The sequence below is a fragment of the Procambarus clarkii genome, chromosome 23, assembly GCF_040958095.1.
Source record: "Procambarus clarkii isolate CNS0578487 chromosome 23, FALCON_Pclarkii_2.0, whole genome shotgun sequence".
NCBI classification, from domain to species: domain Eukaryota; kingdom Metazoa; phylum Arthropoda; class Malacostraca; order Decapoda; family Cambaridae; genus Procambarus; species Procambarus clarkii.
Genome location: NC_091172.1, coordinates 10,025,605 through 10,169,783, shown reverse-complemented (window position 1 = coordinate 10,169,783; position 144,179 = coordinate 10,025,605). Strand labels below are relative to the sequence as shown.

Sequence of the window (144,179 nt, the reverse complement as noted above, 5' to 3'; positions counted from 1 at the left end):
CTCTCCTGATGGTTGTGTTGTTCGCTCTCGCTCTTCTTCTCCTATCGAGACACTGGACTCTGTTGCCCAGTACGTTGCTGCTCGGACGCCTGTATCTTTGAGTCAGAAGCGGAAACCTGGCTCCTCTCCTTCCTCCTCCCCTGTCGGTAAGAAAGCTTCGCATTCTTCTTCACCCCCTTTCTCAGATTCTATCATTCCTTCCCCTCCCGCTTCGGTGGTGGTGCCCCCTGTTCCTACTGTGGGGGTTTCTTTAGCCCCCGGTTCCATCTCGGTTACTGCCCTTGCTGAGGTGCGCTCCCCTCTTTCTGCCCCCCTTCTCCCCTTCCTTCTCCTCCAGACCCTGCTCGTCCACCTCTGGTCCGTCCTCCCGCTTCTTGCCCTCCTTCTTTACTCAGTTTACCCATGCCCCCTAACCCTGACTTTGCTGACCCTGATCCTGACTCTGTGCTTTTTTAGCGTGCTGTGTTCCTTCTTCACCTTTGTTTCTTCTTTGCTCTTTCTTTGCTCTCTGTTGCTCTCCTCTCTCTCTTTGCTGATGTCTTTTCTCCAGTGGAACCTCCGTGGATTTTACGCCAATTTCCTTGACCTCCAACTTCTCATTTCACAGTTTTCGCCCCTTTGTGTCTGTCTCCAGGAGCCGATGCTTGGTTCTCGTCCTGGTCGCTTCCGTGGCTATTCTTTTCTCTCCCCTTACCCAGCTGTCGCTGGGGTCCATAATTCTTCTGCTCTCTTGATTCGTTCCGATGTTCCCTTTGTCCCCTTACTTTTTTCCTCGCCTCTCCACTGTTCTGCCGCCCGTATCTTTGTGCGTAGATGGTACACGGTTTGTTCCATTTATCTCCCCCCCACTGTCCCACTTTCTCTTCCTGATCTTAAACACCACCTAGACTCCTTGCCGGAGCCTGTGTTCCTGCTGGGTGATTTCAATTGTCGTCATGCCCTTTGGGGTGATGTGCTGACAAACACCCGGGGTCGCCTCCATGAACCTTTCATCCTCTCTTCTTCCCTGTCCCTTCTTAATTCTGGTGAGCCCACTCATTTGGACTCTCGGACTCGCTCCCTTTCTTGTCTCGATCTTTCTCTGTGCTCATCATCCCTTTCCTTAGATTTCGGGTGGCGAGTCCTTGATGACCTCCATGGCAGTGACCATTTTCCTATCCTTGTCACTTTTTTCTCCTTTCACCCTCCTCTCTCCTTCCCTAGGTGGCGGTTTGCCGAGGCTGACTGGCGCCTCCTTACTCTCTGTGCTACTATTTCCGACCTCTCCGTTTTACCTCTCCCTCGCGCCCTCCTTCTTTTTCATGACACTGTCTTTGACGCTGCCCTCCACTCTATTCCTCGCTCTTCCTCTCGGGGAACGCGGAAGTGCGTTCCCTGGTGGAGTTTGGACTGTGCTCGGGCTGTCCGCTGTAAGCGTGCAGCCTGAAGAGACATCGCCGCCGCCAGACGGTTGAGTCTTTTCTTTTGTTTCGGAAGGCGAGTGCGGTGGCCCGTAGGACCATCTGTGTGGCTAAACATGCTTGCTGGGCGTCTTATGTCTCCACCGTTACGTCCGAAACTCCTCTTCCACTGGTCTGGAAGCGTATCCGCAAGATTGCGGGTAAGTTCATTCCCGATGTCTGACCGGTCCTTCGCCTCCATGGTGCTCTTGTGGCGGACCCGTTGCAGGTTGCGACCGAACTGGGTTCCCATTTCTCCTCTGTTAGTTCTGGTTCTCATCTCCCCCAATCCTTCCTTCGTAAGCCTCTCCTTGAATCTCGTCCTTTAAATTTCTGTACTTATCTTCACCTTCCCTATAATGATCCCTTCTCTCTCTCTGAACTTCAATCTGCCCTAGCCCTTTGTGGTTCTACGGCAGCGGGCTCCGATGGCATTCATTATGAAATGCTTCGCCATCTTCCTCCGTGCACGTCTCAGTATTTACTGAGTCTGTACAATCGGGTCTGGGAGTCGTCGTCAGTCCCTGAAGACTGGCTCGATGCTGTTGTCCTCCCTGTTCGGAAACCAGGGTCTCTCGGGTCATCCCCCAAGAACTTCCGCCCTATTGCCCTCATGAGTTGTGTCTGCAAGCTCTTTGAACGTATGGTCAACGTTCGTTTGATGTGGTTCTTAGAACACTATCACCACCTCTCCCCTTCTCAATTTGGTTTTCGCAAGTGCCGCAGCACAACAGATGTCCTGGTGAACTTGGAGGTCTATATTCGTACTGCTTTTGCTGCGAAGACCTCCGTTGTTGCCGTCCTTTTTGACCCTGAAAAGGCTTACGACACTACCTGGCGGTATCATATTCTGTCTCAACTTCATTCTTTTGGCCTTCGTGGGAACCTCCCTCTCTTCCTCCGGAGCTTCCTCTCTCGTCGTTCCTTTCGTGTGCGGCTTGGTACTGCTCTCTGCCCCTTTTCAGCAGTATAAGGGTGTACCCCAGGGTAGTGTTCTGAGCACTACTCTTTTTCTAGTTGCCCTCAACGGTCTTCTTTTCCTTTCTTCCTTCTAGCGTCTTTTCTGCTCTCTATGTTGATGATGTTACCCTTTGCTGTCGGGGTAATGATTCCCCTCTCCTTCAACGGCGGCTTCAACTTGCGATTGATGCCGTGTCGTCTTGGGCCACCGATCATGGCTTCAAGTTCTCTGCGTCTAAGACTTGTGCTATGACTTTTACTCGGAAGCATGTCGTTCTTCGTCCCTCTTTGTCGCTTTATGGTCATCCCATTGTGTACAGGGATTCCGCGAAGCTTTTGGGGGTTAGTCTTTGACACTCGTTTGTCTTGGTCAGCCCATATCTCTTACCTCCGAGTTGAATGCTCTAAGGCCCTTAACCTCCTTAAAAGGTTTTGTCCCATACTTCTTGGGGAGCGAATAGGCGCACGCTGCTCTATTTGCACTCCTCTCTCGTCCTGTCTAAATTCGATTATGGTTACCCTGCATACTCTTCTGCTTCTCCTTCTACTCTTTGCCGTCTTGATGCTTTGCACCATACTGGGTTGCGTCTCAGCTCTGGTGCCTTTCGTTCGACTTCCGCCCTTAGTTTGTATGTTGACACTGGCTTTCTCTTTCTTCAGGACCGCCGTGATCGCTTTCTTCGCTATCTTTCGCGGTCCTTCCAACATCCTTCCTCTCGCCTCTGTCGTGCATTGACTTTTCCTCCTCCTGTGGTTCCTGTTCCTCTTCATTGTCTCCCACTTTCTCTCCGGTTATCTCGCTTACAGGATTCTCTTTCTGTTCATATTTCTAATGTTTCTCCTTGTATTGTTCCTTCCTTACCTCCGTGGAGAGTCCCCCTTCCCAAGTTTTGTACGTCCTTGACTTGTATTACTAAAGCCTTTACCCCTCCTACAATTCTGAAAAGCCTAGCGCTCTTCCTTGAGCACTTTTCTTCGCACTCCCACTCTATTTCCATCTTCACCGATGGGTCTAAGTCTGCGGACAGTGTGGGCTACTCTGTTGTTTTTCCTGACCGTATTTGTATGTGTCGCCTCCCTTCGGAGGCTAGCGTCTTTACGGCAGAACTTTATGCTATTCTCTATGCTCTTCGTCTCTTGCTTTCTCATTCTCATTCGTCCTTTGTGGTTGTAGTTGACTCTCGTAGTGCCCTCATGGCTCTAAGGTCCTTTAATCCTGTCCATCCGGTGGTCATCGAGATTCATTATTGGCTGTTTCTTATTTCTAGTAAATTTAAATCAGTAGAGTTTTGCTGGGTTCCCAGCCATATTGGTGTTTCTTTCAATGAGCGTGCGGATACTGCCGCTAAGGAAGCTATCCGTTCTTGTCCCATCTCCCGTAAAGGTATTCCTTATTCCAACTTTTATCCTGTTATTCATTCTTCCATTCTTGCCCGTTGGCAGGGTTGTTGGTCCTCTGTGGTTGGTAACAAGCTGCGTACTCTCAAACGTAGTGTGTCCCCGTGGCCTTCCTCCTGCCACCGTAACCGGCGGTTGGAAACTGCTTTGGCACGGCTGCGGGTTGGTCATACTCGCTTAACCCACGGTCATTTAATGGAGCGCCGCCCTGCTCCTTATTGTCCGAATTGCGTTGTCCCTCTTACAGTTGTGCATATCCTTGTTGAATGTCCTGACTTCCAGGACGAGCGTGTGTCTTGTTTTCCGACCGTCCCTCGCGGTCACTTGTCCCTCGATAGAATTCTAGGTGAATCGGATACTTTTGATATCGTTCGCCTTATGCGTTTTTGTTCTCGTATTGGCATTCTTAGTGATATTTAGCGCCCTCTGATTATTTCGCACTTTGTTGGTGCTACATAGCCTTCTCGGTTTGGTGCCTTCTTTTGATAATTACCTTACCTATTGTTTAGGTACTCCCTTATCCACTGGAGCACCCTACCAGTTACTCCTGCCTGTTTCTCCAGCTTATACATAAGCCTCTTATGGGGTACTGTGTCAAAGGCTTTCCGATAGTCCAAGAAAATGCAGTCTACCCATCCTTCTCTTTCTTGCTTAATCTTTGTCACCTGATCGTAGAATTCTATTAAGCCTGTAAGGCAAGATTTACCCTCTGTGAACCCATGTTGATGGGTTGTCACAAAGTCCTTTCTCTCCAGATGTGTTATTAGGTTTTTCTTCACTATCTTCTCTATCACCTTGCATGGTATACAAGTTAAGGATACTGGCCTGTAGTTCAATGCCTCTTGTCTGTCACCCTTTTGTATATTGGGATAGATATGTGTAGATATGTTCCTGAGTCCAATAGGCTCAGGAACATGTACACCTCAAAGCGTTATATGACAAAGAGTGCTAGGCGGACGGGACACCACGAGCGTAGCTCTCATCCTGTAACTACAATTAGGTAATTACACTTAGGTAATTACCTGTTGAATGATGGTTGAGAGGCAGGATCAAACAGCCGATGCTCAACCCCCGCAAGCACAACTAGGTGAGTACACGAGAAACGTACAAAAATTTGTTGTACGAAATTGTAAAGAAAAAGTGCGATTCGTCCTCTACCAAACGGTTAGTATTCGTTCTGCACATGCACAGTGGTGCATCCAACATGAAAGAACCGTTTTCTTAAAAAAATATATAATCTTGTGCTATTATATTCAAAGAAAAATTCCAAGTACATTCTCTAATTGGAGAACATTAGGAAAAATATGTGTTGAATGTTGGAAAACTGCTATGAACAAAAAAGTAGGAAATTAAGACGTTGAACCCCCCCAAAAAAAAACAAAAAAACATTGGAACGATTAGGTGATCGGCGCCATTTTAACAACAAACATTGTCGTGTTTAAGTTATTGAGTGAACACCGCAATGAGACATGGGCATTAAAGGAAGACCTTCACACTAACTCCACCTATGTTTTCCGCCATTACCACTCTTTCAGTCACCCAGAGGTAAAAAAAAAACTTCCCACAAACTGCACTTGCCATAAAGAAGATGAAAACTCACAAGTGTTCAGAGTGTGGGAAGGTGTTCACTCATCTTGGACATATGAAGAATCACATGTTAGTACATTCGAATGACAAATCTCATGAGTGTCCAGAATGCGGAAAGAAATTCATTCGCCTTGGAAGTATGAAGACTCACATGTTGGTACATTCTGGTAAGAAACCTCATGAGTGTCCAGAGTGTGGGATGGGATTGAGCCAGCTTAGAAGTATGAAAAGACATATGTTAGTGCATTCGCGTGATCGACCTCATAAATGTCCAGAGTGTGGGAAGAAGTTCAGTCAGCTAGGAAATATGAAGATTCACATGTTAGTGCATTCGCGTGATCGACCTCATGAGTGTCCAGAGTGTGGGAAAAGATTCAGTCGTCTTGGAGACGCCAAGACTCACATGTTAGCACATTCTGCTGATAAACCTCATGAGTGTCCAGAATGTGGGAAGAGATTCAGTCGCCTTGGAAGTATGAAGTCTCACATAATAGTACATTCGGGTGATAAACCTCATGAGTGTCTAGAATGTGGGAAGAGATTCAGTCGCCTTGGAAGTATGAAGACACATTTGTTAGTGCATTCGGGTGAGAAACCTCACAAGTGTCCAGAATGTGGGAAGAGATTCAGTCGTCTTGACAGTATGAAGACACACTTGTTAGTGCATTCGGGTGACAAGCCTCACAAGTGTCCAGAGTGTGGGAAGAGATTCAATCTGCTTGGAAGTATGAAGACTCACAGGATGATGCATGCAGATGAAAGACCCTTTGAATGTGCAGAGTGTGGCAAAAAATTTAGAGATCGTGGAACTATAATACGGCACATGTTAGTGCACTCGGGTGATCGCCCTCATGAGTGCCCAGAGTGTGGGAAGAAATTCAGACAGCTTGGACATCTGAAGACCCACAGGATGGTGCATACAGATGAAAGACGTTTTGAATGTGCTGAATGTGGCAGAAAATTTAGGGTACGTGGAACAATAATACAGCACATGTTAGTGCATTCGGAAGATGAACCTCACCAGTGTTCAGAGTGTGGGAAGCGATTCAGTCAACTTATAAATATGAGGACTCACATGTTAGTGCATTTGCGGGATCGACCTCATGAGTGTCCAGTGTGTGGGACGAGATATTGTCAGCTTGAACATTTGAACAGGCACAAGAAGACACATTCAGGTGATAAGCTAAACACTTTAAGTATGGAAGAGGATTCAAAGAATGTTGAAGTACAATGAGGCACACATTAGTACATTTACTTACCTTTAATCTAAAAATACAATTTGGAAATCGAGCTTCATCATGAAAATATTGTGCTATCACCGTGTCAGTTGGATGTCCTACAGAGGTAATTGTTAAAATTTGTTTGAGAAATACACTTCACCATGAAAGGTAAAGGTCTAAAAGGTATTTTATTATTTTGTTCTTTTATTAAAGGTAGAAGCTCCTCATAGAGCAAGCAAGAACTATAGCACCTGTCAGTGTAGAAGTTAGATGCTCCTCATAGACCAACCAAACTAGAGAAGCTGCCATATAGAAAAATTAAACATTTTCATAATTGAAGAAATATTTATTTTAACAGGTAAAGAAAGTTTTCAATGTTTTTTAATTTTTATTTAAACTTTATTTATTTATTTATATACAAGTTCCCATGACACAGGGACTTGCATTATCAGTCTCCAAGGCACAGTGGTAAAACACTCACGCCTGGGTTTGTATCTTGGCTCGGAAGGATTGACTAGACACCAATCCTCAGCTGCACACCTCTTTTCACCCAGTAGTGGATAACTGGTTATTTAACGATTTGGTGGGTCATATTCCAGGGAAAATTAAGATTAACCTGCCTGAAACAGTGTGTGTGCTAGTGGCTTTACAAAAATGTAAGAACTCTTGTATGTGTATGTATATTGATGTATGAATTTATTTATTTATATATATACAAGAAGGTACATTGGGTTTGTGAGAATACATTGGATAGTACAGTATATACATTCTTGTAAAGCCACTAGTATGCACAGCGTTTCGGGCAGGTCCTTAATCTAGCAGATAATTTTAAGTAGGTAATTTCAATCAGAATTGATAAATGATAAAGATGCATTACAAGAGAAAAATGAGATGAGAGAGATAAGTAGGTATATTAAAGCATATTGTTATATTAAAGCTCTGATTGATTACATTGACAACTTGATTAGTAATTTAAACAAGGTTAATAGACACCATACAGCAGTTTGACAGCACATATAAGACAGCAATGATCACAATGGTAAAGATGTTCAGATTGGGTACATAAAGATTGGGAGACTGGGTAGCAAAAGATACAGATAAACAAGATTTATAAACACCATACAACAGATTGGCAGCACATATAAGAAAACAATGATCACAATGGTAAAGATGTACAAATTGGGAACATAAAGGTTGGGAGATCGGTTAGCAATTGATACAGTGCAATTTTAAGGCAAAAAGTGAAAAACTATGAAGATGAAATTAGGTACTTTTTAGTATTGATTTTGAATGATGTAAAAGTTGGACAGCTTTTCAATTCAGTAGGGGAGTGAGTTCCATAAACTGGGTCCCTTTATTTGCATAGAGTGTTTACACAGATTAAGTTTAACTCTGGGGATATCAAAGAGATATTTATTTCTGGTGTGGTGATAATGGGTCCTATTACATCTGTCCAAGAAGAGTTTCAGACAAGGATTTGCATTTAAGAACAGGGTTTTGTAAATGTAGTTGACACAAGAGAATTTGTGGAGTGAGATTATGCTTAGCATGTTTAGGGAGTTAAACAAGGGGGCTGTGTGTTGTCTGAAAGCAGAATTTGATATTATTCTGATAGCAGATTTTTGCTGGGTGATGATGGACTTGAGGTGGTTTGCAGTGGTTGAACCCCATGCACAGATACCATAGTTGAGATAGGGATAGATTAGTGCATAATATAGAGAGATGAGAGCAGAGTTAGGAACATAATATCTGATTTTGGAGAGTATACCAACTGTTTTAGAGACTTTCTTAGTTATGTGTTGTATAATGAATGTAATGTATGTAATTATATAATGTATGTATGTAATGTGCCCGAAATGCTATGCATACTAGTGGCTTTAGATATTGTATGTACTAGCTTTATCTATAAATCAATCAGAAGTACAAGGCATATATATATATACTGTATGTATATATATATATATACAGGTATATATATATATATATATATATATATATATATATATATATATATATATATATATATATATGTCGTACCTAGTAGCCAGAACTCACTTTTCAGCCTACAATGCAAGGCCAGATTTGCCTAATAAGCCAAGTTTTCATGAATTAATATATTTTCTCTAATTTTTTTCTTATGAAATGATAAAGCAACCCATTTCATTATGTAAGAGGTCATTTTTTTTTTATTGGAGTTAAAATTAACGTAGATATATGACCGAACCTAACCAACCCTACCTAACCTAACCTAACCTATCTCTATAGGTTAGGTTAGGTTAGGTAGCCGAAAAAGTTAGGTTAGGTTAGGTTAGGTAGGTTAGGTAGTCGAAAAGCAATTAATTCATGAAAACTTGGCTTATTAGGCAAATCGGGCCTTGCATAGTAGGCTCAGAAGTGAGTTCTGGCTACTAGGTACGACATATATATATATATATATATATATATATATATATATATATATATATATAATATATATATATATATATATATATATATATATATAATATATATATATTATATATATATATATATATATTAATATATATATATATATATATATATATATATATATATATAATATATATATATTATATATATATATATATATATATTAATATATATATATATATATATATATATATATATAATATATATATATTATATATATATATATATATATATATATATATATATATATATATATATATATATATATATATATATATATATATATATATGTCGTACCTAGTAGCCAGAACGCACTTCTCAGCCTACTATGCAAGGCCCGATTTGCCTAATAAGCCAAGTTTTCATGAATTAATATATTTTCTCTAATTTTTCTCTCATGAAATGATAAAGCTATCCATTTCATTATGTATGAGGTCAATTTTTTTTTATTGGAGTTAAAATTAACGTACATATATGACCGAACTTAACCAACCCTACCTAACCTAACCTAACCTATCTCTATAGGTTAGATTAGGTTAGGTAGCCGAAAAAGTTAGGTTAGGTTTGGTTAGGTAGGTTAGGTAGTCGAAAATCAATTCATTCGTGAAAACTTGGCTTATTAGGCAAATTGGGCCTTGCATAGTAGGCTGAGAAGTGCGTTCTGGCTACTAGGTACGACATATATATATATATATATATATATATATATATATATATATATATATATATATATATATATATATATATATTTTTTTTTTTTTTCGTATATTAATACATCTTCAGAAGGAGTGATTTTACAGATCAAGTATTGGACATAAATAGGCAGGAGAGAATGGTGGAGTGAGGTGACGTACAAAATAACTAATGAATGGGAATAAAGGTGGACACAAATAAATATATACTAGTATATATATATATATATATATATATATATATATATATATATATATATATATATATAGATATACAGGTATATATTATATAGATATATATAAAATTAGTAAAGAGTGGATGTTGGATTTCTGAGAGTACATAACATTAATATTGGTATTCTTACATTCTTTCAAAGCCGGTCGATCTCGAACCCATTGTTGATGTGACGATTTATATTGAATTTTGTAACTAGCTCATCAAGATTGTAACTTGCTTAGCTAAATGAATTGTGGGGTTCAGTCCCTGAGCCCATCATGTGCCTCTGTGACCCTTTCCACTACCGCCCACGGGATGGGTATGGGGTGCATAATAAATGAACTAAACTAACTTTCAAAGCCACTAACATGCATAGCATTTCATTTCAGGCAGGTACTTAATCTAACAGATATTTATTAAGAGGTACATTGTAGCAAAATTTGAGTTTATCATTATAACTACAATATTAAATTATGGAGATTATTACACTGGTGAAGATGTATGTCTTAAGTACAGTACAGTACTAATATTGGGGTAGTAGGTAGCATAAGCTATAGTGTGAGTTTGAAGTACAAGGTAGAAAACTAAGATGAAATTAGGTACTTTTTGGTTTTACTTTAATATAAGGTATAGGTTGAACAATAATTTAAATTTTTAATTAATAATTAATCAAATAATGTATGTGCTTTCTATTATTGTTCTCTTTAGAAATTTATTTAAATTGTAATATAATCTCTGTAGTTAAGTTATAGAGATGGTCTTTTATTTGTTAATTATTAAACAATTTTATTTATTTATTTACAAGAAGGTATTTTGGGTTGTCAGAGCACATAATATTGTATTTACATTCTTACAAAGCCACTAACATGCATATGTTTCAGGTAGGTCCTTAATCTAACAGATAAAGGTAACATTTTTTATAGGTATATTGTTACATAATTTAAGTTCATCATAATAGCTACAACTATAAATTGATAATTTTAAATATACTGGTGAAGTTGCATGTCTTTAAGTACAGTACTAAAATTGGGTGAGTGGGTAGCACAAGATGCAGTGTGAGTTTGAAGCACAAGGTAGGAAATTATGAGGATGTATATAGAGATATATACATCCTCATTATTTGACTAGGTACATCCAAACAGTACCAAATTACTCTAAGTACTGTTTGGCTTTACTTTTTAATAAAGCATAGGCTGGACAGTTTTGTAATTCATTGGAGAGCAAGTTCCTTAGACTGGGTCCTATTATTTCCATGAAGTGTTTGCACAGATTTAGTCTAACTCTAGGGTTGTCAAGAAATATTTCTGGTGTGGTGCTCATGGGTTCTATTACATCTATCAAAGAGGATTAGCATTTAGGAATACACTTTTGTACATGTAAATAGCACAAGAGAATGTGTGGAGTGAGTGTATGTTTAGCATGTTTAGGGATTCAAACAGAGGGGCTGTGTGTTGTCTGAAGACAGTTTTTATAGTTTTGATAGCACATTTTTACTGGGTGATGATGGGTTTGAGATGATTTGCAGTGGTTGAACCCCATGCACATATACTGTATGTAAGATAGGGATAGATTAGTGAGCAGTACAATGAGAGGAGAGCAGAGCGAGGAACATATCTGATTTTAGAGAGTATGCCGACTGTTTTTGAGACTTTTCTGGGGGGAGCCCCGTCGGCTCCCCGGAGCTATCCCAGGCTGATATGCTAATGTCAGACTTTGGCATCAGTCATGTGTATGGAGTTCTTAGGCCTACCGGGGACCACGGCCAGAACCGGGCCCCCTCAGAGAGGCAAGGGGAGCAATGGCCTATAGAAGCCCCCGTGTAGTTGGAAGCATTCTATGTCTGCCATCGACCGGAACAGGCACCCAGAAAGGTAAGCGCCCCAAAACAAACCCCTATTCTGGTTAAAATTGCTACCTAATACCGAACTAGTGGATAGAACTCCCCAACCGAAAACAAGCAAATTAGTGTGACGTCACACACTGCCGCGCCGCTGTCTGCGCAGCTCCCCCCTCCCCGGGAGGGGGAAGGGGGAGCCCCAGACCCCCCGCGCCGGCTACCCACACCTCAGTTCTTGAGGCTGATGCTATAGGCGATGGTCGTGTGCTCTGGCTCCGGTGTCGCTACTGCACTGTGCTTTGAGTGTGGTGTTAGTTTTGTGGGTGCGAGAGCCAGGAGTTATCTTCAGTACTCGGGCTGCATGCGCCTAGGGCTGCCTTCCCTAGGTGCCCTGTAAGTACTGCCCTTGGGGCTTGGGGCCACCTTCCACAGGCTCCTCGGGGTCTGCCTCTGCTGGTCCGTTTTACCTTTCGGTTTTTCGGCCGCCTGTTGGGCTCTTGGGTGTTCTGTTCTCCCTTGTTACCGGCAGGTAAGAGGCAGTTTGCACTGGTAGGGGCGCAGGGTGCTGCTCAGCTTGTAATTCCCGACATCGCGGCCGGCTCTGTTCCTTGGGGTTCGCTGTCCTCTTGCGGGGTTTTGTTTTTCTTTTTGTTTTTGCCTGGTGGGGGGTTCTGTCATTTTATTGTTTGTTTTTGCCCTTCCACTGTTCTCCTCGGTGGCGCCCCCTGCTAGGTCCCCGTGAGTGTACACGTCCCTGGGGTTCAGCTTTAGAAGTTTGCTTGGTAGTTTTGGGCGCCGGTTTGCAGCACCCTGCCTGGGACTACCTGAGCGCGAGTCCTCTTAAAGTAAACGCTCAGGACCCTGGGAATCCCCTAGGGGGCGCGTGGGTCCGATGGATGTGACCCCGGGGTCCCCACTCGCTGTGTGCGAGTTTGAGGGTTGCTCGGTCCCCTTGTCTCAGGGTGACCCTCATTGTTTTTGCCTCTGCCACGCTGCCTGTTGGGTCGGTGATACTTTCGACCCTGAGTCCTGTGAGTGTTGCTGCTTGCTTGTGACTCAATTTACCCAATCCTCTGATGATTCTATTCGGGTACAGGCGGCACGTGCGTTGCAGTCTAGGTTTCGTCTGTTGCAACGCGCTCGGTTGGTTGCTTCCCCGGATGCCCCGGGGCTGCCCCGCTTTGCTTTTCGAGACCCGGACTTGGGGGTGGGGGTCGCTTCGATCCTGGTTCAGTCCGCACCTCCTCGTCCTTCCCCTTCTGTTCGTTCTGGTCCCCCGCCCCTGCTTCCGGCCCCGAAGCGTCTGAGGGTTTCGGGGTCGGAGCAGGGGTTACTTGATCTCGAGACTCGGGCAGCTTCGGGGGTTGCCCCTTCCGGGGGGGCGGCAGAGGCATTCGAGTCTTGTCTCCCGGCCGAAGCTTCAGGGTCTGACCAGTGGGCCCCCCTTCCTCCAGCTTTTCCGGCTGCTCCGTCCTTGTCTTGTGGGGTCGGGGCTTGGGGAGAGGACTCGGCCTCGGGTCCTGTGGTGACGGACCTCGAGGCTGGGGAGGGGCTGACTTGGGGGCCTTGGGCCCCGCTGGACCCCGCCTGGGTTTTTCTTCCCACTGAGCGGGGCTTATTGTTACAAGGAGTGGGGTTTTCTTTCCCCCCCCTCTGCGTACGAGTTGGATTTGGTGTCGGCCCCTCCCCGGGTACGGTTCCGTGTTCCCCCGGGTACGTCGGTTCCGTCCTTCCGGAGGTTTTCGGCTTATCGCATCCAACCTGGTGTGGTGCGAGCGGCCTTTGCAGCTTACCTCCTGCGTGACCCGGATTATGCCTCGGAAATGGATCCGTCCACGTTCAGGTTTGGGACTTCGTTCCCTTTCTGGCTCCGTTACGAGGTTCCGGAGTCATCCTGGCTAGCAGACTGCCCCTTGTTTGGTCTGGATTCCTGGCATTCCTTCTGTCGTTCCCGCACGCTGGAGTGGCGGGAAGCTTCCACGGTGCTTCAGGTTTTCCTGGGGGGTGAACTTGAGTACCTGAATGAGTGCTTGTTTGCCCCTGCCCTTCCCCGCGATGTGGGCGTTATTCAGCTCCATGTGCAGGTTCCCTCCCTTTCGGCGGCGCTCGTGGCGGAGGACTTGCGCGCTCGGGGCCTTTTGTGTTCGGCCTTGCGGTTCTTTTCCCTCCTGGAGCTGTCTTCGGATTGGCTTGTGGAGGATGTGGGGACGCTTGGGTCCGTCCCGGGGTCCGGCACCTTGTCCTCGGCTGCGCGTTCGTCGGCTGCCTTGTTGAAGCTGTTCACGCCGATTTTGCGGGATGCGGTTTCCCTGTTCTATGCTTCCCGTCTCGCGTGTCGGCAGGCGGTGCTGGGTTCCTCCGTGGAATCTGCTTGGGCTCTGGCTCTTAGGCGTTCTTCACCTTTTTGTCCTCTCCTGTTTGGGGAGTCGGCCGTGGCGCAGTTTATTCAGGCTGCGTCGGCGGCTTGTCGTCCGATGTCGGACTTGTTGGTTTTCCGGGGGTCCCGGGGTGGGTCTTCCCGGAAAGGTCGTGCCAGGGCTCGGGGTTCCTCTCGTCGTGGTAGGCCTCTGGTGTCAGGTTTGGGGTTGGCTCCTCCTGCGGACCCTCCCTCGTCTGGTCGGCGCGGTGTTCGCGCTGTGCGGGGTTCTGGGTCTCGTAAGGGTCGCCGGCCCTTTCGCGGTTTGCCCCTTTGACGGGGCGATGGGGGGGCGGCTTGCGCTGTTCGCCCGCGCCTGGTCCCACGATTCGTGGGCTTTCGGGTCGTGTCTCGCGGCCTGCGGTGGCGTTGGGTGGCCCCTCCCCCCTTTGGGGGGTCGGGGCTGGCGGGGCAGGCTTCTTCCCCTGCGCTCTGTCGAGTCGTCTTGGAGTGGGTACGCTTGGGCGTCGTCGAAACGACGTCGTCCCTCAGATGGGTTTCCCGTCTGTTTCCGGTTCCGAAACGGGACTGCGCGGACCTGCGGTTCATTCTGGACTTGTCCCGTCTGAACCCCTGGGTTCATTGCCCCTCCTTTCGGATGACTACGCTGTCTCAGGTTCGGCTCCTCTTGGAGCCGGGTGCTTGGATGGTGTCCCTGGACCTCCGGGACGCTTATTGGCATGTCCCGATTCATCCGTGGTTCAGGGACTGGCTCGGTTTTGTAGTGGGGTGTCTGAGTTACCGCTTTCGTTGCGTGAACACCTCGCGTGTTCACACGCCTTACACGGGTTGTGGTGGCTCGTTTGCGTCTCCTAGGTGTTCGGGTGTTGGCCTACCTCGACGACTGGCTGGTTTGGGCTCCCAGCCAGTCCGCTTGCTTGCTAGCCAGGGATTTGGTTCTTTCCCAGCTCGCCGGGTTCGGGTTCTTGGTGAACTGGAGGAAGTCCCATCTGGTTCCCTCTCAGGTTCGGACTTGGCTGGGTCTCGTGTGGGACTCTCGGACCGCCTCCTTGTCTCTCCCTCCGGAGTCTCTCCTGCGGCTGCGGTCCCGCCTTCGTCTGTTTCTGGAGGGCCCTCGGGTCACCCGGCGGTTGCTCGAGGGGCTGTGCGGGAGCCTGAACTTCGCGATGGTGGTCTACCCGCCGGGTCGGGTTTGGCTTCGACGGCTGTTCTGGTTCCTTCGGGGTTCCCCCTTCCGCCTCTCTCGCGATCGCAGAGTTCGACCCCCGGGGGACTTGCGTCGGTTGCTGCGTCACCGGCTTCCTCTTCGGGTTTTTCGGGGTTCAGTGCCTTGGCGCCTACCCGAGCCCTCGCTCGATGTGTACACGGATGCGTCGTCTCTCGGCTGGGGTTTTGTGACCAGTGCTCACCAGGCCGGCCAGGGGCGTTGGGATCCGTCCTTCCGTCGAGCTCACAGTACGGTGCGGGAGTTCGCGGCAGTGTGGTTTGCTCTGGGGAGGATTCGGGTGGCCCGCGGATCGACGATTCGGCTCCATTCGGACTGCTCTCCGGTGGTTCATTGCCTGAACCGCGGGGGTTCGATGCGGTCCTTGTCTCTTTGGGGTTGGTCGCTTCGGGTGACTCGTCTGCTGAGTTCTCGGGGTTTGGCTCTCCTGGCGGTTCACGTACGGGGCGTGTCCAACGTCTTGGCCGACGCCCTGTCTCGCTTCGTTCCCCTCTCCACGGAGTGGACGGTCGACGACGAGTCCTTCCGTTGGCTTTGCCAGACGTTCGGGCGCCCCGAGGTGGACCTCTTCGCGTCGGCGTGGTCGCGGCGTCTTCCCGTTTATGTGGCGCCCTTCCCCGATTGCGAGGCCGTCGGGGTCGATGCCTTTCGGCTCGACTGGTCGAGGTGGGGGTTCCTGTACCTCTTTCCCCCAGTTCGGCTGTTGCTCCAGGTCCTGACTCGCTTAGAGACTTACCAGGGGGAGAGTTGTCCTTCTGGCCCCTTGGTGGCCGGCCCAGCCTTGGTTTCAGGCGCTGGTTGCTCGGTGTCCGAACCCGAGGGTTTTCCCGCGGCTCCGCCTCTTTCAGCAGATCGGGCCGGTACGTCACGTAGCTGGTTCGATCTTCTCCTCGAGTCTTCGCGTATGGTTTTTTTGACTCGAGTCTATCATCATCTCTATGGTGATCAGGTGGCCTCCTTGTTGGTGTCCCACCTGAGGGCTTCTTCTCGGCGGCAGTATGAAGTTTCCTGGCGGTCCTTCCGTTTCTTTTTGCGTCTTCGTCGTGTTAGCTCCTTGTCTGTTCGGGTGGTCTTGTCCTTCCTCTCGTGGTTGTTTCAGGACCGTCATCTTATGCCTAACACTGTCGCTTCGTATCGTGCGGCGCTGGCGGAGCCGCTTCAGCTTGCTTTCGGTATCGATGTTACGTCTGCGCCGTTTCGCAAGCTGTCTCGTGCATTGTTTCACCTCCGGCCTGCTCATGCATCGCCTGAGCCGTCCTGGTCTTTGGACAGAGTGCTCGCTTTCCTTTCATCTCCTCGTTTCGTTGTGGCCCCTTCGGTCCAGGATTGTTTTTCCAAGGCACTTTTCTTGTTGGCTTTGGCCTCTGGGGGTCGGGTAGGGGAGCTTCATGCTCTCCTCCGGCGCAGGGGTTTCTGCTCTTTTGGTCGTGGTGATAGTTTTGTTCGTTTGCAGCCGTCTCCTTCTTTTCTGGCGAAGAATGAGACTGCTGCGTTCCGGAGGGGTCCATGGGTGGTTGATGCTTGGTTGGTCAGGCCGGGGGTGCATCATGTTTTGTGTCCGGTTGCGGCGCTTCGCCGTTATTTGCGCGCCACAGCTTCTGTGTCCGGGGACGCGCTGTGGGTTGATCCGGTTTCCCTTCTTCCCTGTTCGCGGGTTCAGGTCTCTCAGGTCGTCCGCAGGGTTATTAGGTCTAGCCAGCCTGCGGTCTGTCCCCGTGCCCATGACGTTCGTAAGTTCGCGGCTCTTGCTGCCGTCTTTGGGAATATGTCTTGGTCTGATATTCGGGCGCGGGGATTTTGGCGGTCGAACAGGGTCCTGGCTGCTCGTTACCTTGTGAATGTCCCTGGCCCTCGTCGGGCCTGTGTTGCTTTGGGTCGGCGGTTGCAGCCAGTTGTCTCGGCTTCGAGTTGAGGGGTGAGCGACGACCGCCTCCCGGGTAAGTCCCTCTTTTTCTGTCTGTGGGTAGTTAGCTCCGGGGAGCCGACGGGGCTCCCCCCAGAAAACCAGCGTTGAATGTAATGAAACGCCATTTTCTGGGTGAGTCCCGGAGGCTCCCCGGCATCCCTCCCTCCCTCCGGTCGGCGGTTTTTCGCGTTTTTGACATCCAGCCTCAAGAACTGAGGTGTGGGTAGCCGGCGCGGGGGGTCTGGGGCTCCCCCTTCCCCCTCCCGGGGAGGGGGGAGCTGCGCAGACAGCGGCGCGGCAGTGTGTGACGTCACACTAATTTGCTTGTTTTCGGTTGGGGAGTTCTATCCACTAGTTCGGTATTAGGTAGCAATTTTAACCAGAATAGGGGTTTGTTTTGGGGCGCTTACCTTTCTGGGTGCCTGTTCCGGTCGATGGCAGACATAGAATGCTTCCAACTACACGGGGGCTTCTATAGGCCATTGCTCCCCTTGCCTCTCTGAGGGGGCCCGGTTCTGGCCGTGGTCCCCGGTAGGCCTAAGAACTCCATACACATGACTGATGCCAAAGTCTGACATTAGCATATCAGCCTGGGATAGCTCCGGGGAGCCTCCGGGACTCACCCAGAAAATGGCGTTTCATTACATTCAACGCTGGTTTTTTGACTCTGTGTTGTATGTGGGTGCCGAAGTTTAGTCTCTTTTTCTATGTACAAGCCAAGGACCTTTCTATAATTTGTATTGCTAATGTTTACATTATCTATATGAAGTTGAATTTTGTTTGACAATTTACTTTCAAATAAAATGTAGTAGATCTTTTATATGCTTAGTGGGAGTTTGTTGGTTGACATCCATGAGTAGCCTTCTTTTAATTTGTTATTTACATATGTCATTGTTACATTAGGTTATGTCATTGATGGCTATATATTGGTGTTTGTCATTAAGATATGATCAAATAAAGTTCAGAGCAAGGTCTCTGATTCTAGAGTGACATTTAGGTAAGAGGTAATTATGGTTTACAGTTTCAGAGGCTCAAATCAGTGAAAAGACCAATTGGGAACTCAATTTTGTCGAGGGCTGTATAGATTTAATCAAGCAGATTAATGGCATCATTGATACTCTTTTTTTTGGGGGGGGAGGGAGGAAGAGAACAAGCAAAATTGGCAGGACTTAATATGTTGAATTTTACGAAGTACGTGTAGAGCTGTTTGTAAATAATTTGTCAAACTTTTCGATAGTATCTGTAGATTTGATATTGGTCTGTAATAGGCCTGCATTCTGCCCGATAGGCTGTGTGTGTGTGTGTAATTACCTATGTGTAATTATAAGATGAGAACTATGCTCGTGGTGTCCCATCTTCCCAGTACTCTTTGTCATATAACACTTAAAATATTGACAGTTTTGGCCTTCATCAGCTTCTCACTTAGTTTGTTCCAACCGTCTACTGTACCATCATTTGCAAAAGAAAATTGTTAAATATTTTTTTGGCACCATTGTTTCCTTAGCTTGAATCTGTGTCCTTTTGTTCGTGAAGTTGCTGGTTTCAGGAATTCCTCTTTGTCAATTGGCCGATTCCTTTTAATATGTATTTTGTAAGTGGTGATCATATCACCTCTTTTTCTTCTATCTTCTAGTTTTGGCATGTTCAACGCCTCTAGTCTTTCCCCGTAACTCTTGTTTTTCAATTCCAGAAGCCAGAAGCAACAGCAAGCCATGGCTTGCCGTTGCACCTTTTCCAGTTTATTTATATGCGTCTTGAGATTTAGGCATCATACAACTGCTGCATATTCCAATTTTGGTCTCACAAAAGTTATGAACAGTTTCTTAAGTATTTCACCATCCATATAATTAAAATCAAATCTAAAGTTGGAAAGCGACACATATGCCCCTCTCACAATGTTTTTTGTGTGTTCCTCTGGCGACAGCTTACTATCCAAAACCACCTCCTAGGTCTCGTTCTTTTTATTCTGTAATTCCTTTCCACATAATTTGTAAGTTGTGTGTGGTCTATTTTCTCCAATTCCACAACATGGCATTTATTCGCATTGAATTAAATTTGTCACTTGAAGCTCCAAGCACTTATTTTATCTAGATCAATTTGAAGGGCATTACATTCGTCTGCTTCTCCTATCTTCCCCAGTATCTTGGCATCATCCACAAACATGTTTATATAATTCTGTATTCCTTCCGGTAGATCATTTATGTAGACGAAGATTACTGGTACAAGAACTGAACCCTGTGGTACTCTCTAGTAATGCTCCTCTAGTCAGATACATTGTTTCTGATTACTGCCCTCATCTGTCAATCAGCAAATTTTTCATCCATGTCAGAAGTCTCCCTGTCACCTCTCCAGCATGTTCCAGTTTCCGGAACAGCTATGGGACTCTTTATCAAAAGCCTTTTTTAGGTCCAGATAGACACAGTCAACCCAACTACCTCTTTCCTGTTGTATCTCTGTGACTCTATCGTAAAAACTAAATAGATTTGTTACACAGGATCTTCCTGTTCAAAAACCATACTGTCTTTTGGTTATTATGTCATTACTCTCTAAATGTTCAACCCATTTGGCTTTAACTATTGTTTCTAGTGTTTTGACTACCACGCTTGTTAATGATACGGGTCGAGGTTCCTCTCGACTACCATTTTTATAGATTGGTACTGTACTATGTTTGCCTTTTTCCATATACTATATCTACTAAGATTCTTGTGCACAAGGATGTCTAGAATATTAATTGGAGTGGAATGCTCAGCTCAGTTGCACATTCTCCCAGCACCCAAAGTGAAACTCGATCAGGTCCAACTACTTTATTTCTTCCTAGCCCCTTGAATAATTTTTCCCACTTTGTCTTGAGATACCTCTATATATTCTATGGCATGTTCTGGAAGTGGTATTGGGTCCAGTTCTCTGAAATTCAAATTTTTTACAAACATTTTGGATCTGTTCATTTAGCGTTTCACACATTTCTTTTTAATTCTCAGTAGTCCTGTTCCCTGTTCTCGATCTGGAATTATCCTTTACATGCAACTTGCATTTAATGAATTCATAGAAAAGGCCTGGATCCATTTTACATTTGTCTGCTATACAGTGGAACCTCTATTAACGAGTTTAATCCGTTCTGGCACCGAGCTCGTTACCTGGAAAACTCGTCTTTGGAAACAAATTTCCCCATTTAAAATAAAGGAAATAAATTTAATCCGTTCCACTCCCAAAAACATCCATACTTGTATGACATTTTTTAATGTCAATATAATACTGCACATGTAATTATAAATGTTTTGTTGTACTGTTTTAACATTTACTTTACCTTATGAAGAGTCGTTGCTGGCTTGAGGGAGACGATGGGGAGGTGGGAAGGAGGAGAGGGGTTATGGTGTGGAAGGAGAATCCACCTCTGAGTCAGGTGGGCTCTCTCTTCTTGGGATTTTCACCCCACTGGGACCGGGTTGTGGTTCACTATCACTGGCTCTTCTTTTCTCTACTTTCGGAAAGAACTTTTCTATTGACAATTGCTTTTGTCTTTGTTTTAGGATGTCCCTAAAACGAAACAGTAAATTGTCATTAAACATGTTCACACATCGGGTTGTCACTGCTTGATCAGGGTGATGTTTTTCTAAGAATGCGGTCACCTTTTCAAACATTCCTAGCACTTCCCTGATCTCACTTGAAGAGGCAGCAGCATCCTCCCGTACCTCCTCCTCCCCTGATGAGAACTCTTGTGCCTCCTCTTGATTAATCTCCTTCTGAAGTTCCAGGAGTTCCTCAGTGGTCAGTTCCTCACTGTGCTCCTCCACTAACTCCTGCACATCAGCAGCATCCAACTCCAGACCCAAAGTTTGCCCCAGAGCAACAATATCATCCACTAGATGCACTTCTGGGTCTTCCACAGGTGCAGATGCAGATGCAGGTGCAGGACCGAAACCTTCAAAGTCTCGCTCAGGGACACCCTCAGGCCACAGGTTACGCCAAGCAGAGTTAAGGGTCCTCCTTGTCACTCCTTCCCAGGCCTTATCGATCAAACGTAAGGCACCCAGGATATTAAAGTGGTTCTTCCAGAATTCTTTGAGGGTCAGCCCTGTATTGTCGGTCACATCAACACACCTCTCCAACAAGGCCTTCATGTAGAGTTTCTTAAAGTTTGCAATGACTTTCTGGTCCATAGGTTGGAGGAGTGGAGTGGTATTGGGAGGAAGGAACTTGATGGTGATGAACTGATTTTCAGGATACAATTCATCTCGCATCTGTGGAGGATGTGCAGGAGCATTATCAAGCACAAGCAAGGCCTTGAGTGGCAACTGTTTCTCTTCAAGATATTTCCTCACTGAGGGGCCAAAAACATCATTGATCCATTCAGTGAAGAATATCCGCGTGACCCAGGATTTCTTATTGGACCTCCACATCACATTCAGTCGCGCCTTATACACTTTACATGCCTTGAACACGCGTGGATTTTCTGAGTGGTAGACCAGCAGCGGCTTGACCTTGCAATCGCCACTTGCATTGGCGCAGAGGACGAGAGTAAGCCGATCCTTCATCGGTTTGTGGCCAGGCAAAGATTGTTCCTCCTGTGTGATGTAGGTCCTCTTCGTCATTTTCTTCCAAAACAGGCCAGTCTCGTCACAATTAAAAACTTGTTGGGGCAAGAACTCCTTTTCAGCAACAAATTCCTGGAACTCTGGTACAAATTTCTCAGCAGCAGCTTTATCAGAGCTGGCAGCCTCCCCATGTCGAACAACACTGTGGATACCGCTTCTCTTCCTAAATTTCTCAAACCATCCACGGCTTGCCTTAAATATCTCCTCCTCTTCAGACGACGCACCTGGTGTCTTCCTGACAAGGTCCACATACAACTTCTTAGCCTTTGCACAGACAAGAGCTTCAGAGACACTATCGCCATGCAATTGCCTTTCATTCATCCAGACTAGCAGTAGCTTTTCAACCTCTTCTAGGATTTGTGGACGTTTCTTGTTAACCTTGGTAACTCCTTTAGCCACCTCAAGCGTCTTAAATTGTTCCTTCCTCTTCAGAATGGTACAAATTGTTGATGAGGTCCTGCCATACTCCCTGACGAGATCAACCACACGCACACCACGCTCGTGCTTTGCTATTATTTCCTTCTTCACTTCAACAGTAATTGTTGCTTTCTTCCCCTTGCCAACACTGTCTTTAGCAACCAGCTTCTTTGGCGACATCGTGCGTTACAAATTGCAGTCACCAAACCACAAAAACACAGAGAAAAGCGCAAATAAATCCAGAGGGATGCTTGTCGTGTGAGATACAACAACAACACTGGCGTCGGAGGCGTCCGAGAATTTGCGAGAACCCGCGAGACGCTAGGAAGCGCCATGTGGTTTCACTCGTTAATAGAGACGAGCTCGTCAATAGAGACAAATTTGCTGCGAGTGGCTTGCTCGTTACTGGAAAAACTCGTTAATAGAGCCACTCGTTAATAGAGGTTCCACTGTATCTTTTTTGCCTCCTCACTGCTGTGTAATTGTTTCTTTCTTACTTGTTTGTGGGTTAGGCCTCTTGCTATATTGACCCCATTTTCTAATCTTTTCTGTAACAAGACAAGAATGTCTTTTCCGTGACAACACTAACAAAATTAGTGTTAGTAGCTTTGCAAGAATATAAGAACAAAGTTATGTACAGGTCTACAAACCCAATGTACCTTTTTATAAATAAATAAATTGTTTGCTGTATCACCTCCATTATGAACTGAAGTTACTACTTGCTTTTTTATGGTGGTGTGATCCTAGCTCCTATTGTTGAATATTAAAGCCAATATCTGATGGAGTATGGTATACCTGTTTGTTTACCTTGAGAATTGAGACTGTATTTCTATAGGTGAATGATACCTATAGCCCTGAATGTTATTAGATTATAATTAGGAGAATTACTTAGTTCATATGTTTTGATAAAGTAGAGTGTTTGCATCTTTTAAATTTAAATGTAGTTAGTTTACACCTTTGAATCCGGAATGCCGGGTATTTTAGACTCTGTCAGGCATAAGAGCACTGTGTACTAGCTAGATACACACACTGTTGATATGTTGTCTAGTACATTATAAAGCTAGGATTTTGCATGTGTACTAATAATTGAATGGTGAGTATTAAGGGTTGCATAGGTTACAGTAACACTGTTTACAGTACGATCAGTTTACCAAACCAACACCATAGCACATGAGGCCTCTACAGGATGTAAGCATGGGGACATGAACTGGTGTGGCCCTCTTAACTCTCTAGTTAAGTACTCCCCTCTTATGTGTAACATGCCACCCTTAGTCACTAGAAGTGTTGTACAACTTGGACAATTGTGTGTACATACAAGGTTGCCATCTACTTACTGCAACTGTTCATTTAATTAGCACATAAATGAGCAACACGTAACATAGTATAATTACCCTATAACAATGCTTCGCTATTTGTAAAATAATAATTCCTAGTTACAGTATTAACTTAAATGGGAACGCAACAAACCCCCAATGTATGAATCTCAAGATGTTTGGTACGTGTGATATTCTTGTTTATCACAATCTCTGGATTAAATCGTGTATTTTAAAGTCTCTCCAAATTTGTAGACTTTAAAATACACCATTGTAGACTTCTTTTTTGCATTACCAGTATTAAATTGCCTGGTGATTTGTCAGGTCCTGGAAGATCTATCTTATGGATACCTGCTTGATGGGGTTCTGGGAGTTCTTCTACTTCCCAAGCCCAGCCCAAGGCCAGGCTTGACTTGTGAGAGCTTGGTCCACCAGGCTGTAGCGGCCTGGCAGGCCCACGTTCCCACCACAGCCCGGTTGGTCCAGCATTTTTTTTTTAGAAAACAATCTAGTTTTCTCTTGAAGATGTCCACGGTTGTTCCGGCAATATTTCTTATATTCACTAGGAGGATGTTGAACAACCGCGGACCTCTGATGTTTATACAGTGTTCTCTGATTGTGCCTATGGCACCTCTGCTCTTCACTGGTTCTATTCTGCATTTTCTTCCATATTGTTCACTCCAGTACATTGTTATTTTACTGTGTAGATTTGAGACCTGGCCCTCCAGTATTTTCCACGTGTATATTATTTGGTATCTCTCTCTCGTCTCCTTTCTAGTGAGTACATTTGGAGAGCTTTGAAATGATCCCAATAATTTAGGTGCTTTATCGAGTCTGTGTGTGCCGTATATGTTCTCTGTATTCCCTCTATTTCTGCAATCTCTCCTGCTCTGAAGGGGTAAGTGAATACTGAGCAGTACTCAAGATGGGACAGCACAATTGATTTGAAAAGCAAGTGTTAGGTTGTCAGACATCATTATTCTCAAATCATTGAAATGCTGTTTTCCTACTATGGGCAGATTCAATTGTGTTTTGTACCCTGTATTATGTTTCAGATCCTCATTTTTGCTGTACCTGTGTACCTGGAATTTATCACTGTTAAACATCATGTTATTTTCTGCTGCCCAATCGAAAACTTTATTAATATCTGCTTGTAGTTTTTCAGTGGCATCAGCAGAGGTAATTTTCATGCTGATTTTTGTGTCATCTGCAAAGGATGACACGAAGCTGTGACTTGTATTTTTGTCTATATCTGATATGAGAAAAAGGAAAAGCAGTGGTGCAAGGACTGTACCTTGAGGTACAGAGCTTTTAACTGCACTTGGACTTGATTTTATTTGATTGACTATTACTCTTTGTGCTCTGTTCGACAGGAAATTGGGTATCCAGCGTCCTACTTTACCAGTTATTCCCATTGACCTCATTTTGTGTGCTATCAATCCATGGTCATATTTGTCGAATGCCTTTGCAAAGTCTGTGTATACAACATCTGCATTTTGCTTTTCTTCTAAAGCTTCTGTGATTTTGTCATAGTGGTTGAGTAACTGTGACAGACAGGATCTTCCCGCTCTAAATCCATGTTGTCCTGGGTTGTGTAGCTCATTATTTTCCATAAAACTAGAGATTTGATTCCTAATCACTCTATCAAAAACTTTTATTGTGTGTGATGTTATCTTGAGGTTATCTTGAGATGATTTCGGGGCTTTTTAGTGTCCCCGCGGCCCGGTCCTCGACCAGGCCTCCACCCCCAGGAAGCAGCCCGTGACAGCTGACTAACACCCAGGTACCTATTTTACTCCTAGGTAACAGGGGCATAGGGTGAAAGAAACTCTGCCCATTGTTTCTCGCCGGCGCCTGGGATCGAACCCAGGACCACAGGATCACAAGTCCCGCGTGCTGTCCGCTCGGCCGACCGGTCTAAAATTTTTTGCCAAGGCTTTACTACCCCCCTTGTGCAGAGGAGCTATATCTGCAAATTTGCCGCTTCCGGCCTATTGAAAAAAAAAACATGCCTAGATGCTTTCAGCGTTTCGAGCGCTTACGCGGCAAGACCGAAAAGTGCATACTCTTTTGACTGTCCTGACACTAATTGTTGGCGTACGTATTTAATTTTTGTATCGCTGTGCTCGCCATAGAATTGACTATAAGAACGTACCTATAAAATGCCTCGAAAACATAAGGTATATCAACACCAAATAAAGAACTACTGAGATCACTAGCTGAGAGCGCCAAACACCAACAAAATGTTTCTACTCTCTTCATGGTTGTGAAGCCCACAGTTGTGCTACAGCGTTAATTTTGGTATCACTGAAATCGCAATAAAATTCTCTACACGGACATATGCATATAAATATAGATTCAATGTCGTAGCCAACCCAAAACAGTGTGGGAAGTGGCCGAAGTGTTACCCGCGGCGGCATATCGGCGAAACCCGCATTGAAAAGTGTATATTCAATTCACTGTCCTGACATTATTTTTCGATGCATGTATTTCATTTTTGTTCCAATGTGTTCACAGTAGAATGTTCTAGAAGAACATAAGTATAAAAGGTCACATCAGGATGCGTTCGACCGGCAACATATATAAAAACTACGTCGATTATACTCGTCATGTCAATAATACAATTTTTTACCACGATGATTCACTGCCACGCCATTCTCCTAAATAAGCTGTTCGGCTATTAGAAAAAACGTAAATTTCATGGCAAACTTTTGTAAACTATCCCCAAGTAGATCGGATAATAAATGGAATTTATACAAATATTTTTTCTCGTGACTCGTGAGCGCGGCACGCCACCCTACTCAATAGAAATATTGGTGACGCCACTGGAGTCACCAAAGCGGCAAAGTGTTTATTAAGCACAGTTTTCTCCCCGTATCCAGGCTCTTTCTCCATATTACGCTGAGCACTCGTGCTACTGGAACTTATGTTTCTTTATGAATATTGAATTCCACGAGTCAGGCCCAGGAGCTGAGTGCATGGGCATATTGTCAATTTCTCTTTCAAAGTCTTCCAAGTTCGTGTTAATATCCGTTATATTATCTGCAGCTTGAATGCCATTCATAAGGAAGCTGTTTGGATCAACTTTCATGTTGTTTATTGGTGTGCTAAACATAGCCTCATACTGACTTCTTAGAATTTCACTATTTTCTTTGTTGTCATCTGTGTACATACCTTCGGTTGTAATTAAAGGTCCAATACTTGTGGAGGTTTTTGATTTTGTGTATGTGAAAAAATATTTTGGATTTTTCTTTATCTCTTGTATAGCTTTCTGTTCCAATTTCATTTCCTCACTCGTATGATTGCTTCAACGTTTGCTTTATTTCTTCGATCTCCCTCTTTAGGTTTATTTTTCTTTCTTGTGATAGTAGTGTCTGCCCCTAAGCATTTCATATATTTTTTTCCTTCTCCTGTACAGTCGTCTACATTCTCTTTCTAGAGTGGTCCTCTTTCTGATCCTCCTCACAGGCACGTGCTTCAAGCAGACCTTGTATGCTTCAGCGGTCAGTTGAGCTATTCCCTGTGTGGGAGGTTTGCCGCTTAAGACCGTCTCCCATTGAGTGTTTGCAAGGTCTACATTTATTTTTTCCCAGTCAATCCTCTTAATGTTAAAATTAAATTTATTGAATATCCCTTTTCGCTTGTTGGGTCACTTGGACCTACTACCGTTATTTATGCTAGTTTGCACTACAATGAGCTTATGGTCAAGTATGTAGTATCTGAGATTGTAATGTCTCTGATTAGTTCATCATTGTTTGTGAATAACAAGTGTAGTGTGTTTTCATTCCTAGTTAGTTCTGTAATCTGTTGAATGAGCGAGAATTTGTCACATAATCTGAACAGTTCTCTGGCCTGTGGTTGGTTATTTCCCAGGTGGTTTCCTGCTATGATATTTTTGTTTGCCATTCTCCATCTTAGACTTGGTAAATTTAAATCTCCAAGATAATATCTGGAGCTGGGTTTGCTAGATTATCAAGGATGTTCTCTATTTTGTGCATCTGCTCTGTGAATTCCTCAACTGTTGTATCTGGCGGTTTATATATTAGTATAGTAATTAGGTTTATTTTTCTACCTTAATTCCAAGTACCTCTACCACCTCATTAGTTGAGTTTAGTAGCTCTGTGTATACCAGGTCCTCTTTAATGTACAGACCTACTCCTCCATTTCACCTAGTGGCATAATATTCAATGTAAGGTTGGTGTCAAGAGTATCAGGGCACACTACCACTGTGCTTAACTCTAATGATGCTCAGCAGTATTTGATCATGTGTGTATATATATGCCTTGTTTCACCAGCAATATCATCTGTGCAGATGTGTATGGAGTTGTACAATCAAAAATATTTCATTTGGTTAATTTTTAAAATGAAGTTGACATGGTGGTACAGTAGGTGATTTACACAAAATTTTCTCTAAGATGCATGCTTAAATCTGCTTAACACTTTGGCGTTCTGGACCCCCGAGCGCCCCACTATCCCAGGTGGGTTTGGGTGTTCCTTGGGAGCGCGAGGGAGAGCGTGGTAAATTCTGAAAAGTGTATACCCTTTTCAACTTTGTCAGCTCAATTCTCGTCCTACGATTTTCAATTTGGTATTAATGTGTTCGCAATAGAATTCTCTACAAGACTAAATGCATATGAACTCCAAAAGCCCGTCTTACCATCCGCAACTAACCGAGAAAGTTAACCGGGAGCGCACAAGAGTGATAAAATGTTTACACTTTTTTTTTTCAGTTTTGTCAACTCAATTCTCCTGCTAGGTCTTTCATTTTTTTTATCAATGTGTTCGCAATAGAATTCCCAACAGAAGTATATGCATGTAATGTCAAGAACAGCAGCGATCTCCACCTGCCGCCGTGATGAAAACAGGCCGCAGTTACCAGAAAGAGAGCGCTGTGTCACCCCAAGGTGCCTCTCATTACATTAGAGAGCGCTGTAATTCTGAAAAGTGTATACTTTTTTCAACTTTGTCATCTCAATTCTCGTCCTAGGTTTTTCAGTTTGGTATCAATGTGTTTGCAATAGAATTCTCTACAGGACTAAATGAATATAAATCCCAAAAGACCGGCGAGAAAGTGTGTTTCTTACCCGGGAGCAGGCAAGAGCTCTCTCTTCACTTCACTATCTTCACTTTGGACATCTCAATTCCCATCCTAGGTCTTTCATTTTGGTATCATTGGGTTCGCAATAGAATTCCCTACAGGAGTATATGCAAATATAAAGTCCAAAAGCCCGGTGTACCACCCACAGCAAACAGAGAAAGTGACAAAGCATTACCCGCACGAGTGCTAATAAAGGGAAATAAAATGGGTATTCTGTTTTCAACTTTGTTACCTAAATTCTGGTCCTAGTTCTTTTATTTTGGTATCAATGTATTTGCAATGAAATTCTCTACAGGACTAAATGCATATAAAGCCCAAAAGCCTAGCAAGAAAGTGAGAAAATGAGAGCGTGCAGGAGCAATAAAATGTGTACACACTCCACACTTTGGACATCTCAATTCTGGTCCTAGGTCTTTCATTTTGGCATCATTGTGTTCACAATAGAATTCCCTACAGGCGTATATGCAAATATAAAGTCCAAAAGCCCGGCGTTACTAACAGCAAACAAAAAGTGACAGAGTTACCGCCGCGAGCACTATTAAAGAGCAATAAAATGGGTATTCAGTTTTCAACTTTGTTACCTCAATTCTGGTCCTAGGTCTCATTTTGGTATCAATGTATTCGCAATGAAATTCCCTACAGGTGTATATGCATGTAATGTCCAAAACCATGGCAAAATCTTCCCGAAAACGCCGCTACTTTTGCCGTACGGAGGATTCGTACTTTTGCCGTACGGAGGACTCGGTGCCGAGTCCTCGCTGGATGTCCCTGTAGTAAACAGATGACTCAGCATTGAGTCGTCGCCAAGCGAACACTTTCACTCGGCGACGACTCAATACATTCACGGATGCATAAAATTTACATGATCCTGCTATCAATGATAAATGTAATATTAACTTTAGCTTTCTGTCATGGGATGGGAGTGCAAGACCTCCTATTTATAATTTTATTGATGACAAAAACTTCTTGACCTGAAGAACTTGAAACTTACCTTCTGACTACACAGCAAAGCAGCAATAGACACTCTGATAATGCACTTCACACTATAAACTGGGAACAAGAATAATAATAATAATATTATTATTATTATTATTATTAATTTCACCTGGGCTCTAGAGGACTCGAACCACAGACCAAGTGTTTGAGGCAGAAGCTCTATCCACTCAGATACAAGTAGTCTTAATAAGGAAAGATTCCAGAAGAAACTACTGCTATGCTGGAATTTTCAACTTTCCTTTTGAGAACTTTGAGTCTCCAGGAGCCCAGGTGAATGAAATGGTTATTTCCACGGAACTGTGAATGACAATATATATGACACAGGCCTGGATCACTAATTCCTCCGAGCTTCAGTAGTAGTCAGGACGTGTTGAAAATTCCAGCATAGCAGCAGTAGTTGCTTCTAGAATCTTTCCTTATTAAGAATACTCACAGCAGAGAGGATACAGCTTCGGCCTCACACCAGTGGGGTTCGAGTCTTCGAGAGCCCAAGTGAATGAAATGTTTATTTCCACGGAAGTGTAGATGACAATGTTTAATAATAATACAGAGTAATCACACAAACATGATATATCGATGAGAAAATCCATTAGCCGTGATGAGATTTCGAATCTACGTGGTGGGTGCTCACACGCTCTAGACAACTAGGTCGTAAGTGATAAGGACTGCAACCTGGTGTTTTACTGAAGACACACGGGTTTCCTGAGGCTTCCGCTGAAGCCGGACCAGGATTATCACACACAATCTCCCCCATTCACTTTCAATACACAGAATAATCACACTAACATGATATATCAATGAGAAAATCTGTAGAGCTGTGATGAGGATTCAAACTTATGCAGTGACTCCTATGGATTTAATGAGCCCCAGATCAGTGAGGATCAGATCTACACAGATCCCGCAGTGGGATCTCTACCATTATATGGCAATTGATGTTTGCTGCAGCATAAGGGGTTAAAGTTATTTCTTGTTTTGCATGAATAAGCTCTTTAACAAAATTTATCAACCTTTATTTTTAATAAAAAAAAAGTCTGCATGGGTTCAAAGTTGAATTATTAATGCCAAAGATGAGGCAGGGACAAATACATGCATAGTCACTCACAAAGGGTTCTAAAATTAAAGTTTAAAAGAATTTGCTATAATAATAGCAAAACATATTTCAAATTATAATTACAAAAATACTAGTAAATAACTATTAATGGTTAGAAATACATTATTCATCTTTGCAAATACAGCACTGTTCATGAATGTATTGTTTGTTCATGTGAACATAAACCGATCATGTCCACTGAGGTTTCAAGGATCTTTCTTGTGAGCACATTACTAAGAAGTACTGTATAGTATAAGAAACCTTGTTTATTCTTTAGGTAGTTTAAATGCCTAAAATGGCTATCTTTTATGCCAGCAATATACTAGCACTTATACAAAAGAGGTGCAATTCAAAAGGATGACATGTATACATCAGAGCGCTACGACCCTCCATGGCAGGTGTGTAGTTGTCACCGCAGATTACCTTCAGAGTAGCTGGTACCTCCACAGTCATCCTGTACTTCTTGTGCTAACAGTCAATTTGTAATGATGCTTTTTGATGAAACATGGGCATCTTTGCACAGTGGTAGTATCATAACCAATAAGGTTACTTTAATGTTGTGATTATTGCTAGTTGAAAGACCCCAGCATGAGCACAGATGCCAATGAACACCAGAAAACATACATACATAGACATTTACATTACATTTATATATATATATATATATATATATATATATATATATATATATATATATATATATATATATATATATATATATATATATATATATAAATGTCGTACCTAATAGCCAGAACGAACTTCTCGGCCTACTATGCAAGGCCCGATTTGCCTAATAAGCCAAGTTTTCCTGAATTAATATATTTTCTCTAAGTTTTTTCTTATGAAATGATAAAGCTACCCATTACATTACGAATGAGGTCAATTTTTTTTTATTGGAGTTAAAATTAACGTAGATATATGACCGAACCTAACCAACCCTACCTAACCTAACCTAACCTATCTTTATAGGTTAGGTTAGGTTAGGTAGCCGAAAAAGTTAGGTTAGGTTAGGTAGTCGAAAAACAACTAATTCTTGAAAACTCGGCTTATTAGGCAAATAGGACCTTGCATAGTAGGCTGAGAAGTGCGTTCTGGCTACTAGGTACGACTATATATATATATATATATATATATATATATATATATATATATATATATATATATATATATATATATATATATATATATATACATACAACTTTAGAACACTTTCCCACCAGGAGACTCGAACCCTAGCCAGCACAGAAGCCTTCCAGCAACTGGCATAACAGGTACGCCTTAACCCGCTCAGACGGGTGGTGGAGCGGGTTAAGGCGTAACTGTTATGCCAGTTGCTGGAAGGCTTCTGTGCTGGCTAGGGTTCGAGTCTCCTGGTGGGAAAGTGTTCTAAAGTTGTATACTTAACTCTCGTGTTTAGGAGAGTTGTACCATATATATATATATATATATATATATACAACTTTAGAACACTTTCCCACCAGGAGACTCGAACCCTAGCCAGCAACTGGCATAACAGGTACGCCTTAACCCGCTCCACCACCCGTCTGAGCGGGTTAAGGCGTACCTGTTATGCCAGTTGCTGGAAGGCTTCTGTGCTGGCTAGGGTTCGAGTCTCCTGGTGGGAAAGTGTTCTAAAGTTGTATGTATATATATATATATATATATATATATATATATATATATATATATATATATATATATATATATATACAGAGCACCACTTGGTTTCCGAACTTTAGTTATCCGAAACTTCCAGTTTCCCGATTGGGGTTGGGGAGTCATGCTACCCGAACAAAGTTCGGGTAGGAAGGGATCCACCAAGCGTCACGCCGGCTAGTGGTGGTGGGTGGGCGATGGTCCAGTTTGCCCACTGTGACTTCACAGATTCACGGCCTATTATTCCTATTATTTTGAATTGCCATAAGGCTGGAATGTTCATTCTGTGCTTTTGTTTTACATATCTGCACAATCAAGAAACATCTGTGCACCATGTTGGCTCCAAATGCACCCATTGCGTCAGTGATGGCTGACTGGTGGGTGGATGGACGATGGAACTTAGGTGGGAGGCAGTATGAATGAGGGGGGGGGGGGAATCAGTGAGAGAGGGGGGGAGAGAGATGCTAGGAGGGAGGGGGAGGTAGGGAGAGATGTTAGGAGGTAGGGAGAGATGCTAAGAAGGAGGGGGAGGTAGGGAGAGATGCTAGGAGGTAGGCAGGAAGGGATGGAAGTAGTGAGAATTAGGGAGGGAAAGGCAGGCTGGCAGGCACAGGCAGGCAGGCAGGCAGGCTAGCTTGCAGGCAGGGAGTGAGTGGTAGTCACGAGGTTGAACCGCGTGACCTTGAGAGATGGGATGTAGGGGGGCGGGTGGTTTGTTGGTGGTGGGGGCGAGACCGGCTCATTCCCGAAGATAAGCCTAACACACTACCCGTTAGCATGATAGCAGGGGGAGAGGCAGGCTGGCTGGAAAGGAAGCAGGCTGGCAGGCAGGCAGGCTGGCTGGCTGGCAGGCTGGCTGGCAGGCTGGGAAGGAGGCAGGCTGGCAGGCTGGGAAGGAGGCAGGCAGGCAGGCTGGGAAGGAGGCAGGCTGGGAAGGAAGCAGGCTGGCAGGCTGGGAAGGAAGCAGGCTGGCAGGCTGGGAAGGAGGCAGGCTGGGAAGGAGGCAGGCTGGGAAGGAGGCAGGCTGGGAAGACGGCAGGCTGGGAAGGAGGCAGGCTGGGAAGGAAGCAGGCTGGGAAGGAAGCAGGCTGGCAGGCTGGGAAGGAAGCAGGCTGGCAGGCTGGGAAGGAGGCAGGCAGGTAGGCTGGGAAGGAAGCAGGCTGGCAGGCTGGGAAGGAGGCAGGCTGGCAGGCTGGGAAGGAGGCAGGCTGGGAAGGAGGCAGGCTGGGAAGGAGGCAGGCAGGCAGGCTGGGAAGGAGGCAGGCTGGGAAGGAAGTAGGCTGGCAGGGTGGGAAGGAGGCAGGCAGGCAGGCTGGGAAGGAGGCAGGCTGGGAAGGAGGCAGGCTGGGAAGGAAGCAGGCTGGCAGGGTGGGAAGGAGGCAGGCAGGCAGGAAGCGATATATGGGTGTTGAAGTGAACTGTGAACCACGTGACCTTTGAGAGTGTATGGGTTTGGGGTGGGGGGTGGGGGTGGTGTGTCGGTGGTGGGGGGAGAGGGGGAGGTGTGTCGGTGGTGGGGGGAGAGGGGGAGGTGTGTCGGTGGTGGGGGGAGAGGGGGAGGTGTGTCGGTGGTGGGGGGAGAGGGGGGGGTGTGTTGGTGGTGGGGGAGGGACCGGCTGACTCCGTAAGCCTAACCACACTCCACAGACCTGTGACCCAGATTTGTTTCTTAAATGTACAGTACATCATCGTATATTTTAGGCAGGATGTGCCTGCAGGCTGGCAGGAAACATCCAGAGGATGTTTGCCAGACGTCTTAATAATCAGTTAGGAACAATTAAGGACTTTTATAAAGCGGATCAGGACTTCACTTATTGATGAGTACAAACAAAACACGGTCGCATTTACGCCATGAACCTGACGATTTTTTTCCCTAGAGTTTTTTCATAAATTTTTCGGAAAAATTTCTTTTTACATTTCTAGTTTATTTTTCCCCTCTATTTCTCGTATACGAACTTACATGTTAACCGACGGGTCTCGTCCCCAAGGGGTTCGGAAACCAAGTGGTGCTCTGTATATATAATGTCGTACCTAGTAGCCAGAACGCACTTCTCAGCCTACTATGCAAGGTCCTATTTGCCTAATAAGCCGAGTTTTCAAGAATTAGTTGTTTTTCGACTACCTAACCTAACCTAACCTAACTTTTTCGGCTACCTAACCTAACCTAACCTATAAAGATAGGTTAGGTTAGGTTAGGTAGGGTTGGTTAGGTTCGGTCATATATCTACGTTAATTTTAACTCCAATAAAAAAAAATTAACTTCTCACACAATGAAATGGGTAGCTTTATCATTTCATAAGAAAAAAATTAGAGAAAATATATTAATTCAGGAAAACTTGGCTTATTAGGCAAATCGGGCCTTGCATAGTAGGCTGAGAAGTGCGTTCTGGCTACTAGGTACGACATATATATATATATATATATATATATATATATATATATATATATATATATATATATATATATATATATATATATAACTGAAAACTCACACCCCAAGAAGTGACTCGAACCCATACTCCCAGGAGCCACGCAACTGGTATGTACAAGACGCCTTAATCCACTTGACCATCACGACCGGACATAATGAGGTGATAGCCGAGGCTATTTGAACCACCCCACCGCCGGCACTCGGATAGTAATCTTGGGCATAGCATTTTACCAAATCACCTCATTCTTTGGGGCACACGTGAGGAACACAAATGCGAACAAGCCTGAATGGTCCCCAGGACAATATGCAACTGAAAACTCACACCCCAGAAGTGACTCGAACCCATACTCCCAGGAGCCACGCAACTGGTATGTACAAGACGCCTTAATCCACTTGACCATCACGACCGGACATAATGAGGTGATAGCCGAGGCTATTTGAACCACCCCACCGCCGGCACTCGGATAGTAATCTTGGGCATAGCATTTTACCAAATCACCTCATTCTTTGGGGCACACGTGAGGAACACAAATGCGAACAAGCCTGAATGGTCCCCAGGACAATATGCAACTGAAAACTCACACCCCAGAAGTGACTCGAACCCATACTCCCAGGAGCCACGCAACTGGTATGTACAAGACGCCTTAATCCACTTGACCATCACGACCGGACATAATGAGGTGATAGCCGAGGCTATTTGAACCACCCCACCGCCGGCACTCGGATAGTAATCTTGGGCATAGCATTTTACCAAATCACCTCATTCTTTGGGGCACACGTGAGGAACACAAATGCGAACAAGCCTGAATGGTCCCCAGGACAATATGCAACTGAAAACTCACACCCCAGAAGTGACTCGAACCCATACTCCCAGGAGCCACGCAACTGGTATGTACAAGACGCCTTAATCCACTTGACCATCACGACCGGACATAATGAGGTGATAGCCGAGGCTATTTGAACCACCCCACCGCCGGCACTCGGATAGTAATCTTGGGCATAGCATTTTACCAAATCACCTCATTCTTTGGGGCACACGTGAGGAACACAAATGCGAACAAGCCTGAATGGTCCCCAGGACAATATGCAACTGAAAACTCACACCCCAGAAGTGACTCGAACCCATACTCCCAGGAGCCACGCAACTGGTATGTACAAGACGCCTTAATCCACTTGACCATCACGACCGGACATAATGAGGTGATAGCCGAGGCTATTTGAACCACCCCACCGCCGGCACTCGGATAGTAATCTTGGGCATAGCATTTTACCAAATCACCTCATTCTTTGGGGCACACGTGAGGAACACAAATGCGAACAAGCCTGAATGGTCCCCAGGACAATATGCAACTATGCTATGCCCAAGATTACTATCCGAGTGCCGGCGGTGGGGTGGTTCAAATAGCCTCGGCTATCACCTCATTATGTCCGGTCGTGATGGTCAAGTGGATTAAGGCGTCTTGTACATACCAGTTGCGTGGCTCCTGGGAGTATGGGTTCGAGTCACTTCTGGGGTGTGAGTTTTCAGTTGCATATTGTCCTGGGGACCATTCAGGCTTGTTCGCATTTGTGTTCCTCACGTGTGCCCCAAAGAATGAGGTGATTTGGTAAAATGCTATGCCCAAGATTACTATCCGAGTGCCGGCGGTGGGGTGGTTCAAATAGCCTCGGCTATCACCTCATTATGTCCGGTCGTGATGGTCAAGTGGATTAAGGCGTCTTGTACATACCAGTTGCGTGGCTCCTGGGAGTATGGGTTCGAGTCACTTCTGGGGTGTGAGTTTTCAGTTGCATATTGTCCTGGGGACCATTCAGGCTTGTTCGCATTTGTGTTCCTCACGTGTGCCCCAAAGAATGAGGTGATTTGGTAAAATGCTATGCCCAAGATTACTATCCGAGTGCCGGCGGTGGGGTGGTTCAAATAGCCTCGGCTATCACCTCATTATGTCCGGTCGTGATGGTCAAGTGGATTAAGGCGTCTTGTACATACCAGTTGCGTGGCTCCTGGGAGTATGGGTTCGAGTCACTTCTGGGGTGTGAGTTTTCAGTTGCATATTGTCCTGGGGACCATTCAGGCTTGTTCGCATATATATATATATATATTACACTGAAAATGTTCTTTTTGTATGTGTGTGTGTAATTACCCAAGTATAGCTACAGGATAAGAGCTTCGCTCGTGGTGTCCCATCTTCCTAGCACTCTTTGTCATATAACGCTTTGAAACTACTGACTGTCTTGCCCTCCACTACCTTCTCACCTAACTTGTTCCAACCGTCTACCATTGTTTTCAAAAGTGAATTTTCTTATATTTCTTCGGCATCTGTGTTTAGTTAGTTTAAATCTATGACCTCTTGTTCTTGAAGTTCCAGGTCTCAGGAAATATTCCCTATCAATTTTATCAATTCCTGTTACTATTTTGTACATAGGCTTTAAGTTATAGTTCAACTTTGCAGCTTAGAATTGAGGTCCATCCTCTTTTCTATGAAATATGTCCACAATTTACTCATCAGCTAATATTTGTGCTAATAAGTTACATAATCTGAAATATTGAAAAAGCTGATACATGCATGAAACAAATATAATTTAATATATTTAGTACTCACTTACTCAATAAAATAAAAAATACTCCAATAATTATTAAATATTTTACTAGAATGTATATGCTTGCTGTATTTTAAAAGATAAATGTATAAACAGGCAGTAATACCTCCCTATTAACTGTATCTGAGAACCCAAACTAGTGAGCAAGTAACAAAAACTTCAGCTGAAAATTTGATTGTGTACTTTACAGAATACAAAATTATGATCCTAAATTGCAACAATGGCTAATTTCAGTCATATCTTTACTATGAACTAATTTTACATATGAAAAAGGAAAAGATGATATTTATTGTTTAAACATTGCAATTAAATCTATACAGTACTATACTATACGTAAAAATATATTATTCACTCAAAAACAAAGTTTGGAGTTTGCTCCAAACAAACTTATCTTGGAGTGTATTCATAACTGAATCATTTAGCTTGCATCCAGCTTGCACACAAATTAATTTATGAAATATACTCGTTAAAAAGAGTTAACACAATGTAGTTCAAGGTAAACTGACTATGATGAGAATTAAGGAAGCAATAACAACTGTCAGTATTATATTGTGATTGCTGCTGTCCAGTCATTCACAGCTTCTTTATCAAACATTTGTTGTAAGGTACTTGCCTAATTTTTTAATATAATTGAGGCAATTTGGTTCAGAAGCAATCACTTATCTCTGAGGAACTATATTGAATTTATCATTTAAAATCTTTATAATCCCTGCTGGTGCAAGGTAAATGCTCCATAATATCACAATCTATGGACCCCTACAACTGACTCCATATTCTTAGAAGTCTTCATTACCAAGATGGGCAAGAGCTTTTTCATCAACCTGAGATTCATCGACAATGTCCACCATGTCATCAGCTGGACTCTTAGTGCACTGTTGATAAAAAAAAAATTTAGATATGTTATTCAGTTATTTATTATTATTATTATTATTCAGTTGCAATACAAAAAGAAATCAGAAGCTAGAGGAACCCCCAGGAGCTTCCTTCCCCAGGACATCTCATTGAGATGTCTTCTAACTACTAGGTCACATAAGCTGCAAAGTTCTGTTTCTCAAAGAGGCAGAAAGAGCCAGTGGGGTTACACACAGAAATCACAATAGCGTGATATATCAAATGAACAAATTCCACAAGGGCCATGATGAGGATTCGAACTTACGCCCAGGATGATCCCAGACGCTGCCTTAGTCGATTGCGCCATGACATGGTCAACAGAATTGCAACTGGAAGTAGAACTTCCGGTTGAGGATTTGAACTTCTGTGATGAGGATTCGAACTTTTGCCCGGGATGATCTCAGACGCTGCCTTAGTCGATTGCGGCTAGTACAGGCTAGTACAGTACAGGCCCTTGTGGATTTGTTCATTTGATATATCATGCTATTGTGATTTCTGTGTGTATTGAAGTAAGGGCAAAGAGGTAGAACAGCATGTTGGTAGGCGATGAGTCACAATAATGTGGCTAAAGTAAGTTCACCAGACCACACACTAGAAGGTGAAGGGACAACGACATTTCGGTCTGTCCTGGACCATTATTAAGTCGATTGTGTCGACTTGATAATGGTCCAGGATGGACCGAAACGTCAACATCCCTTCACCTTCTAGTGTGTGGTCTGGTCAGCATGTTGATAGAGCCCAAGTACATGGGGGAATTGTGTAAAACCCTGGTTTGTGTCTCAGAGAGGCTGCAGGATCCGAGTAAAGTCATTAGAACTTCCAGTTGCAATTCTTTTGACCATGTGGTGGCACAATCAACTAAGGCAGTGTCTGGAATCATCCCGGGCGTAAGTTTGAATCCTCATCACGGCCCTTGTGGATTTGTTCACCTGGGGGTTGATATCACGCGAGACCTGTACCCTGAAGCCCATCTGTTGGCCAACATAAGAACAACCTTTAGAAATTTGTGCATGGAATGCAGGCGATGAGTCACAATAACGTGGCTGAAGTATGTTGACCAGACCACACACTAAAAGGTGAAGGGACGACAATCTTTCGATGTAGCTCCAGCATGGAGTCCATATCTCGTCAAGCACAAGACTAAATTGGAGAAGGTTTAGAATTTTGCCACCAGACTAGTTCCTGAGCTGATGGTCTCATGAGGAGAGCTATGCTATGAGCTATGAGGAGAGACTACAGGAACTAAACCTAGACTAGAAGATTTAGGGGAGACATGATCACCACATACAAGATTTTCGGAGGAATTGAAAGGGTAGATAAGGTCATTTTATTTAAAACAAGGAGCGCGCACACAGTAGGGGATACAGGTGGAAATTGAGTGTCAAAATGAGCCACAGCGACATAAGAAAGAACTTTTTTAGTGTCAGAGTAGTTAACAAATGGAATGCATTAGAAAGTGATTAGGTGGGGGGGGAAGGGCAGACTCCTTATACAATACAGTTTCAAGTGATAATAGACATAATACGACATAATATACATAATATCAAGACATAATAGAACTCAATAGGCTTAGGAACTTGTACACCAGTTGACTGATAGTTAAGAGGTAGGACCAGAGAGCACAAAGCACAACTAGGTGAGTACAGAGGGAGAAAACCCGACTCACCCCAAGGTGAAAACTACCACAAGCGAGGCAGATCTAAGGAACGTCCCTGAACACTCCAGGAAAGAGAACCTTGACAGCGCAAGGGAAGCACTTGACGAAGTTTTGGTTGTTTTCTTTTAGGGGAGTTCTTTTGAAGTTGTGGGTTTGTGCATTGCATTAAACCATGCAGTGATTTGTTTTCAGATGCCTACCTTTCTGGGTGCCTTCCTGGTCGATGGCAGAAATGATACTTTAAATGTAAAGTGTTCATGTGCCATTGCTCCCTGCACCTTTCTGAGGGGGGGGGGGCGCCCAGGTTCTGACTTATGGTCCCAAGAAGGTAACAAAAACTCTGCAACTGATGATTCCAAAAGGTATGGCACTTAATCAGCAAGATAGCTTCAAGCAGCCGACACAGCTCCCCACAGAAATGACAGGTTGGATAATAATAATCTTCCAAACAAGAGATGCCATGCCAATGCTAATACTTTTAAAGACAAAAATGCACTAGTGGAATATTGTTGCACACTAACAGCCCCATTCAATGCTGGAGAAATTGCTGACCTGGAGAGCATGCAAAGATCTTGTACTGCTAAAATTCACTCAATAAAACACGTAAATTATTGGGACCATCTAAAAAAAATTAATTTGTATTCCCTAGAGTGCAGGTGGAAGAGATGAATAATAATTTAAATTTTTTAAATATTAGAAGGACTGGTTCAAAATCTGCACATAGAAATAACACCACATGAAACAAAAGGTATGGCAGGATGTGGAAAATAGCTCTCATTGAAAAGCAGAGGTGCAATATGCACGCTGAGAGAGAGAGAACTCTATCAACATCAAAGGCCCAAGACTTTTCAACACTATTCTCCTACATAAATGGGCCATAACTGGTCAACCTCTCGTAGTGTTCAAAAGAGAACTGAACAAGCACCTTCAAAGGATACCTGATCAACCAGGCTGTGACTCGTACATCAGGCTGTGACTCGTACATCAGGCTGTGAGCAACTGCATCAAACAGCCTGCTTGATCAGACCAGCAACCAGAAGGCCTGGTCAGAGACTGGGCCATAGGGACATTGATCCTTGAAATCTCCAACAGGTAGTTGTTTTCCAACTACTGTTCTCTCAACAGTTGTTCCACCTCTCCAACAGTTATTCTCCACTGTTCTCCAACGTCCATATCACGTTGAGAACACCATTTCTCATCCGATCAGCGAAGTTAAGCAACGTTGGATTTGGTTAGTACTTGGATGGGTGACTGCCTGGGAACACCAAATGCTGTTGGCAATAATGTTTTTAGGCCTGGTCGACGACTGGGCCGCGGGGACACTAAGCCCCGGAAACACTAAAAGGTAACTTCAAAGTAGTCAACAGGTAGGTCAGGAGAGACGTTGGCTGGGGGAAATACTGTATGTGAGCATTGGTGGCTCACATACAGTATTTGTCAATATGACAGGCCGAGGTCAGCTGTGTTGGCTTACTTTTAGGTCTGATGTAGCATTCCCGGTGCCTAGGTGTCCTTCTTGGTTTATACTTCAGGTCCCAAAAATGCCTGACAGATTTAATGTGGCCAATGGATATTCCCTCCAAACCTGCTCTTGCTTTGTGTGAATTTGAGGGTTGTTTATCTTCCATGCCAAGTTGTGACGGTCACTTATTCTACCTCTGCCTCATTGCCTGTTGGGTCAAAGACACCTTTGACATTGATCTGTGGGGGGTTCGTTCTCCTCATGTGACTTCTTTCTGACCTTTTTGATGCTGCTAGTGCAGATCAGGTGGCCACTGTGTTTTGGTTCAGTTCACCTGTTTGCCGCAGTGTAGTTTGTGTGCCTTGTTGGCTGCCTAGGAGCTGGTCTGACTAGAGTTTACGAACCTACAATTGAAGGTGTTGGGGTAGTTCAGCCATTCACACCACCTTTTCAAAACGCTTGTGCTCTCTAGAGTGGAGTACTGCTGCACAATGACAGCCCCTTTCAAAGCTGGAGAAATTGCTGACCTGGAGAGCGTGCAGAGATCCTTTACTGCTAGAATCCACTCAGTAAAACATCTAAACTATTGGGACCGACTAAAGAGCCTAAATCTGTACTCCCTGGAGCGCAGGCGGGAGAGATACATAATAATTTACACGTGGAAAGTATTAGAGGGGCTGGTCCTAAACCTGCACATAGAAATAACATCACATGAGACCAGAAGACATGGCAGGATGTGCAAAATACCCCCGTCGAAAAGCAGAGGTGCAACAGGTACTCTGCGAGAGAACTCTATCAACATCAGAGGCCCGAGACTGTTCAACACGCTTCCGCCACACATAATGGGCATAACTGGCCGACCCCTCACAGTGTTCAAGAGAGAACTGGATAAGCACCTCCAAAGGATACCTGATCAACCAGGCTGTGACTCATACGTCAGGCTGCAAGCAGCCGCGTCCAAAAGCCTGGTTGATCAGTCCAGCAACCAGGAGGCCTGGTCGACGACTGGGCCGCGGGGACGCTAAGCCCCGGAAGCACCTCAAGGTAACCTCAAGGTAACCTATTCCTTCCCCTTCTGGCATGGCTCACTTTTCCTCTGATCCCCCCCCCCCTCCCCCTACTTCCAGTCCTGAAACATCTGAGGGTATCTGGGACGGGCCCAGGTTTAGTTCAGGATGTGGCTTGGCCGGTTCCAGGGGTTGCCCCTTCAAACTCAGGTCTGGAGACAGTGGAGCCGGCAGGTACCACCAAGGTTTTATTCTTTCCCGTTAACCACCTTCCTTTTCTAAAGCTTCTCCCTGGGACTCTACTCTTCTTTCCTAGGCAGTGGGTGTGAACTCTGGCTCTGCCCCAGAGCCTTCACCTTTGGCTTTTGGGGCTTGGAGGGTGCAGAGCTTTTTCTTTAAGACTTCCAAGTTTGTTCTTGCAATATTTCTTATGCTTGTTGGTAGAATATTGAACAACTGTGGACCTCTGACATTCAATGTTCTCTGATTGCGCCTATGGCACCTCTACTCTTCATTGGCTCTATTCTGCAATTCCTTCCATATTGTTCACTCCAGTATGATGGTATTTTACTGTGCAAATTAGGAACCTGACCCTCCAGTATTTTCCACGCATATATAATTTGGTACCTTTCTCATCTTCCTTCTAGAGAGTACATTTTGAAAGTTTGAGATGATCCCAATTGTTCATGTGCTTTATCATGTCTAAGCATGCCATTTATGTTCTCTGTATTCATTCTATTTCAGCAATCTCTCCAGCTCTGAAGGGGGAGTGAATATTGAGCAGTACTTAAGGTGGAACAGCATGAGTGATTTGAATAGTATTAACATTGTGATGGAATCCCTGGATTTGAAGGCTATCATAATTCATCCTATCAATTTTCTAGCCGATGCTATATTTGCATGGTTATACTCCCTAAATGTTAGTTTGTCAGACATCATTACTCGCAGATACTTTACATATTGCTTTCCTACTACTGGCAGATTTGATTGTCTTGTACCCTGCATTTTGCTTATGGTGTTCATTTTTACCATACATATGTACCTGGTATTTATCACTGTTAAACATCATGTTATCTTCTGCTGCCCACTCGAAAACTTTATTAACCCTTTTGTTGCGCAAGACATCATATGATGTGTTGAGTGACTTGCAGTAACTTGCGCTCAGCATCATATGATGTTTTGGAGTACCGCGCAAGATTTAAGCGGCCTGCGGATACACGGGGTTCACCACACCTTCATCAGGGCTCTTGTAAACAGACGCCATTTTTTTTTTAAATCGTGGGCCAAATTCCGGGGTGTGAAGGGCCTCAGTATTGAGTGAGCTACCAAACCTGATGCACGCAGCATGAGCTCACAGCACTGCTGCTCAGCTTGTGACCACAGCATCGCCCAAAAATGCCACACTATACATGTTCTTGCTATTATTTAGCGATTATATTATTACAGTAGATCCCTGACTGTGATAAAACTGACCAGGGTTCTGATAATAGCAGAATTGTGGTGATATTTAGCACTGTGCGCCATGGAAGGAGGAGTAATGCTGTGGGAGGGAGGATAGTGGCGTCGTCTTCTGACTGTGTGCGGCCCCCTTTTATTGACTGCACTCACCATACCAGCTTAGTGGTTCGCTATGGTGAACACAAATGTAGATGCTTATATATAACGTGTGTATAGAGTGTAATAACAGCAATAGGAGTAGGTTGGGAGCCGCCATTTTGGGGTGAGGGAGGTGCGTCGTCTGCCCGACTTATCATGTTTACTGGTGACCACTATGGTCTTTGGGCACCATACCAGTTTACTTGTACAAGTATGGTGAATAAAACAGGTAGATACTTATATGTAATGTGTGTGTATATAGCGTAATAACACCACAAACAGTATTGTTGGAGGAGAAATATTAGTGCATCTGACCTTGAGGGCGGCCGCCACCAGCTGACTGTGTGAGTAGCTACGTCTTTGTGCCTTTACTCACCATACAAGCTTAGATGGACAGTTATGGTGAACAAAACATGTAAATACTTATATAAACATCTGTATATAAAAGCAAAAATAGTATGGTGGGAGGAGAATGGTGGCAAGTCAGGTGAAATGAGGGAGGGAGTGGCAGCCAGTGGCGGGCTGCCACTGCCACTCAGCATACCAACTTAGTGGTTCGTTATCTTGAGATGATTTCGGGGCTTTAGTGTCCCCGCGGCCCAGTCCTCGACCAGGCCTCCACCCCCAGGAAGCAGCCCGTGACAGCTGACTAACACCCAGGTACCTATTTTACTGCTAGGTAACAGGGGCATAGGGTGAAAGAAACTCTGCCCATTGTTTCTCGCCAGCGCCTGGGATCGAACCCAGGACCACAGGATCACAAGTCCAGCGTGCTGTCCGCTCGGCCGACCGGCTCCCATGGTGAACGCGAATGTAGATACTTATATATAATGTCTGTATATAGTGAATAAAAGCAAAAACAGTATTGTGGGAGGAGAATGTGGGTAAGTCAGGTGACTTGAGGGAAGGAGGAAGTAGCCTGCCACTGCCACTGCCACTCAGCATGCCAACTTAGTGGTTCGTTATGGTGAACACGAATGTAGATACTTGTATATAACGTCTGTATATAGTGAATAAAAGCAAAAACAGTATGGTGGGAGCAGAATGTGGGTGACTGAGGTGTTGAGGGAGGGAGTGGCAGCGAGTGGCTGGCTGGTAATTACCTAAGTGTAATTACCTAAGTGTAGTTACAGGATGAGAGCTACGCTCGTGGTGTCCCGTCTTCCCAGCACTCTTTGTCATATAACGCTTTGAAACTACTGACGGTCTTGGCCTCCACCACCTTCTCACTTAACTTGTTCCAACCGTCTACCACTCTATTTGCGAAGGTGAATTTTCTTATATTTCTTCGGCATCTGTGTTTAGCTAGTTTAAATCTATGACCTCTTGTTCTTGAAATTCCAGGTCTCAGGAAGTCTTCCCTGTCGATTTTATCAATTCCTGTAACTATTTTGTATGTAGTGATCATATCACCTCTTTTTCTTCTGTCTTCTAGTTTTGGCATATTTAATGCTTCTAACCTCTCCTCGTAGCTCTTGCCCTTCAGTTCTGGGAGCCACTTAGTAGCATGTCTTTGCACCTTTTCCAGTTTGTTGATGTGCTTCTTAAGATATGGGCACCACACAACAGCTGCATATTCTAGCTTTGGCCTAACAAAAGTCATGAACAATTTCTTTAGTATATCGCCATCCATATATTTAAATGCAATTCTGAAGTTAGAAAGCATAGCATAGGCTCCTTGCACAATATTCTTTATGTGGTCCTCAGGTGATAGTTTTCTATCTAGAACCACTCCTAGATCTCTTTCTTTATCAGAATTCTTTAAAGATTTCTCACATAATATATAGGTTGTGTGGGGTCTATGTTCTCCTATTCCACATTCCATAACATGACATTTATTAACATTAAATTCCATTTGCCAAGTGGTGCTCCATATACTTATTTTGTCCAGGTCTTCTTGAAGGGCATGACAGTCATCTAAATTTCTTATCCTTCCTATTATCTTAGCATCATCAGCAAACATGTTCATATAATTCTGTATACCAACTGGTAGATCATTTATGTACACAATAAACATCACTGGTGCAAGAACTGAACCCTGTGGTACTCCACTTGTGACATTTCTCCATTCTGATACATTGCCTCTGATTACTGCCCTCATTTTTCTATCAGTCAGAAAATTTTTCATCCATGATAGAAGCTTACCTGTCACCCCTCCAATATTTTCCAGTTTCCAGAACAACCTCTTATGTGGAACTCTGTCGAAAGCCTTTTTTAGGTCCAGATAGATGCAGTCAACCCAACCATCTCTTTCCTGTAATCTCTCTGTGGCTCGATCATAGAAACTGAGTAAATTCGATACACAGGATCTTCCAGATCGAAAACCATACTGTCTGTCTGATATTATATCATTTCTCTCTAGGTGTTCTACCCATTTAGTTTTGATTAGTTTTTCCAATACTTTCACTATTACACTTGTCAATGATACAGGTCTATAATTGAGGGGGTCTTCCCTGCTGCCACTTTTGTAGATTGGAACTATGTTAGCCTGTTTCCACCCGTCTGCTACGATTCCTGTACACAGGGATGCCTGAAAGATCAGGTGAAGTGGAATGCTGAGCTCAGATGCACATTCTCTCAGAACCCATGGTGAAACGCCATCTGGGCCAGCTGCTTTGTTCTTACCGAGCTCCTTGAGCATTTTTTCCACTTCGTCTCTAGACACCTCTATGTGTTCTATGTTGTTCTCTGGAATTCTTATTTTATCTGGTTCCCTAAAGATTTCATTTTGTACAAACACACTTTGGAACTTTTCGTTTAGTGTTTCACACATTTCCTTTTCATCTTCCGTGAATCTATTTCCCATTTTCAACCTCTGAATATTATCCTTTACCTGCAATTTGTTGTTTATGAATTTATAGAATAGACCTGGTTCTGTTTTACATTTGTCCGCAATCCCTTTTTCAAAATTTCTTTCTGCCTCTCTCCTCACTGCCGTGTATTTGTTTCTCGCATCTTTGTATCGCTGGTATGTTTGGGGGTTCGGCCTCTTCCTGTATTGATTCCATTTTTGTGTCTTTCGGTCTCTAGCCCTCTCGCAATTTCTATTGAACCAATCCTGTTTCCTAGTTCTGCATCTCTGTTTTGGTATAAATTTTTTTGTGCCTTTATCATATATTTCACAAAACTTGCCATACATCTCATTCACTTCCTTGCCTAGCATCAAGTCTGTCCAATTATACTCACTAAAAAAATTTCTAAGGTCACCATAATGTCCTCTCCTGAAGTCTGGTTTTTCAACTGCTTCAACCTCCTTATTTTCTTCCAGCTTATAACGCATTGCATACTTTATTCCCAAAAAGACATGGTCACTTTTACCCAAGGGAGGAAGGTACTGAATGTCAAATATCTCTTCCTCCTTCCTGGTAAATATCAAATCTAGCATGGAGGGAACGTCCCCTTCCCTCATCCTCGTAGCTTGTTTAACATGTTGATACAAGAATGTTTCCAGGATGAGGTCTACAAATTTACAGGTCCAAAAATCTTCTGTTTTAGCTTCATATGCTTCCCAGTCTATGGATTTCAAGTTGAAGTCACCGACTATCAACAGTCGTGATCTATCGTTATCCGCTCTCGCTATAATCTCTCTCATTATTGTTATAAGACCTTCACGTTTACTATCTAGCTCCTCCTTTGACCATGTGCTGCTTGGCGGTGGACTATATGCATTTATCATCATTAGTTTATCATCCTCATAGCAGATCTCTAGTGCTATTATGTCAACTTCTTGTGGATTGGCAGTCATTATTTCCTTCACCTTTAGGTGTTCTTTTACCAGCACAGCAACGCCACCGCCTTTCCTAATTTTTCTGTCCCGTCTCCAAATTGAGTAGCCCCTTGGGAATATGACCTCATTTAAAATTACATCTTCAAGTTTTGTCTCCGTGAGTGCAACAATGTCTGGTGTCTGCAGCTGTATTACATCACTTAACTCCAGTATCTTCGATCTCACTCCATCTATGTTGGTGTATGCAATCTTCAGGAACTTGTTCCCCTCTCCTTATTCTTCACTCCCCCTCTCTCTATTGATTTTGTTGGTTTGCCTTTATGTACCACTTTACTGGTTTGCCTACCCCTATCACTTTGTAGAAAAAAGAATTTATTTCTTCTTCATTCCTGCTCTCATTTAAATGTTTTGCCTCGGCGAGGTTCAGTTTCAGCTTCTCTCTATCTTCTTTTGAAAGATCTCGTCTTAACGACCACCCTTTCCCATCCTCATCCCTTTGCAATTTTCTAGCATTCCTTAGTACTTCTTCCATCTGTTTGGCACCGTTTAGGGTGATCCTCAAAGGTCGACCTTTCCCTTTTACGTACCTGCCTATTCTCCTGTAGTCGCACACATTCTCTCTGTTTGTAAGACCTTCCACGAGGCCAACAATTTTATCTACTACTTTAGCTTCTTCTACAGCTCTTTCTGACCTAGATGTTATCGCCTTTTCTTTGCAGCCAAAAATGATCAGGGACTTACTCCGATCAACTGTGTTTTGCACCAACTTCGGGTTAGATGCCAATTCTTTCCTCACTTCTAGCCTAATGTTTGTTTTATCTTGGTTGCTGCAGTGTTTGACTTCCTTTACTGCTTCTTCTATTTTTTCCTTCTCCTTGGCCACTTGTGCATAAGTGAGTTGCATATCTTTCTTGCACTGTTCTATTCCCTGTGTAACTTCCTCCATCTGTGCTGACAAAAGCTGTTTCTCCTGTTGAATTTCCTTGCCTAACCTATTGTAGTCATTTATGTTTAAATTTACTTTAACTTCTTCCAAAGCTATTTTTAAGAGTTTATTTTCTTCTTCCATGGCTTTGCAATTTGTTTCCAATTGATTCTTATCCTTACGCAAGTCTTTCACTAAACCCTCAAGACATAAAACTTTGCTATTCAAATGGTCATTACTTTCTTTCAATTTACTAATTATTTCTACATGGGAGTTCACTATAGTATCTAAATTTTCCAACTTGTTATGTAGACTACTAATATCAATGCTTTCTTCATTTCATTGGTGTGTCTCCCTCTCTGCCTGCCATCCAGCCTGCCTCCCTCTCTGCCTGCCATCCAGCCTGCCTCCCTCTCTGCCTGCCATCCAGCCTGCCTCCCTCTCTGCCTGCCATCCAGCCTGCCTCCCTCTCTGCCTGCCATCCAGCCTGCCTCCCTCTCTGCCTGCCATCCAGCCTGCCTCCCTCTCTGCCTGCCATCCAGCCTGCCTCCCTCTCTGCCTACCATCCAGCCTGCCTCCCTCTCTGCCTGCCATCCAACCTGCCTCCCTCTCTGCCTGCCATCCAACCTGCCTCCCTCTCTGCCTGCCATCCAACCTGCCTCCCTCTCTGCCTACCATCCAGCCTGCCTCCCTCTCTGCCTGCCATCCAGCCTGCCTCCCCCTCTGCCTGTCATCCAGCCTGCCTCCCCCTCTGCTTGCCATATCCAGCCTGCCTGCCATATCCAGCCTGCCTCCCCCTCTGCCTGCCTGCATATATATATATATATATATATATATATATATATATATATATATATATATATATATATATATATATATATATATATATATATATATTTTATTAAATATGACCAAAAAGTAAGATTAATAATTCTAACACAAATTTTCTCGATCTTTCTTATGATTCTTTTCACTCTTGATGGTAATTGAAAAATCAATTCTCCAAAATTCATTTTTATTTCTAGTCTGACGCGACACTTGAGCGCGTTTCGTAAAACTTATTACATTTTCAAAGACTTTAGTTTACACACACACACAACTATAACTGAATAGAGCTTAAACATCTTTGATTTTTTTATTGGCCGAAGTGGGTTTCCAGGCTTGTGTGTCTTGACATTTCCATACGCATATCCAGGTTTATATTCCCCTATTAGGTTTATTCCCCCCAGGTTTATATTTCCATGTGGAACACGGGCCACAGGGATAAGAGCCTCGTTGGACGTAGAATCACTGTTTACCAACGTACCTGTGGATGAAACAATCGGGATGATAGCCGACAGAGTGTACCGTGATCCGGCCTGTACTCCTCTTGACATACCAGAAAACAGTCTTTAGGAAACTACTCCAAGCTTGTACTAAAGAGGCACCCTTCTTGAGCCCGGATGGACACATGTATAAGCAAGTAGATGGGGTCGCCATGGGTTCTCCCCTAGGTGTCCTGTTTGCAAACTTCTACATGGATACCATCGAGCAAAAAGTCTTAGTCGACATGAACTTGAAACCGGCCATATACTGCAGGTATGTTGACGACATTTTTACACAGGTACCTGATGTCAGACATCTGCAGGAGCTGAAGGAGGCATTTGAGCAGAATTCTGTGTTGCGTTTCACTTACGAGATGGAAAAGGATGGGAAGCTGCCCTTTCTAGATGTAACAGTCATGGAAAGGAGCGGAGTTTTCCACACTGCAGTCTACACTAAGGAAACAAACATAGGAATGTGCCTGAATGCCAACAGTGACTGCCCGGACTGGTACAAGAGGAATGTTGTTAACGCTTATGTCGACCGTGCCCTCAGCCACAGCTCAGAATGGAAGCAAGTCGACGAAGAACTCTGTAGGGTAAGGCAGGTTCTAGTCAACAACGGCTTCTCCAATGGTTTCGTGGAAGACATCATAAGAAGGAAAGTGAAACGCCATGCAACCTCTGAAGAGACAACTCACACAACACCTATACCCCCTATTAGACTACTTTACAGGAACTTCTTTTCCACAGCCCATAAAACGGAGGCAAGGGTCCTGAAAGATATTGTCAGTAGAAACGTTATCCCTACAGACAAAAATCAGAAGATACAACTGACAATTTACTATAAAACCAAAAAAACGGCCAGCCTACTCATGAGAAACTCTCCATACACAAAGCAGAACGTTTTAAAAGAGACCAACGTCGTCTATGCCTTCAAATGCCCTCTTGGGGATTGTAAGCCTCAAAAAACTCAGTATGTAGGCAAGACAACAACATCTCTTTCCAGGCGTTTAACGATGCATAAGCAACAGGGCTCCATTAAGGAACATATAGCCTCTTCCCACCACCAAACCATCACCAGAGAAATCTTAGCAAACAACACAGAAATCATCGATAGATACAGCGATAGCAGGCGGCTCGACGTCTGCGAGGCACTACACATCAAGAAGTCAACACCAGCAATCAACAGCCAATTAATGCACAACTATATTCTACCCACTTCAAGACTCCACTCCAATATAGAAGCATCAAGAAATATGGGCCAATAAAAATAGGCCTTCTGCAGTTACGTACTTTTAATACCTGTTTGTATTTCATTGTTTCGTGTTCTGTCTTGTGTTAAAAGTTTATTTTCACCTCATCCAAAACTATTGTAACATGTCACTTCACACAAATGTAGGTATAAAAACTCGAAAGATGTTTAAGCTCTATTCAGTTAAAGTTGTGTGTGTGTGTGTGTAAACTAAAGTCTTTGAAAATGTAATAAGTTTTACGAAACGCAATCAAGTGTCGCGTCAGACTAGAAATAAAAATGAATTTTGGAGAATTGATCTTTGAATTACCATCAACAGTGAAAAGAAACATAAGAAAGATCGAGAAAATTTGTGTTAGAATTATTAACCTTACTTTTTCGGTCATACTTAATAATATATGTCTACAGGAAAGACTGCTACCAAAATATACTAATATATATATATATATATATATAAATATATATATAAATATATATATAAATATATATATAAATATATATATATAAATATATAAATATATATATAAATATATATATAAATATATATATAAATATATAAATATATATATAAATATATAAATATATATATAAATATATAAATAAATATATAAATATATATATAAATATATATATATATATATATATATATATATATATATATATATATATATATATATATATATATATATATATATATATATATATAAAACACAAAAATTACTGGGTAAATAAATTAATATAAAGGGCCCATTGATGTCCATGAAATGATAGTGGCTTAGGTGTTGTACCATGATACAGGTACCTAATAAACACTTGATTAACACTTTGTGTAGTCCCAAGCAATTTGGTTTAAAGATGCTCTACTGTATTAATTCATCTTTATCCAAATAAATAAAATACCTGGTTAACAGTTATCCTGGGTAAGTTGATCTGCTCCGGGTAAATCCAAGGTTTGTAGTTCGGATTATTATGGGACTTCCAAGCAATGTACTGTCTACTTGCCTTATGTAACGTCTTCACCATCTGGAAGTAATTAATTAGTTAAAAATAGCATTTAAAATGTTCAGGTGTAATATTTCTCTTATGGGCCATCATACCTCTCAAGCAATTTATAAACTCAGATTCAGAGTATGGAAGTTTAACCCTTAAAATGTAGCAATGGATATACTGTACATGCACGTGAATAGGATCCCAGTAGTACAGTGAGGCTCATTCTCGACTCACAATTGGGAATTCCAGGCTCAAATCCTGGGAACAGAAATGGTTGAGTGTGTTTCCGATCACCTAATGTTCTGTTCACCTAGCAGTAAATGTGCTATTTATTAGCAGTAAATAAACATGAGTTAGCCAGCTTGTTGTGAGGATGCAGCCTGGGAAGGATCGGTAGTTCGATCTTGGGGGGAGGGGGGACCTCAATATAAGCCTAACATGTATATAGCATACACTAGTTGCCTGTTCCACGACTCGATGAATTATTATTATTATTTACAGAAAGAAATCACAGTAACATAACACATATCATTGAGAAAATCAATTGGAGTAATGAGGTGACTCAAACCAGTAATCAAGGAACTCCCAGCTGTGCACCTTACCCCTACAACTTGGTATAACTTATATAACCTGAGATTCCACTGAATCAACAGGACATCTTGAGGCTTTTACTACCTGGATTGTACTTGGATCAGGTTCTGGGAGCCTCTTCTACTACCTAAGCCCAGCCCAGGGCCAGGCTTGACTTTAGAGCTTGTCCAACAGGCTGGTGCTTGGAATGACCCATAGATCCACATATACATTACAGCCCAGTTGGTCAAGCACTTCTTACAGAAAACTGTAGTTTTTCTTGAATACTTCCACCTTTGTTCCGGCAATATTTCTTATACTAGCTAGGAGGATACTGAACAACCATGGACCTCTCATGTCCATACACTTTTATCTCATTGTGCCTATGACAACTCTACTCTTCACTGGCTCTACTCTGCATTTTCTTCTATATCGTTCACTCCAGTATGTTGTTACTGTATTTTACTGTGCAAATTTGGGACCTGGCCCTCCAGTACCTTCCATGTACTATTATATACCTCTCTCATATCCTTTCTAGAGGGTACATTTTGAGAACTTTGAGACAATCCCAATAATTTACCAGTAGGTATTATAGTGCAATACTGGCATTTAGTTGTAATATTGATATTATACTGTGATACCAGTATTATACTGTGATACTGGTATTATATTGTGATACCGGCATTATATTGTGATACTGGCATTATATTGAGATACCGGCATTATACTGTATTGGAATACCGGCATTATACTGTATTGGAATACCGGCATTATACTGTATTGTGATACCGCATTATATTGTGATACCGGCATTATATTGTGATACCGGCATTATATTGTGATACCGGTATTATATTGTGATACCGGTATTATATTGTGATACTGGTATTATATTGTGATACCGGTATTATATTGTGATACCGGTATTATATTGTGATACCGGTATTATATTGTGATACCGGTATTATATTGTGATACTGGCATTATATTGTGATACTGGTATTATATTGTGATACCGGTATTATATTGTGATACCGGTATTATATTGTGATACCGGTATTATATTGTGATACTGGTATTATATTGTGATACCGGTATTATATTGTGATACCGGTATTATATTGTGATACCGGTATTATATTGTGATACCGGTATTATATTGTGATACCGGCATTATATTGTGATACCGGCATTATATTGTGATACCGGTATTATATTGTGATACCGGTATTATATTGTGATACCGGTATTATATTGTGATACCGGTATTATATTGTGATACCGGTATTATATTGTGATACCGGTATTATATTGTGATACCGGTATTATATTGTGATACCGGCATTATATTGTGATACCGGCATTATATTGTGATACCGGCATTATATTGTGATACCGGTATTATATTGTGATACCGGCATTATATTGTGATACCGGCATTATATTGTGATACCGGTATTATATTGTGATACCGGCATTATATTGTGATACCGGCATTATATTGTGATACCGGCATTATATTGTGATACCGGCATTATATTTTGATACTGGCATTATATTGTGATACCAGTATTATATTGTGATACCGGTATTATATTGTGATACTGGCATTATATTGTAATACTAGTATTCTCAATTGAGAATTTTGGGTTTGAATACCAGCGGGACAGAAATGGTTGGGCCAACATTTCCTTTCACCTAATGCCTCTGTTCACCTAGCAGTGAGTAAGGTACTCAGGAGTTAGTCAGCTTGTTGTGGGGGTAGGATCCTGGGCAGGGTCAGTAATTTGGCCTTGGAAGGTGATGAGGAATTCGATTAAAAAAAAAAAAAGCCAAAACGTGTATGAATACCCTCTGGCTTTCTGTCCCCCGACACGATGAATTATCTTGTCTATGTGTGCCGTATACGTTCCCTATTTCCGCAATGTCTCCTGCTCTGAAGGGAAAGCGAATATTGACTAGTACTCAAGGCAGAACAGTACAAATGATTAGAATAGTATGAGCACTGTGATTGGATCTCCCGATCTGAAGGGTTTTGTAATCCATCCTATCTCCTATAATTTTTCTAGCTGACATTATATTTGCTTGGTTATGCTCCCAAAGTGTTAAGTCACCAGACAACATTATTCCCAGATCCTTTACATGTTGCTTCCTGCTATGGGCAGTTGTGATTGTGTTCTGTACCCTGTATTTTGCTTAACTTCTTAATTTTTACCATACCACAGTACTTGAAATTTATCACTGTTAAAAATCAGGTTACCAAAGCCAGTCCAAATTTTACATATACAGTACTGTCTATTATTACATGTTAATAAGTTCTGGGCTCTGCTCACATGAACCAACTTGCAACCCATTCCTGTAGTGTTATTTTGTCTGGTAATGTTGTCCATAGATTCAAACACTGGTATGAAAGTTTAAATTGGGATCTGATGATAACTGCAGGCCACTGGTACTTGATAGTAGTAGTAGTAGGCATCCATCAGTCTCAGGAGATTATGGACTTGCGGTCTGGTTGTCTGTTTGGAGTGGCCTCTCCAGGGCGCAAAGTCAGGGTAGGTTGATAAAGAGGTAAAAACCTCTTTACATACTAAGTAATTACACCAAAGGCAATAGCAAAATTTTTTCATGGTCTTGGTTAGCTCTATAATAACTATACAGATGTATTATAATCATATTTACATAATTTATATAAAAAAAACATGCACTTTAAGGATTAAATCAACTACATAAAACACAAAAAATATACTTAAAAATGGACAGTACCTGATCCTTTCAAAATACAATACTGTATCACTATATTACAATGAAGTCAATGTAGTTGAGATAATGCAATATGGTTCAAAATATATTAGTATGTACCACAAAACAAAGGGGAAAACAGTAAGATGCAAATACTGTTTACCAGAGAGAACAGTATCATATTTTAACTGCAGCAGTTAAGTAGTACTGGAATGGAGAAGTAGCAGCAGCAAGGGTTACCTTAGGAGCAAGCACATGAGTTAGTTTGTTGACAAGCCAGGGTGGTAGCGTTCCTCTGGGATCACAGTGAGATACGTAGCTGAAGGAACACCCAGCAGAAGGTAGAGGGCGGATCAGGTAGCCTATGGATGGACACACTTGCATATGAGGCTCTAGTCTTACATCACTACACTAGCAAGAGTCACATTAGTGGCCACATTACTCAAGGAAAAACATTACTTTGTTATAGAAATTAGGTAAAACACATTTGTGGTTATAACAAGCGGTATGTAAAGCAACACCAAATTACTACCATGTTTGTGCTCGACTTGCTATTAAGATAGCACACTTATTAATGTTATAAGCATTCATGTACAACAAAATATTTTCAGTAAATATATTTTATACAGGGTAACTAATTTCTAGCAATTCTCTGTTAAAAATACAAAATACAAATGTAAAAATTATTAGTATCTACTGAATGTAGAAAACTTTTATATTCATGAGGATACTTTCACATGAAGAAAAGTTTGACATGTATTATACAAGTTATTGTTTTTAATCCTCAGCAAATCGTCTCCTAAATGACAAACTTATACGAGTGTGTGTACAGTGTGCCGGGTTAGTAACGTCAGGCAAGTAGTGCTCAGCATGGACAAACTCAAATTGCTATGTTATTAAATGAATACAGGCAAAAGAAATGAACAGAATAATTTACTAACACCATAATTCTAGAGATTAGTTCAAAGAATCAGCCAAAATTGTACAAAGTTTATTGCAAAATGATTTAAGATCTAAACTTGATACAGGGGTACCTTGGTTTAAGAGTTTAACCCGTTCCTGGAGACGGCTCGTAACACGAAAACTCGTAACCTGAAGCTAATTTCCCCATAAGAAATAATGGGAAATGAATTAATCCGTTCCTGACTACCCAAAAACCTCACTTCAAACTAAATTTTATACCTAATTCAACTAAATCTACACTACAAAACTATGTTCAAGTTATTACTTACCCTTGCTGATGAATGCTGTAGGTGTATGGAAGATGGTGAGGAGGGGAAAGGAGGAGAGGAATTACTGTTAGGAAGGGAAGTCCCCTTCCATTATAACATCAGGCAGTGAGGACCTCTCTGGGGTGCATTCTCTGGCACGTTTTGCCTCCATACCACTAGGTCCTGGTTGTGGCTCACTGCTCGATGTTCTCAACATATCTGTCCATGGAAGCTTGTTTTTCCCTTCTGCGCAAGATGTGTCTGTAGTGAGACATCACATTGTCATTGAAAAGATTAATGCAACGGCCTACTACAGCTTTCTTTGGGCGAGTCTTTTCAATAAAAGTTTGCATTTCTTCCCACATCTGACACCACTTTTTAATGTCTGCAGAAGGGACATTCGCTACTGCCTCATCTTCCTCCACTGGAGAAACATCCTCAGCTGGGTCTTCTTGCTGTTCCTTTTGAAGGGCTTGGAGTTCTTTGGTGGTCAGTTCTTTGTTATCTTCTTCCACCAACTCCTCCACATCATCACCATCCAATTCCAAGCCCACTTGCCGGCCCAGAGTAACAATTTCCTCAACAATAGGCGCATCATTTACAGGCTCAAACCCTTCAGAGTCTAGTTCTGGCACACATTCAGGCCACAATTTTCTCCAGCCAGAGATCAGGGTTCTTTGAGTCACTTCTTGCCAGGCTTTGTCAACGAGTTTTAAAGAACTACAAATGTTAAAATGGTGTTTCCAGAACTCTTTGAGGGTGAGGTTTGTGACTTCAGTCACTTCAAAACATTTCCGGAAAGTACCCTTTCATAAAGTTTCTTCAAATTCGCTATGATTTTCTGGTCCATAGGCTGAATTAGAGGAGTGGTGTTAGGAGGAAAGAACTTTACTGTGAGCAATTTATTGTATCTGTGCAACAATTCATCTTCCAAGCCTGGAGGATGAGCAGGAGCATTGTCGAGGAGAAGCAGGATCTTGAGTGGCAAATGTTTCTCCTGCAGATATTTTTCTATGGCAGGGCACACAACTTCATTCACCCACTCCGAAAAAAAAATCCTAGTCACCCATGCCTTATTATTAGCCCTCTACATCACACACATTTGATTTTCTGCACTTTATACTGTTTGAAAACCCTTGGATTTTCAGAATGATACACTAGCAAGGATTTAATTTTCAAATCGCCATTCACTTTTGAACACAGCACAAGCGTAAACCTATCTTTCATAGACTTGTGTCCGGGCAATGCTTTTCCTCCTTGGTAATATATGTCCTCTTAGGCAATCTTTTCCAGAACAGTCCTGTTTCATCACAATTAAACACCTGTTGCGGTAGGTATCCCTCAGCCTCTGCAAACTCTTTAAATTCTTCAATAAATTTCTCAGCGGCTGGTTTGTCTGAGCTGGCAGCCTTCCCATGCCTCACAACACTATGAATACCGCTTCTTTTTCTAAATTTCTCAAACTATCCCCTGCTTGCCTTAAAGTCTTTTTCTGCACTCGTTCCAGGGGTTTTCTTTACAAGGTCTTCGTGCAATACCTTGGCTTTCTCACAAATGATGGCCTCCGAAACACTATCACCCACGAACTCCTTGTTGTGTATCCAAATTAATAACAACTTTTCCACTTCTTCAAGTATCTGTGGTCTTTGGCATTCATAATGTCCTTTTCTTGGCAAGTATAGTGCATATCGTTGACATGGATTTGTTGTACTGCCTACAATGTTCAACAACACGTGCACCATTTTCATGCTTCTGAATGATATCTTGCTTTTCCTCTATTGTCATCCTCACATGCGATTTCTTGCCTTGAACCTTACCACTGGCTTTCTTGGGACCCATTGTGATGTATATTATAACAAATTTGATGCTCAAATAGCAAAAACTCCGAAAATAAACGGTAAATCCTTGTGAAGAATTCAGGTGGGATAGTCACTGGGCGCAAGGCACTGGCAAACTGAGCGGCGATTGCCGTGCCACCACGCGCTAAGTATTAAGCATGCATTAAGATGTTCAAATTCGCCCCTTAGGAAAACCTGAAACGCTGTCTGAGTCTCCTGCCACTCAAGCGTGCGGAACGACAGAACGCATGCCACGCCTCTAAAGAGAAGAGAGGGCGACTTCATAACGAACCCAGTAAAGACACGAAGATCCATACACAAAGGAATGCAGATCCATTACGAAAGCATAATCCAGGTCGTGCAGGAGGTAAGCCACAAGGGCATCTTGCACCACAAGGGCATCTTGCACCACAAGGGACTGGACGTGGGAAGCCGAAAACCTCCAGAAGATGGAACCGAAGAACCTATGAGAGCATGGAACTGAACCCATCGAGGGGTAGAACGCTAAAACAAAGGGTAAGAGGAGGGAGAGAAGATAAATTCGCTCCTTGCAACACCAAGCCCCGCTTGGAGGGAACAAAAACCCCAGCGAGGCCAACAGGGTCCAAGGCCCCCAAGGCAACCCCTCCCCCACTCCGGGAACCCTACTCCAAGGACCCAGAGTCAAGCCGTTCCCCCAAAGCCGCAAAAAACATTAAGGAAGGGGGACCCACTGGTCAGACCCATACAAATCGGCCGGAGGACCAGGCTCCAATGCCTACGCCACCACCCCAGAAGGGGACACCCCCAAAACCACCAGTGTCTCAACACCAACAAGACCCTGGCTCCGGAAAAACCTCCGGATTTGGACACCGGGCAAGCAGCGCCTGAAACCAAGGCTGGCCCGGCCACCATGGGACCAAGAGGATTACTCGACCCTGGTAAGTCACCAAGCGAGCTAGGACCTGGAGCAACAGCTGAACCGCCGAAAAGAGGGACAGGAACCCCCCATCTTGACCAATCCTGCCGGAAAGAGTCGATCCTCACAGCCTCACCATCAGGGAAGGGCGCTAACTATACTGGAAGACACCTCGAACTGCCAACACGAAGAGGTCCACCTCCGGGCCCCCGAACATCTGGCACAGCCATCTGAATGAGGCAGCATTGACCGTCCATTCTGTGGATAGGGGAATGAACCAGGACAGGCCGTCCGCCATGATGTTGCACACCCCCTGGACGTGAACCGCCAGGAGAGCCAAACCCCGAGAACTCAGCAGATGAGTCACCCGAAGCGACCAGCCCCAAACAGCCAAGGACCGCACCGAACCCCCTTGGTTCAGACAATGAACCACCAGGAAGTATTCCAAATGGAGCCGGATCGTCGATACGCAGGCGACCCGAATCCTCCGAAGCACAAATCACACCACCACAAACTCCCGCACTGTGCCGTGGGCCCGACGGAAGGATGGACCCCACCGCCCCTGGCCGGCCTGCTGAGCACTGGTCACAAAACCCCAGCTGAGAGACGACACGTCTGTGAACACATCGAGTGAGGGCTCAGGTAGGCATCAAGGCACTGAACCCTGAAAAACCCGACGAGGAGAAGCCGGCGAGGCAGTAGCCAACGTAAGGTCCTCGGAGGCCAAACCCAGTGATTGCGAGAGGCGGAAGGGATGTCCTCGAAGGCACCAGAACAGCTGACGAAACCTGACCCCGGCAGGTAGACCATCATCGTAAAGTTCAGGCTCCCACACAGCCTTCGAGCAACCACCGGGTGACCCGGGAGCTCTCCCAGAAACCAACACATGCGGGACCACAGCCGAAGAAGAGAATCCGGAGGGAGAGACAAAGAAGAGGTTTGAGAATCCCAAACAAGACCCAGCCAGGTCCGAACTTAGAGAGGGAACCAGATGGGACTTCCACCAGTTCACCAGGAACCTGAACCGGGCTAGCTGGGAAAGCACCAAACTCCCGGCGAGCAGACACGTGGACCGACTGGGAGCCCAAACCAGCCAGTCTTCGAGGTAAGCCAACACCCGAATACCTAAAAGATGCAGACAGGCCACAACCCGGGTAAGGCGTGTGAACACGAGAGGTGCCAGGTTCAACCCGAATGGGAGACAATGAAAGCGACAACTCTGACGCCCCACAACAAAACTGAGCCAGTCCCTGAACCTCGGATGAATTGGGACATGCCAATAAGCGTCCTTGAGGTCCAGGGACACCATCCAAGCGCCCGGCTCCAACAGAAGATGGACCTGGGACAGTGTGGTCATCCGAAAGGAGGGGCAAGAAACCCAGGGGTTCAGACAAGACAAGTTCAGAATGAACTTCCGCACAGTCCCGTTTCGGAACTGGGAACAGGCGGGAAACCCACCTGAGAGACGTCATCATTTCGACCACGCCCAAGCGCACCCACTCCAAGACGACCCGACAGAATGCAGGAGAAGAGGTCTGCCCCACCAGCCCCGAACTCCCTGAAAGAGGAGGAGCCACCCAACGCCACCGCAAGCCGTGAGAAACGACTCGAAAAGCCCACAAATCATGAGACCAGGCATGAGCGAACAGAGCAAGCCTCCCCTGCATTGCCCCATCAATGTGGCGAACTGTGAAAGGGCCGACGCCCTTTATAAGAACCCGACCTGCGCACAGAGTGATCACCGCACCAACCAGACCCAGATGGTTCTGAAGGTGGCGCCGGCTCTGAAACTGGCACCTCTGACCTACCCTGACGAAAGGAACCCCGAGCCCTGGCACAACCCCTCGGGAAGGAACCCATTCAGGAACCCCGGAGAACCAACAAGTCGGACATCGAACGACAACTGGCAGAAGCCGCCTGCCTATACCGCTTGACGGCAGAGTCCTCAAACAGCAAGGAACCAAAAGGCGAAAAAAATGTAAGAGCCAGGGCCCAAACGGATTCCAAGGATGAAGCAAGCACAACCTGCCAACACACGAGACGCACAGCGAAAAAATGCGACACTGCATCCCGCAGGATGGACACGAACAGCTTCAACAGCGCAGACGATGCACGAGCAGCCGAAACCAAGGCACTTGACCAAGAAACCAAGAAACCAAGAAACCAAGTTGTTGACCCAGGAACAACCCCAAGCACCTCCACATACCCAGCAAGCCAATCCGAAGACAGCTCCAGGAGGGAAAAAATCCGCAAGACCAAAGCCAGTAAGCCACGTGCGCACAAGTCCTCAACCACAGGCTCAGCCGACAGGGATGGAACCTGCAAGTGAAGCTGAATCGTGCACACATCCCGCAGACGGGCAGGAGCGAAAAGACACTCATTATAGTGTTCAAAGTCGCCCCCAGGTAAACCTAGACCACAGTCAACACCTCATGCTACTCAAGAATGCAGGTATGACAGAAAGCGCCCCAAGCATCCAAAGACAACAACGGGCAGTCCGCAAGCCAGGACGACTCCAGAACTTCATAACAGACCCAGTATGGAGACGAAGACCCAAACCTGAAGGAAGACAGATCAATTATATTAGTACATTCTGGGTCACCAGGAGGTAAGTCGCAATGATCGCCCGTATCTCAGCAGGCGGGACACAGGAAGGCGAAAACCTCCGGAAAGATGGAACCGAAGGTCCCGCAGGGACACGGAACCAAACCCCGGGAGGAGCCGAACACAAATCCAACTCGTAAGCAGAGGGGGAAAAAGGAAAACCCCAATCCTTGTAACAATAAGCCCTGCTTGGAGGGTCAGAACACCCAGGCGGGGTCCAACGGGGCCCAAGGCCCCCAAGTCAGCTCCTCCCCAACCCCGGGAACCTCCACATCAGGCCCCGGGGCGTGTCATCCTGCAAAGCTCCGGCCTCTCAAGAAAAAGCTGGGGTGGCTGAAAAAGTAGGAAGAAAAGGGGGCCCACTGGTCAGACCCCGGAGCTAATGCTGGAGGAACAGACTCAAATGCCTCCGTCGCCACCTCAGAAGGGGGCAATCCCCGAAACCGGCCGAGTCTCAGAAACCTCCAAACCCTGCCCCGACCCTGAAGCCCTCTGACGTTTAGGAGCTGGAAGCAGGGAAGGAGGGGGTGGGGTGACAGAATGAACCGCATCAGGGGGAGGGAACAAGAGGGGCGCGGACTTGAACCAAGGCCGACGCATCCAACACCCCCAAGTCCGAGTCCCTACAAGCAAAGCAGGGCAGCCTCGTGGCATCCGGGGAAGCAACCAACCGAACACGTTGCAGGAACCTAAACCTAGCCTGCAACGCACGAACCGCCTACACCCAAATAACATCATCAATAGATTGGGTGAATTGAGTCACAAACAAGCAACAATACTCGCATGACTGTGGGTCGAAGGTGTCACCGACCCAACAGGCAGCATGATGGAGGCAAAAACAATGAGCATCGCCTTGAGACAAGGGGACAGAGCAACCCTCAAACTAGCACAAAGCAAGGGGGACCCAGGGATTGCATCCAGCGAACCCGTGCGCTCCAACGGGGTTTCCCAGGGGCCCCTAGACTGGTGTTGCTAAGGGTGAGCCCAGGCAGGGTACTGCTAACCGGCGCCCAAATCTACCAAACAAACTGCTAATGCTGAACCGCCGGGACGTGTCCACTCACGAGGATGAAGCAGGGGGTACCACCAAACAGAAGGTCAAACCCTAATATAACTGGGGAAAGGGACACCAAGGCAGACACCCACCTGGCAAAAAGAAAAAGAAAAACCTCGCAGGAGGACAGTGTACCTAGACGAAACAGAGCCAGCCGCTGTTATAGGTGAAAACTAGCTGCTCAGTATTCCACGCCCCTACCAGTGCAAAACTACCACTTACCCCACGTGAGAGGATGGTCTCTCAAGATTATCCCACAGCTGACTTGAATGGCCCATTGCAGTGCACAGTGCACCGATCTCGTGCACAAGCCTCATCTCTGTTAAACCTGGATAGTAAACTGTCATATTGGGTGTCCCAGGATGCCCCACATAACCAGGAATACTTATAAAATACAGAGGCCGCCGTATGCCCAAGGGTAATTAGATACAGGGAAGTTAAGCATCCATGCCATAGAGTCATTGGGTACACAGTAGAGGTGCCAAGCGTGAGAGAGAGAGAGAGAGAGAGAGAGAGGGGATGCCAGCGAGGCGACAGATCTGACCTCTGGGGTCAGCCTCAACCGGCGCAATGGAGAATAACAACTGTGACGTGGTCGTGAGTGTTCATGACGTCACCTCTGCAACTGACCATGGAATGATCAATATGATTGGTTCCCGCTCTTTTGCTGAAACGCCATTGGTCAATTGTAACCCCTTGTCTTTATGCCCAACGAGGAGCCCTGCAATCTCTTGCAAGGGTATTCATGTGAGGAAGTCTGTACATAGTGGACGTGTCCTGTTCTGTCTATCGGCCAATAGAAGAACACCGTCCATTCCTCACCGTCAAGTTAAACTCGGCGTCTTTTCGATATACCAACGCTCGCCCGGAATCGCAATTGTGACTATATTGTTTAGAAGCCTAGTGACAAATCATCAAAGTGAAACAGACTGGTATCAGGTAACCCCTGGTGACAAATTGAGATGTCTGCGAGTGACCTAGAGTGACTTAAGGAGTGCTGCTGCCTAAGTAATTTGTGTGTGACTTTACCACAGTGTACCTGTATGGTATCATATAATCAGCCGCCACCAGCCGCCCTGCCTCACGGTACTACGTGACGTCACCACCTTCCTCGCCGCCAGTGCCATCAAGTGTGTGTGTTAGACACACAGCGCACCCTCCTGCGAGTACTCTCCGTGTCAAGTATGGTTTATTGGGAAAGCCTGTCATCAATGGTCTCACGTCGTAACGAGCAAAACCAGCTGTCAGGCCACCTACGAGTTCTTGCATGAATGTGCATAAGTGAGTGAGTGAATAAGAGAGGTAGCCTACCTGTAAGTACAAGATCTTGTTATTGTATTATTGTGTTTGTGTTGATCTGAGGGATCAACCACAGTTATCACCTTCTCGTATGTGTCAGGTATAGGTGGAGACACCCGACGGTGTATGCGTGTTTATCTGTGTGATATCACGACATTACACTCGTCTATGAATGTGAGCTTCACATACACCACACATTTAGTTATTGTGTGACATAATTATTGTGCATGTTTATTGCATGTTTATTGCATGTTTATTGCATGTTTATTGCCTGTCCCATTGACAGTGCCATTGTTGATTTATTGTGCATCATCATTACCCGAGTATCCGGTTGGAACTCCCATGACCCCTTTGCACACCGGCAGTTAGGTTTTTTGTGTTAATGATTGGCTGTTAATTGTGTTAAGGTAGGTGTTTCTCCACGAGTGGAACAGAATCGATTAGTCAGACGTCAAGAGTCTCGCTAATACAACCATAGCCTTTCTGACGCCAATTTAAAGTAAATCAAGCACCCATTGTATTAGTGGTTAAGTTAGTAAATAAACTACTGTTAAGCTTTATGCGGTGTTTCTGTTGAACCACTTCTGAATACTGCCAACTATTTACTCAAGCCTTCAGCTCCAGGTGTCTTCAACACAGAGTTCCCTATTATTCACTAATTTATAAATGTGATGAGGACCCTAGGAGTCCCTTAAAGTGTTTCAAGCATTGAGGAGATTCCAACAACCAACGTGGATCAGGACCAGGTGAGGCTAGTCTGAGAAGAGACTCCTCAAGGATTCTAACTCGACCTTGCTCCCAGGCCCTGTTCGGTTGTTCTCGTATTTTCTCTGCTGGATTCCGACAGCTTCGTAAAGTCTGCCACATGTACATGGATGATGTACACATTGCAGTCGGGAAAGCAAAAAAGAAAACCCCACACCCCAATGTAAACAAGGGAGGAAACCCCCCAAAACACTCGAGGTGGTCAATCGCCAAGCAGCAAAAGACCAATAGAGGTGGACCGAAGGTGACTTGTGGAAGAAAACCCCAAGCCCCAAGGGCGGTACTTACAAAGCACTCAGGGAAGGTGACCCTAAGCACGTGCAGCCTGAGTACCTGGGATTATTACTCCCAGCTCGCACGCCACTGTAAGGGCAGTACTGAACCAAAGCACAGCACAACACATGAGTCTGGAGCTGGAGCCTCATGACAATGTCGTATCACATCAGCCGAAGAACTGAGGTGTGGATCGCCAGCGTGGGGGTCTGGGGCTCCCCCCTATCCCCTCCCGGGGGGCGGGGACGGGAGCTGCTCAGACATGCAGTGCGGCTCGTGTGACGTCATGCTCATTTGCTCGTTCTCATTTGGGGGAGTTCTGTTTATTCGTTTGGCTATTTTATTGGTTTCACCAGAACAGGGGTTTATTTTGAGGCGCTTACCTTTCTGGGTGCCTGTCCCGGTCGATGGCAGATAAAGAATGCTCCAAATCACATGTGCAATTTCCATAGGCCATTGCTCCTCATGCCTCTCTGAGGGGGGGCCAGATACTGGCTCATGGTCCCCGGTAGGCCTAGAACTCCACCCACATTGACTGATGCCAAATTCTAAAGAGATACACATCAGCCTGGATAGCTCCGGGAAGCCGTAGGGGTTCCCCTTTGAAAAATAAATATATTAATGCTATAATTAAATGAAATAAATGGTAAGACAGTACACAGTTTACGTGCACTTAGGAGAGTTGATGGCATATGTGAAGGTGGTGAGGCAGAGGAAGAGAGATGATATTCTTTGGCAGGGGAGACCCCTACCATTATAACTTCTGGTAGCTGTGCTTCTGGGGTTTACTCTTTTCTATCTTGTTTTGTTTCCCTCATTAGACTCACTGTTTGCTTTTCTTACAAGAAATATGTCCAAGGATGATTGCTTTTGCCTGCGCTTTAAAATGTTTCTGAAGAAAGACATAACATTGTCATTCAACAGGATTATAACAGTTAGTCACAACTTTGTCAGGGTGATATTTTTCAAGAAAACTTTGCACTTTTCCCCATTTTGCACACATTTCTTTTATTAGAGAGCTAGATTTAGGCATACCAAACTCGGTAGCAGGAGCAGACGCATCCACATGGGCACCACTTTCATATTTAGCTATGAGGTTTGTCTTCATCTCTTTTGTGGTTCTAACCATTTTTCTTTTTTGCTTGGCTTTTATCACAAACTTTCTTAGGTAACATGGTGACATATTTACACTAAATTAAAATATATTCAAAATATCCAAAAGAAAAGTGTAAATGGCTGTGCACTGAACGACAGCTATGGCAAAACTGACACATCAGGGATGTGTGTTTGTGTGTCAATGCCGAGCAAACAGACAAATACTAAACATAAACACAGTGTCAGAATGCCGAAAAGTTCGATTTGCGAGTTGTTCGAATACTGAGGTTCCACTGCATATATAATTCACCACATGGTTTCCCACATTCGGAAACAGGAAGCCAGTTAGGCTCATCAAGGTTCCCCTAGACCAACAACTGATGACTTTTCCCAGGAGCAGCCAATAAAAGTTGCCCAACCATCTTTGTCCCACTTGGGAAATGAACCTGGGATCCTCAGTTGTGAGCCGAGCATGTTGACCAATGCATTACAGGACCCAACTATTGATTAACTAATCTCTGTATACAATTTTTGCGTGACAAATCACTCAAGAAATGTAAATAACTCTTACACAACTTACCAGTAAGGTGAGAAAGCCCTCGTACAAATCCCTTCTTTGGAGGATACTGATGATGGAATACAGAATGATTCAGAACATACAACTCTCTTCCCGTGTCTAGCCATGACCGCTGCAGGACAAAGTCCCTATTCTTTAGGGGTGCTGGACATGAAACTGAAAGTGTAAAACTCAAGTTAATTAGGTAATTTAAACAAAATTATAATCTAAATTTGTTTAATGAAAATAACAAGTATAATCTTGAGGGTCAACAACTGCCTTCCCTCCAGATGCCAGAGAAATACTCACAGAAACTGGCCAGGAACTAAAGTTCAACTATACGTTTAACAGATTGGTCAATCTGCTTCTAAGTGACTGACGATAAAACTGGTGGAATATAGTATACATTTTTAGTACAGGTCACCAGGCCAGAGGGGGGGGGGGGCCATGGGTCACCAGGCCAGGGGGGAGAGAAAGGGGGCGATGGGTCACCAGGCCAGGGGGGAAGAGGGGGCCATGGGTCACCAGGCCAGGGGGGGGAGGGGGCCATGGGTCACCAGGCCAGGGGGGGGAGGGGGCCATGGGTCTCCAGGCCAGAGGGGGGGGGGAGAAAGGGGGCCATGGGTCACCAGGCCAGGGGAGGGAAGGGAGCCATAGGTCAACAGGCCAGGAGGGGGGAAGGGGGCCATGGGTCACCAGGCCAGGGGGGGGGGAGAAAGGGGGCCAGGGGAGGGAAGGGAGCCATGGGTCACCAGGCCAGAGGAGGGGGAAGGGGGCCATTGGTCACTAGGCCAGGGGGAGGGGGGGGGCACAGGATGCAGGTGTATTAGAAATTAGAAACTACTGTAATGTCGGTTTAGTCAAATATGAGGCTGCCACATGAATCACAGTTAATACAAATCTAGGAAATATGGTTTCATTGTGTGAACACTTTGTGAAGAAAATACTGTCTACGCTGACATATCTGGACTATATGGGAAAGACTCTTTATAGAATAAGCAGGACATCCGAATAAGCAGGAATTCTCACCAGGAAAGTATAATTAAAAAATAAAATAAAAAAAAACAGCGTTGAATGTAATGAAACGTCATTTTCTGGGTGAGCCCCAGAGGCTCCCTGGAGCTTATCGGGCTAATGTATGTTATATTAGACCGGGACATTAGCTAAGGAGTTCAGATCTACCAGACACCAGCGCCAGAACCTGGCTCCTTCAGAGAGGTTTCAGTGAGCAATGGCCCTGGAAAATCCTCTTGTGGTTGGGGTTTTCCATATCTGCCATCAACCGGGGGTAGGCACCCAGAAAGGTAGGCATAACAAAACAAATCCCACATGGTAAAAAACCAAAACAAAAAACTGAACAGAGGTGTAGAAACTCCCTACAATCTCAAGGAAACAAGCAAACATCACACTTTACTGCCGCGCCGATCGTCCGCGCAGCCCTCCCCACCCCGAGGGGGAGGGGGTAGTCCCAGACCTACAGCGCCGGCTGCCTAGCATCAGTTCGGAAGTTAAGCTTCAACCAACGCAAAAAAAAAAAAAAAAAAAACACCGACCGGTGGGAGGGAGGGTTGCCAGGGAGCCTCCGGGGCTCACCCAGAAAATGGTGTTTCATTACATTCAACACTGGTTTTCTGTGGGGAGCCCCTACGGCTCCCTGGAGCTTCATTCCCAAATAGAAGGAAAAGAAAGGGCTGACATGGGAGGCGGCCGCCACAAACTCCGCAACGCGAAGCCAAGGCAACAGGTTGCAATCTGCAACCCAAGGCAACAAGAAAGCACAGGAGCAGACACACATAAAGAATGGGCGGCTAAGAACCTGTGCGACCCTCAAGTCCCTGCACCCGAAATGAGCCTTAGACGTCACCAACACAGCAGCAAAAGCTGCAAACGTCCGAACAGCACGGGCGCAAGGACAGACTGCAGGCTGGAAGACTTAAAAACTCTGCGAACGACCTGGGAGACCCGAGTCCTGAAACAGGGAATGAGGAGAACCTGATCAACTCAAAGTGCATCCCCAGACATGGTACGCAGGTAACGGCAAAATACTGTCTGCGCAACCGGACAACACAGGACGCACCCGTGGCCGAACCAATCAAGCATCAATAACCCAAGAACCCCTCCGGAAAGCAGCCGTCTCGACCATCGCCAGAAAGACGGAGAAATGCTGCAAACGTACAAACCTACCACCAGTACCAAAGAGCAGAAACCTGAACCGAAGGGGCTACCACAAACTGAGGAGAAGATAAGAAGGCACCCTGATCAAGGATCAGGACGGCTCAGGCGACAGATGAGCAGGCCAGAGGTGAAACAAAACATGAGAAAGCATATGAAATGGGGAAGATGTGACGTCCACCCCGAAAGCAAGCCGGAGCGGCTCCGCCAGCGCCGCACAAAATAACAATCTACGAAGAGAAAGAAAAAGTGCATAGAAACACCAGGACGTCATACTGTCACCGAGACGAAGCTCACAGGTGGGATACTGTCAACAAAGCCATCTGATCACCACAGAGATAGTGATACCCACGTCAAAATACCAGACGCGAAGAGACGAGGAGAAGGCCGAACATGTCACATACAGAACCGGTCCGACCTACCGATAGAGGTGGAGCCGTGGGAAAACGCCCCGGGTTCGGACACCCATCAAGCAGCGTATGAAAATAAAGTTGGACCGGCCACCAAGGGACCATAAGAACTGCTCTCGTAGGAATGAGCTCCAACCGAGCCAGAACCCGAAGCAACAGCTGGACCGGGAGAAGAGGAACAGGTACCCCCACCTCGACCAGTCCTGCCGAAAAGCATCCACCGTGAACGCCTCGCAGGCGGGTAAGGACGCCACATAGAATGGGCGACGCCTAGACCACGCCGACTCGAAGACATCTATGGCCAGGAGTCCATACGTCTGGCAGAGCCAACGAAACAAGTCGGCGATGACTAGCCAATCCGCAAACAGAGGAATGAACCGAGACAGCTGTCCGCCAGGACGCAGGACACACCCCGGACATGAACCTCACAGTTAGCCAAACCCCGAGAATCCAGCAAACGAGCCACTCTAAGGGACCAACCCCAAAGGTCAAACACTTAAGAGAAACCCTGTGGTTCCGGCAAGAACCACCAGAGAACAGTCTGAAAGGAGCTGAATGGTAGAGCACCAAGTGACAAAAACCCTCCAAAGCGCAAACCAGACAGCCACGAACTCCCGAACCGTGCTGTGAGCCCGACAGACGGACAGACGCCACCATCCCCGGCTGACCTGGTGAGCACTGGTCACAAAGCCACACCTGAGAGATGACCCGTCCTTGAACACATCGAGCAAAGGCTCGGGGAGGTGCCAAGGCACGGAACCCCGAAAACCCTAAAGAGGAAGCTGGTGATGCAGCACCAACATAAGATCCCCGGAGGAACGAACTTAACGATTGCAAGAGAGGCGGAAAGGGAGTCTCCGAAGGAACCAAACAGACGCCGAAGCCAAACCCGACCCCGCGGGCAGACCAGCACGTCGAAGTTCAGACTCCCGCACAACTGCTTGAGCAACCGCCAAGCAACCTGTGACCCCTCTCATGCACAGCCGAAGGCGGGACCACAGCCGCAGCAACACTTCTGGAGGGAAAGACAAGGAGCGGCCCAAGAGCCCGAAACAAGACCCAGCCAGGTCCGAACCCGGGACGGAAACAGATGGAACGGCCTCAAGATCACCAGGAAACCAAACCCGGCAATCTGGAAAGAACCGCACCCCTGGCAAGCAGAAAAGCGAACTGACTGGGAGCCCACACCAGCCAGTCATTGAGGTAGCCCAGAAACCAAATCCCAAGCACACTCAGACAGGGCACCAAGATCCGGTAAAGATGTGTATATACGCCAAGTACCAATACAAAATAGGGAAGGCAACAAAAGCAGCAAGCCTGAAGCCCCACCGCCAACTGTGCCAGTCCTGGAAAAATGGAGAGGAACATGCCAAGAATTGACCTGGAGGTCCAGGACCACCATCCACGCACCCGGCCCCAACAGAAGCCGGACAGGAGACAACAGTCCTCTGATGAGGGCATAGAATCCAGGGCGCAGACTGAAGAAGTCCAGAAGAATTGCAGATTTGACAGGCCCATGTCTGCATAGAGCAGATGGGAACCCCAAAAGGATGGGGCGGATCCAACGCACCACTAAGATGACATGACAAAGCGCAGGGGACCACCCCGCCAGCCCTGAACCCCCCAAAGGGGTAGAAGCCATCCACTGCTGCCACCAGAGGCCGGAAGACAACCAAAAGCACCCACTAACTGCGGGACCATGCGAGAGTCAACAGAGCAAGCTGCTCCCCTAGCGCCCTGTCAACAGAGAAGGGAACAGAGTCTCGTCCAAAAGAAAAAGTATACATACACATATACATATATATACATATATATTATGTATATACACATACATATACAAATACATGCACACACAAGGTATGTTAAACACACGTGTGAATGCACATACACACGTGCACACACACAGTGTACACATGTACATGTGTACACACGTCACAAGTGGAGTACCACAGGGTTTAGTTCTTGCACCAGTGATGTTTATTGTCTACATAAATGATCTACCAGTTGGTATACAGAATTATATGAACATGTTTGTTGATGATGCTAAGATAATAGGAAGGATAAGAAACTTAGATGATTGTCATGCCCTTCAAGATGACCTGGACAAAATAAGTATATGGAGCACCACTTGGCAAATGGAATTTAATGTTAATAAATGCCATATTATGGAATGCGGAATAGGAGAACATAGACCTCACACAACCTATATATTATGTGAGAAATCTTTAAAGAATTCTGATAAAGAAAGAGATATAGAGGTGGTTCTAGATAGAAAACTATCACCTGAGGACCACATAAAAAATATTGTGCGAGGAGCCTATGCCACGCTTTCTAACTTCAGAATTGCTTTTAAATACATGGATGGCGATATACTAAAGAAATTGTTCACGACTTTTGTTAGGCCAAAGCTAGAATATGCAGCGGTTGTGTGATGCCCATATCTTAAGAAGCACATCAACAAACTGGAAAAGGTGCAAAGACATGCTACTAAGTGGCTCCCAGAACTGAAGGGCAAGAGCTACGAGGAGAGGTTAGAGGCATTAAATATGCCAAAACTAGAAGACAGAAGAAAAAGAGGTGATATGATCACTACATACAAAATAGTAACAGGAATTGATAAAATCGATAGGGAAGATTTCCAGAGACCTGGAACTTTAAGAACAAGAGGTCATAGATTTAAACTAGCTAAACACAGATGCCGACGAAATATAAGAAAATTCACTTTCGCAAACAGAGTGGTAGACGGTTGGAACAAGTTAGGTGAAAAGGTGGTGGAGGCCAAGACCCTCAGTAGTTTCAAAGCGTTATATGACAAAGAGTGCTGGGAAGACGGGACACCACGAGTGTAGCTTTCATCCTGTAACTACACTTGGGTAATTACATACACGTGAAAAGAAAATTACAAGCCAACGACCAGTGGGCAGAGAGCACCACGCTAGCCAGGCGAAGAAGGCACAAAATTGCATCAAAAGGCCCACCTCGACAACAAAACCCCAAAGTCCCACACGACCACAACACGTGCCAAGACCCAAAAAGATAAGTCTGCAAGCCAGGAAGACCCCGGAACCCCAGAAGGCAGAACCGGGTCACACACGAGGAAACATAGCCCCCTGAGCCCACAAAGGGGGGCCCAAGAGGAAGAAACCTCCAGAACGAAACCAAAGAACCCAAAGGAACCCGAAATCGAACCAGGGGGAGCCCAAACCACCACATTTGCCGGCGTAGATACACCACAGAAAGGCAAAGCACAGCTCCCAGACAGAACCCCCAGGGAAACGGTCAAAACAGACCGAAAACCGAGGGACAAGGTGTGGAAGCAAGCATAACAGACAGGGACATTGAGCCCAAACCCTAGGGGCCCAGACCCAAAACAGACAAAACGTAAAACCCGGTGTAAAATCAACACTCAAACGTTCCCAGAGGAACAGGAAACGGGCAGAAAACACCAGAAAAGCAAAGAAACGACAACAGGAGAATAAAACCCCTGAAAAAGGTGAAAAACTCACCCAAGACATTCGCTCGCACACCCAGGCGCATGTAAACAAACTGCAACACCGTCCTGGTGGCCACGCCGGGAAAACAGCAGAAGAAAATGGCCACCAGAACAGAGGGCTGTGACCGACGCAAAAGATACGAAAACACGCCAGCAAAAGTGGGAAACAAGCAGACTGGATGGGTGAAAAACTCCGCCCAGAAGCAGAAAACCCAGGCAGGGGCAAACCGCCCCAGAACTGCTAGCAGGCATTCCCCGCAGCCCCGGGAACCCGCAACAGAGGCCCCGGGGCAGAGCCGTCCTCCAAGCCCTCCTCCCTTAAAGAAAAGGGAGAGTCCATTGAAAAGGCAGCAAGAAAGGGTCGCTGGTAAGACCCAGAAGCCTTGGCAGGAGGAACAGGCTCGAAAACCTCTGTCCCCAACCCGAACGGGGCAGCCCCCGAAAACCGCCAGTCTCTCGGCCCCAACTAAACCCCGCCCCGACCCCGAAACCCGCAGAGGGTCAGGAGCCGGGAACAGGGAAGGAAAGGGGTGTACAGCACCTAACCAAAACAGGGCGGCCCCGGGGCATCCGAGTGGGAAACCAACCTAGCGTGTTGCAGCAACCTAACCTAGCTTGCAATACGGATGCTGCCTGTACTCTGAACAGTAATAACATCAGGAGAGTACTGGAGAACAAGCAGAGAATCTCTCTCGCAAGACTCTGGGTCGAGGTGTCAATGACCCAACAGGCAGCATGACGGAGGTAAAAGTGGCGACTGTCACCCGGAGACAAAGGCACAGCAACCAACGATCTCGTACAAGACAGGTTGGAACCCGGAAGACACATTCAATGGTCCACTGAGCCCCGACAGAGGTTTCCAGGGCCCGTAGGCTGACTGCTATGGCAAGCCCGGGCAAGGTGTTGCTAACCGGTTAAGAAACCCAAAAATAACAAGAGGGTAGAGGACAACACTGAAAAGCCCTGCGCCGTGTACAATCACGGGGGCCTAGCAGAGGGCCACCAAACACTACCAGTGGAACTATAGCCACACTAGGCAGACCCCCACCAGGCAAATGAAAATAAAAACAAAAGAAAACCCCCACAAAAGTACACCATCTCCAGAGGCAACACAAACAAGGGCCCCAAGCCCCAGTTGGCCCCAAGGGCGGGTCGGCCGAGCCGGTCGGCCGAGCGGACAGCACACTGGACTTGTGATCCTGTGGTCCTGGGTTCAATCCCAGGCGCCGGCGAGAAATAATGGGCAGAGTTTCTTTCACCCTATGCCCCTGTTACCTAGCAGTAAAATAGGTACCTGGGTGTTAGCCAGCTGTCATGGGCTGCTTCCTGGGGGTGGAGGCCTGGTCGAGGACCGGGCCGCGGGGACACTAAAAAGCCCCGAAATCATCTCAAGATAACCTCAAGAAGGGCGAGGCAAATGCCGAGCAGCAAGAACCTCTACAAGAATGGTTCCTGAATGCCCCAGGGAAGATAACCCTGTCACGCAGGGGCAGTACTCACAGGGCGCTTAGGGAAGGAAGCCCCTAAGCGCATGCAGCCCCGGCACTGATGAGGTACTCCTGGCCACCACACAACACACGGCAGTGAACGCCACACAAGGCAAACACCGCCTAGGAAACTTAGGCCAGAGAAGCGTCTATCCCGGTTGACATTAGCTTACGAACTGATGCTAGGCAGCCGGCGCGGTAGGTCCGGGGCTCCCTCTCCCCCTCTCGGGGCGGGGAAGGCTGCACGGTTGATCGACGGGGCAATAAAGTGTGATGTTTGCTTGTTTCCTTGGGATTGTAGGGAGTTTCTACCTCTCTGATTGGGTTTTTTGTTTTAGTTTTTTACCATGTGGAGTTTGTTTTGTTATGCCTACCTTTCTGGGTGCCTAATCCCTGTCAATGGCAGATAAGGAAAACCCTAACCACAAGGGGGTTTTCCAGGGCCATTGCTCCCTGAAACCTCTCTGAAGGGGCCAGGTTCTGGCACTGGTCCCTGGTAGGTCTGAACTCCTTAGCTAACGTCCCTGTCTAATATAACATACATTAGCCCGATAAGCTCCAGGGAGCCGTAGGGGCTCCCCACAGAATGTAATGTGCATTGGATGTAATGAAACATTAATTTCTGGATGAGCCCAGGTGGCTCCCTGAAACTACTGTACTGACATAGTGCCAGATTACAAGGCACCATCAACTGTGGAGTTCTTATTGACCAATAAGGAGCCCAAGAGCCAGAACCTGGCCAGAACCACCAAAAGAAGGCACCCAGGAAGTCGGCAAAACGAAACAGAGCATTGCTTGTTGATGAGACCGCAGCCTCAAAACTGCAACAAGAACTGCCCCAATAATGTAAAAAAATTATTGAAAATTCATAAACCTAGTGCAAGCTAGTTCACCCCACCTCCTTCGAATGTTTAGTGGGAGGAGAGAGGCAGACCGAGTAAGCTGGCTGCTCCACTACCAGTTCTAATGATGATGGAAGTCACCCTAACACCCGGGAAGAGGGAGGGTTTCAAGAAGCCACCAGGGCTCAACCAGAAATTGGCGTTTCATTACATTCAACGCTGGTTTCCTGGGGAGCACCTTGTGGCTTCCTGAAGCTAGCACCCACGGAAAAGAAAGAACAATTACCAGGGAGGAGGAAGCACCACAGGTATCAAGACGAAGAAGAGACCAATGGCCACGATACATGACCCAAGGCCACACAAGGCTGATGAGGACTGGAAACGTTCACAAGACACATGACTGCCAAGACCCTGTTCGATCGCCAAAACCCCCCAGTGTCCGAATATCAGCGCAAGACGTATTGGCAAAAACTGCCGAAAGAGCAGCATACTTACGAACATCATGGGCACTATGATAGACCACAGGCTAGCAAGACTTAATGATACTGCAGAGGGAACCAGAGAAACTAGATCAACCCATGAGTCCACCAAAGCAGAACTGGTGGCAAAATCCAGCATTGAATGTAATGAAACACCATTTTCTGGGTTAGCCCTGGAGGCTCCATGAAGCTATCAAACTAACATGTGCCATATTAGTTTGTTCCCATCAGTCCCTAGATTTCTATGCCTACCTGGGGCCCACGACTCAGAACCTGGTCCCCTCAGAGAGGCATGCCATATTAGTTTGGTGCCATCAGTCCCTGGAGTTCTATGCCTACCTGGGGCCACGAGCCAGAACCTGGCACCCTCAGAGAGGCGCAGGGAGCAATGGCCATATGAGCACTTTACATTTAGAGTTTGTCATGTCTACCATCGACCGGGATAGGCACCCAGAAAGGTAGGTGAACCAATACATACCTTTAACTGGTTAAAATTACTACCTACATCTGAACAGAGCCAAAGTACTTCCCCAAAAGAAAACAAGAAAACAAGCAATCGTCATCCAACCAGCACGCCCGCTCGCTAGCGAGCCCCTTTCCCCCTGGGAAGGGGGGAAGGGGGAAGATTGCTCAGGCGAGCCGGCCAACCACCCCAGTTCGTAGAATGACTGACGATCAGAGGGAAGGAGGGAGAGAGGGTGTCAGGGAGCCTCCAGGGCTCACCCAGAAAATGGTGTTTCATTACATTCAACGCTGGTTTTCTGTGGGGAGCCCCATCGGCTCCCTGAAGGTAATTACCCACAGATAAGTAAAAACAGGGATATACTGGGAGGCGGCAGCACTGCAGGTCTCACGATGAAGATGAGAGAACAAGCCGCGACAAACGCCCCAAGGCAGCACAAGGCCGCAGAGGGCCTGGAACATTGACAAGATATCTAGCGGCCAGGACCCTGTTCGATTTCCGAAACCCCTATGCCCACATGTCGACACAAGACAGACTACCAAATACAGCAGCAAGAGCTGCATACTTCCTTACATCATGGGCACTAGAGTAGACCGCAGGCAGACTAAACTTAATAACCCTGTGAACAACCCGAGAGACACGAGCCCTGAAACAAGAAAACCAGGGAAACCGGATCTACCCAGAGCACATCCACTGTCGCTGAAGCAGTACCGTGCAGGTAGCGACGTAAAGCTGCAACCGGACACAAAACGTGATGCACCCCCGACCGAACAAGACATGCATCAACAGCCCATAGACCCCTCCAGAAACCAGCCATCTCATTCTTTGCCAGAAAAGAAGAAGGCTGCAAACAAACAAAACGACCCCCAAGACTAAAAAGAGCAGAAACCACTGTGCCAGAGAAGAGCATGAAAAGAGCTCATTCAGCTTTTCGGAATGAATTAGGGCCATATTCAAGGGATAGAGGAGGACAATGATTTTCCTTATTTTGTCCTCTGGCTTGAGTTCATCACATTTCCTGTAATTCTTAAGAATCGTTACAGCTGTCTCATCTTTGGGCCTCAGAATATACTCCCCTTTGAGGTTTGGCTTTGCTCTGAACCTGAGCTGGGGGGTACTCTTTTTCACTGCCACAACTGTGGCATACGAGGACTTGCCCTCAGCATGCTTCATCTTGAATACTGGCAGTGGGGATTTTGTCTAAGAAGTTGGAGTGTTTATCAATAGAGGCACCTTTTCTTGATAGGACCTAGTGAAGTGGTTCTTCCTGTTGGCTTTGTTCACAAAATGGTAAATGCCCTGGTTGATACCTGGTTGATGGGGTTCTGGGAGTTCTTCTACTCCCCAAGCCCGGCCCGAGGCCAGGCTTGACTTGTGAGAGTTTGGTCCACCAGGCTGTTGCTTGGAGCGGCCCGCAGGCCCACATACCCACCACAGCCCGGTTGGTCTGGCACTCCATGGAGGAATAAATCTAGTTTCCTCTTGAAAATGTCCACGGTTGTTCCGGCAATATTTCTTATGCTTGCTGGGAGGACTTGAACAACCGCGGACCTCTGATGTTTATACAGTGTTCTCTGATTGTGCCTATGGCACCTCTGCTCTTCACTGGTTCTATTCTACATTTTCTTCCATATCGTTCACTCCAGTACGTTGTTATTTTACTGTGTAGATTTGGTACTTGGCCCTCCAGTATCTTCCAGGTGTATATTATTTGATATCTCTCTCGTCTTCTTTCTAGTGAGTACATTTGGAGGGCTTTGAGACGATCCCAATAATTTAGGTGCTTTATTGCGTCTATGCGTGCCGTATATGTTCTCTGTATTTCCTCTATTTCAGCAATCTCTCCTGCTCTGAAGGGGGAAGTGAATACTGAGCAGTACTCAAGACGAGACAACACAAGTGACTTGAAGAGTACAATCATTGTGATGGGATCCCTGGATTTGAAAGTTCTCGTAATCCATCCTATCATTTTTCTGGCTGTCGCAATATTTGCTTGGTTATGCTCCTTAAACGTTAGGTCGTCAGACATTATTATTCCCAAATCCTTTACATGCTGTTTTCCTACTATGGGTACATTTGATTGTGTTTTGTACTCTGTATTATGTTTAAGGTCCTCATTTTTACCGTACCTGAGTACCTGGAGTACCCTCACTGTTGGAACTGAAGAGATTTTTCCTTTTGTAACTGGGAGCAGCAACGTTGGTTCTCACACAATTGGTCTGGTGGTTCATACAATTGTCCGGATGCTGACTGTGGGGTGATGTGTCTGTTGTGTGATGGCGACATGGTGAACTCTAGGGGGAATCACAGTACAGTACAAAATACTGTGATTCCACTAGAGTTCACCAACTTTAGGGGAATCACGTAAAATACTCTGTGATTCCACTAGAGTTCACCAACTTTAGGGGAATCACGTAAATTACTCTGTGATTCCACTAGAGTTCACCAACTTTAGGGGAATCACGTAAAATACTCCACACTTGAATCCATGAAAGTAGTAAAGGTGTCAAGAAATGCCAATATTTCTTGAAACATTTAACTAAGGCTGACCCTGACCAACCTATGTCTATCCCATACCCCAGACCATTTCCCTTGCAAAGTTGGGTGAGGTTAGCCCCAAGCATGTGGCCTCCAAATTTGGACATACATTCTCTCTTATAGTATAGATGCATATAATACGAGTTCATACAGTACAGTATGTCACGTTAGGGTAATTTCTTTGTGCTTCTGAAGCTGGAGTGTACAGATGATGAACTACTTTACTTACACCAGAGTACTGGAGGGGTATATGTAGAATTTGGACCGGCATCAGTAGAAGCCTTATGACTTCCTGTGGATTCTTTGTAATCCCAGGTTGTATAACTTACACCATGTCATGGAATTGAGATAAGGTGCACGGCTGGGAGTATCCCCTATCGCTAGTTCAAGCCACCTCCTTGCTCCAATTGATTCTCACGCTACTTAAATTATATCCTATCATCAGGGCATTTGATAAAATATTTTAAAGCACCTATACTTAACACTTTCAGGTTCCACTGACTGACTATCTTGTCACTCAATCTTCTACTGAATAGGTTCCAACGACGCAGCACTGAGTCACTCATTAAAATATTTGTTAAAAATTTAAATTTTATCAGATCAATCTGGTAGTGGTTTTAAAATAAGCGCCTTTAGATTGCACACAATTTGATACCAAAATGAAAGACATAACATGAAACTTGATGTCCGAACACTTGAAAGATTATAAATAGGCTTTTGGTCAAAATATTAAAATATTTGTTAAAATTCTATTTATTGTCCTATTATCTTGGGACTAGTTTTAAAATGCATGACTTTACGTCGCGAACAATTTGATACCAAAATGAAAGATGTAACACAAAAATTTATGTCAGAACACTGGAAAGATATAAATAATTTTGTGATGATGAGCGTCCAGAATTAAAATATTTGTTAAAATTCCAGTTATTGCTCTATTATTATGGGACTAGTTTTAAAATATGCGCCTTTTTATTGCGAACAATTTGATACCAAAACGAAAGACGTAACACGAAATTTGATGTTATCAAATTGAACGAGTATACACATTAGGTTGCAGTGTACAAATTGGTGCTCATTCACGGGTAACTTTAGGCTTTTCTGCGGAGAGGCACTCCAGGCTTTTGTACATTATATTCATACACGTCTGTAGAGAATTTAATTGCGAACACAATGATACCAAAACGAGTGATATAATGATATAAATGATACCAAACATTTTGGAGAAACAAAATCCTAGTACGTTCTGTAAATGAAAAGTAAAAGGTATTCATTTAATTGATACCTAATTAATACTAACTAGTAAAAACTGCATAAAAAGTTTGACAGAAGACTTACTTGCATAGTAAGAGACATCATTATTGGGGTTGAGGTAGCCAACATCTACAGAATGAATCATGTGTTTGTCCCATATTTGCCGGTAGTGTGGGTCATGTAGGACATCATATAAGACATTGGCATCTATGTCACTATACACAGTGCACACCTGTTTGCAATGTAAAGTTACTGTATGAGAATGAGTATGACATGCTCTACATGGAAACAATGAACTTAACACTATCGCTCTCTTTGGACACCCCTCGTGTCCACTTTTTTCTCGTGTCCACTTTTTTTCTCGTGTTCTAGCTTTAGACACAGCTCGCATCCAATACAAAAAAATATTTGTATAAAATTCATTTTCTATCCGATCGACTTCGGCATAGTTTCAAAATGAGCGCCTTTAGAGTGCGCACAATTTGATATCAACATGAAAGATGTAACACAAAACTTTGTCAGAACACTTGAAAGATTATAAATACGTTTTTGGTCAAAATTTTAAAATATTTGTTAAAATTCTATTTATTGTGCTATTATTATGGGACTAGTTTTAAAATGCGAGCCTTTACATTGCGAACAATTTGATACTAAAATTAAAGATGTAACACAAAATTTTATGTCAGAACACTGGAAAGATATAAATAATTTTGCGATGATGAGAGTCCAAAATTAAAATATTTGTTAAATTCCAGTTATTGCTCTATTATTATGGGACTAGTTTTAAAATATGTGCCTTTATATTGTGAACAATTTGATACCAAAACAAGCGACATAACACGAAAATTGATGTTATCAAACTGAACGAGTATACACATTAGGTTGCGGGTGTAATAATTGGTTCTTAGGCTTTGCTAAGGGAGTCACGCTGGGCTTTTGGACAATAGATGCATATACACCTGCAGGGAATTTAATTGCAAACACATTGATACCAAAATGAACATTCTTAATTCTCGTAGCATGAGAATTAAGGTGAGAAAACTGAAACGAGTATACACATTTTATTGATTTTGTGCGCTCACAAGTAACTTTTCCCGACTTTAGGCTTTGTTGTGGGGAGTGAAGCTTGGTTTTTGGACCTTATATGAGCAATACAGTTAATATAGTCTACTTAAGTAAAGATGGAAGTCTATGATTTTTGTTACTACACTATATTCTCAAATACATACTATTACAGGTATTTCCTCATTACAGGCCTTTATATTTTCTTCCATAATAATGAATTCTCTTTTATGTAAGCAAAGTACCCACCTGAAATCAACTTCTTCTAGAGGGAACACACTAAAATAATAAATTTTGGAAAAAATAAGAATTATTTGAGAGAGATGTCAACCTGACATGCCAAATACTATTCACTAACTGGAAGCATGTCTTCCTTTTATCTATGTTTACCACAATGTAATTAAATGCCTTTTTCTGTAGGACCTTAGTAGTTGCCTGGTGTTAATACAATGGTACTGATTTGTGTAAGGATTATGATAGGTATCCAAGAGCTTGAGGATCACGGAAAAAGCCAAAACTGAAGAAAACCAATCATAAAATCAGAAACAAAGCAAACTACTTTTTGAAAGGAACAAAATAAAAATTAACACAAGGCAAATGACAGTTTGCTAAAATTTGGTAGCGTGCAGCCAGGACCCTGTTCGACCGCCAAAAACCCTGTGCCCGAATGTCAGCCCATTCGTTCCCAAAAACGGCAGCAAGAGCAGCAAGCTTACGAACGTGATGGACACACTCGCAAGCACGGGGATAGACCGCAGGCTATCTTTTGAGGTTATCTTCAGATGATTTCGGGGCTTTAGCGTTCCCGCAACCCGGTCCTCTACCAGGCCTCCTTTTTTGTTGCACACCCCCCAGGAAGCAGCTCGTAGCAGCTGTCTAACTCCCAGGTACCTATTTACTGCTAGGCAACAGGGACATCAGGGTGAAAGAAACATTTTCCCCATTTGTCTCCGCCTCCACCGGGGATCGAACCCGGAATCTCAGGACTATGAATCCGAAGCGCTGTCCACCTAGCTGTCAGGCGCCCTCACTTAGGCTGGCTAGACTTAATAACCCTGCGAACGACCCTAGAGACCCCGTACCTGCGAACAAGGAAGAAGGGAAACCGGATCAACCCAAAATGCGTCCCCCAGACACAGAAGCTGTGGCGCACAAATAATGGCGTAGGGTAGCAACCGGACACAACACATGATGCACATATTTCAACATTCATATTTCAACAATCCTAAGTATTGTAGTACAGGTTGATGGTAGTGAGTGGTGTCCCAGAGAACATAAAGGTATAGTGCTCTTGAAAAATAGGTGAGATAACAGGAAAGCGCTAAGGGAAGTGAAAAATCGGATGAAAAAAAGTTGCCCTAGTGTTTACAGTGCAGAGAAGAACATTCAAGATGGCCACTATCAAGGGGAAAAACAAAACAGAGCTTGATTTTGAGGGATTCAATGAAGAAAGCATTGATATTAGTAATCTACATAACAAGTTGGTAAATTTAGATACTATAGTGAACTCTCATGTAGAAATAATTAGTAAATTGAAAGAAAGTAATGACTATTTGAATAGCAAAGTTTTATGTCTTGAGGGTTTAGTGAAAGACTTGCACAAGGATAAGAATCAATTGGAAACAAATTGCAAAGCCATGGAAGAAGAAAATAAACTCTTAAAAATAGCTTTGGAAGAAGTTAAAGTAAATTTAAACATAAATGACTACAATAGGTTAGGCAAGGAAATTCAACAGGAGAAACAGCTTTTGTCAGCACAGATGGAGGAAGTTACACAGGGAATAGAACAGTGCAAGAAAGATATGCAACTCACTTATGCACAAGTGGCCAAGGAGAAGGAAAAAATAGAAGAAGCAGTAAAGGAAGTCAAACACTGCAGCAACCAAGATAAAACAAACATTAGGCTAGAAGTGAGGAAAGAATTGGCATCTAACCCGAAGTTGGTGCAAAACACAGTTGATCGGAGTAAGTCCCTGATCATTTTTGGCTGCAAAGAAAAGGCGATAACATCTAGGTCAGAAAGAGCTGTAGAAGAAGCTAAAGTAGTAGATAAAATTGTTGGCCTCGTGGAAGGTCTTACAAACAGAGAGAATGTGTGCGACTACAGGAGAATAGGCAGGTACGTAAAAGGGAAAGATCGACCTTTGAGGATCACCCTAAACGGTGCCAAACAGATGGAAGAAGTACTAAGGAATGCTAGAAAATTGCAAAGGGATGAGGATGGGAAAGGGTGGTCGTTAAGACGAGATCTTTCAAAAGAAGACAGAGAGAAGCTGAAACTGAACCTCGCCGAGGCAAAACATTTAAATGAGAGCAGGAATGAAGAAGAAATAAATTCTTTTTTCTACAAAGTGATAGGGGTAGGCAAACCAGTAAAGTGGTACATAAAGGCAAACCAACAAAATCAATAGAGAGAGGGGGAGTGAAGAATAAGGAGAGGGGGAACAAGTTCCTGAAGATTGCATACACCAACATAGATGGAGTGAGATCGAAGATACTGGAGTTAAGTGATGTAATACAGCTGCAGACACCAGACATTGTTGCACTCACGGAGACAAAACTTGAAGATGTAATTTTAAATGAGGTCATATTCCCAAGGTGCTACTCAATTTGGAGACGGGACAGAAAAATTAGGAAAGGCGGTGGCGTTGCTGTGCTGGTAAAAGAACACCTAAAGGTGAAGGAAATAATGATTGCCAATCCACAAGAAGTTGACATAATAGCACTAGAGATCTGCTATGAGGATGATAAACTAATGATGATAAATGCATATAGTCCACCGCCAAGCAGCACATGGTCAAAGGAGGAGCTAGATAGTAAACGTGAAGGTCTTATAACAATAATGAGAGAGATTATAGCGGGAGCGGATAACGATAGATCACGACTGTTGATAGTCGGTGACTTCAACTTGAAATCCATAGACTGGGAAGCATATGAAGCTAAAACAGAAGATTTTTGGACCTGTAAATTTGTAGACCTCATCCTGGAAACATTCTTGTATCAACATGTTAAACAAGCTACGAGGATGAGGGAAGGGGACGTTCCCTCCATGCTAGATTTGATATTTACCAGGAAGGAGGAAGAGATATTTGACATTCAGTACCTTCCTCCCTTGGGTAAAAGTGACCATGTCTTTTTGGGAATAAAGTATGCAATGCGTTATAAGCTGGAAGAAAATAAGGAGGTTGAAGCAGTTGAAAAACCAGACTTCAGGAGAGGACATTATGGTGACCTTAGAAATTTTTTTAGTGAGTATAATTGGACAGACTTGATGCTAGGCAAGGAAGTGAATGAGATGTATGGCAAGTTTTGTGAAATATATGATAAAGGCACAAAAAAATTTATACCAAAACAGAGATGCAGAACTAGGAAACAGGATTGGTTCAATAGAAATTGCGAGAGGGCTAGAGACCGAAAGACACAAAAATGGAATCAATACAGGAAGAGGCCGAACCCCCAAACATACCAGCGATACAAAGATGCGAGAAACAACTACACGGCAGTGAGGAGAGAGGCAGAAAGAAATTTTGAAAAAGGGATTGCGGACAAATGTAAAACAGAACCAGGTCTATTCTATAAATTCATAAACAACAAATTGCAGGTAAAGGATAATATTCAGAGGTTGAAAATGGGAAATAGATTCACGGAAGATGAAAAGGAAATGTGTGAAACACTAAACGAAAAGTTCCAAAGTGTGTTTGTACAAAATGAAATCTTTAGGGAACCAGATACAATAAGAATTCCAGAGAACAACATAGAACACATAGAGGTGTCTAGAGACGAAGTGGAAAAAATGCTCAAGGAGCTCGGTAAGAACAAAGCAGCTGGCCCAGATGGCGTTTCACCATGGGTTCTGAGAGAATGTGCATCTGAGCTCAGCATTCCACTTCACCTGATCTTTCAGGCATCCCTGTGTACAGGAATCGTAGCAGACGGGTGGAAACAGGCTAACATAGTTCCAATCTACAAAAGTGGCAGCAGGGAAGACCCCCTCAATTATAGACCTGTATCATTGACAAGTGTAATAGTGAAAGTATTGGAAAAACTAATCAAAACTAAATGGGTAGAACACCTAGAGAGAAATGATATAATATCAGACAGACAGTATGGTTTTCGATCTGGAAGATCCTGTGTATCGAATTTACTCAGTTTCTATGATCGAGCCACAGAGATATTACAGGAAAGAGATGGTTGGGTTGACTGCATCTATCTGGACCTAAAAAAGGCTTTCGACAGAGTTCCACATAAGAGGTTGTTCTGGAAACTGGAAAATATTGGAGGGGTGACAGGTAAGCTTCTATCATGGATGAAAAATTTTCTGACTGATAGAAAAATGAGGGCAGTAATCAGAGGCAATGTATCGGAATGGAGAAATGTCACAAGTGGAGTACCACAGGGTTCAGTTCTTGCACCAGTGATGTTTATTGTGTACATAAATGATCTACCAGTTGGTATACAGAATTATATGAACATGTTTGCTGATGATGCTAAGATAATAGGAAGGATAAGGAATTTAGATGACTGTCATGCCCTTCAAGAAGACCTGGACAAAATAAGTATATGGAGCACCACTTGGCAAATGGAATTTAATGTTAATAAATGTCATGTTATGGAATGTGGAATAGGAGAACATAGACCCCACACAACCTATATATTATGTGAGAAATCTTTAAAGAATTCTGATAAAGAAAGAGATCTAGGAGTGGTTCTAGATAGAAAACTATCACCTGAGGACCACATAAAGAATATTGTGCAAGGAGCCTATGCTATGCTTTCTAACTTCAGAATTGCATTTAAATACATGGATGGCGATATACTAAAGAAATTGTTCATGACTTTTGTTAGGCCAAAGCTAGAATATGCAGCTGTTGTGTGGTGCCCATATCTTAAGAAGCACATCAACAAACTGGAAAAGGTGCAAAGACATGCTACTAAGTGGCTCCCAGAACTGAAGGGCAAGAGCTACGAGGAGAGGTTAGAAGCATTAAATATGCCAAAACTAGAAGACAGAAGAAAAAGAGGTGATATGATCACTACATACAAAATAGTAACAGGAATTGATAAAATCGACAGGGAAGACTTCCTGAGACCTGGAATTTCAAGAACAAGAGGTCATAGATTTAAACTAGCTAAACACAGATGCCGAAGAAATATAAGAAAATTCACCTTCGCAAATAGAGTGGTAGACGGTTGGAACAAGTTAAGTGAGAAGGTGGTGGAGGCCAAGACCGTCAGTAGTTTCAAAGCGTTATATGACAAAGAGTGCTGGGAAGACGGGACACCACGAGCGTAGCTCTCATCCTGTAACTACACTTAGGTAATTACACCCAGCCTGACCAACCAAGCATCAACAACCCAAGGACTCCTCCAGAAAGCAGCAGTCTCATTCTTCGCCAGAAAAGAAGGAGACGGCTGCAGACGAACAGACCTATCACCACGACCGAAAGAGCAGAAACCCCTGCTCCGGAGGAGAGCATAATGCTCTCTGACCCAATCCCCAGAGGCCAATGCCAACAGGAAAAAGAGCCTTCGAAAAATAATCCTGAACCGAAGGGGCCACAACAAACTATGGAGAAGAGAGATAGGAGAGCACTCTATCCAAAGACCAGGACGGCTCAGGTGGCGCATGAGCAGGCCGGAGGTGAAACAATGCACGAGACAGCTTGCGAAACTGTGCAAAAGTAACTTCCATACCAAAAGCAAGCTGAAGCGGTTCCGCCAGCGCTGCACGATACGAGGCAACAGTATTCGGCATAAGATGACGGTCCTGGAATACAATGAGAGAAAGGACAACACCAACCAAACCGAAAGGAAGTACAATAACGAAGAGTCAAAAAGAAACGGAAGGAACGCCAGGAAACTTCATACTACCGTCGAGACGAAGCCCATAGGTGGGACATCATCAAAGAAGCCACCTGATCACCATACAGATGGTGATAAACTCGAGTCAAAATGACCAAATGCGAAGACTCGAGGAGAAGAGCGAACCAGTCTCGTAATGGACTGAGCCGATCTGCTGAAAGCCTGAGGCAGAGCTACAGAAAAACCTCCAGGTTCGGACACTGGGCAAGCAGCGCCTGAAACACAGCTGAGCCAGCCACCAATGGGACAAGAGGACTACCCGCCCTTGGTAAGTCTCCAAGCGAGCCAGGACCTGGAGCAACAGCTGAGCCAGGGGGAAGAGGTACAGAAACCCCCACCTCGACCAATCCTGCTGGAAGGCGTCGATCCTGACGGCCTCACAGTTGGGAGGCTGGGTCACCACGATCCGAGTAAGGCGTGTGAAAACGTGAGGCGCCAGATTCAAGCCGAATAGAAGGCAACGAAAGCGGTAACCTTGATGCCCCACAACAAAACCGAGCCAGTCCCTCAACCTCAGATGAACCGGGATGTGCCAATACGCGTTCTTGAGGTCCAGGGACACCATCCAAGCGCCAGCTCCAACTGAAGATGGACCTGGCACAGAGTAGTCTAATGTATCCATAAACCATGATCGTTAGGCACGCGATCAACCACAGGCAATCACTAACATCTGGTTAAAATAAACTTACCACAGAATTTCCGACTTGAGGTCGCTCACTCGCCGACGCTCAACCAGGGCGCTTACACAGGCTGCCCACTAAAATGTTTCAGGACTGCTTCACAACTCTTCCTGCGGTCCACGACTTGGGCCCACACTTTTCCAGACTGATTCCACAACCAAAACGTCTGCTCACTTCCTTCCTCTTGAAGGCATATCAATTAGGGGGGTCCTCTATCAGGAGCTCAATGGAGCGTGACCTTCCCTCACGATTTTTGCTCAAGTGAACAGCGAGCCTCACACCTTCTCAACAAACTCTCAACATTTCATGTCATGTCATTTATTTACATATTTATCCACTGCCCATGCTTTTAAACTCTTTATCAACCTCTGCCAAGTATTTAATATATACTCACATGTCTACATTTCCTTAGACCTCTCAGTTGGGTCTGGTTTGGTGAATAACTCTCACAAGGGGTAGACTCGTTTTTCAGGCTACCTGGGGTTATAACAGTAGTCATCCGAAAGGAGGGACAATAGACCCACGGGTTCAGACAGGACAAGTCCAGAATGAACCAAAGGTCCGCGCAGTCCCATTTCGGGACTAGAAACAGGGAAGAAACCCACCTGAGGGATGAGGTCATTTCGACCACACCCAAGCGAACCCACTCTGAGATGACTTGACAGAGCGCAGGAGAAGAGGCCTGCCTCACCAGCCCCGAACCCCTGGAAGGAGGAAGAACCACCCAACGCCACCGCAGGCCGCACAAAACAACCCGAAAGGCCCACAGATCGTAGGATCAGGTGCAAGCAAACAGAGCGAGACCTCCCCCCCATCGCCCCGTCAATGGGACGAACCGCAAAAGGGCCGATGCACCTTACGAGAACCTAAGCGGTGCACAGGGCGATCCCCGTGCCAAACAGAAAAAGACGGAACCGGAGGCTGCGCTTGCCCCGAATCTGGCACCACTGGCGTGTCATGATGGGAAGAACCCCGAGACCTGGCAAGACTACTGGGAAGACCCCCCCCCCCCCCCCCCACGAGCTCCCCAGAGAACCAACAAGTCGGACATAGGACAGCAACTAGCCGAAGCTGCCTGTAGATACTGCACCACAGTCAACTGCAAACAGCAGGGGATAAAAAGGCGAAGACAACCGAAGAGTGAGGGCCCAAGCGGATTCCAAAGAAGAAGCAAGCACCGCCTGTCGACACGCGAGATGAGAAGCAAAAAACTGCGAAACCACATCCTGCAGGAGCGACGAGAAACAAAAAACTGCGAAACCACATCGCACAGGAGCGGCGCAAACAGCCTCAACAATGCAGATGACGCCCACACCGCCAAGGGCAGTGCACCAGACCCAGAGGCGGCCCCAAGCGCCTCCACATCCAACTCAAGCCAATCCAAAGACAGCTCGAGTAGGGAGAAGAAATGCAGGGCCAAAGCCAGCAGTCCACGTGTACGCAAATCCTCCGCGATCAAGGCAGCCAAAAGGGAAGGAACCTACACGTGAAGCTGCATCACACCAACATCCCGCGGAAGGGTAGGGGCGAACAAACAAGCATTGAGATGCTCGAAGTCGCCCCCCAGGAAAACCTGCAATGCCGTCTGAGCTTCCCTCCACTGAAGCGCACGGGACCGACAAAACGTGCGCCAAGCCTCCAAAGAGAAGAGCGGGCAGTCTGCCAACAAGGACGACTCCGGAACTTCCTAAAGAACCCAGTACGGACACGAAGATCCATACACGAAGGAACGCGGATCCATCAAGAAAGCATAAGCCGGGCTGCGCAGGAGGTAAGCCACAAAGGCTTCCCACACAACTTGTGACGAGACGCGGGAAGTTGAAAACCTCCGGAAAGACGGGACTGAAGAACCCAAAGGATCATGGAACTGAACCTGAGGAGAAATAGATACCAAATCCAACTCATATGAGGAGGGAGCGAAAGAGAACCCCTCTCTCATTGCCCCAAGGGGAAACCAAGCCCCACTCGGAGGGTAGAAAAACCTAGGCGGAGTTCAACGGGGCCCAAGGCCCCCAAGTCAGCCCTCCCCAACCTCAGGAATCTCACCCTGAGGACCCGGGGCCGAGCCGGCCTCCAAATCCCCCACCTCTAAAGAAAAGGTGGGAGCCGTCAAAAAAGCAGGAACGAAGGGGGGGCCCACTGGTTAGACCCAGAAGCTCCGGCTGGAGGACCAGGCTCGAATGCCTCCGCCGCAACCCCAGAATGGGACTTTCCCGAGACTGCCAGAGTCTCAACACCAACTAGACCAAGCCTCGACTCTGAAACCCTCAGATGCTTCAGAGTTGGAAACAAGGAGGGGAGGAACCAGATGCACAACAGAAGGGGAAGGACTAGGAGCGACGGAACCAGAGCTGAAGCGATTCCCACCCCCAAGTCCGGGTATCTATAACCAAAACGGCAATTTCGGGGCATCCAGATCCGCAACCCACCTAGCACGTTGCAGCAACCTAAATCTAGGATGCAATGCAGCAGCTGCCTGCACCTTCATATCAGTATCAGTAGCTTGGCTGAACTGGAGCACGTATAGACAACAAACGTCGCACGACTCCAGGTCAAAAGAATCACCGACCCAACTGTTGTGTCCAAGTTTGCTATGAGGAAGGTAGGATAGTGGTCAGTTGTTCTGTCATAGATTACCCCAGATGTAAGGGAAGCTGTTATATTAGTCTATAAGTGATCCAGGGTAGTGGCAGATGTTTGAATGACTCGGGTGGGCTTGGTGATTGTGGGGATTACCATACAGGAGTGCATGCTGTTACGGAAATAGTCAACTTGAGGGTTGTTTTGAAGACCCAGGTCAATATTGAAATCACCTCCCAGAATGATGTGATTTTTGTTGAGATTGTTATTTATGATAAGATTCCTTACGTTGTCTGAGAATGAAGCTATGCTGGTATTAGGAAATCTATAGATAGCACTGATAGTCAGGGAGAATTTAAGGGATTTACTGGAGAACTTGGCAAAGGTATATTTACAATAGTCATCTCTATCACTAATGACACTATTGCAGAGGAAGGTATCTTTGTAATATATTGCTGTGCCACCAACTAGCGAACAACTAGCTGTGCTAGTTGTTCGCTATGGTGAACAAAACATGCAGATACTTATATATAACGTCTGTATGTAGTGAATAAAAGCAAAATCAGTACTGTGGGAGGAGAATGGTGGTGAGTCAGGTGAGGTGTGGGAGGGAGGAAGTGGCAGCCAGTGGCGGGCTGCGACTGACTGCCACTGCCACTCAGCATACCAGCTTAGTGGTTTGTTATGGTGAATACAAATGTAAATACTTATATATAATGTGTATATACAGTGTAATAACAGCAAAAGGAGTGTGGGGGAGAAGCCATTTTGGTTATGGGGGGTGGCAACATCTGCATGATTTGTCATGTGGTAGGGGTGGCCACTATGCTGTTTGGGCACTATACTGGCTTAGTTGAACAGTTATGGTGAACAAAATATGTAGATACTTATATATAATGTGTGTGTGTGTGTGTGTGTGTGTATATATATATATGTGTATATGTGTGTGTGTGTAATTACCTAAGTGTAATTACCTAAGTGTAGTTACAGGATGAGAGCTACGCTCGTGGTGTCCCGTCTTCCCAGCACTCTTTGTCATATAACGCTTTGAAACTACTGACGGTCTTGGCCTCCACCACCTTCTCACTTAACTTGTTCCAACCGTCTACCACTCTATTTGCGAAGGTGAATTTTCTTATATTTCTTCGGCATCTGTGTTTAGCTAGTTTAAATCTATGACCTCTTGTTCTTGAAGTTCCAGGTCTCAGGAAGTCTTCCCTGTCGATTTTGTCAATTCCTGTTACTATTTTGTATGTAGTGATCATATCACCTCTTTTTCTTCTGTCTTCTAGTTTTGGCATATTTAATGCTTCTAACCTCTCCTCGTAGCTCTTGCCCTTCAGTTCTGGGAGCCACTTAGTAGCATGTCTTTGCACCTTTTCCAGTTTGTTGATGTGCTTCTTAAGATATGGGCACCACACAACAGCTGCATATTCTAGCTTTGGCCTAACAAAAGTCATGAACAATTTCTTTAGTATATCGCCATCCATGTATTTAAATGCAATTCTGAAGTTAGAAAGCATAGCATAGGCTCCTTGCACAATATTCTTTATGTGGTCCTCAGGTGATAGTTTTCTATCTAGAACCACTCCTAGATCTCTTTCTTTATCAGAATTCTTTAAAGATTTCTCACATAATATATAGGTTGTGTGGGGTCTATGTTCTCCTATTCCACATTCCATAACATGACATATATTAACATTAAATTCCATTTGCCAAGTGGTGCTCCATATACTTATTTTGTCCAGGTCTTTTTGAAGGGCATGACAGTCATCTAAATTTCTTATCCTTCCTATTATCTTAGCATCATCAGCAAACATGTTCATATAATTCTGTATACCAACTGGTAGATCATTTATGTACACAATAAACATCACTGGTGCAAGAACTGAACCCTGTGGTACTCCACTTGTGACATTTCTCCATTCTGATACATTGCCTCTGATTACTGCCCTCATTTTTCTATCAGTCAGAAAATTTTTCATCCATGATAGAAGCTTACCTGTCACCCCTCCAATATTTTCCAGTTTCCAGAACAACCTCTTATGTGGAACTCTGTCGAAAGCCTTTTTTAGGTCCAGATAGATGCAGTCAACCCAACCATCTCTTTCCTGTAATATCTCTGTGGCTCGATCATAGAAACTGAGTAAATTCGATACACAGGATCTTCCAGATCGAAAACCATACTGTTTGTCTGATATTATATCATTTCTCTCTAGGTGTTCTACCCATTTAGTTTTGATTAGTTTTTCCAATACTTTCACTATTACACTTGTTAATGATACAGGTCTATAATTGAGGGGGTCTTCCCTGCTGCCACTTTTGTAGATTGGATTGTAGATTGGATGTAGATTTTGTAGTGTGTGTGTGTGTGTGTGTGTGTGTGTGTGTGTGTGTGTGTGTGTGTGTGTGTGTGTGTGTGTGTGTGTGTGTGTGTGTGTGTGTGTGTATATATATATATATATATATATATATATATATATATATATATATGTCGTACCTAGTAGCCAGAACTCACTTCTCAGCCTACTATGCAAGGCCCGATTTGCCTAATAAGCCAAATTTTACTAAATTAATATATTTTCTCTAATTTTTTTCTTATGAAATGATAAAGCTACCCATTTCATTATGTATGAGGTCAATTTTTTTTTATTGGTGTTAAAATTAACGTAGATATATGACCGAACCTAACCAACCCTACCTAACCTAACCTATCCTATATTTATAGGTTAGGTTAGGTTAGGTAGCCGAAAACGTTAGGTTAGGTTAGGTTAGGTAGGTTAGGTAGACGAAAAAATATTAATTCATGAAAACTAGGCTTATTAGGCAAATCGGGCCTTGCATAGTAGGCTGAGAAGTGAGTTCTGGCTACTAGGTACGACATATATATATATATATATATATATATATATATATATATGTCGTACCTAGTAGCCAGAACTCACTTCTCAGCCTACTATGCAAGGCCCGATTTGCCTAATAAGCCAAGTTTTTATGAATTAATGTTTTTTCGTCAACCTAACCTACCTAACCTAACCTAGCTTTTTTTGGCTACCTAACCTAACCTTACCTATATATATAGGTTAGGTTAGGTTAGGTAGGGTTGGTTAGGTTCGGTCATATATCTACGTTAATTTTAACTCCAATAAAAAAATTGACCTCATACATAGTGAAAAGGGTAGCTTTATCATTTCATAAGAAAAAAATTATAGTAAATATATTAATTCAGGAAAACTTGGCTTATTAGGCAAATCGGGCCTTGAATAGTAGGCTGAGAAGTGAGTTCTGGCTACTAGGTACGACATATATATATATATATATACACACACAGGCATACCTCAGTTTAAGAGTTTAATTGGTTCCTGGAGATGCCTCGTATTCCGAAAACTCGCATTCCGAAGCTAATTTCCCCATAAGAAATAAAGGGAAATGAATTAATCCGTTCCTGACTACCCCAAAAACCCCACATCAAACTAAATTTTTATACCTAATTCATCTAAATAAACCTACAAAACTATGTTCAAGTTATTACTTACCTTGCTGTTGAATGCTGTAGGCGTATGGAAGATGGTGAGGAGGTGGGAGGAAGAGAGGAGTTACTGTTTGGAAGGGAAGTCCCCTTCCATTATCACATCAGGCAGTGAGGACTTCACTGGTATGCACACTCTGGCACATTTTGCCTGCATACCACTAGGACTTGCTTGTTTTACTAAGAATTTATCTAATGACACTTGTTTTTCCCTACATTTTAACACTTGTCTGTAGTAAGACATCACATTGTCATTTAAAAGGTCAATGCAACGGCCTGCTACAGCTTTATCTGGGTGAGTTTTTTCAACAAAACTTTGCAGTTCTTCCCATACTTCACACATTTTCTTAATCAAGAAGGGACATCCTCTACTGCCTCTACTCACAGCTATTTTCTTAGGTTGAACCTTACCAATGGCTTTCTTGAGACCCATGGCAAGATATATAATGACAACTTTTATGCTTAAATGGCCAAAAAAACGATAAAAAACTGTAAATCCTTGTGAAGAATTCAGGTGGGATAGTCACTGGACACGAGACACTGGTAAACTGAGGCGCGATCGCCATGCCACCACGCGCCAGTCGGCCTGTACACGTATCAACAAACTCGTGTCCCGAGGTAACCCTCGCCTTCCGAGACATATTTTTGGAGTAAATCCTGCTCGTCTTCCGAAAAACTCGCATACAGGGACACTCGCATTCCGAGGTACCACTGTATATATATATATATATATATATATATATATATATATATATATATATATATATATATATATATATATATATTAGGGTAATAACACCACAAACAGTATTGTTGGGGGTGAAATTTTAGTGTGTCTGACCTTGAATGTGCGAGGGAGACAGCCGCCAGCTGACTGTGTGTAGCGACATCTCTTAGTGCCTGAACTAACTATATCAGCTTAGTTGTACAGTTGTGGTGAACAAAACATGTAGATATTTATATATAATGTTTGTATATAGTGAATAAAAGCAAAAACAGTATGGTGGGAGGAGAATGTGGGCGAGTGAGGTGTTGAGGGAGTGAGTGGCAGCGAGTGGCTGGCTGGTGTGTGGCGGTTACTCCTCGTTGCTTTTTGACTCATATTACCAACTTACTGGTTCGTTATGGTGAACAAAATATGCACATACTGTACTTACATATAACCTGTGTATATAGTGTAATAACCGACAAAGTATTTGTTCACTGTTTGACGAACGTAATAATTGAATCAACAATATGCACACCATAATTTTGAGTATAGCGATGATTCACATATTTTATTATATGAATATATCACACTACACACCATTGAATAATATTACAGCAAAAAAACTACAAAAAATAAATCAGAGACATTGAAATAATTAGGTAATTATCTCTGTGGCCACTCCTGCCTGACAGCTAGGGGAGGAGCAGACCGCCTGGGATGCACGCTGAGTCAGCGCCTGTTTTTTACCAGACTTCCCCGCCCTATAGCGGGCAATATATGCCACTTACGATTTTTTTATTATTTTTCTCATGATCAGAGAACACAAATTAACAGGTTTAGAAGAAAAAATATATATTTTTTTTGGTATGCGCCTGTGGGTGACAAATGCTAACTAGCCCTGAGCAACACAAGGGTTAAAGAAGAAAATAAAGTAGCCGTCACAACTGCAAGAAAAATGACAGGTTGGATAACAAGAAGCTTTCACACTAGAGATGCTATACCAATGATGATACTTTTCAAGATGCTAGTGCTCTCTAGAGTGGAATACTGCTGCACAATGATAGCCCCTTTTAAAGCTGGAGAAGTTGCTGACCTGGAGAGTGTGCAGAGATCGTTTACTGCTAGAATCCACTCGGTAAAACATCTAAACGACTGGGACCGATTAAAGAGCGTAAATCTTTATTCTCTTGAGCGCAGGCGGGAGAGATACATAATAACTTACACATGGAAAATAGTAGAGGGGCTGGTCCCAAACCTGCACACAGAAATAACAGCACATGAGACCAGAAGGCATGGCAGGATGTGCACAATACCCCCCGTTGAAGAGCAGAGGTGCAACAGATACTCTGAGAGAGAACTCTATCAACATCAGAGGCCCGAGACTGTTCAACACGCTTCTGCTACACATAAGGGGCATAACTGGCTGACCCCTCACAGTGTTCAAGAGAGAACTTGACAAACACCTCCAAAAGATTCCTGATCAACCAGGCTGTGACTCATACGTCAGGCTGCGAGCAGCCGCGTCCAACAACCCGGTTGACTAGTCCAGCAACGAGGAGGTCTGGTTGACGACCGGGCCGTGGGGTCACTGAGCTCCGAAATCACCTCGAGGTAACCTCAAGGTAACCTCAAGGTAACCAAGGTGAAGTCACTGATGGCACCATGGATGAACTTGGGTCACATTTCATACACGGATAACTACTATTCAAGTTCCTTGCTAGCTAGGTTCTTGATTGAAAATAGAACTGGAATGGTTGGCACAGTAAAGCCAAAAAGAAGGGAAATGCCAGTGTTTGAAAATAAACTTGGTTGGTGTTGGTGACTGCGACCTAAGAAAATGTGATCAAATACTCTCAGTTAGGTGGAAAGACAAGAGAGAAGTGAATTTGCTGACAACCGTTCATGACGGTACAATGGTGAACAGTGGCAAGGTGAACCGAGTAACGCAAGATCCAGTATATAAGCCAGATTGTGTTCTTGACTATAATATCAACATGCGTTTGGTTGATAAATCTGACATGATGGTGGGCACTGTTGAGTGTGTGCGGAAAACATTAAAGTGGACGAAAAAAGTGTTTGCTTTTTAATATTGTTGACATGAGCATGCTGAACTGCTACATTACGTATCTGGTGAAAAATGGACGTAAACCAAGTTTCCGTTCGTTTGCTTTTACACTTGCGACACAGTTACTAGCAAAGTTTGGCAAAGATGTTCCTGGCATACAAAGACCCATCATGAACCCAGTGTTGCAGCATGCTGCTACACCCAGGTTTGCTTACATTGAGGGCTTTCAAGCACACAGACTAAAACATTTGCCACCAGCTGGAAAACGTGCACTAGGCTAACGTGATTGCTTAGTTTGTAGATCAACAAAAAGGAGAGATCAGAAATGAAAACAGGTGCAAACATGGTGTGAAGCATGTGCAGTCCCATTGTGTGCTGTCGACTGCTTCAACAACTACCACTCTCTCCAAGACTTCTAAATGTGCAATATTAGTGCAAAAACCTGTAAATATAATAATGAACAATGTGAATACATATTATATTGGCGTAATGGAAAACATTTGTGAGCGCATGTGTATTCTAGATGAATACAACATTTATTGCCATTGACCATGATGTACCATATGCAACAATTAGTGAATAATATTAGCGGTAATACGCCTAGACACTGTAAATAATGCCGCGAAATTAAATTTGTGGTAACTATGGCTGCTTGAAAACCGCGCGCGACGCCTCCGGGACGCACCTTGCATGACCGATCATGCAGGGTGTGACATCATTGCCCATATTGTTGGCTCAATTAAGCCACTGGTAAGTACAATTAATTTTTTTTTATTTTTCTCGTGGTCGGGGAACACAACTTAACAGGTTAGGAAGAATTTTTTTTTCGGTATGCACCTGTGAGTGACAAGGGCTAATTAGCCCTGAGCAACAGAAGGGTTAAAATATGTTGAATATATTATACCTTTATCATTTGAAATGTTGAATTCTTTGTGGGTCTGGTGAAAACTTTTGTCGGTGGGTGATCATATGCCAGATTCCATCCATCATGACAATCACAAAGATGTTTTAGTCGCTCAAAATCTCGATCTTCTGCTACTCGTACCTAAGGAAAGAAAACTTGCTTAAAACAAGACATGGTAAGATTGAAATGATGAGGGCATTACAAATGGTACACACAAGTCACATAACCCAGAATATGATCAGATTCATGCAATGAGCATAGTGTGTATAATGACTTCATGAAGTGTAAGCTATATAGATTAGTGCAATTAAAATAAAATGGTGTAATGAGCAAAGGATCAGGTTGGTGTAATAAGTAAAGACTAGTGTAAAGAGTACAAGCTTGTGTAAAGAGTACAAGCTTGTGTAAAGAGTACAAGCTTGTGTAAAGAGTACAAGCTTGTGTAAAGAGTACAAGCTTGTGTAAAGAGTACTAGCTAGTGTAAAGTGACCAAGCTAGTGTAAAGAGTACAGGCTAGTGTAAAGAGTACAGGCTAGTGTAAAGAGTACAGGCTAGTGTAAAGAGTACAGGCTAGTGTAAAGAGTACAGGCTAGTGTAAAGCGTACAAGCTTGTGTAAAGAGTACAAGCTTGTGTAGAGTACAAGCTTGCGTAAAGAGTACAAGCTTGCATAAAGAGTACAAGCTAGTGTAAAGCGTACATGCTTGTGTAAAGCGTACAAGCTTGTGAAAAGAGTACAAGCTTGTGTAAAGAGTACAAGCTTGTGTAAAGAGTACAAGCTTGTGTAAAGAGTACAAGCTTGTGTAGAGTACAAGCTTGTGAAAAGAGTACAAGCTTGTGTAAAGAGTACAAGCTTGCATAAAGAGTACAAGCTAGTGTAAAGCGTACATGCTTGTGTAAAGCGTACAAGCTTGTGAAAAGAGTACAAGCTTGTGTAAAGAGTACAAGCTTGTAAAAATGGATCTAAGTTATATAAACCACTGCTAATGTTCAAATTACATTCTTTTGTAATCTGTATTAAAACAGATTCAATTATGTTTCTATTATAAGTGATTTTACAATTCGTTATTGAAGAAGCCATCTTCCAATCAATTTGGTGAGCATTTTCTGACAAATAAACAAACAAAGCATTAGATAATTGGCCTTGTCTTACAGAGTATTTATGTTGCAAAATTCTGCATTTCAAATCTTTAGATGTTTGCCTGACATAGAACCTATTACAATCTTTATAAGGTATTTTGTAAATGACACAATTATCACTACGAGGGCTGTTTCTAACTAAAAGTTTACCAACAGTATTTTCATAGCTAAACAATACATGTATATCAAAAAGTTTCAAGGCCTTGACCATATTTTCAAACCCAGAGAAATATGGTAAACATAACACATTCTTTGGGCGAATTTTTTCACTGCATATTTTATTATAATATGTACGACGTGCTTTGCTATGGCAAACTTCCAAAAAACTGAATGGATAACAAAGCTCGAGACCAATGGAATCAATATTCTTAAACTCTTCATCTAAGAATTCTGGACTCACAACCCAAAGAGCTCTTAGATACATTGAAGAAAAAATTGATTTTTTCACATTGTATCTATGCCCTGAGAAATAATGAACATAAGATAAATTATTCATAGGTTTTCTGCAGACACTAAACTTTAGTTTGAATAAGTACATGAATAAGTATGAATTCATATTCATACCCTATGAATAAGTACATCTAGGAATGGCAAACATGTATCAATTTCAGTCTCCATAGTAAATTTTATGGAGGTGACTTGATCATTAAGTTTGGCTACAAATTCGTCTGTGTTTACATCTGTAGGCCATATACACATATATTTCCGTAGAAGTTCATACTGTATGTATATGTCACATATGTTCATATGTCACAAATGTATATGTTCATATGTCACATATATAGAAGTTCACAAACAGGACACCTTAGATGTCCTGTTTGCGAACTTCTACACGAGTACCATCGAGCAGAAGGTCTTAGTTGACATGGACCTGAAACCTGCCATATACTGCAGGTATGTTGATGACATTTTTACACAGGTACCCGATGTCAGACATCTGCAGCAGCTGAAGGAGGCATTTGAGCGGAATTCTGTGTTGAGTTTCACTTACGAGATGGAGAAGGATGGGGAAGCTGCCCTTTCTAGATGTAACAGTCACGGAAAGGAGTGGAAACTTCGACACTGCAGTCTACACTAAGGAAACAAACATAGGAATGTGCCTCAATGCCAATAGTGACTGCCCAGACAGGTACAGGAGGAGTGTTGTCAACGCTTACGTCGACCGTGCTCTCAGCCACAGCTCAGGATGGAAGCAAATCGATGAAGAATTCTGTAGGGTAAGGCAGGTCCTAGTCAATAACGGTTTCTCTAATGATTTTGTTGACATCATACAGGTATAAAGAAAGGTGAAACTCCCTGCAACCTCTGAAGAGTCAATTAACACAACACATGTACCCCCGATTAGACTATTTTACAAGAACTTCTTTTCGACAGCTCATAAAACGGAGGAAAGGGTCCTGAAAGATATTGTTGATAGGAACGTTATCCCTACAGACAAAAATCAGAAAATACAATTGACAATTTACTATAAAATCAAAATAACAGCCAACCTACTCATAAAAAACTCTCCAGACACATAGCAGAACGCCTTAAAGGAAACCAACTTCGTCTATGCCTTCAAATGCCCACTTGGGGACTGTAAGCCCCAAAGAACTCAGTATATAGGCAAGACAACAACGTCTCTTTCTAGGCGACTAACAATGCATAAGCAACAGGGAGCCATCAAGGAACACGTAATCTCTTCTCACAACCAGACCATCACCAGAGAAATCTTAACAAACAACACAGAAATCATCGATAGGTACGGCGATAGCAGGCGGCTTGACATCAGCGAGGCACTACACATCAAAAAGTCAACACCAGCAATCAACAGCCAATTAATGCACAACTATATTCTACCTACTTCCAAAACTGTTGTAACATATCACCTCACCCAAAATGTGGGTATAAAATGAAAGCTGTTTAAAATCATAGCATAGTAGAACTCTGTTAGTGTTTGCAGGTTATAGTTGTGTGTGTGTAAACTAAAGTCTTTGAAAATGTAATAAGTTATTATGAAACGCGTTCAAGTGTCGCGTCAGACTAGAAATAAAAATGAATTTTGGAGAAGTGATTTTTCAATTACCATCAACAGTGAAAAGAAACATGAGAAATATTGAGAAAATTCGTGTTAGAATTATTGATCTTATTTTTTCGGTCATATTTAATAATATATGTCTACAGGAAAGACTGCTACCAAAATATACTAATAAATAAATAAATTATATTATATTATATTATATTATATATATATATATATATATATATATATATATATATATATATATATATATATATATATATATATATATATATATATATATATATAATAATATTACTATAAATATTTAGATTAACACCTAGCTGTGTTGAGATTATCCCGTGTTCCCTGCCAAATGTCAGTAGGTGCGACTGGTGCATGCATATGATATACTGGTGCATTTAATGACATATATACAGTACTTGATGAATATAACTGGCATATGATTTATATAACTTGGATATCTATACACGTATACTGTGACATATTGAGTTAGAACACTGTTCATGAAATATCTTGTTAAGAAAACTCAACGGTATAGAGTGGAATTCATTACAGACAGTTTATTACCAGCTTTTTTCTTGACACATTGCAAAGATATTCATGACTGTAACTGAAATATATGTACTCACCTAGTTGTGAGTACATGTGTTTCATGTGCTGTGTATGATGATAAAACATTCAGAAAACTTTGTCATACAGGATTATTGGAACAAAAGCCATATTGTTCCAACCCCAGTCATCAAGAAATGTGTCTCGCGACAGCTTGCTTCGACTTCTAAGGTGCCTTTATTTTGAAAATAATGATAATGTGGTTCCAAATGATTGACTGGGGAAAGTGTTCAGCAAAGTGAAAGGAAAGCTCAAAGATTTCTATGTACCAGATATGAATGTAGTGATTGACAAATTGCTAGTTCTTTTCAAGGGATGTCTTCCCTTGAAAAGAAGTGGGAGAGGAAGAAGGCCCTAATGCTGCTGGTGTCTACTCTACTCCTGTTCATCTTGTCCTCTCCAATACTTTGGTGAAACTGGCCATACACAATGACAGACTTAAAGAACACAAAAGAAGTATTAAGTCTGCAGACACTAACAATGCTCTCTTCTGTTATGTTAGGGATTCTAATCATCCTATTGATTGGTCTTCCTCCAAAATAATCTTTCCTGCCTCTACTCTACACAGACGCTGTCTTGTTGAATCGGCTCTAATACACAACATACCCAACATTAACTTGAGTCCTGGCTTTGTTGCTGTTGACCCTTCCCTTTCACAGCATATACTCAAATGCTCTAAACTTTCTAACAAACGTGACCTAATATAAGCTTACCCTTCCATTTATCTTTCTTTAATCTTTCCTTCTTTTTTCTTTCAATTATTTTCTCTTACGATCCCTTGCTTATTCCTATTACTATCCCCTTCTTATTCCTATTGCTATCCCCTTCTTATTCCTATCACTATCCCCTTCTTATTGGGTTGGTATAAATAGCAGCTGCCTCGTATGGGCCAATAGGCCTTCTTCAGTTTCCTTTGTTCTTATGTTCTTATTCCTATTACTATCCCCTTTCTTACACCTTTCCTTTCGTACATTTTGCCTTGCTTTTTCTTCCTCTAAGATTTTCTTCTCCTCACCTCTCTCTCTTGCCTATTTATTGCCTCCCCTCCTTCTTTCATCGCATTTTTTACGGGCTCACCATAGCCCATGCTACATGAACACTTCGTTCTGAATAGCTAAATCTAAAACAACATTCCCTCATCACAATCGACTTGAGAATGATCCAGGACGGACCGAAACATCGTCATCATCCCTTCACTTTCTAGTGTGTGGTTTGGTCAACATATTTCAGACACGTTATTGTGACTCCTCGTCTGCAAGGGTATTTCTTACAGGGCATCTTGGGAAGGTCACCCGAGTGCATGCAGCCCCACATACAAAGAACACCTGGCCACCACACCACACACACACACTGCTGGTACAGCCACACAGAGCAAAATGCGGTATAGGAAAGGGAAGCCAGAGGCGACATCTGGCCACCATGCACATTAGTCGAGAACTTAAGGAGTGAGCTGTCGGCTCACACCAAGTGAGGAAGAGGTGGGAAGCTCTAACAAGTGTATAGGATACCACTATACAGTATCCACTCAATTTAACGGCCTCTTTTATACTGATCTGCCGGTAATGATGACCAGTTTGGGAGACCGGTATCTGGCGCCTTGTATATTGGTCTGGCGGTCGATACTACCGACGGTCGGTATTGGGTTTGTTGTGGCATCGGCGTCCCCTCACATGCCGACCTCGATCATCCAGAGTCACATATTACATATTACATTCGTTGCCTCCGCCGGCAACGAATGCTCTACAAGCCATGCTGCACCCACCGATGCTGAATTCCAATCAACAAGTCATGGAGCATCCTCGGGCAATGAATGCTCTACAAGCCATGTTGCACCCGCCGATGTTGAATTCCCATCAACAAGTCATGGAGCATCCGCCAGCTTCGAATGCTCTACAAGCCATGTTGCACCTGCCGATGTTGAATTCCCATCGACAAGTCGTGACAAGTCATCCAATAACGATATAAAATATGATTGAAAGGCATATAAATTAGTGTAAAAAGTGTTGATAGAGTACAGTATTGAAATGTTAATGATTAATTAAGCCTTGACCAAAAGATACTGTACAGTGTAAATATACAGTAGAAATAATTTTCAATAGTGAAGTAGAATTAGAACTCATGTGAATTAGTAGTAATCCTAGCTGTTGTGTGAAGTGAGTGCCTGAAAATAAGTGTACATACTGTATGTACCCTGTATACAATATAAACAATATAAAACAAGTGCTGCAGAGGATGACATAATCTTCACAGCTTTGTAATCTTCAGCTTCATTAAAATAAGTCAATTTACCAATTTTATTATAGTATTACAACATATTAATTGTTTTTTTTTTCAACAAAAGCTACATATTAGTCTCTGCAAATGTATATTCTATCATTAGCAGAGAAAAGGTGAGCTCAAAATATTTTGTCTTGGCTAGCTCTCAGTGACAAGACTCGATCACCATTGTTATGGCCTGGCCGTCACAGCCTGTGTCATAACATTAAAAATACATTACCTGCACTGTTCAGGGTAAAACAAAACACATCTCTAAAATTTTATTGAGAAAATATTAACAATCACTGATTGATACATGAAATATTTTGCAATACAAGGGAATGAACCAATTTTTTCCCACCCATCTGGACTTGATCAGAGCGTGCTCACACATCATCCATGCAGCAGGCAACAACCGGCTTAACTGTCGGCGTGGCACTAAATTGGAATGCAATTACACAGTGAACTTTATTTAATTTTAGTTATACAGTATAAAATATATCCTACCTGAATGTTACTTGAAAAATTACCCGACCTGACTTAACTTCGGAAATAACGGAGCTCCAGAAATAACGACCAGGGTACAGCCCCATATAAGCCGTTAAATTGAGTGGATATTGTAGTAGGATGAGGTGTTGCTTGCTTGTTTTCTTTTTGGGCGAGTTATTTTGCTTGGTTTGGACGTAGGTTGCAATTTACACCAGCTTGAGGTTTATATTATTTCGCCTATCTTTCTGGGTGCCCTCCCTGGTCGAAGGCAAGTGACATACTGTACTCTAAAAGTAGAGTACTCATAGGTCATTGCTCCCTGCACCTCTCTGAGGAGACTAGGTTCTGGCTCATGGATCCTGGTAGGCATAAAGAATTCCCATGGACTGATGACCCCAAACTAATATTGCACATGTCGGCTTGGATATCTTCAGGGAGCCAACGGGGCTTTTCACAAAAATAGCAATCAGACAGGCTGCAATTTACTATTAAACCACCATCGGGGATAGAAGGTAGAAGATGCAATGAAGGGAACTTTGCTAATTCTATCACTTTATGGTCAACTAACCCATTTAATACCTTGAAGAGGATTAAAAAAAAAAAAAGTGTTGAATGTAATGAAATGCCATTTTCTGGGAGAGACTCCAGAGGCTCCTCGGAGCTATCCACTATCCAAGCTGATATGAATGTATTAGACCCCTGGCATCAGTCAAGCGAATGGAGTTCTTGGGCCTACCAGGGACCACGAGCCAGAACCTGGCCCACTCAGAGAGGCACGAGGAGCAATGGCCTATGGAAACCCCCCATGTGGTTGGAAGCATTCTGTCTGCCATCGACCAGGTCAGGCCCCCAGAAAAGTAGGCACCCTAAAACAATCTATCTGATTAAAATATTCTACTAAAAGCCGAACTGTTGGACAGAACTGCCCCACACGAAAAATGAGTAAAGGAGCACAACGTCATAACTGTCACTGCTCCGTTGTTCGTGCAGCTCCCCCCTCCCCAGGAGGGAGAAGGGGGAGCCCCAGATCCCCACGCTGGCTATCCACACCTTCAGTGTCAAATTCAGTGGCTGGATGTCAAAAAAAAAAAAAACACAAAAACTGAGGACCGGAAGGAGGGAGGGTTGCCGGAAAGCCTCCGGGTCTCACCCTGAAAATGGCGTTTCATTACATTCAACGCTGGTTCTCTGGGGAGAGCCCCTTCGGCTTCCCAGAGCTACTTATCCAAAGATAAAAACAAGAGGAACTTACCCGGGAGGCGGTCGTCACTTGCTTCTCAAGTCGAAGTCGAGACAAATGGTTACAACCGCAGACCCAATGTGACACATGCCTGACTAGGACCAAGAACACTGACTAGGTAGCGAGCGGCCAGGACCCTGTTTAAAAAAAAATTGTGCCCCCCCCCCAAAGAAAAAAACTCCCAAAAACCCTGTGGCCAAATGTCAGCCCAAGACATGTTACCGAAGTCGGCAGCCAACACAACACACTCCTGGCCGGCCTGGTGAGCACAGGTCACAAAGCCCCAGCCAAGCGACGACACGCCTGTGAACACATTGAGCGAGGGGCTCAGGTAGGCGCCAAGGCATTGAACCCCAAAACACTGAGAGAAAGCCGGTGATGCAGCAGCCATCATAAGGCAACCGGAGGCCGGCCTCAGCGATCGCGAGAGAGGCGGAAGGAACATCTCCAAAGGAACTAGAACAGCCGACAAAGCCAAACCCAGCCCAGTGGGTACACCATCACTGCAAAGATCAGACTCCCACACAAACCCTCGAGCAACTGCTTCACGACTCGGGAGCCCCCCCCCCCCCCAGAAACAGGCGAAGGCGGGACTGCAGACGTAGCAGAGCAGCCAGAGGGAGAAATAAGGAAGCGGTCCGGGAGTCTTATACAAGAATTCAACCAAGACCGAACCTGAGAGGGAACCAGATGGGACTTCTGCCTGTTCACCAGGAACCCGAACCCGGCGAGCTGGGAAAAATCCTAGCGAGCAGACATGCAGACTGGCTGGGAGCCAGTCCCAATGAGGAGGCAATGGTAGGGGAAGGCTCGCGCTGTTTGCTCACACCTGGTCCCACGATTTGTGGGCTTTTTTGGTCGTTTCTTGCAATTTGTGATTGCTTTGGGTCACTCCTCCTCCTTTGAGGGGTTTGGGACTGGCAGAGCAGGCCCTCTTCTCCTGTGCTCTGTCGGGTCATCTTAGAGTGGGTTCGCTTGGACGTGGTCAAAACGTCCTCTTTCTTCAAGTGTGTTTCCCGCCTGTTTCCGGTTCCAAAACGGGACTGTGCGGACCTGCGGTTCATTCTGGACTTGTCCTGTCTGAACCCTTGGGTCTATTGGCCCTTCTTTTGGATGACTACTCTGTTCCAAGTCCGGCTTCTTTTGGAGCCGGGCGCTTGGATGTGTCCCTGGACCTCCGGGACGCATATTGGCTTGTCCCGATTCATCCGGGATTTAGGGACGGCTCGATTTTGTTGTGGAGCGTCAAGGTTACCGCTTTCGTTGCCTTCCATTCGGCTTGAATCTGGCCCCTCGCACTTTCACATGCTTTACCCGGGTTGTGGTTTCCTGTCTGTGTCTTAGGGGGTTAGGGTTCTAGCCTACCTCAACCTGCTGGCATGCAAGACGAGATGCAAAGAACAGAGATACCGCCTCCCATGGGATCGATGCAAACAGCTTCAACAGAGCAGCGAATGCCCGCACTGCTGAGACCAGCGCACCGGACCCAGGATCGGCCCCGAGCGCCTCCACATCCTCAAGCTGGTCCGAAAACAGCTCAAGAAGGGAAAAGCAACGCAAAACCAAAACCAAATGACTGAAGGCAAATGGCAGACAGAATGCATCCAACCACACAGGGGGTTCTACAGGCCATTGCTTTTCGTGCCTCTCTGAGGGGGGCCAGGTTCTGGCTCGTGGTCCCCGGTAGGCCTAAGAACTCCATTTGTTTGACCGATGCCAGTGTCTAAAACACTCATATCAGCCCGAATAGCAGATAGCTCCGGGGAGCAGAAGGGGCTTCTCCCAGAAAACTTACCAAAATGTAAAAATGTAAAACCTTACCAAATAAATATATTTACAATACTTCATAATTAACCCTTAAACTGCTCAGTATAAGAGGGCATAATTCGAAAAAATATTTGAATTATGTAACAATTACTTAAAAATTTTAAACAAATCTCCAACTTATTGGCTTCAGCATCATGAAATTTTCATCAAAATATTTTTAGAAATTTATTTTAGACGAATATTTAAAAAAAAAAACATTTTGTTGATAAGGAGAACAGCTCATATTAACTGGAACTGATGGATAATGCAATAAAAAAAAAGAAATGCAAGCACCTGTCTGACGCATAATGAAGAAGAATGGTAAAGTGTCCACAAAGTGGATATAATGGCAGCTGGTGCCTTTATAGCATTTGTGAGTAATACTTCTTATGTGTTATTATGTATGTTATTATACTCTATTTTGTTATATTATCATATAAATACACTGCCCAAAGTTATTATCAGTTACTTGCAACAATGTCCAAAAAACCAGGGTTGAATGTAATGAAATACCATTTTTTGGGTGAGTCCCAAAGGCTCCCCGGAGCTATCCAGGCTGAATGGATATGTATAACTTTCTGGCATCAGTCAAGTGCTTGGAGTTTTTGTCTACCAGGGACCACGAGCCAGAACCTGGCCCCTTCAGAAGAGGCACGAGGAGTAATGGCCTATAGAAATCCCCCTGTGGTTGGGAGCATTCTATGTCTGCCATCGACCAGGACAGACACCCAGAAAGGTATGCACCAAAACAAACCCCTATTCTAGTAAAACTATCGCTACTGAAAGCCTTACAAGTGGACAGAACTCCCCAAACAAAAATTAGCAAACAAGCATGACGTCATCATATTGCCGCGCCACCGTCTGTGCAACCCCTCCTTCCCGGGAGGGGGAAGGGGAAGCCCCAGACCTCTCGCACTAGCGACCCAACACTAGTTCTTAGGCTGGATGTCAAAACACATGAAAAACACCGCCGACCGGAGGGAGAGAGGGATGCCGGGGAGCCTCCGGGACTCACCCAGAAAATGGTGTTTCATTACATTCAATGCTGGTTTTCTGGTGGGAGCCCTGTCAGCTCCCCGGAGCTAACTACCTAAAGAGAAGGAAAATAAGGGACTTACCCGGGAGACGGTCCGTCTTCACTCCTCATCGCGAAGTAGAGACAACTAGCTGCAACCGCTGACCCAATGCAACGCAGGCCCTACTAGGCCCAGGGGCATTCACCAGGTAGCAAGCTGCCAGGACCCTGTTCAACCTCCAAAAAGCCTGGGCCCGAATGTCAACCCAGGACATGTTGCCAAAGACGGCAACCAAGGCAGCAAATTTACGAACGTCGTGGGCCCGGGAATAGACCGCAGGCTGGCTAGACTTAATAACCCTGCAGACGACCTGAGAGACCCGAGCCCGGGAACAGGGAAGAAGGGAAACCTTCTTCCCTGTTCTTTGGGTGAACCCAAAGAGCATCCCCGGCCACCAAAGCCGTGGCATGCAAATAACGGCAGAGAGCCGCAATCGGACACAACACATGATGCCCCCCCCGGCCTGACCAGCCAAGCATCAATGACCCAAGGCCCCCTCCGGAATGCAGCCACCTCATTCTTTACCAGAAAAGAAGGAGACGGTTGCAGGCGAACAAAACGCCCCCCAGGACCAAAAGAGCAGAAACCCCTGCGCCGGAGGAGAGCATGAAGCTTCCCCACCCGACCCCCAGAGGCCAATGCCAACAGGAAAAAGAGCCTTGGAAAAACAATCCAAAATGGAAGGGGCCATAACAAACAGAGGAGAAGAGAGAAACGCGAGCACCCAGTCCAAGAAGGGCCAGGACAGCTCATGCGGCGCATGAGCAGGCCGGAGATGAAGCAACCCACAAGATAGCTTGTGGAATGGAACAGAAGTAACATCAACACCGAAAGCAAGATGAAGCGGCTCTGCCAACGTTGCACGATATGAGGCGTCAGTATTCGGTATAAGATGACGATCCTGGAACAACCAAGAAAGAAAGGACAAGGCAACCCTATCAGAGACCAAAGAACACCTACACAGCGATAGGAAAAAATGAAAGGACTGCCAGGAAACTTCGTACTGCCGCCGAGACGAAGCATGCAGGTGGGAGACCAACAATGAAGCCACCTGCGCACCATACAAGTGATGATAAACTCGAGTCAAAAACTCCAAACGCGAAGACTTGAGGAGAAGACCGAACCAGCCTCGTACCAGACTGGCCCGATCTGCTGAAAGAGGCAGAGCCGCTGGAAGACCCTCGGGTTTGGACACCGAGCAAGCAGCGCCTAAAACCAAGGCTGGGCCGGCCACCAAGGAGCCAGGACAACTCTCCCCTGTAAGTTTCCAAGCAAGCCAGGACCTGGAGTAACAGCTGAACTGGAGGGAAGAGGTATAGGTAACCCCAGCACGCCCAATCCAACTGAAAGGCATTGACCCCGAAGGCCTCGCAGGGTGTCACAAACCAGAAGATGCCTCGACCACGCCGACGCAAAAAGATCCACGTCCGGAGGACCGAATGTCCGACAGAGCCAACTGAAGGAGCTGGCGTCGACTGTCCATTCCGTGGACAGGGGAATGAACCGTGACAGGCCATCCGCCAAGACATTGGACACTACCCGAATGTGAACTGCCAGGAGAGCCAAACCCCGAGAACTCAGCAGATGAGTCACCCGAAGTGACCAGCCCCAAAGAGCGAAGGACCACATCGAACCCCCCTAGTTCAGGCAATGAACCACCGGGGTGCAGTCTGAATGGAGCCTGATCATCGATCCGCGAGCGACCCGAACCCTCCGGAGCGACAACCAAACCGCCGAGAACTCCCGCACCGTGCTGTGGGCCAGACGGAGAGACGGACACCACCGCCCCTGGCCGGCCTGGTGAGCACTGGTCACAAAGCCCCAGCCAAGAGACGACGCGTCTGTGAACACATCTAGTGAGGGCTCTGTCAGACGCCAAGGCACTGAACCTTGAAAAACCCAGAGAGGAAGCCGGCGACACAGCAGCCGACGTAAAGCCCCTGGGGGGACAAATCCAGCGATTGCAAGAGAGGTGGAAGGGACGGCCCCAAAGGAACCATAACAGCCGACGAAGCCACACCCGACCCAGTGGGTAGACCAACATGGCAAAGTTCAGGCTCCCGCACACACTCTCTAGCAACTGCCGCGTGACCCGGGACCCCTTGGGAACAGACACAGGTGGTAACGCAGGCGAAGCAGAGCCGCCGGAGGAAGAGACAAGGAAGCGGTACAAGCGTCACATTGAACACCTAGCCAAGACCGAACCTGAGAGGGAACCAGATGTGACTTCCTCAAGTTCACCAGGAACCCTGAACCCGGCGAGCTGGGAAAGAACCAAATCCCTGGCGAGCAGACACGCGGACAACTGGGAACCCAAACCAGGCCAGAACCCGCACACCATAACGAGGAAGGCCAGAACCCGCACACCTAAAAGACGCAGCCAGGCCACCATGACCCGAGTAAGGCGAGTAAACACCAGAGGCGCCAGATTCAAGCCAAAGGAAAGGTAACGAAAGCCTGGTAAGCTTGATGCCCCACAACAAAACCGAGCCAGTCCCTTAACCCCGGATGAACCGGGACGTGCCAATACACATCCGTGAGGTCCAGGGACACCATCCAAGCGCCTGGCTCCGAGAGAAGACGAACCTGGGACAGAGTTGTCATCCTGAAGGAGGGCAAAAAAAACCCACAGATTCAGACGGGAAAAGTACAGAATGAACAGGAGGTCCACGCAGTCCCGTTTCGGGACTGGGAACAGGCGGGAAACCCACCAAAGGGACGAAGTCGTTTCGACCACGCCCAAGCGAACCCACTCCGAGATGACTTGACAGCACAGGGGAGGAGGCTTGCCCTGCGAGCCCCGAACCCCCCGAGGGAGAAGCCACCCAACGCCACCACAGGCCGCGTGAAATGACCAGAAAGTTATACATATCCATTCAGCCTGGATAGCTCCAGGGAGCCAACGGAGCTCCCCAAGAAAATATTTTTTTAGGGGAAATTTTGTTTTTTTAGGTTTTTAGATTTTTTCCTCCTTTGTTTATTATTTGAATTTGTTATAACCTTTACATCCCGGAGAGTGAAGGCTTAAATCCTTAACTATGTGAAGACAGAATTAAATTGGTCAACAAATAAGCCAGTAACAACTCTCAGAACCTGGGATTTTGAATTTATTTTGACTGATTTTTTCACAGATTTCAAACTATTTTTCTTGTTTCTTTAGGTGTTTTTGATGATTAGGGACCAGATTAGTTTGTTTTTTTACTTATATAAAGTATACCCTAAATATATCCCCTAAATCATTACAATTATTATAATTATCCCTATTTTTTTTTTTGGGGGGGGGGGTACTTTTTCTTGCCTTCATTTCAACACACATTGACCTACAACTTTTACATATTCAAGTACGAATGCCAAACAACGTTTATTAAAACATACTAGTAAATTCATGAATTAGAACTGTCTTATTCATTGTCGATAACTTCAACTTCAATTATATCTATTACTAGAATTTCAACTTACTTCAGTATCCAAAATCTATTTTCTGACTGATTCTCACCATTTTTACATATACTGTAGTGTGCACAGCTGTCTGTTCTACAATTCCTATAGAACTGATTTTTCATAAACTCTAAACGTTTAGTTATAAATTTTTGTTGTCTAAATTTGCGCATATTACAAATGCCATTTTGACAATTTTTTTACAGTAAACTGTACTGAAAACCTATATTCTAAATATATGAAAATGAAGATCATATGCTATTTTGAGGGCATAATAACACCAAATGAACAATTGGTGATATTTTATATTTTTGCAGCCGATTTCAAAATCTGAAGTTTTTAATATTAAGTATAATAATATTAAGTTAATTATAATTAAGTATAATTATTTTATATTTTCTTGTTTTTCAAGTTACACTGGTATCCTTTAGACAAAGTTGGAGCATTTGTCTAGTAGATTATGCATAAAACATTTGAAAGAGTTTCAGAAAATTTAAAAAACTGAGCTCAAGGTCACACTACATATGAAGTTTTGTACAGCTTAGGGGTTAATCAATTAAAGTTTTTATTTACAGTATTTTAATAATCAGGCTGAAGCTGTGGTTATAATGGCAAATATTAATATTATATAGTCACATTAATTAAATAATAGATGCTGCAAAATTCATGCACATTAACAAACATATCAAGACCAAACTGTGCTACTTATAGAATCCTAACTAACCTCCAGTCTACGTTCCTCTTCCTGACGTTCACTCTTCATGACGTGGCGAACCAAAAAGCCTAGTTCAAGGCTTAAGATACTTTATATATTGCTCCAGCTGAAAACAATATCTTCACTCAGAGTAGCCATTATTCTAGCATAATTTTGTAAACAAAAATAAGATTTAGACTGTTACTTCTCATTAAACTAAAAGGGAGTTAAGTTAGAAAAAGTTTTAACACCAATAACAAACTGTTCAGTACATTCAATAACTACAGACAAAAAAGCAAAAGTCAAACAGATAATAATGCTTACTTTGCCACCAATACAAGAAGGTGGAGTTAAGAACATGGGGAGGGAGGTGTAAAAGCATACTAGGGAGTTAAGTCTTACAAATTCTAGTGTTCAAATGCAGCCTTGTAACAAAAACATACCATAAATTAAATTTAGACACAATATAATTACACAGATTAAGTTAGACTCTAGTGCACATAACTACTCTTAATGCCACATTATACTCTATTATACCAAAATGCACATAAAATAAAAATCAGGCTTTGAGTGTTGCATATATGAAAAGCTCCTTACTGAGTAGGACAGTGTGTCCTGCTCAACAAAGCAGCAAGGTCCTGCAGGTCCCATGAACAGGAACTATGCACAACCAGGCAGGTCAATATTCTGCACTGTAGTAAGAGAACTGTTTTAAAATGTCTTTGTTGGGGTACACTGCTGAAAAGGGAGAGTGCAGAACAATAGATCCAGCCAGTTATGACCTCTAGAAAGTACATTCAAATATACCCAAATCCCTACTAAGCATTACTTATCAAAGAGACTGACAAGCAGAGCTTTCTCAAAGCACTAGTTGGTCCAGATAGCCACCTTGCCTTGTGGTTACTTTGCATTGGTTCCGAGGATAAGTGTCCCTGCAACTCAGTCTCTAATCAATGAGATTGTTAGATGCAGCTGCTCACAGCCTGACATATGAATCACAGTCTGGTTGATCAGATACTCTTTGGAGGCATTTATCAGGTTCTCTTTTAAACACCATGAGAGGTCAGCCAGTCACTACCCTAGACCACTACTAGATGGCAGTACCCACAGGTAAACAGTGTTCCCTAACTCGAGCTACCTCACATTCTACCAGACAAGATTAATGTAGCGAGTACAACTTCCACAATCAAGAATGTAGCACAGAGGTAAAGCAGGAACAGTAGGAAGGGAACGAGAGCAACAGTGTCCTGCTCATATGGAAAGTTTTCATGTACATTTACTCAAAAAGTCGGAGTTCTGAGCTGTTACACTCAAGTCACTTCCTTATGCAAGTTCATATAGGTGGCTAAAATTACCATAAAAATAAACAAAGGATGTAATCACATATGCTGCAGAGTGGTAACAACAGGAGCTACTGGAAAATAAATCATCCAACAAGCCAGGAAGCATCATATTCACGCAACTAGGACCTGCCACAAAAAATATATGATTACTTACAAGATAGCCACCCCAGACAACACTGGCAATCCAGGTGGAGAATATTAGTGAAGTACCGTGACCGAAAGTTTATTTTTTATAAATTCCAAGCTCTGATGTCAGAGGACATTACAAAACAAAATGCCTTTAGAGTGACAAATTTCTACAGGTCATTGGTCCATACATAAAGCCTGCAGATATCCCTAATTACTCCACATAGCAACTGAGTGTAGACATGCATTAGGACACGGCACAATGGTTTGGGGATTTCGAAAGAGGGGGGCCTCTGAGATTTCCGGGAAGCCTGAAGGCAATGTGTTAGTAAGGAAATGTGTTAGAAGATAATGATGAGGGTGCTAAGAGGCAAACTGAAGGAGTTAAGAATCACAGAATGATACAAAAATGCAAAGCTATGAATCAGGAGAGAGCAGGTGATTCACATAGTAGCTGGAGGAGGTCAGTCCTTCATCCAGTCAGGCAGAAGTAACTATATATCTCAAACGACAAACAGGTTCAAAACCAGAGTGACAATGTACAGAATAATAATGTGCTATATATACAGGAGCAATCTCTCAGCACCCTAGGAACAATGTCCAGAATTTAAATTGTTTCTACACAAATGCCTGAAGCCTAGTAAATAAATTTGACTCATTATGTGCGTGTCTGAGGCTGAAAATCTCGACATCATTGGCATAAGTGAAACATGGGGATGAGAGGACATAATAGAAGGGGAATTCCATCTCCCAGGATACCACCCACATTCAGAAAGGACAGAACAACAAGAGCAGGTGGGGTAATTCTGTATGTGAAGGAGGACCTGGATGCAACCAACAATGAGAAACTGAACAACATGGGATCTTCAAAGTCTGCATGGTGCAACATTCCAGCTCAAGATGGTAGCAAAATGATAAGTGTGAGTATGCTACAGGGCTGACACAGCAGCACCAGAGGAAGATGCTGATCTGCATAATGTGATCAATGCAGCATTAGAAACCTAAACCCTAATAATGAGGGACTTTAATCATGAGACCATAGATTGGGTAAATCTAACATTACAAGCAGAAGGAGAACAATTTCTAGACCTGGTACAGGACTCCTTTCTCATATAGCATATGGTAGAGTCACACGAGGTAACAGCATTCTAGATCTTGTGCTAACATCGGAAGAAGGTATGATTGATCAAATTCAGGTGAGGGGAAACTAACCCCTGAATGTGATCACCATATTTTAAGATACCCACATAAAGGTCAGAGATGATGAATTTTTAGATTATTATCGAGGAGACTCAAGAAATGAGAGAAGAACTACAAAACATCTCCTGGAGAGAGCTGATTGGGAACATGGAATGGATGCATCATGGCAAATTTTCAAGGTCATCTCAGAACTCATTCAAAAATCCATTGCTGAATGTAATGAAACACCCTTTTCTGGAGGTACATTCTACGCTGGATTTTTTAGGGGGAGCGCCATCATCTCCTAGAAGCTAACTACCCACAGAGAAGAAAAACCGAGACTTACCCGGGAGGCGGCAACACTTACGAAAGGGAAGGGAGGCGAAGCCAAAGAAGAAACCGACAATGCCTACAGATGCCCCAGAGTCACACAAGGGCGGAAAGGGCCCAGAACGGTCACAAGATATCTGGCAACCAGGACCATGTTTGACCTCCAAAACCCACGAGCCCAAATGGCAACCCAAGACATGCTACCAAAAACCGTGGTGAGCGCCGCACATTTCCATACATCATGGGCACGAGGCTGTAGACCACAGGCTGGATGAACTTTATGACACTGCAGACAACCTGAGACACACGAGCCCTAGAACAGGGAACCAAGGGAAAACCAGATCCACCCAAAGAGTGTCCACTGTCACAGAACCAGTGGCCCGCAGGTATTGGTGTAAAGCCATCACCGAACATAATACGAGATGCACCCCTGGCCTAACCAACAAGCATCCACCACCAACGAAGCCCTATGGAAACTGGCCGTCTCATCCAGAAAAGAAGAAGGCTGTAACCTAACAAATCGACCACCAGGACCAAAGGAACAGAACCCCTGGCACCGAAGGAGTGCAAGAAACTCCCCAACCCGAACCCCAGAGGCCAAGGCTAAAAAATATAATGCCTTATAAAAACAATCACCAACTGAAGGGGGCCACAATAAAATGAGGAGAAGAAAGAAAAGAAGGAACCTGGTCTAAAGACCAGGAAGGCTAAGACGGGGCATGAACAGGCCAGGGGTGAAAAAAAAAACAGCGTTGAATGTAATGAAACGCCATTTTCTGGGCGAGTCCCAGAGGCTCCACAAAGCTATACCAGGCTGATATGTATGTGTTAGACCGTGGCATCAGTCAACTCGAATGGAGTTCTAGCCTACCAGGGACCACGAGCCAGAACCTGGCCCTCTCACAGAGGCACGAGGAGCAATGGCCTGTAGAAACCCCAATGTGGTTGGATGCATTCTATGTCTGCCATCTACCGGGTTAGGCACCCAGAAAGGTAGGCGTCCCAAAACAGACCCCAACTGATGAAACATTGCTACCGAAAACCAAACTACTAAGCAGAACTTCCAAAGTCTGAAAACAAGCACACATGCATAACGTCACACTTGCCGCCATACCACCTGTCTGCGCAGCTCCCTTCTTCCTGGGAGGGGGAAGGGAGAGCTCCAGACCTCCGTGCAGGCTATCCAACTTCAGTTCTGAGGCTGAATATCAAAAACGCAAAAAACTGCCGACCAGAGGAGAGGGAGGGATGCCGGGGAGCCTCCAGGACTCGCCCAGAAAATGACATTTCATTACATTCAACAATGGTTTTCTGTGGAGAGCACCTCCAGCTCCACGGAGCTACCTAACCACAGAAAAAGAAAAAAGAGGGACTTACCCGGGAAGACGCCGCCACTTGCTTCTCAACTTGTAGTTGTGACAACTGGCTGCAACCTGCGACCCAAAGCGACACATGCCCAACTAGGGCCAGGAACATTCGACCTCCAAAATCCTCATGCCTGAATGTCAACCCAAGACATATTACCAAAAACAGCAGCTAAAGCAGCAAATTTGTGAACGTCATGGGCACAAGGACAGACCGCACACTGGCTAGGCCGAATAATCCTGAGGACGACCTAGGAGACCCAAGCCCTGGAACAGGGAAGAAGGGAAACCGGGTCAACCCAAAGCAGGTCCACGGTGTGCAAATAACGGTGAAGAGCCGCAACCGAACACAACACATGCACCCCCAGCCAAACCAACAAAGCACCAACTACCCAAGGACCCATCCAGAAAGTGGCCATCTCGTTCTTCTCCAGAAAAGAAGGAGACAGCTGCAAACGGACAAATCTACCACCTGGACTGAAAGAGCAGAAGCCCCTGCACCAGAGGAGAGCATGAAGCTTCCTGACCCGACCTCCAGAGGCCAATGCCAACAAGAAAAGAACCTTATCAAAACAGTTCCAAACTGAAGGGGGCCCACCACAAACCGAGGAGGAGAGAAATGAAAGCACCTGGTCCAATGACCAGAACGACTCAGGCGGCACATGAGCAGGCCAGTTGTGAAACAACACACGAGACAACTTGTGAAACTGAGCGGAAGTAACATCCACCCCAAATGCAAGCAGGAACGGCTCTGTCAGCGCCACACAATACGAGGCGACAGTATTCAGCATAAGATGACGGTCCTGAAACAGCCAAGAGAGAAAGGACAAAATAACCCGAACCTAAACCAAAGACAACTTACGAAGGAACAAAAAGTGATGAAAGGACAGCCAGGAAACCTCATACCGCCGCCAAGACGATATACGCAGGTGGGACACCATCAACGAGGCCACCTGATTACCATACAAGTGGTGATAACCCGGCATCAGGAGACCAGACGCAAAGACTGGAAAAGATTGAATCAGCCATGAACCGGACTGGCCTGATCTGCTGAAAAAGGTGGAGCCGCGGAAAAGTCCTCAGGTTCAGACACCGAGCAGGCAGCACCTAGAAGATAGGTGTAGGGAGCAGGAGGCCAGATACAAGGTATCATCTGGGAGAGGAAATTCTTCAGGAGTCAGAGAAGGAAAAAGACTTGGGGGTTGATATCATGCCAGACCTGTCTCCTGCAGCACATATCAAGAGGATAACATCAGCGGCATATGCCAGGCTGGCCAACATACGAACGGCATTCAGAAACTTGTGTAAAGAATCATTCAGAACTTTGTATACCACATATGACAGGCCAATCCTGGAGTATGCAGCCCCAGCATGGAGTCCATATCTAGTCAAGGATAAGACTAAACTGGAAAAGGTTCAAAGGTTTGCCACCAGACTAGTACCCGAGCTGAGAGGTATGAGCTACGAGGAGAGACTACGGGAATTAAACCTCACTTCGCTGGAAGACAGAAGAGTTAGTGGGAACATGATCACCACATTCAAGATTCTGAAGGGAATTGATAGGGTAGATAAAGACAGGCTATTTAACACAAGGGGCACATGCACAAGGGGACACAGGTGGAAACTGAGTGCCCAAATGAGCCACAGAGATATTAGAAATAACTTTTTTAGTGTCAGAGTGGTTGACAAATGGAATGCATTAGGAAGTGATGTGGTGGAGGCCGACTCCATACACAGCTTCAAGTAATTACCTAAGTGTAATTACCTAAGTGTAGTTACAGGATGAGAGCTACGCTCGTGGTGTCCCGTCTTCCCAGCACTCTTTGTCTCATAAAACGCTTTGAAACTACTGACGGTCTTGGCCTCCACCACCTTCTCACTTAACTTGTTCCAACCGTCTACCACTCTATTTGCGAAGGTGAATTTTCTTATATTTCTTCGGCATCTGTGTTTAGCTAGTTTAAATCTATGACCTCTTGTTCTTGAAATTCCAGGTCTCAGGAAGTCTTCCCTGTCGATTTTATCAATTCCTGTTACTATTTTGTATGTAGTGATCATATCACCTCTTTTTCTTCTGTCTTCTAGTTTTGGCATATTTAATGCTTCTAACCTCTCCTCGTAGCTCTTGCCCTTCAGTTCTGGGAGCCACTTAGTAGCATGTCTTTGCACCTTTTCCAGTTTGTTGATGTGCTTCTTAAGATATGGGCACCACACAACAGCTGCATATTCTAGCTTTGGCCTAACAAAAGTCATGAACAATTTCTTTAGTATATCGCCATCCATGTATTTAAATGCAATTCTGAAGTTAGAAAGCATAGCATAGGCTCCTTGCACAATATTCTTTATGTGGTCCTCAGGTGATAGTTTTCTATCTAGAACCACTCCTAGATCTCTTTCTTTATCAGAATTCTTTAAAGATTTCTCACATAATATATAGGTTGTGTGGGGTCTATGTTCTCCTATTCCACATTCCATAACATGACATTTATTAACATTAAATTCCATTTGCCAAGTGGTGCTCCATATACTTATTTTGTCCAGGTCTTTTTGAAGGGCATGACAGTCATCTAAATTTCTTATCCTTCCTATTATCTTAGCATCATCAGCAAACATGTTCATATAATTCTGTATACCAACTGGTAGATCATTTATGTACACAATAAACATCACTGGTGCAAGAACTGAACCCTGTGGTACTCCACTTGTGACATTTCTCCATTCTGATACATTGCCTCTGATTACTGCCCTCATTTTTCTATCAGTCAGAAAATTTTTCATCCATGATAGAAGCTTACCTGTCACCCCTCCAATATTTTCCAGTTTCCAGAACAACCTCTTATGTGGAACTCTGTCGAAAGCCTTTTTTAGGTCCAGATAGATGCAGTCAACCCAACCATCTCTTTCCTGTAATCTCTCTGTGGCTCGATCATAGAAACTGAGTAAATTCGATACACAGGATCTTCCAGATCGAAAACCATACTGTCTGTCTGATATTATATCATTTCTCTCTAGGTGTTCTACCCATTTAGTTTTGATTAGTTTTTCCAATACTTTCACTATTACACTTGTCAATGATACAGGTCTATAATTGAGGGGGTCTTCCCTGCTGCCACTTTTGTAGATTGGAACTATGTTAGCCTGTTTCCACCCGTCTGCTACGATTCCTGTACACAGGGATGCCTGAAAGATCAGGTGAAGTGGAATGCTGAGCTCAGATGCACATTCTCTCAGAACCCATGGTGAAACGCCATCTGGGCCAGCTGCTTTGTTCTTACCGAGCTCCTTGAGCATTTTTTCCACTTCGTCTCTAGACACCTCTATGTGTTCTATGTTGTTCTCTGGAATTCTTATTGTATCTGGTTCCCTAAAGATTTCATTTTGTACAAACACACTTTGGAACTTTTCGTTTAGTGTTTCACACATTTCCTTTTCATCTTCCGTGAATCTATTTCCCATTTTCAACCTCTGAATAATATCCTTTACCTGCAATTTGTTGTTTATGAATTTATAGAATAGACCTGGTTCTGTTTTACATTTGTCCGCAATCCCTTTTTCAAAATTTCTTTCTGCCTCTCTCCTCACTGCCGTGTAGTTGTTTCTCGCATCTTTGTATCGCTGGTATGTTTGGGGGTTCGGCCTCTTCCTGTATTGATTCCATTTTTGTGTCTTTCGGTCTCTAGCCCTCTCGCAATTTCTATTGAACCAATCCTGTTTCCTAGTTCTGCATCTCTGTTTTGGTATAAATTATTGGTATAAGTGTAGATATGATAGAGCCCAATAGGCTCAGGAATCTGTACACCTGTCGATTGACGGTTGAGAGGCGGGACCAAAGAGCCAGAGCTCAACCCCCGCAAACACAACTAGGTGAGTACAACTAGGTGAGTACCTGAAACCAAGGCTGGGCCAGCCACCAAGGGGCCAACAGGACTACTCTTCCCTGATACATCTCCAAAAGAGCCAGAACCCGAAGTAACAGCTGGACTGGGAAGGGAAAGAGGTACAGAGAACCCCACCTCGACCAGTCCTGCCGAAAGGCATCGACCCCGACAGCCTCACAGTCGGGGAAGGGTGTCAGTGTTTAAGAGGCTGTGACTATACGGCAGGCTGTGAGCAGCCGCGTCCAACAGCCTGGTTGACCAGTCCAGCAACAAGGAGGCCTGGCCGACGACCGGGCAGCAGAGACACTAAGCTCCGAAATCATCTCAAGGTAACCTCAAAGTAACCCACCTGGATGTGAACCGCCAGGAGAGCCAAACCCCGAGAACTCAGCAGATGAGTCACCCGAAGTGACCAGCCCCAAAGAGCCAAGGACCGCATCGAACCCCCCTAGTTCAGGCAATGAACCACTGGGGTGCAGTCTGAATGGAGTCGGATCGTCGCTCCACAAACCCTCTGAAGCAACAGCCACACCGCCACGAACTCCCGCACTGGGCTGTGAGCCTGACAGAAGGATGGACCCCACCAACCCTGGCTGGCCTGGTAAGCACTGGTCACAAAGCCCCAGCCAAGAGATGAGGCATCCATGAACATATCGAGCGAGGGCTTGGGTAGGTGCCACGGCACCAAACACCAAAAAACCCGAAGAGGAAGCCGGCAACGCAGCAGCTGATGCAAGGCCCCCTGGAGGCCTAACCCAGTGATCGTGAGAGCGGTGGAAAGGACGTTTCAGAAGGAACCAGAACAGACGCTGAAGCCAGACCCGATCAGACGGGTAAACCATCACAGGAAAGGTTAGACTCCCATAAACAACTGGTCAAGCAACCGACGAGTGACCCGGGAGCTCCTCAGAAACAGCCGAAGGTAGGACCGCAGCCTCAGCAGCGACTCCAGAGGGAGAGAGTTTTGAACAATTTGGAGGATGTTGATCTGGACAATTTCTTTAAAAGGTCAGATATAACACAAACAAGGAGCAATGGTTTCAAGCTCAACAAGCTCCAATATAGAACTGAGAACTGGAGATGCTTTATTCCACTCACAGTGTTATAAACCCTTGGAACCACCTACCCGCCGAAGCTGTAAATGACAAAAAACTTAAATTTTAAAATTCAACTGGAAAAGATCATCAAGTAAAATGGGGGGGGGGGACCTGTGACAAACCATTGGCTTCCTGTCCTCGTCGAGGCCACTATTGTTAGTGACACTCAGGTAAATTCAGATAAACTGGGAATAGAGCTACAGAAGACAAATGCCTCCATAATTATAATAAGGTCAGACAAGAAGTCAGAGAAAAACATAAGGGGATGCAGAATGAGATGAAAATGGGCTGCAAAGCGCGAAGAGACCCAATACAGGAAAGGGAACAAAACAAGATCCCCCTGAGAACAGAGGGAAACGTAACACTTTGCCTGGCCAATAACTCATAATGCGTCCTTATATAAATATACTCAGTCTGGGCGAGGACACATGCTCCGTCCTAAATTAAAATACTGTATTTGTTATAAAGTCTTTTTTTTCAATCATTATGGGGCTTGTTTTAAAAAGTGTTCCAACGTCTTCCATTTTCTGTGATGGTCCATGTGGCATCATGGCACCGCTACCAAAGCGGTAGGCCTACTGTTACAGGTATTGTGTTCACGCTTGTGACCGCTGTGGCCTCCCCTCATACAAAAACGTGTACCCGTTTGGTTATTTTTCCTTGGCTATATTTGTTAGTACGTTTATAAACACACTACCTGACCTGGACAAAATAAGTATATGGAGCACCACCTGGCAAATGGAATTTAATGTTAATAAATGTCATGTTATGGAATGTGGAATAGGAGAACATAGACCCCATACAACCTATATATTATGTGAGAAATCTTTAAAGAATTCTGATAAAGAAAGAGATCTAGGGGTGGTTCTAGATAGAAAACTATCACCTGAGGACCACATAAAGAATATTGTGCAAGGAGCCTATGCGATGCTTTCTAACTTCAGAATTGCATTTAAATATATGGATGGCGATATACTAAAGAAATTGTTCATGACTTTTGTTAGGCCAAAGCTAGAATATGCAGTTGTTGTGTGGTGCCCATATCTTAAGAAGCACATCAACAAACTGGAAAAGGTGCAAAGACATGCTACGAAGTGGCTCCCAGAACTGAAGGGCAAGAGCTACGAGGAGAGGTTGGAAGCATTAAACATGCCAAAACTAGAAGACAGAAGAAAAAGAGGTGATATGATCACTACATACAAAATAGTAACGGGAATTGATAAAATCGACAGGGAAGATTTCCTGAGACCTGGCACTTCAAGAACAAGAGGTCATAGATTTAAACTAGCTAAACACAGATGCCGAAGAAATATAAGAAAATTCACCTTCGCAAATAGAGTGGTAGACGGTTGGAACAAGTTAAGTGAGAAGGTGGTGGAGGCCAAGACCGTCAGTAGTTTCAAAGCGTTATATGACAAAGAGTGCTGGGAAGACGGGACACCACGAGCGTAGCTCTCATCCTGTAACTACACTTAGGTAATTACACTTAGGTAATTACTACATTTACTCCAAGATTTATGATCAAGAACAGAGCCAGTCATTGACGAAAACAGGGAAAGAAACACGACTGTGGAAAAAGCTAAGTAGTGTTCACCAAAAATACAGAAAAGTGAAACTCACACCAACAAAACTCCAGGCTTTATTTGATGAATTTTCTGATCTTGATCTTGAAAGCGCTGAAAGTGACAGTGATGTAGATAGAGAGGTGATTGAAGCTGAAACAGCAGGTGAGGATGAAATTGAAAGTGAGGGGAGTGATGATGATTATACTAACACCCGTATAGGCCCTGATATTAGAACTCGTACCGCACGTATCCCACGCTCCAGTTCTGGTGAAGCCTGGTCTACTAACAACACTGCACCATTTGTAGACAGTTTTACCGGAACACCAGGCTTGACTGTACCAGTGCCAAGCACTCCTCTGGGATTTTTATAGTTATTTATTATGTGAGATTGGCTGAAATATATGGTACTGTATATGAAACCAACTTGTATGCATCACAAAGCATGTCCAATGCTTCTAACATTACAAACAATAAGTGGGATGAAGCGAGTGTAAAAGAGCCTGCCAGACATTTGGGACTGATAATGTTGATGGCCATTGTGAAGATGCCAGAAATGACTATGTACTGGAAAACAGCTAAATTGTGGCATGTACCTTCATTCAATACATTTATGACAGTGAAACGATATGTAGCGATTGCAAAGTATTTTCATATTCATAACAATAATGCCATTACCAAACAATTAAGACAGACTAATAAAAATTAGAACAATAATGGAATATCTTAACACAAATGTAAAACAGTATACTGTACATTCCTCTGAAAAATGTGTGTTTGGATGAAGGCACAATGTCATGGAAGGGCCATCTATCTTTCAGCCTCTCTATGACATTTATAATCCAAATAAACCTGTTAAGTATGGAGTAAATCTGTATATGCTGGCTGAATCACACATTGGTTACATCTATGATTTTGAAGTGAATGCAGGAATTGGGAAGACATTGATTCAAACAGTTATGGGCTTGATTGAACCACTGATGAGCAAAGGTTACCATTTATATATGGATGACTACTATAACTCCTTTCAACTTAGTGAGAAACTGCTTGAATAAGGTATATACACACCTGTGGTACACACAGAAATCACAATAGCGTGATGCATCAAATGAACAAATCCACAAGGGCCGTGACGAGGATTTGAACCTACGTTCGAGAGCATCCCAGACGCTGCCTTAAACGACTGAGCTACGACATGGTATAAGAATTGCTACCAGAAATTCTACTTAACTTACTTGGATCCTGCAGCCTCTCCGAGACACAAACCAGGATTTTACACAATTTCCCCGTGCACTCAAGCTATGTCAATAGGCCGTTCTACGTCTTCGCCCTTACTTCATTACACACAGAAATCACAATAGCATGACGCATCAAATAAACAAATGAAGTAAGGGCGAAGAGGTAGAACGGCCTATTGACATAGCTCGAGTGCATGGGGGAAATTGTGTAAAATCCTGGTTTGTGTCTCGGAGAGGCTGCAGGATCCAAGTTAGTTCAGTAGAATTTCTGGTTGCAATTCTTATACCATGTTGTAGCCCAGTCGTTTAAGGCAGCGTCTGGGATGCTCTCCGACGTAGGTTCAAATCCTCGTCGCGGCCCTTGTGGATTTGTTCACACCTGTGGTACTTTCAGACTGCAGCATAGTGTAACAAAAGATCTTCAGCTACAAGTAAAGGGTAAACTGCCAGTAGATAAAACTGCATTCAGATGGAAGGACAATACTTTTATAATCCTGTGGAAAGATAAGCGATTTGTTTCACTCATCACAACTTGCCACAATGTAGATACACAAGAAGTGGAATGAAGGAAACGAGTACACAAACCTGACGGGACAACTTCAGTGCAACAGGTCATGATGAACAAACCAAAGGCAATCTGTGACTACGATAACATGAAAGGTGCTGATCACTTCCACCAAATGGTCAAATATTATAATTTCACACGAAAATGTCACAAGTGGACGAAGAAAATCGCATTCTACTTTTTGCAAATGGCTATCCATAATGCTTTTGTGTTATACAAATACACAACTGATACAAAGAAACTCTCATTGCTCCAGTTCCACAAAGTAATAATTTGGTCACTGTTGAACTTTGAGTACAGTATAAGAATTGGACTCTCCAAAATGACATCATCATACATGCTGGTGATATACATGATGATGATGATGAGAGCACATCTACTGGTGACAACGTTGCATTCCCCGGACCATCAGGTGTGAGGCAGCCACTCTTCCCTTCTTCACCTTGAAATGAAGAATCATCATCTTGACTCAGAAGACGAGGTTCAGACAACTCATAGTGGTGCTGCTGCTAGGAGACGACCTCATATTGTGGATAAACCCGAACGTCTGAACAGAAACTTGAACCATTCCCTAGTTCGCATCGAGAAAGGTCTCAAGTGTCGTGTCTGCTACAAGTCTGGTAAAAGGAAGGACACCAGGTATAAGTGCAAGTCGTGTGGTGTGGCACTGTGTCCTGCACCATGCTCCGGCTTGTACCATTGTAAGAGGACATGCAATGTCCTCTTGCCACAAACCACTCTACGTATAAAACATGGGTTGAGAAACTACAGGAATCATTTTCCTGGAGCAGGTGAAGTGGTTCAACCTAATGCTCAACATCACTGGTTGGTAAGTACAAACATGTTTTTCATACATATGATATTGTGGTACAAACACACATGTGAAGGAAGCAAGACAAAAACAAATTAAATAGAGTAACAAATAATGTCAGGAACGAATAACGAGTATAAATGATGTTGAAAAGCTGGTTTTTTCACATGGCGATGTACTGTACTTTATTCTTATGGTATTGGTAATGTTGTTCTTCCATTTGCCCTTACGTAACATGAAAATTGAGGTGATAAAACTGAAAAGATTATTCACATTTTAGTGCAGGTGTTGCGAGTGTAATTACGTAAGTGTAATTACCTAAGTGTAGTTACAGGATGAGAGCTATGCTCGTGGTGTCCCGTCTCCCCAGCTCTCTGTCATATAATGCTTTGAAATTACTGAGAGTTTTGGCCTCCACCACCTTCTCACTTAACTTGTTCCAACCATCTACCACTGCACTGCATATAACCGCTGCATATTCCAGCTTTGGTCTAACAAAAATCATGAACAATTTCTTTAGTATTTCTCCATCCATGTATTTAAAAGCAATTCTGAAGTTAGAAAGTGTAGCATAGGCTCCTCACACAATGTTCTTAACCCTTAAACTGCGCAACACATCATATGAAGTGTTGAGTAACTTGCTATAAATTGCGCATCACGTCATATTGTAACAACTGCAGCTGTTTTAAAATAAGTAATTGTAGGGGAGGCAGTGGTATACGCCCTTGTACAAGAATTGGAGTCAGGCGGTAGTGACCTGACTCGGGAAGCATGGGGTATCTCTCCTGGGATTAGCGGTTAAGATTACAAAATGGCCGGCACCTTTGTCTTAAGCAACGTATAATGAATTATTTTACAGAATTCAGTAATTTAGAGAAATTCAAGTCTTCATTCAAATGGTATTCAATAGTATTCCTGTTCAAGTATCAAACGTATTCTCAATTGCCAAAATAATGAGTGTCAACGTCAGTGACGTCACTAGCAAAGGACTAGCCTCTGACGCGGAGCAATTTTGGCAACCCGGGGTCACGGGTCACCAAAGCCTTCCATATTTAGTAATTCTCAAAGGTCAAATAGCCATATTGTAATCGGAAATAGCTTTTCCCTAAGATGCCTGTGCAATTACCTTCAGTTTAAAAAGAGTCCATCCATCTGGGTTGTTCAGTGTAACAGAGATTAGTTGTTCAACTTAAACCCTGCTGGTAAACTAGTAACCTAGCATAGGAATACCCATCTGGCTTCAGTGAGGAAGGCAGAGCGAGGTAGAATTAGTGTGGGCCGGTCAACGATTCGGGGAGGTCATCCACTCTCGCCCTCTCCCAAAATAGATCAGTAGAACAACAACTGGTCGCGTTACAAGGTATAGTTTGCTATAGTTTTGTATAGGGAAATAGTTCATCTCATGCCTCCTTAGGGAGTGTTAAGATATAGGGAGTGATTTTATTTAGTTTTTGTTTAGATTTTGCATTAATAAATAATTAGCTATATTTGTATTTCATTATTTCCATTTTTGAATGTGTCCATGTCCTGGTCACGTGGTCTCCACGAGTCTGAAGTTTTAGTTGGGCCGCAAGCCTAACAAAGTTTAAGAGTTTATTTATCCCTTTTGTTTGCTATAATTCCCACACTTAACGTAGATTCACCCCCCCCCTTTTTTCATGTAACTTGGGGATCAAGCCCCAAGGTTGTAATAATCGATTAATTGGTTCAGACCCCAATTAATTTAAGCTTCTGGTTAATGGTCTGGTGGTGGCGGTGTAAAGGGATCCCTTGAGTTTGCTAGAAAACCTAGTACGATGTCACGTGGCTGTAGAAGCTTAGCCGATCAATCGGCTAAGACCACGTGGTGTGGGACTCTGCTATAAGTATACTCTGGGGGCCTTTGGAATTCGGTTAAGTTTCAGTTTGCATATTCACGGGCAGGGTAGAGGACAAAGTAGAGCCAATACCATCCCGTGTTACAATATGACGTGTTTGAGTACTATGCAAGATTTAAACAGCCCGCGGATACATGGGGTTCACCTCACCTTCATCAGGGCTCTTGTAAACAGATGCCATTTTTAAACAAAATTGTGGCCCACATTCCCGGGTGTGAGGTCCTCAGTACTGAGCGAGCCACTTAAGGCTGGCGCACGTAACATGATCTCACAGCACTGCTGTTCAGCTTGTGACCACAGCATCGCCTAAAAATGCCATAATATATATGTACATGCTATTATTTAGCGATGATAGTATTACAGAAGATCCCTGACTATGATAAAAATGACCAGGATTCTGATAATAGCAGGATTGTTGTGATAATTAGCGCTGTAGTAGTAGGAGTAATCTTGGTGGGGAGGGAGGTAGCATTGTCTGCTGACTCTGTGTGACCACCTTTTACTGTCTGGACTCGCTATACCAGCTTAGTTGTTCGCTATAGTGAACAAAACATGCAGATACTTACATATAACATCTGTATATAGTGAATAAAAGCAAAAAAAAAAGTAAAGTGGGAGGAGAAGGGTAGAGTGAGGGAGGGAAGGAGGGAGTGACAGCCAGTGGCGGGCTGCCACTGCCACTCAGCATACCAACTTAGTGGTTCATTATGGTGAACATAAATGTAGATACACTTATATATACCTTGACCTTGAGGCGATTCCGGGGCTCGGCGACCCTGCGGCCCAGTCGTCAACCGGGGCTAAGCGACCCTGCGGCCCAGTCGTCAACCAGGCCTCCTCGTTGCTGGACTGGTCAACCAGGCTGTTGGACGCAGCTGCTCACAGCCTGATGTATGAGTCACAGCCTGGTTGATCAGGTATCCTTTGGTGGAGATAACGTGTATATATATAGTGTAATAACAGCAAATGAAGTGTTGGGAGAAGCCCTTATGGTGAGGGAGGTGTCAACATCTGCATGATTTATCATGCTGGGTAGGGGTGGCCACTATGCTCTTTGGGCACTATACCAGCTTAGATGAACAGTTATGGTGAACAGAACATGTAGATACTTATACATAATGTCTATATATAGTGAATAAAAGTAAGAGCAGTATGGCGAGAGGAGGATGTGGGCGAGTGAGGCGTCATTGAGGGAGTGGCGGTGAGCGAGAGGCTGACAGATGTGGTGGCCACACCTCGCTGCTTTTTGACTTGCAATATCAACTTAGTGGTTGACTTAGTGGCTTAGTGACACTACACACTATTGAATAATATTACAGCAAAAAAACAAAGAAAAATCAATCGGAGACATTAAAATAATTAGGTAATTATCTCTTTGTGGCCACTCCTGCCTGACAGCTGGGGCTGAGCTGACCTCCTCCCAACGCATGCCTAGTCAGCACCTCTTTTTTTTTTTTTTTGCCACACTTCCCTGCCCTATAGCGGGCAAAATATGCAACTTACGATTTTTGTATTATTTTTTGCGTGATCAGGGAACATAAATTAACAGGTTTAGAAGAAAAAAAAAAAATTTTTATGCGCCTGTGGGTGACAATGTGGGCAAACAGCCCTTAGCAACACAAGGGTTAATGTGGTCCTCAGGTGACAGTTTTCTATCTAGAACCACCCCTAGATCCCTTTCTTTGTCAGAATTCTTTAAAGATTTCTTACATAATTTATAGGTTGTGTGGGGGTCTATGTTCTTCTATTCCACATTCCATAACATGGCATTTATTCACATTAAATTCGATTTGCTAAGTGTTGCTCCATATACTTATTTTGTCCAGGCCTTCTTGAAGGGCATGACAATCATCTGTTTCTTATATTCCCTATTATCTTAGCATCATCAGCAAACATCTTCATATAAATCTGTATTCCAACTGGCAGATCGTTTATGTAGACAATGAACATTAACGGTGCAAGAACTGAAGCCTGTGGTACTCCACTCGTGACATTCCTCCAATCCGATACATTGCCTCTGATTATGGCCCTCATTTTTCTGTCAGTTGAGAAATATTTCATCCATGTTAGAAGTTTACCTGTTACCCCTCGAATATGTTCCAGTTTCCAGAACAACATCTTATGTGGAGCCCTGTCGAAAATCTTTTTTTTTAGGTCCAGTCAACCCAACCATCTCTTTCCTGTAAAATCACTGTTGCTCGATCATAGAAACTGAGTAAGTTCGTTACACAGGATCTTCTAAATTGAAAACCATACTGTCTGTCTGATATTATATCATTTTTCACCAGGTATTCTACCCATTTAGTTTTCATTATTTTTTCCAACATTTTGACTATTACACTTGTCAATGATACGGGTCTATAATTGAGGGGGTCTTCCCTGCTGCCAATTTTGTAGAATGGAACTATGGTAGCCTTTTTCCACACATCAGCTACAACTCCTGTACACAGGGATGCCTGAAAAATCAGTTGAAGTGGAATGCTAAGTGTGTGGATGGGTGCTTGCTCACGCTCGGCAGATTTTCTGGTTTGCTGTGAGTAGCGTGCCAGGTTTTTTACCTGTATATGCATATACTGTATCCCTTTTAGAGAATTTTGTGAACAATTTGATACTAGAATCAACAACGTAGGACCAAAATTGAGGAGAGAAAACTGAAAAGAGTATACACTTTTTAGTGTAGTTGTGTGCTCACGGGTAACACTAGGTCGATTTTTGGGTTTGCCGCAAGGATGCCAGATTGGGCTACTTGTAGCCCAGTTCGGTTACCAATTAGGATAATTGTATTCAATTAAAAAGCCATCTATGTGTATCGCTACTTATTACTTTTTCGGCTACAGTTAAAATAAGCTGGGCTGTTTATTCTAAAAAGCGAATCAATCAGGAAAAAAATATTTGGCTACTTTTAAGGTAAAGTTTGTGACATTTAGTTCTTCAGCTCGCGACTTTCGGCAACTGAAATCTGGCACCCCTGGTTTGCAGCGGGTGGTACACCGGGGTTTATGCCCTTATATGCACATATCCCTTTAGAAAATTTTATTGCAAACAATTTGATACCAAAATCAATGACGTAACACGAAAATTGAGGTGATAAAACTGAAAAGAATATACACATTTTAGTGTGGATGAGTGCTCACGGGAAACGTCAGGCTGACCTTGGGGTAGGCTGGGCCTCATGCACTGGGCCAAGCAAAGTGTTAATAGCCTGGTATCCAACCATCCATAATAGAAAGTACACCAAGCTGCCTCTACTGTCACCAAAGAGAAAGTCGCAAATGGATACAAAAAGACACACAATCTTCATCTATGCAGATGAAGGTTCACACAGCTTGGAAATAAATAGGCTATTTTCTCAGGCTGTTGTCCTTTTAATTTAAACCTCTCTCACTGTTCACTAAAAGCCATTATTTTGAAGAAATGAATGAATTTATATAATATTCAATACTGGTATTTTGTATAAATATTTTCTAAATGTACATTTTTTATTCTAAATATATAATTTGTGTTATATAGTACACTCTATTAACACTCCTAAAGGTTTTCTATGTATTGTCTTCGATTACATCATTATGGAGTGGTGTGCCAAAAACCAGGTTGATGAACACAAAATGCAGTGCATCATACACATTATAATAAATAATATAAATAATAATAAATAATTTTGTATTCAGGTAAAGTACATACATACAAGGTAAGATACAAAAGTTGATGGATTTATAGATAAGAGCTAGTACATACAATGCCTAAAGCCACTATTACGCAAAGCGTTTCGGGCAGGAAAAACACAGACTAAAACTTAATACTAATTGAGATTAAAAGTATAAATTGTGTTGAGAAAAAATAAGAAAGTAAGTAATTATCAAAAGAAGGCACCAAACCGGGAAGGCTATGTAGCACCATCAAAGCGCGGAATAATCAGAGGGCGCTAAATATCACCAAGGATGCCAATACGAGAACAAAAACGCATAAGGCGAACGATATCAAAAGTATCCGAGTCACCAAGAATTCTATTGAGGGACAGGCGACTGCGAGGGGCGGTCAGAAAGCAAGACATACACTCGTCCTGGAATTCAGGACATTCAAGAAGGACATGCACGACCGTAAGAGGGACAATGCAATTAGGACAATAAGGAGCAGGGTGGCGCTCCATCAAGTGACCATGGATTAAGCGAGTATGGCCAATACGCAACCTCGCCAGAGCCGTTTCCCATCGCCGGTTACGGTCGTAGGAGGATGGCCACGAGGAAACACAACATTTAAGAGTACGTAGTTTGTTACCAGTAACAGACGACCAAGAAGCCTGCCAACGGGTAAGGACAGAGGAATGGATAACCGGGTAAAGAAAAAATAAGAAAAGAATGGAAAAAAAAGGGGGGGGAAACATGGCAGAAAAAAGCAAAAATACAATTTGGTCAACAAAACAGCATTGTTTAAAATAGAAGACATGGGTTGACATTTTGGGGGTGAGGTAGGTTACATTGAGTTAATTAGGTAGTACTTAGTTTTTATCTTAAACTGGTTGGGAGAGGTACAGTCTTTAACATGATTGGGAAGGTCATTCCACATTCGAGGTCCCTTGATTTATAAAGCATTTCTAGTTTGACCAAGTCGTACTCTTGGAATATAAAATAGGTATTTGTTTCTGGTGTGGTGCTCATGGGATCTGTTACAACCTTCTAAGAAGCTTTTAAGGTCAGGACTGACATTACAGTTCAGCATTTTATATATATAAAATACACATGAGAGGATGTGCAGGAACTTGATATCTAACATATTCAGAGGTTTGAGTAAGGGTACCGAGTGATGTCTGGGGCCAGAGTGAGATATTGTCCTAATAGCAGCTTTGTGTTGAGTAATTAGAGGACGTAAATGATTTTGGGTAGTAGAACCCCAAGCACAAATACCATAGTTGAGATAAGGATAGATGAGAGAATAATAGAGTGTCATCAGGGCAGGGCGAGGTACATAATATCTGATCTTAGAAAGAATGCCAACAGTTTTCGAAACTTTTTTTGATATATTTAGAATGTGTCCCTGGAAATTCAGCTTGCGGTCAATGAGAACACCAAGGAATTTGCCATCTACTTTGTTACAAATTTGGGTATTGTTAATCCTTATTAACATAATCCTTATTGGGTATTGTTATTATGTTGGTCAGTTGTAGCCTAGGCCAAGACCAGCAATATGAAATGTGGAACAAACTGATCTGGGCAAATCTGTGGGCCTCCAGAGAGCCAAAAATATTTGTAAACAACCAACCTGCCTTCCTCCCTATGTGCTGAGGTATATATGCATACAAAAACAATTCAAGCTCTAATATCATTCTATTAATTTTTTCAAATTATTTCAGTATTATTATTACTACAATAGAGTTTTTCTTCTGATATAGTATCAGTGTATTTCTTGGCAAGTCTTTTATAATTAGATTATCATTCAATATGTCCAGTGAAAAGGTCAAGTCTGACTGGACACCTAGTCTTGTTGCATCACACAACGGAACCCTTAGTCACTGCTCACCAGGGCACCCGGTCACCACTCACCAGGACCCCCAGCCACCACTCACCAGGTCCCCAGGCCACTACTCACTAGGTCCCCCAGTCACCACTCACCAGGACCCTCAGCCACCACTCACCAGGTCCCCAGGCCACCACTCACCAGGTCCCCCAGCCACCACTCACCAGGTCCCCCAGCCACCACTCACCAGGTCCCCCAGCCACCACTCACCAGGTCCCCCAGCCACCACTCACCAGGTCCCCCAGCCACCACTCACCAGGTCCCCCAGCCACCACTCACCAGGTCCCCCAGCCACCACTCACCAGGTCCCCCAGCCACCACTCACCAGGTCCCCCAGCCACCACTCACCAGGTCCCTCAGCCACCACTCACCAGGTCCCCCAGCCACCACTCACCAGGTCTCCCAGCCACCACTCACCAGGTCCCCCAGCCACCACTCACCAGGTCCCCCAGCCACCACTCACCAGGTCCCCCAGCCACCACTCACCAGGTCCCCCAGCCACCACTCACCAGGTCCCCCAGCCACCACTCACCAGGTCCCCCATCCACCACTCACCACTCACCAGGTCCCCCAGTCACCACTCACCAGGTCCCCCAGTCACCACTCATCAGGTCCCCCAGCCACCACTCACCAGGTCCCCCAGTCACCACTCACCAGGTCCCCCAGCTACCACTCACCAGGTCCCCCAGCCACCACTCACCAGGTCCCCCAGTCACCACTCACCAGGTCCCCCAGCTACCACTCACCAGGTCCCCCAGCCCCCGCTCACCAGGTCCCCCAGCTACCACTCACCAGGTCCCCCAGCTACCACTCACCAGGTCCCCCAGTCACCGCTCACCAGGTCCCCCAGCCCCCACTCACCAGGTCCCCCAGCTACCACTCACCAGGTCCCCCAGCTACCACTCACCAGGTCCCCCAGCTACCACTCACCAGGTCCCCCAGCTACCACTCACCAGGTCCCCCAGTCACCGCTCACCAGGTCCCCCAGCTACCACTCACCAGGTCCCCCAGCTACCACTCACCAGGTCCCCCAGCTACCACTCACCAGGTCCCCCAGCTACCACTCACCAGGTCCCCCAGCTACCACTCACCAGGTCCCCCAGCTACCACTCACCAGGTCCCCCAGCTACCACTCACCAGGTCCCCCAGTCACCGCTCACCAGGTCCCCCAGCTACCACTCACCAGGTCCCCCAGCCACCACTCACCAGGGCACCCAGCCACCACTCGCCAGGGCACCCAGCCACCACTCACCAGGTCCCCCAGCCCCCGCTCACCAGGTCCCCCAGCTACCACTCACCAGGTCCCCCAGTCACCGCTCACCAGGTCCCCCAGCTACCACTCACCAGGTCCCCCAGCCACCACTCACCAGGGCACCCAGCCACCACTCGCCAGGGCACCCAGCCACCGCTCACCAGGGCACCCAGCCACCACTCACCAGGGCACCCAGCCATCGCTCACCAGGTCCCCCAGCTACCACTCACCAGGTCCCCCAGCCACTACTCACCAGGGCACCCAGCCACCACTCGCCAGGGCACCCAGCCACCACTCCAACCAGGGTACATTAAAATTCCTTCCTCCCAACACCACTCCTCTACTTCAGCCTATGGACCAGAAAATCAATGCCAATTTTAAGAAACTTTATGAAAGGGCACTTTTCCGGAGATGTGTCGAAGTGACGGATGCCACAAACCTCACCCTCAAAGAGTTCTGGAAAAACCATTTTAACATTTATAGTGCTTTAAAACTTGTTGACAAAGCCTGGCAAGAAGTGACTGTCAGAACCATGATCCCTGGCTGGAGAAAACTGTGGCCTGAATGTGTTGCAAAACGAGACTTTGAGGGGTTTGAGCCTGAACCTGAAGTGCCTCTTGTTGAGGAAATTGTTTCTCTGGGTCAGCAATTGGGTTTGGAGTTGGATGGTGCTGATGTGGAAGAGTTGGTGGAAGAACACAACGAAGAACTGACCACCGAAGAACTCCAAGCCCTTCAAAAGGAGCAGCAAGAAGAGGCAGCTGAGGAAATTTCTTCAGGGGAGGATGTGCCAATACAGAATGTCTCTTCCTCAGAAATTAAGAAAATGTGTGCAGCATGGGAAGAATTGCAAACCTTTGCTGAAATGACTCACCCAAATCAAGCTGCAGTAGGTCGTTGCCTTAACCTATTCAATGACACTGTGATGCATCTTTACAGACAAATGTTAAAACGAAGGGAAAAACAAGTGTCTCTTGACAAATTTGTAGTGAGACAAACAAGCAGTGAACCACAACCAGGTCCTAGTGGTATTCAGGCAAAACATAGGAGAGAGAGTACCCCAGAGAAAACATCACTGCCTGATGTGATAATGGAAGGGGGACTCCCCTTCCAAACAGTAACAACTCTCCTCCTCCCCCCTCATCACCATCTTCCATACGCCATCAAGAGCCCTCCATAAAGATAAGAGAAACTTAAGTACTGTATTGTAGTTAGAAAAAACATTGTATTCAGTATAAAATGTAATTGTATGTTAATATTTTGGAGGGTGGGGAACGGATTAATTCAATTCCCCTTATTTCTTATGGGAAAATCGCTTCGACTTAAGATATTTCGACTTACTATCCATCTCCGGGAACGGATTAGCACCGCAAGTTGAGGTCCCATTGTACTATGTACCTCGACCTGCCCTGGTAACTCTTTATTACTCGCTCATCTATCCTCATCTCAATTATGGTACGTGTGCTAGGGGTGCTACTGCCCAAAATCATCTATGTCCTCTATATACTCAACACAAATCAGCTATTAGAACAACAACAAACTCAAGCCCCAGGCAGCACTCGGTTCCCTCACTTAAATCTCTGATTATGTTAGATATTAAGTCGCTACACATCCACTCAGGTGTACTCTACAGTATATATAAAACACTGAACTGCAAAGCAAATCCTGACCTTAAACACTTCCTAGAGGGCTGTAACAGAACCTCACTAGAAACAAATATCTGTGATATTCCAAGAGTGTGATGCAACCAAAGTAGAAATGCTCTGGAAATCAAGGATCCCAAAATGTGGAATGAACTCTCAAATCACACCAAAGACTATTTCTCTCAACCAGATTAATTAAAACAGAAACTAAGAACTACCAAATAAGCTCTGTAACCTACCTTACTTCTTAAATATCAACCTATGTTTTGCTGTTACTGAACATTAATTATTGACCCTGTACCGCTGCTGTTATTTACCATATAAAAAAATTGTGTTCCTTCTGTATTTTGTGTAAAATTACAATCTGTTGCTCTGTTACAATTTTACTGTTACATCCACCATGTAATAATTGTAATTTTATTTGTCTACTTAATTGTTTTATTTAATTTAAGTGTAAGTGTTTTTTCTCAACACTATGCCCAAAACACTGTGTATTCATGACTTCAGTCGTCACTCACCAGGACCCCCAGTCACCATTCAACAGGACCATCAGTCACTACTCAACCGGACCCTGAAGTCACTCTCAACAGTACCCTCAGTCATCACACACCAAGACCCCCCCCCCCCAGTCACCACCCAGCAAGACTCCCAGTTATCAGTCAACAGGACTCCTAGTCACAATTCAGTCAGCACTTACCAGGATCCAAAGTAGTAGGCATCCATCAGTCTCAGGAGACTATGGAGTGGCCTCACAGGGCGCAAAGCCAGAATAGGTTGATATGGAGAAGAAGCTGTCACCCATGAAGCAGGTTCCCCCTCCCCCCCTCTCCATGGCACCAAAAGTCTCCAATGGAAAGGCAAATGCCAATACGATTGGTTCCAGCGCCGTTGCAGGAACTGTCAAAATGAGGTTGAAGGCAACAACAAACAGCCCAAGGGGCTCCAGCTCTGGAATGTACCTCGAAGTTGGTAAAAAGACACAGGGACTCTAAACCCAGAGACCGCTGTGGTTGGGGCCAGAGGAGAACCACCCAAGCAGAGGCAAGAACGACCCCAGCAGAGGCAAGAATGACCCCCCCAGCCTCCTGAAGCAGAGCTTGGGCCACATGAGCCCCAGGAGGTGGATGTCCGAGCCCCACACCTACGGGTTCCAGACAGAGATCGTCACAGCCCCCTTCACCCAAGACCGGCTTTCTCAATAACCCAGCAGAAGGAAGAGTAACAATTATTAATTACAACAATTATTATTATAATTATAATAATATAATTAATTAATAATTAATAAGGAGATATATATAGGCCACCAAATTTAGACAGAATGGAAGCAAAGCATCTATGGGATGAAATATCTAGAGCATCTAGATCTAACAGTATTTATGTCATGGGTGACTTTAATTTTAGTGGAATAAACTGGGTGAACAAAACAGGGAATAGTGAAGCAGAAGATTTTCTAGAATTAATTGACGATTGCTTTCTTACGCAACACATTAAGGAACCAACGCGGGAAAATAATACTGTATTTTAGATTTAGTGTTAACTAACAGGGAAACACAAATTAATGACATCGAAATAGGGAGTGAGCTAGGGAACAGTGATCACAAAGTAATCAGATTTAGCATAGAATGGAATAGACCTGTAGGAGAAAATTCTGTTAAAGTGCCAGATTTTTGAAAAGCTGATTTTAATAGCCTAAGAAATTTTTTGGGTCAAATTGATTGGAAAGTCTTGGGTATGGGGTGTGGGCCGGTCTTGGAGCGAGACATGAACCCAGCGATAGGTGACGCAAAAGGGGATTTCGATGTGGATTTAATATACTGTATAACTTATTTAAGAATATTCTAAACAAAGCACAGGAACGTAGTATACCATACAAATTGAATAGATCGAATACTAATGACCCAAAGTGGATAACAAATAATTTAAAGAACCTTATAGGTAAAAAGAGAGCTTGGTACAAAAGGATTAAGAATGGGGAAGTCAGTTTAGAACAGGAATTCATACAACTGGTTAGAAATGTTAAAAAAGAGATTAGGAAAGCAAAAGGAAACTATGAAGTTCGCATAGCAGAGCAAGCAAAGTCAAATCCTAAAGGTTTTTTTCAGTTATATCGAACTAAGACTAGGGAAAGGATAGGTCCATTAAAATCTGAGACAGGTCAAATAACGGATAATGACAAGGAGATGAGTAGTATTTTTAACAAATATTTTATATCTGTATTTACTAAAGAAGAACTTAACAATATGCCTTCAGCCGAACAAGTCTATGTGGGTGGGGATGAGGACAGGTTGACTAGTTTAGCAGTTACCAGGGAGGATGTAATTAAACAATTAGAAAAACTAAAACCAAACAAATCCCCAGGGCCGGATGAAGTGTTTGCCAGGGTGCTTAAAGAATGCAAAGAGGAGTTTTCCGAGCCACTGTCTACCATATTTAATAAATCAATAGAATCAGGCAGAGTGCCAGAGTCATGGAAGGTAGCTAATGTGGTACCAAATTTTAAGAAAGGAGATAGATCACTTGCGTCAAACTATCGGCCAATTAGCCTAACGTCTATTGTGGGAAAGTTACTTGAATCAATAATTGCAAATACAATTCGTCTCCGTCTTGAAAAACATAAATTAATAAATGAGTCGCAACATGGTTTTACAAATGGCCGTTCATGTTTAACAAATTTGCTAACTTTTTATTCCAGCATAGTTGAGGCAGTTGATAGTGGTAAGGATTGTGATGTTGTGTACCTTGACTTTAGCAAAGCTTTTGGTACAGTGCCACATGAAAGACTAATTAAAAAAATACAAGCTCATGGTATTGGGGGTGCTATATTAAGTTGGATTAGGGCATGGCTATTCCAAAGGAAACAGAGAGTTAGTATAAATGGGGTTAAGTCAGTGTGGGATAATGTTGTTAGTGGAGTACCTCAGGGCTCTGTCCTGGGACCTCTGTTGTTTATAATATATATAAATGATTTAGATTCAGGTTTGAGTAGCAACATTTGCAAATTTGCAGATGATACGAAAATCGGTAGGGAAATTAATTCGGAGGAGGACTCACTATCACTTCAAGTTGATCTAGATAGGATTTTGAAATGGTCAAAGGATTGGCAAATGCAGTTTAATGCTGATAAATGTAAAGTTCTGAGGCTAGGTAATGATGATAGAGTTACAAGATACGAGCTAGATGGTGTTGAGATTGCGAAGTCGGATTGCGAAAGGGATCTGGGAGCTATGATTAGTAAGAATTTAAAACAAAAGGATCAATGCATGAATGTTCGTAATAAGGCGAATAGGACACTGGGATTTATTAATCGAAGCGTTAGTAACAACACACCTGGTGTGGTTCTTAAGCCATATCTTGCTCTGGTTAGGCCCCATTTAGATTATGCAGTTCAGTTTTGGTCGCCGTATTATAGAATGGATATAAATTCACTTGAACGTGTCCAACGTAGGATGACTAAGTTAATTCCCCAAATTAGAAATCTTTCATATGAAGAAAGATTAACAAAGCTTAAGTTGCATTCACTGGAAAGGCGAAGAGTTAGGGGTGACATGATAGAGGTTTACAAGTGGATAAAAGGACATAACAGGGGGGATATTAATAGGGTATTAAAAATATCAACACAAGACAGAACACGAAACAATGGGTATAAATTGGATAAGTTTAGATTTAGGACAGACTTGGGAAAATACTGGTTCAGTAACAGGGTTGTTGATTTGTGGAACCAATTGCCGCGTAACGTGGTGGATGTGGGGTCCCTCGATTGTTTCAAGCGTGGGTTGGACAAGTATATGAGTGGGATTGGGTGGTTATAGATAGGAACTGCCTCGTATGGGCCAATAGGCCTTCTGCAGTTACCTTTGTTCTTATGTTCTTATTCAGGATCCAAAGTAACCACTTACCAAGACCCTCAGTCACCACTGCAGATTTCTAGTCACCACTCAACAGGGTCCCCAGTCATCACTCATCAGGACCCAATCACCACTCAACAGGGCTCACATTCCCTACTCACCAGCACCCCAAGTTACCACTCACCAGGATACCAAGTCACCACTAGCCAGGATACCAAGTCACTACTCAACTGGACTCTCAGTCCCCACCAACCACTCGTTAGGGTGCGAAGTCACCACTCGTTAGGGTGCGAAGTCACCACTCGTTAGGGTGCGAAGTCACCACTCGCCAGGACCCAGTCACTACCCAACAGGATTCACAATCACTACTCAACAGGACTCAAAGTCCCCACTCACCAGGATATCAAGTCACCGCTAGCCAGGACCCAGTCACTACTCAACAGGACTCACAGTCCCCACTCGGCTTAGGCCATAGACCCAAAGTCAATTAACATTTGAATAAAAAATAAGCTATTTCGGAAAAAGTCTTACCTCTCCTATGTTCATTTTGCAGCAATGTTGAGAGAGTCAGGTGTTTGGAGCGTGAGAGTCAGGTGTAGGTGTCGGTACATATGCTACCATGCCAACTCAGCATCCTCCAAACTTGCTACAACTGTTCAGTTCTGTTTACTTGAGGAGGTAATAAGGGCAGGCACTGAGATGCTCACTTCGTCCCGACTCTACAAGTATAGTATCGCGTAGTATCTGTGATGGCTCCCGGTTTCCCTTCTTCCCAGAACATAGCTTCAGAGCCTCTTATTACTGACCATTGGGTAACCTATACCGTCCGCCTGCAGACGACATGGAGCACATATTTGCGTGGGAGAAAGACACTGCTATATCCCCTTTGGGGACTGGTCAAATCGTCTACTGCAGTCTCAGATACCGCACTAGAAACCACTTCATTCACTGGCCCGGATTATGTCCATCACATCATTAAACTTCATTTAATAACTATATTCCTGTTAAGTAGATTTTAATTATTAATAGCATTATATTGTCGTTTTAATACTGAACACGTACACATTTGCGAAACGTCCGAAGTGGTAAAAATTTTAATGTATGCACTTAGTTGTACTTGCGAGGGTTGAGCTCTGCTCTTTCGGCCCGCCTCTCACTACTTTTTTTTCACACCACACACACACACACCCCAGGAAGCAGCCTGTGACAGCTGACTAACTCCCAGGTACCTATTTACTGCTAGGTAACAGGGGCATAGGGTGAAAGAAATTCTGCCCATCGTTTCTCGCCGGCGCCCAGGATCGAACCAGAGACCGGATCATGTGACAAGCGTGCTGTCCGCTCGGCCACCGCAAGATTGCAGTGTGCAATGTTGTCAATGTACGGAATGTCTTGTATCCTTCCCTTTGACCTTAAACCTGCGCTTATAATATGCACAACGACCTCTGAATGCGATGATAAAACGAGAAGCATTGTAAAGTCAGCCCTATACCCAGCATCATATTATATCAATCAAAATTATATAAACCAATTTTCTTTAAATTAACAACAAGAACATAGGTAGCTGCAGAGGTCTTATTGGCCCATACGAGGCAGCTCCTATCTATAACCACCCATAAGAACAAAGGCAACTGCAGAAGGCCTAGCTATTGGCCCATACGAGGCAGCTCCTATCTATAACCACCCAATCCCACTCGTAAACATGTCCAACCCATGCTTGAAACAATTGAGGGACCCCACCTCCACCACGTTACGCGGTAATTGGTTCCACAAATCAACAACCCTGTTACCGATCCAGTATTTACCCAAGTCTTTCCTAAATCTAAATTTATCCAATTTATACCCAATGTTTCGTGTTCTGTCTTGTGTTGATACTTTTAATACCTTATTAATATTCCCTTTGTTGTGTCCATTCATCCACTTGTAAACCTCTAACTCTTTGCCTTTCCAGTGAATGCAATTTAAGCTTTGTTTCTAATTTGGGGAATTTAACTTAGTCAATCTACGCTGGACACGTTCAAGTGAATTTATATCCATTCTATAGTACGGCGACCAAAACTGAACTGCATAATCAAAATGGGGCCTAACCAGAGCAAGATATAGCTGAAGAACCTCACCAGGCGTCTTGTTACTAACGCTTTGATTAATAAATCCCAGTATCCTATTTGCCTTATTACGAACATTCATGCATTGATCCTTTTGTTTTAAATTCTTACTAATCATAACTCCCAGATCCCTTTCGCAATCCGACTTCGCATTCGCAACACCATCTATACAATACAATACAATACAATTTTATTTAGGTAAGGTACATTCATACAATAAATATTTACAAGGATTGTTTGACTTATAGGTAGAGCTAGTACATACAATGCCTAAAGCCACTATTACGCAAAGCGTTTCGGGCATGATAAACTTAAATGACAAGCTTAATACTAATTGAGCATAATGAGTAGAATGAAAACAAGAAATGAAAACATAGATGAAAAAGCAGCACAAATACAATTATGTCGACAAACAGCGCTCTTTAAAGAAAAAAACAGACATTGGTTGACAATAGAAGGGTAAGGTAGGTTACAGGGAATTTATTAGGTATAGCTTCGCTTTTAACTTAAACTGGTTGAGAGAGGTACAGTCTTTAACATGGTTGGGAAGGTCATTCCACATTCTGGGCCCCTTGATTTGTAGAGCATTTCTAGTTTGATTAAGTCGTACTCTAGGAATATCAAAACTATTTATTTCTGGTGTGATGCTCATGGGTTCTGATACAACCTTCTATGAAGCTTTTGAGATCAGGATTGGCATTATAGTTTAGCGTTTTATATATGTATAATACACATGAGAGAATGTGCAGTGACTTAATGTCTAACATATTCAGAGATTTAAGTAGGGGTACCGAGTGATGTCTGGGGCCAGAATTGGATATTGCCCTAATAGCAGCTTTGTGTTGAGTAATTAGAGGACGTAAGTGATTTTGGGTAGTAGAGCCCCAAGCACAAATACCATAGTTGAGATATGGATAGATAAGGGAGTAATAGAGAGTCACCAGGGCAGGGCGTGGTACATAATATCTGATCTTAGAAAGAATGCCCACAGTTTTTGAAACTTTTTTTGATATGTTTAGAATGTGTCCCTGGAAATTAAGCTTGTGGTCAATGAGAATGCCCAGGAATTTGCCATCTAATTTGTTACAAATTTGGGTATTGTTTATTTTGAGATTTATTTGATTAGAGGATTTATTGCCAAACAGAATATAAAAGGTTTTGTCAATGTTAAGGGTGAGTTTGTTGGCAGTTAGCCAGAGATGGACTTTATTTAGCTCAGTATTTACTGTGGCATTTAGAGCAAGGGTGTAACAAACTAGGCTGTTGTAAGAATTATCCAGAGTGGTTTATTGACAAAAGAGAATGGGAAGCTGAGCCGCATGGTGACCTGACCCCCAGGGGAATTCGCGGTGGAAATAACCAACGCTTTGTTCATAACTGCGTATAATGAATCATCCTATAGTATTCAGTAATTTAGAGAAAATTAGCCTTTATTCATTTTGCATTAAAATTGTATTGTATAATAGTACTGGATACAATATCAAGAGTATTCTAATTATTGAGTTTAAGTCACCATCAGTGACGTCACGAATCAGATCTAACTTTTAAGGCGGAGTGACCGGCGGTCATAGGTCAGCAGGGTTGACATGTCTAGTATTTCTCAAAGTTCAATTAACCATTCTGGGGATCGGGAACAGCTCTGCCGTTAGATGTTTGTAATTTAATTCAGTAAAATAATTCAACCAGTCTGGATCAATTAAGTACAACAGAGGTTAATTGTTATAACTTAAACCTTGCTAGTAACTGGGTAGGACTTTGACTAGGCGGAAGGATACAATACTCTGTCTGGGGTAGTCCAGACAAGGAAAAAAATCAGTGTGATCTGCCGAGCAGCTGGGAGAGGTCAAAACATCTTACCTCTCCCCAAGACCAGCCCCAACACCGAGAGCTGGGAAACATAGAGGTATAGTTGCTATGGTTATGTATAGAAATAGTCTTCTCA

The 144,179-nt window shown here is 44.1% G+C and overlaps 3 protein-coding genes and 1 pseudogene across 5 annotated transcripts; 2 read left to right on the top strand and 2 right to left on the bottom strand.

Moving 5' to 3' along the window:
• Window positions 1-5,385: 5,385 nt before the first annotated feature.
• LOC138367682 (zinc finger protein 99-like) lies at window positions 5,386-6,618 on the top strand. The gene has a single exon (XM_069329645.1). It carries the CDS (start codon window positions 5,386-5,388, stop codon window positions 6,616-6,618), a length of 1,233 nt encoding a protein of 410 aa, XP_069185746.1.
• A 14,144-nt stretch (window positions 6,619-20,762) lies between these two features.
• Window positions 20,763-22,495, bottom strand: LOC138367681 (tigger transposable element-derived protein 1-like). The gene is made up of 2 exons (XM_069329644.1): window positions 20,933-22,495; window positions 20,763-20,840 (listed from the first exon to the last, which is right to left on the bottom strand). Exons 1-2 carry the CDS (start codon window positions 22,493-22,495, stop codon window positions 20,763-20,765), a joined length of 1,641 nt encoding a protein of 546 aa, XP_069185745.1.
• A 15,038-nt stretch (window positions 22,496-37,533) lies between these two features.
• Window positions 37,534-141,486, bottom strand: LOC123764064 (START domain-containing protein 10). 3 transcript variants are annotated; one of them, XM_045751560.2, is made up of 9 exons: window positions 140,664-140,981; window positions 128,624-128,767; window positions 112,542-112,638; window positions 97,743-97,883; window positions 80,436-80,583; window positions 67,241-67,393; window positions 55,864-55,985; window positions 52,225-52,347; window positions 37,534-38,375 (listed from the first exon to the last, which is right to left on the bottom strand). In XM_045751560.2, the coding sequence occupies exons 3-9, from the start codon at window positions 112,578-112,580 to the stop codon at window positions 38,280-38,282; spliced, it is 822 nt and encodes a 273-aa protein (XP_045607516.1). In that variant the 5' UTR covers window positions 112,581-112,638; window positions 128,624-128,767; window positions 140,664-140,981; the 3' UTR covers window positions 37,534-38,279. The 3 variants fall into 3 exon arrangements, with proteins under 3 accessions (XP_045607516.1, XP_045607515.1, XP_045607517.1); XM_045751559.2 differs by lacking the exon at window positions 128,624-128,767 and having other exon boundaries at window positions 140,664-140,979; XM_045751561.2 differs by lacking the exons at window positions 112,542-112,638; window positions 128,624-128,767 and having other exon boundaries at window positions 140,664-141,486.
• Window positions 41,213-41,331, top strand: LOC123764172 (5S ribosomal RNA; annotated as a pseudogene).
• Window positions 141,487-144,179: the final 2,693 nt, after the last annotated feature.

What these genes read in the sequence shown, in the direction of transcription:
- LOC138367682 (XM_069329645.1), top strand. Translation starts at nt 5,386, where the DNA reads ATGAAAACTCACAAGTGTTCAGAGTGTGGGAAGGTGTTCACTCATCTT.
- LOC138367681 (XM_069329644.1), bottom strand. Translation starts at nt 22,495, where the DNA reads ATGTCGCCAAAGAAGCTGGTTGCTAAAGACAGTGTTGGCAAGGGGAAG. An exon ending in TGCTAGGAATGTTTGAAAAG is followed by an intron (nt 20,841 to 20,932) that starts GTGACCGCATTC and finishes GTTTCGTTTTAG; the next exon opens with GGACATCCTAAAACAAAGAC.
- LOC123764064 (XM_045751560.2), bottom strand. Translation starts at nt 112,580, where the DNA reads ATGAAGAGTGAACGTCAGGAAGAGGAACGTAGACTGGAG. An exon ending in CTCATGTGCTTGCTCCTAAG is followed by an intron (nt 52,348 to 55,863) that starts GTAACCCTTGCT and finishes AATTACTTCCAG; the next exon opens with ATGGTGAAGACGTTACATAA. An exon ending in CCAGGATAACTGTTAACCAG is followed by an intron (nt 38,376 to 52,224) that starts GTATTTTATTTA and finishes TTTTATCAACAG; the next exon opens with TGCACTAAGAGTCCAGCTGA.